Raw genomic sequence first — 144,179 nt, forward strand, 5'->3', positions numbered from 1 at the left:
AAAACTATAAAAGTTCAAAGTGGCAGAATATTTTTACTGTTTTCTCTATAAAGATAACTTATAGATGTAATGAGAAAATCTCAGTACAAGAATCTTTTTTTTTTTAATGTGAAACTCTTCCAGATCCTAGAACTTGACTAAATATAGTATATTTATTGCCACTACAATGGTTTTATTTCAAATTTCAAAATTAATTATTAAATAAGATTTGGACTGGAAAGTGTTCTCTGTTTAATAATTAGGTTGTCTGAGGAAAACTTTCATGGATTTATTAATCAGACTGCTTTGTCTTTCTTAAACTTGAAAAGCAGAAATGGAATTATGATAATATTTTAAAAAATCCAGCACAATTAAAAGGAAATAGTAAAGAGGGAGAAAAAGAACCAACAAATTGCTCAAAACTTCTATAAAAGTAATATTGTTTTCAAATAGTCACAATGAGTTAAAGAAAAGATATTGAAATCTGACAGTTATTCAAAATGGATTAAAAAAACAAAGTAATTTTAAAACATAAGAACTGGTGAAATTTCACAAAATTTAAAATACAAAATTACAGAAGGCAGATTAGACTTTGAATCTGATTTCTCTTTTACTGTTATTGTGAGTCTGGGGGTAAAATAAGGTTAAAAAAAATCCCCAATATATTGTGTAAATGGTGTGTAAAAGTATTCTGAATCAGAGAGTCAGAGACATTCCTGTAAATTCTTCATCCCATGGAGATGCCTAGAATTCTCATAGATTTTGTTCAGGAGCTTACAGCAGTCACAAATCTAGGTTATACTTGTTTCTTTCTCCTTCCCCAGCATGTTTTTTGCGAATCCCTTATAAGAATAATGGTTCTGAGTATTACGTAAGAAATGCAGTACTCGTCAATGTATATATTACACTAGAGCTGCACTGACAGGCAACAGGTTGCAGGAAGAAAGAACAGTTTGATGCAAAGTAGACCTTAGAGTGACCTGTGGACAAAACAATAAATGGCCTATTTGTGAGTTTTCCATGAAGAAAACACTGTGGCTTAACCCTTCTTTCTCATGAGTCCTCTCAAAAATGTGATTTCACATAAAAGTATTAATTGGAAATGTAAAACAAAAGATTCATGAGTTTAAGTAAATACAGAATTTGGTCATTAAAATGCGCAGTCAATATGAATATCCTGGCATTTGGGGAAATGTCTTACCGGCACGTTGATATAGTTCTTAGTTGAGCAGAGTATAGAGCTGAAATTCTCAATGTTAATTTCAACAAAATAGCAGCTCTGAGGATTTTCTTTTCTCCTTTTCATGTTCTGAGATTATAATTCTTTCACTCACTCTTTAGCTACACATTGGAAATACTTCTAGCCACCTCCACAAGTACTGGGTGATTCCAAGACAACTGAAGGCTGATGATTTTGTTTCAACATGGCATTCAGCTGAATGACTAAAGTAAACTTTGACAGAAGACTATAATGATATAAACAATAGGCCTATTTGTTTTCATCTTTTTTATCTTTGTATGCCTTTCTTCAAATATACTATGAGTTAAAGATTGCTTCTTAATTGAAGAGTATAAGACAGAAAAAAGTTTTTTTTTTTTCTATGAGTGGAGAAAATGGGCTGGGAAGAGACTGAAGTTTGCAGTCAAATGCAGAAATTTGCAGCTTTATGCATTAGCAAAACAAGCATGTGGGATTCAGTCTTCTGAACCTGTGGCTACTCCAAGATCCTCAGCAAAGTGTCAGAGAGTGCAGGACATCTTTAGGGGAACCAGATGTTCCCAAGCAAATCTTCCCAGTAATTGCATAGGGTCCCACGACAATGTTCCTTTGTAGGCTTATTCAAGGAACTCTCTCACATAATAAGATGAGAGAGGTACATTTCTCCCTTTCTCTTTTGAAACCTCCTTTCCCTTTGCAAGTGGACCTTTTGAAGGTCCACTTTTTCCTCTTTGGCTATGTATATAGGGCAAGACACAGACATAACCTCCTTCTGCTTTCTGACTGTAGGCTGGGACAAGACCAAAACACATAGAAGAGAAGACTGAATCTTTCCCTTCTTTCTCTGTGCACGCACTGCTTTCAGCATGAAGGAATCCAAAGCACTTTGGCTGGAAAGCCACAGAGAACCTGATAAATCCCCCGTTTGCACAACAGAGGGAGCAAACTGGTGACACAGGGGATAAAGAGCCTCTGTAGCTCTCTGAGTCACTGGAAAAGCTCTAGATGTGCAACCCACACACTGTGCTTGTGAATGTGAGGTTTGGACCAACAGCTGAATTGAAATCTGGTATTTCTCACACTGATGTGTCGAATGTCTAGAAAGATAAACTCCAGCATCTTAAAACAACACTATGATTAAATGGAATTTTGTATTTCTTTCCTCTCTTTTTTTCTCAATGTAAGAAAAATTAGCTATTGGAAGGAAGATACCAGAAGAAAAGAATTGTTTTGTTTTGCATTTTCTTCTTATGGCAGAATTTATAATCATAATGCATACAAATACTTCTTAGTAAGTATGCAGTCCATCTTCTTAAAGCTCATCAAGCCATCGTAGCAAAAAAATTTTATGTTACATGTATATTTACCAGAAGTAGTGTAATTGCATTTCAAGTTAGTATATAAAATATAGAAAGGGAATACAAACAACAAATTGTCAAATTTTAAATTGACCACACTGGATTAAACTATATTTAATCTATTAAATTATATTTAACAAACTCAAATGTGTGGTTAAAAAACTCAGGTGTGCTTTCTCAGATTTAAAGGATTAATGTATACAAAATTAATCCTACTCCATGTGCAGTGGCCTGACGTTCTATATCCCTGGACCCAAGTAGTGTGAGAAGCCACTAGAGAAAGAAATGGATCATTAAAAAAGGCTGGGAAATTTAGTCACTACAATGTCAGATTGCTCAAGACTTGGGGTCCAAGGGGACCAAGTAACTGGAGGGAAATAGAGGTATCGGGGATAGGCAAGGTTTCATTCTGACTTTGTTTTGATTTCTCTGCTTTACTGATTTCTTTGATCTCAAAACTTTTTGAATGTGATAGTTTCAAAACATTGAATGCACTTCAGACAAAATAATAAAGGCCAGACTTGGGACTATTCATCATCCTGATTTTTTTGTTGTGGTAGTGTTTCAACTGTACTCAAAGCCTTAGCGTACAACATGCAGCAGAAATACTAAGACATGGGAAAATTAATAATCTGATCAAATCTAAAATTTGTCTCATGGGTCTGCAGTAGCAGGTGAAAGAAGAGAAATATGGATAGCACCTTGTTCTATTCTTGCAAGGAATATTGAGAATCCATCTTGAGGCTGACAGAAAACACCACTGTTTAAAAAGCAAAAAAAAAAAAAGGCATTTATTCCTTTCTCTTTCATATGATTTCTTAGAATGTTTGGTTAATACTTTCATAAATAAAAAGAAAATGATAACAAGGGAAGTATTTTACATTTTCCCTACAGAAGTGAATTAATAAAGACAGAATGTTTACTTCATGTATGCCATTATGAAGGAGCTGATTCCTCGGATGAGAGAGCTAATTCTGATATTTTTTGAATAACCAGGGGATTACCAAAATTTAATTATACTAAAAAACCTGGTATAAAACTAGCTGGTGTTGGACTACAGTTCTGTTAGACCTCCTGCTGAAGCACCTTTGCTCTTATACAGGCACTTTAGTCATAAAGCAGACATGCCTGGAAAATCCTTTCAAAATGTCTTACAAAAAATATTTTGTAGCATCCCCAATAACTTATACCAGATGATACATTAACCTCCCCGCAAAAGAACTGTATAACAGGGCACTCTATTTATAGAATGTTTGCTTTTTAAAATGTAAATGTTATTCTTTTACTGCTGGCACAGGAATTGGCTGTGGTCTATGACTGACCTTTTGTTCATACCATAAATGATATATTAATCATCTTCATGACATACAGCTTCTTAAGTTAATGCGTGTATAAATGTCTACAGTCCTTGTTCCTGTTTCAAATAAATCCTAGAGGCTTTTGGACTGCTGGGCTTTATGCAGCCTAATGTATGACTGAGGAAGTTGGGTTGGAGAAAATGTTTATAAGCTCCTTAGCATATTACTTTGAGGAGTAACTATCTAGTAAAACAGCACAGCTTTGAAAGGTCTGATGAGGGCACCTGCATGAAGATTGGAGATTCTCAGGACAGGGGTGCTTCATCTAATTTTTTCTGTATTAAAACTGTGACTCCTTTCCTAGAGGACTTCAAAGACACTCCATGCAGTTATAACAACTCAGGTACCCCAGCTGAGGGTTGCAAGCAGACCACAGACATATAGGCTCTCTAACTATCCTGCTCATGGCATGTCTTACAGATATTCTGACCTACCCATCAATTTTTGACCAGGTCTCCTCTTCATCACATTTGAACCCCTTTTAGACATCTGACCTTCGGTTTTGTGTTCATCTGCCATGCTTACTGGCAAAATTAGTGCTTTGTTCAATTTTTTTGTAGCAATTATAGGGTTAAAAACAATGAAGAAAGAGTAACTTAACTAAAGCTTTCTACCTCCTGATCAGATCATCAGTTATTTTCACACACTGGAGAAAAGAACATGGCCCTCCTCTTTGTAACAGATTTTATTACTAGCAGTTTTAGGACAGCATTATCAGAAAGACTCAATTTGGGTATGGAGTCTTGTTGGATCATTTTTTAAAGTTTCATTTATATATAGAAATAGTTCTATTATACAAAAAATAATAATGTCACTATGTAAAGATAATTGCTGATGGATATATAAATTCTCATGTCTTCAGAAATACCTATTAGACAGGCTAATAACACTTAAAAAAAATTGTAATTGGGTGTGCAAGAGTAGGGTGTAACTAGAGCAGAAGAGTATTCCTAAATAAATTGGTCTAAAATTAAAATATAGCCAGTGTAAAGAAATACTTTATTTAAATATTGTGGCATTATTAAATACTAAGTGGGTAACATTCTTTAGATTGCAGTATAAAAATATCAATAAAGCCATAAGATATAAACTGCACTTTGTATTTGAAAATTATCCAGTAAAAAGGGAAAGAAAATTATGCCTTTATTTATAAAAGACAGCATTTTAATATAGATCTACTGAACACGAGCTTTTATAACAATTTTGAATGAAATCATAGATCGTTCAAAATTTTTTTGAGTTATTGCTGAATAAATACCTATATATTGCATGTTTCTTGTGCAGTATTGGAGGTTATAAGACTAAAGGTAAATGTATAATGATTCCAAACAAATTATGACAATATGAAATTATAGGCTTCAGACTATTTTTTTTTTCTTCTGACATAAATAGTTATGCCTTACTCTCTAAAACTCTGATATTGAAAAAGCTTAGAGAAAAATTACACATAATCGTAGTAGTGGTTTTATCTGTTCATACATGAAATAAGGTATGGAATTAACTTTCTTTCTTGTGTTGATTGAGTTAGCATTTGGATTGCTAAAGAATAAACAAGATCATATATTCAGCTAAATGAGCCAGCAATGGGAGACATCGGATAGCTGACAAATCAATGCATGTGTCCAGATACGCAAATAGAGTTATAAAGTCAAAAGGTGCGAGCTAAATATTTGGATTTAGCTGACTCTGAAAGATACAAGTAAGAATGAACATGCAAGAAAGAAACCTTGGGATTTTCAATCATCCAAGCATAGACAGGACATTAGATCAAGGAAACAGCTGATTAATAGTATAATTGTTTGGATAACCAAGTTAGTTATTGGTTGCTTGGATAGCATCAATGTGCTCCTTTCCCAACAAAGCTGCTGTAAGGTGGTTTAACTTGAAGGTGAAAGGATTTTATCAGAAATCATGACTGGGAGAGTTCTTTTAGGATGTTCTTAATGAAGTCAGTCAAGCTTTTTTCTGTATACTTATTCACTCTTCTTTTTTGGTTAAATGAGTATTCAGATATTCCAGCAAATACACATTGATCTATTAGGTGAAGTTTGGCTAGTAAGAAGTGAAATAAATCTTAGTAATTTAAAACCTTGCAATACTGACATTTCCCGTCTCTTCAATAAATTGACAAACAATCTCTCCTGATTTAAAGAAAACCAGAAAAATTCAAAAGGCATTCAATTCAACATAGAAGTCAATTAGAAAATTATAAAATGAACTTGTCCTGAATAATCCTGTTTGTAAACTTTATGATATACTGGGACAGATTAGTCAATCTTTGTGAACATGACTCAGTCCAAATTCTATGGTAATTTCAAGCTGTTATTTCCGGGGGAAAAAAAAAAGTTTCTACTCTCATTAAGTTCTAGTGGCTTAAAGGAAGATTTTAAGGATTATAAAGTGTTTAGACATCTGACTTTTTGAAAAACAATGGAAACCAGTTCCTATTCCTTAAACACTCTATGCATTTGCAAATGAAAATCTTCTTTCTTCCATGCTTCCTTCCTTGCAAATTTGTCTATGGAGGGTTAGTCATAATTTAGCTTAGTAATTGTACTAACTGCAATTAAAAAAAAAAAAACCTTGGAATTTTAAGAACAGAACTTTTCCAGAGGGGGAGAATATTGCTTGAATGAAGTACCTGAAGTAATTACTGAAACAGTTTTAACCTAATATTACAGTGTAGGTTTTTTTGCTTGACAAGTTTTTTCTTAACATAGCTGGCACTTGCTCAGGGTGAAAGATGTCTCTTTGCAAAGACTCCTGAAACAAAAGAAAAACTCTCAGCTACTATATTCTTGTCTGAAATATTCCTGAGTAGAATTAATTATCCTTGATACAGTGTTTAGAAACTTTCTGGGAATTCTTTTAAAGCATGAAGACTGAAAACCAACAGAGTGAATTATATTAATTGTGATTATATTAATTGTGATTGTGATTGTGTGTGTGAGTGATTATATCAGTCTTTTTTTTTACACATACACACTCCAACTTTTATCTCATTGGCCCTGAAATTCATGAATGTTAACCAACTAAAGAGTTCTAAGTGTGATCAATGTCAGGTTTTTACATAGTAATAACATTTTCCATCTTCATGATTTAAAAATGTAGTTACAAATGGGTTTTACTGAGGCTGTTATTCGAGGCTGTTGTTAGCTTTTGATGACTATCTTTTTTATCAATTATAAGATGCATCCTATATCTCATAATGAAGAATACAGAAAAGTAAAATACTTCATTACCACAGTTTCAGCCTTAGGATATCCAATCATTGGATTTTATCCAATCATTCTTAATACATTGGTTAAGAGAGTGTCTTAATCCTCTGAGTGACATATATTTTTATTCCTAAATAGTGTTACAAATTCCAATTTATCAGCCTGTGCTTTCTCTTTATCTGTGTTTGCTTGGGTTGCAAATTTGCATAATTTTTTTTCCCCCTGTTCCTTAAGCTTTACTAAGTTTCATAAATGAACTAGATCAATCATAGGACTTCACCAAGGTAATTTTCAGTTCATTAAATATATATAAATTCCAAAGCACAATTTCAATACAAAATCAGAACTACCAAATACTTGCATGAAATACTTAGAACAAGAAGTTCATGAACAATATACTTAGATTTGTTTGCTCAGAATATTTTTCCAGCAGCTGCTGTAATGTAATTCAAAATTGACACAAGATTAACATAATAGTTTATTAATAAGATTGTAAAACTAGAGTGTTAAGCAAAAAAATTAAAGCAAACTGTTCATGGAAATTCATAAAGAGAAAAAAAGGACTCAGTTCACAGAAAAATATTCTTTTTGATTTTGTAGCAGCAGAAGGACTTTGACTTTGCTTATTAAGAAGTAAACTTATGTAAGCAGGATGATTTTTAATAACCAAAGTAAGGTGACTCTTCATATTGAGAGAGTTTATTAATTGCAATCAAATAGTATGTGAGCACAAACCTGAAAAGCATACTTGCTGAATAAAACAGTCAAACAGCATATATGAAAAACCTTAACATTTTTCATCCAATAAGTTAAATTTGTTCTAAGAAGCCTGCTTGTGTGCACATCTATTTCCTCTTAAAATATTTAGTCTGCATTAATGTAAATTTCCTTGACAACTTTGCTGATGTGTAATATCCTGCTGGAGTTTGTAAGTGACAAAAAATGTCTTTGCTAATCAAACAGTTGGCTGAAGGAGCTGCAGGTTAGTATTCCAATGATTCTTAAAGACACAGTTGAGAAGAGTCATATCTTAAAGAGTGTGCATTTTCCTTTCTGAGATCTTGCAGTCTACTGAAAGAGGATTATATTATGTGGTTTCTCTTGTGAAAACTAAAGCTTCTGTTTCATAAGAAACATGAATACAAACAAAGCATAATAGAAAAGAAAATTTGTCATGACTTTGTATACACAGCTACAGTAAGTTTAACCCACGTTCTGAGACCTTAGCCTTGCTTCTTTTGGGTATTATTATCTTCTTTGATAAATACTTAGCAGGATTAATAAAATATGGAAAATTACTGTATACATTTGGACTTGTAACATCTAGCATAAAGTAATTAGAATAATCTGGAAAATATGCATAAAAAATAACAGAACATAGGATGCCAGTTTTAAAGATACCATGCCAGATTGTAAGTATTATATGTATAACATAGCATGGAGTCGGCTTAAATAGTTCAAATTCCTACAGTTTCATAAAATCAGCTTGTGTGCTACATATGTGTGAGGACAGAAAATGAAGCTGAAGTAAAAGAATATGGAATTTTCTTAAAGCATGAGAGTGTCCTTGCCATTTGGCATTTTAGACATGCTTGTAGCTTATGTCAGCTGAAAGGGGAAGGTGGTGATATGCTCAGAAGTTATAAAGGCTAAATTTACAGTAGTACTGACATCAGTATACCTATAGCCTGGACCAGCATTCTGGTAATAGACATGAAAGGAATAATCTTAGAAATGCTTGAGAGGGATTGAGTCAGATTATGGAATACATACATGTGAATATTGATGGAGAGGTAAATTTAGTGTTTGTAAGAGTGTAAGCATGGATAGAAGAAAGTGTGGGAAAGGTGTGAAGACTGTTAAACTTTCTCCCAGGCTTGTAGCATCAGCTGAAGCAGTTTGGTGCTCAGCTACCTCATCAATAGTGTGAATGGATCTTGTGTTACCTACTTATCTATGTGTAAAAAACAAAAGATAGTTATGTGTAAATATTGATTAATATCCTGTCTCCATCTAAAACAGAAATAATTTTACCATACAATCTTCATAGGATGTTTTTTTGAAGAACTGGAGAATTTTTAAGTTGCGTGTGTCACGAAGGAGTAAGAAGACACTGTATCTTTTATCAAAACTGACTGGTTTGTGTTATGATTTTTGGAGAAAAGCTAAAATTTGGTGAATTTCCCAGATCTACTTGCAATCATTTTCAAAGAATCAGCCATTACAAAACTATTGTATGTAATATTGTTAATTCTGAATGTCTGCTAAGTTTTATTTATGTTGTTAATTTCTTTTTCAATGCAAGATAGAATTACACCACTCAGATGTGAAACTGTATTGCTAAATCAGTGAACTGGTTGTTTTCTATGGTTTTATTATTAACTATAAATAATCCTAATCCTCTATTTTTGTGTTTTTCTAATTTCCTGTGTCTTCTGTCTGTTGAATAACAGGTATATAAAGAATTTTAAAAGGAAATCAATTAAAATTATCAGCTGAAATTAAGACTAGTACAATTAATCCTAGTAAAATTTATTCAACCTGGTATTGATAATTTATATTCCAAAATTATTGTCATTTCCCAAATTATATTTTAAATACATGATATGCAAGTATTGTACTATTATTATGTAATTGCTAATATTTTTACAACAATCATTATTACAATCACAATCTATTCTTGAAAACTGCTTCAGGCCTATCAAATATTTCTCTATTATTCTGAGGGAAGGCCTAAGAATCACTGAAATCATATATGAAGACCACCCTAACTCAAATGACTGATGGGCTGTCTATATTTGGCATACATAAATTAGAGTGTTTTCACATTTACCATTAGACTCTGCAGCAGCCAGTTCCTTTGATCTGGATTTTATCCCAGCTCCTCTGAACTCTGAACAAGTCTACACAAATAAATAAGAAATATCATTTTTTAGAGATTCATCCATGAATAATTCTTCAGCATGTAAGTCTGGGTTTTGACAGTTCCCCTACTGTTTTTAAAATGTGAGTACAACTGCTGCAACCTCACACAGGACATTTCTGGCAGAGCTTAATACTGAAATGATCAATTCCAAAGGTCAGCTGATATAACACTATAGTAGAAATCAATGCTGGATCTCAATTTTGTGTTACTTTAAAGTCAAGAAGGTTTCTTTTTGAGGTGGTCTTTCCAGGTGGAAGAGTGGTGGTAGGCAGCAGTATCATTTACACTTTTTGTAAGAAGGTGACCTTTGGTTACTTAGATATGTCATTCCTAAACATAGTATAACTAAATGTTAGAATAATAGCTCTCTGGAAAAAATATAGAAATGCACAATAATCATAGTTTAAAAACATACCAGCTATAATGACAATGCTGTGGAAGTATTTTATTTTGTATAAAGAGAAACAATAATTTATTGATGATAATTTATTATCTATTTTACTTGGAATATGGTTCCCATTATTTTGTTTGTTGTTTTATTCTTAGATTTTATCCATCACTATAGTGTCTGAAAACCTGATTACTTTTGCTGGATGGTTTGTTTCTTCAATGATTTAGGCATTCATGTGATTATAATTTTCATTAACAAAGAAGCAGTCTGTTGGGAAACGTTATGAAAAAGGTAGTCAGTACAATGAATAAGCTGCATATAAAATGCCTTCAGTACATACAAATAAACTGTGCATAAAATGGCTGCCTTTCTCTGCTAAGTTCAGAGACATTAGTAATGTAAAGGTTCAAAGGCATAACAGAGAGAAGCACATACCTATACTCACATCTAAGAAAATAGCTCTCTGCTAACAATCACATCAAACCTAGCTATAATCACCTCCACTCTAACACTAACTCTTTATAACTCACCGAGTTCATCTCCTGAAAGATAACATATATTTTATTGTGTCTTTTTTCTGATTAAGATGGTAGTTTTTTTGCTACCTTCAGGGCTGCTATAAATTCTGCATTACAAATGAGATGAAAAGATGAGAAAGGAGTAGCTTAATATTGCCTTCTTCTGAACAGAGAAATATCACTGCTAAAAAAATCTCACCACTCAGAAACAGCTAAGTAAAAAGAGGAGTCCTAAATGTACATCTCTTAGGTGGCAGCATAATTTTTTTTGCTGTCTTCAAGTAACCTGACAGCTAGTGTCAATGTTACCATGAACATTTTCTACTAAGCTCCCTCCCTTTGTCAATATTATGGGACGGTGTGAGAATTCATTTTTTTTAATAGCTGAATATTTGCTCTTATGATTTATGTTATTTCTCCTGTGGGTGTTCAAGAGCTTCAGCTGTCTCAGTAAGCTTTTCATGGCTCTCATCAATCATTAAAGATGAAAGAAAAAGAAAAACGCAAAAGAATGGTTTCTAAATCCTGTAGTCCTATCATCTTCTAAGGCTCTTCACCATAATCAGCTCCATACATAACACTGCTTTGAAGTAGCTGTTTCTTACTAAATGTGAGACAGCATATATCACACACATAAAGGCACTGCATGATTGTCCAGGCTTTCTATGGCAGAAGATATTTTCTTTTGTGAAGAAAGAGTTAAAAATATAAATAAATCACTATTACTGGTCCAGTGATTCTTTCAAAGTAAAGATACCCTGATAGTCTGAATGCCAGTGATATTCTTACAGGTAGGGTCACAAACAAAAATAATTTTAGCTAATATCTAGTTGCTACAAGTTGCCAACAGATAACAGAATACAGGGATCAGTTTTTTGAAATATGCTAAATCTAAGTGTTTTTCCAAAATCTTGAGGAAAATATCTAGGAAAATAAAAGATTTTCTATTTTTGCATCAGACTACCTCTACACTGCTTATATGCTTCCCAAAATCTTCATGAAATTTCATGTTCTTTCATTCTTACAAGGAGAATATGTTTGTGATGCTAATAGATTCATTTTTGTCGAATTAACATTTAGAAAACTTGTCTAACATCACTCTTGCTGCGAGATTAGTTTCAAACCTGCAACAATCACCCAGCTAGCACTTACAACTGCCTCCTTGAGAGGCTACATGGCTTCTTTCATGAGCATGTATTTATATTCACAGTGCACATGCCAGAGAAGAATGTATTAACATTTCATTTTAATAACGGAAGACTAAGACACAGAGAGAAGTTGTTGTTTGCAAGGTCATGCAGGAAAGCATGATACAAAGCTGGAGCTGAACCTTTGCATCATTTGGCAGTGCCATAGCCCCAGACAATACTCTTCATACCCCACTTATTAACAACTAGTATACCAGTTCTCTGGTCCTTGACTAGATAATTCATACTGATACTGTGGACTTGTTTAATCTCATTTTATCAGGAGAAATTTCACTCTCAGGTATACATGTATAGCTATATACTGCAATCTTCAATTTGCATTGACCTTAGAGGAATGTAAACAAATTTAGTGCTGTAGAAATTGTCCTTTACTAAATAATTTTTTAAATTAATGACTAGGTAGGCAGTCCTGATTATTGTTTTTTCTGTGTGAATGTAGCACTCTCTAAAGTGGAATTTTTCAAAAATAGAACAAGTTTGCTGGTGGAATCATATATCTTGGAGATTAATTTGGTACATATTGCCATATAACATAAGAAGCTATTGCAACATAAATAAAGTATTGGAACTACAAACATAATTTACTGTATAGTATTTATTTTTTAAATTAACAGTGTTTTAAGGTGGCATCATGCAGAATTATTGTCCCCTCCATGTTTTTCCGTACCTTCCCCTTCTCATCTATAATGTGGTGCATTGTACCTGAATTTCTGTTCAGCCATTCACCACATTTTTCATTCTTTTGCACAACCTTCCTAATTGCTGAGGATGGACAACAGAGTAAATATGTCACAGATGAGTGAAGATAATGAAATCACTTTGCTTTCTTCCAGTGATCTGTATAGCATCATTTTGCTGATACCTTGCAATGTCTGACCTTTTAAACTGACAGGATATTCACCACTGAAGCTTTTTAAAGACAGCTATCTCATCTCAGAAAAACGGAAGCCAGACATCCAAGACCGACTTGTATTTGTCTCTGAATCAAACTGTCATTTTTGCTCCATTAGTGGCTGTTATCAAGTCTGGACAAGCAATTATTCTGTAGGTTAGGTTCATACAACCTTGAATTTTTACGAAAGTCCTTGAGAGTTAATGCAGCCAGTTTGTGCAACTACAGTTCATGTATATAAGTGAATTATACAAAATCTTGGCAGCTAGCACAGCTATTAAGCATTTAATTTACAACCCATACAGGTCTTTTAACTTTTCAAAGTGCTTCATGTATCCATCCGTTTCCTCTGATTTATTAAAATACCTGTTTAGCTCCACTTACATTTAGGCAAATAGCTGAACATTTGCATGGTACACAAACCAGGACTAAGGCATGAGTAGTTCATGATTCAGCAGCAATCATGTTGGATTTTAAACTGATTTAGTAAGTGAACAAAAAAAACCCAAACAAAACAAAAATAGGTGTACCAGTATCCCTTTACCAGTGTAATGAACATTTATGACTGAGACCAAGGAACTCATCCCATTACTGCAAAAAGAAGAAATTAGATCACTTATACTGATATCATGGGGCCAAAGTACAAAACATTACTGAGTAGCAGAAGTATCATGCACTACATTATACATTTGCATAATTCACAACAAAAGGTCTCAATCAACTTGCTGAATTGTGAATATCAATCTAGAATCTAATGTTTTCAGAGAAGTACTTTAGGTCAGAGATCAGAAAACAGTCTCTGAAGAACCTAAATAATTTATAAAGAAAAAGCTCTGTATTGCATTTTGTTTCAAATAGATTTTTTTTCTTCCAGATTTTAGCGCCCTTTCTCTTTGTTTGCCTGGAAGGATAATGCAATAATGGCCATACATAATTTCAGCACTGATCTGCTCTGCCTATTTTGGTAGGTAGTATGTTCCTAAATAATTTTTGCAAGTGGCAGTAGGATACTGAAGCCACCTTGTGTAAAATTACAAACACATGAAAATGGATTTAAACAGGTATGTAGGATATTTTCATTTGAAGAAAATCAAAATACATGTGCCCTGCTAGAATTAGAGTTCAGAATATCATGCTTTTTTAAAAAAATTGTGATTAACAGATACATAAAACTACAGCAAGATTCTCGACATCTTCATTGCTCTGACTGCTGTTGTGTTTGGGGATTGCACATAAAAACAAATTATTGATAGCTGTGCAAAAAAAAAGTTTAAAAATACACATGTCTGTGTTTAATAAAACCTCTTGGGTTTGATCACCAATGGCAGGCAGCAAACATTAAATCTGGCTTTCCTGCTACATTTTCTATAGCTTTGAGAACCTGACTACACTCTTCCTCTTATTTGGTCTCTGTTCTAATCTTGCTCACTGCCTTTCCACTTTCGAATTGCCTATTTCAGTGCACAATTACAGAACTCAGAAATGCTGAGATTCTCATATATTCTTTGTTTCTGCAACACTGACAAATGTTACAGAATATAAATAAACGTAAAGTTGTATTCATGGAATGGCTCTAAAAGTAAAGAGTAAGGGACTTGCAGCACATTTTCAGAATATCTGAACAATTGTTAAAACAATTGTTAAAAACAATTCTTTCAAGAATTTCTGAAGTTGACTTTTTGAAGTTTTGAAGTTTTCTCCCACAAAAATCTGTCCCGAAGGTTATTCCTTTTTTTTTTTTTGGTCACTACAAAAGCAGTGGGATATTGTAGCCTTAGGACTCAAAGATGTTTTATTTGCAGTCATCACTTAAATATCTGTTGTTTTTATGACTCTTCATTATGTGAGGTTTGTTGACATCACAGAAAGAAGTGAGAAAAGCTGATGCTTAGAATTTTTTTTTTAAACAGTGAATTTTGTAAGCATTGTTATTTCAAAGGGCTAAAAGGTAAATTAGTGGGAAAAGTTCATCTCCAACTTGTAAAATACACAAAGAAGAATCTCTCTCTATTTTTTTTTTTCATTGATCCCACAGCAGGAGCTTCCTACAACATGTGGACACCAAATAAAGCCAAGGATGGATACCTGACACTGAATAGGATTAAATCTGCAGAGAAAGTAGTGTGATAGCCATTTTCTCAAGCCCTAGAAGTAAAATAAAGAAGATGAGAAAGTCTAAAGCACAGTTCCTCAGAAAATATGGCACCCAGAGTAAGTCCCGCAGTTTTGTAGCAGTGTTCCTAGTGGCTTGCATGGAACATTTATGGTGGCAACACTGTCAGAATTTGGACTTTTGGCTCTATCATGAAGTACAACAGTTTGTAACATACAGCTGGGCTGAACTCTGCTGTTGCCACTGGTTCAGTAATGGGTCTTAATCCCCTTCACCAAAAGAACTTTTTTTCCTGGTTTCTATAAATATCTCCTCTTTTTCATAAAGGGAGAGGACAATGCAAAGTGAAGCCTGTGAAGAAAAATATAACCACATTCTTCCATAAGAAAGAATGGTCTTTCTTATGGAAATAGCTACAATTCAAATCAGAAACCAAGTCAGTGTCTTTTTGAATAGACATGGGTCCTTGGTGCACCCGGATTGTGGATAAAACAGTTTTTGGATTTGACAATTTTTGACTGATACTGAGAGGAAAGTCTTTGGAAAGGAAGATTTTGGAGTTATTTCAAATGTTGAAAATGTGTTGGAAATAATTCTGAAGTTTTTGGAACATCCTGTTTTGACATTTTAAAATACAAACCCTCCTTTTTGCTTAAAATTAATTTTCCAGTTTGAAAAATAACCATAGCAAACTAAGAATATAAGGCAAAAAATGCCAAAGTGATTATTTAAAGTTACTCCCATTATATCCTTCTACCTTTTTTGTTATCACCAATGTGAATTTCTTGTATTAATTCAGATGCTGCTTTTCATCCAGCCTGACCCCTAGATAGCCAATTTTCTGGACAAAATTGCATGGCAGTTGCAACCAGCTAAGTTGTTCAGGTGAGTACTGTCAGGTGTTAAAATGAGTAGATGTTAGGAGGAGTTAATTCTACAGCAGTCTTCCCCCTTTTTGTTCATATAGTATCAACTGAAACATGTTGACCTCCTCAATAAGCTGCTGGATATTTGTTTTTTTCAGTTTTCTTGGTGAAGGCACATAAAACTTTTTGGAATTAATAGCTAAGAAAATTTTGCTTTGTCCCTGAGTAAACATCCCGGAGTTTGTCCCTGCATTCAGTAGTATTCTAGTTATTTTGTGAGTATACTTAGAAATCATTGAATAGTACAATTAGACAACATAAATAAATGAATACATGGCACAAGCTACTCCTCTTGCTTGTTAAAATGAGCTCCAGTTTACCCCTAAAAATTTAACTTTTAAAATGGTACCTTTCAAACAGAGGCTATTTAGAATATCAGTCAGTACCAACTTTTCTGATAGTACCTAATGCAGAGAATTATATAGAGAATCCTTGTGCAACAGTGCTGAATAAGAGTACAACAGTCTTTGTAAGTTTGTTTCCAGCTGTTGAAAATATACACTTGGGCAGATGTTGCAGACCCACTAAATTCTGGCTGCGTGTTAAACTGAGTGTAGACTGGGAAGATGTGTGGGTATTACTGCATTATTGACTTCCTCACCTCAAAATACCAAAAGATGATAAATGGCATTCTTTGAGTAAGTTCTCCTTTCTCCATTTTGTATTAGTAGACTTTTTTCTGAACTCCCCACTGTGTCAAAAAGCAGGTCAGGTAGGCAAACTGTCACTAATTCCTGTGAGTAAACACATAACCCAAGGGCAGAAAGCATCTCCATTATTTTGAAATCAGCCCAACCACATGCTTTCAGTATGTGCTGTAAAAGGCTCCCAAGGTAAGTCACTGTGCTTGTGCACAAACAGTGATGGATAGCTTCCATGATCACATCTGTCCAAAATAGATCTAGCTATCTCCTAGCCTGCCTATTTTAATTCCTGCTTACAGATAATGTCAGGCTGTGACAGTCAGGTTGTCTGGAGTGCTATGGATACTTTATTACTAATTCAATTGCAGACTTCATCGTGCTCTAACTTTTCAGGCTTTCAATGGGCTCAATAGCCAGAAGTCCCTTTCATCATATGCTCATCAAAATCCCTCACAGAGTCTGATTCGTTCAGCCCCTTAGGTCTAGATGTTTTTTAGATGTTACATAACAGTACCAACCAGAAGGAACTCTGTGTATAATGCTATTTCTCTGAGAACGTACAGATCAACTAGAATAGCTCTCATTAAAGAGATGCATATGGGACAGCAAAAGACAAGACCAGACCCTGGGTGATTCAAATTTTGCTACTGAGAATACTCTATTTTTAGCTTTATTAATGAAGTAAAGGGATGATTCTAAAACTGCTGTGTGATGTCAGTAACACTGAAGGGATCTGAAACTTCTCTGTCTTATTATGTCTCCTGCTATATAGCCTTTGTGAACTTTTCCTTTTTAGATGCACAAATGTGTAAGCTGTGCTTCCTAGGCTAGACTTGTTTCAATGAATGTTGGTGCAGGAATGGAAATGGTTACCACTCTGAAAGTTTTCAGCTATGTGGGGGTGAAGCAGTAAGGAAGTGCTTTTCAAGTACAGACAAAATGTTTATGTAAATCCAAAAATAATCCAAAAATTAAATGAGTAGCAATTTCTTCAGAATAATAATGGTAATCTGTGCAGCAATGTCTCCTTATAATAAAACTTACAGACTTTTCCTAAAGTCTGGCTGCACTTGGGTGTAAATAAAAACAAACTCTAAAGGATGAATACATAGACCTGATCAATTTAATGATTACAGAGGGCAGCAAGTCTAATAAGACTATTGCAGAGCAGTTTGATCTCATAGATGAAGTGATGGAAAGTTTTGACTTAGGTTTAATATTTTTGTATTCAAACACTCCAACATTGCGCACCTTACAAACTTGTCAATCTTCACTTTAACAGTCCTGATCATCCTATATTTCCCTCTCCTCCCATAAAGGTCACTTTCTTTGTTTTCTCAGGGGCTTGAAGTTTCTACAGAAAATAATTCTTTCTTTGCAAGACAAAAAACCTACCTGTCAGGCTTTCTACCAGAATCACTGAAAATCTTGATCTCCTGGACTGATTCAAATTCTGAATGCTTACATCTCTCAAGGACCTAGCTGCGGCTGCTCTGCTGGCTTTGAGACACTAACATTCACATTGATATTTACATTGTGTCAAATTTCTTTCAGATTGGCATTTAAGCATTTCAGGTACTGGGAAGATCCACAAGCTGAGCAAGGAGGCTGGGGAAGGGCGCTTAGAGCTTTCGCAAGAAGGACAATGTTGATATACTGAAGAGTACAGTTTTTGCAGATGGTGGCCTATTTGACTGTTAAGAGGAATTCTGGTGAGAAAGGACTTGAAGTAAACACAGTTAATATGTCAGTGGGAATGTTACATATTTTTCAAATGCATTCACCTTGGTGATTTCTCAGCTTCCTAGATCAGAAGTGAAAAATATGTGATTTATAAAATTGCTATAGGTTCTTTGAGGGAAAATTAGATACAGTCAAAAAAATACTTTTCCCATGATTGCTTGTGAAGGGTAAAAGGAAAATTCCAATATAGTATACTGTACTTAAAATAGAGAAAGCTTTGCTACATTTTGCTATGTCTAGCAGTTAAAGCTGGGCAAACAATTTCAGTGAATAATAATAATATAATAATAATAATTCAATAAATCTTTCCTCATTCATTTTTCAGAAAGGAAAGAAAATAGTCCAGAAATGGATTCCATATTGCTGAACTTACTTCATATTATTCTTATGTTATTTTGATGAATCATTCATCTCTTGCAGGTAAATTACAAATGGAAAATATCTGAAAGCTAGTCACGGGGATCTACTAGTCACAAGGATTTTGTTTTTCTTCACTGAATGAGTGACTTACATAAAAAACTAACAAAGACCACAAGTTTTAAATCAAGATTTTGCACAAATCTTGGTTAATTATCTAATTTGAGAAATACTTCAGTGAACATCCAATTTCCCTATTCATAGCTGTTTAGACAGAAAAACTCAAATTCTTGCTTCTTCACTGAATAGAATGCACCTGCAATACATAGTATGTCTACACACCAGAAGAATGGAGACCTGATATAACTATATTCTAACTGCATGTTTAGTAGTATAAACTTTCCTGAGTTCAGGGTTGTGCTGGCTGTCCCTTAATACATGTTCCATTTCATTTTGGAAAGTTTAAATAGAAAAAGGCTGATTTTCTTGAAACTGACATTTTGGAATCTACTTTCTATGGTACTCTGAAAATGAAAATTAAGATACATATATTTGTTTATAATAGAGTATTTTCCAAGCAGCTCGGCTGATTCTTTCTAAAGCAATAGATTATTATATTTCTCAGTCATCATACGTATTCGACTATCCCAGAGACTTAGGCTTCTGAGTCCCATTTGCAGACATGATTAATACTTGGAACTTAAAGACTTATCATTTTTTCTAAAGAAGCAGATACAAGGCTGACATCTTGAACTGGCTAGGTCTATTTAGGAGTTTTAAGCAGGAATGTTGGTGAAAGACTATGTATTCTGCTGAATACTCCTGATACCTGAGGAACTTCTGTTAAATGAGTAAATCAGTGAATGAGTTCCAATTAACTATAACAAGCACTAAATGTTAGGACCGAATCAGTATAAAATAGGTTGGTTATTCTACTTCAACTAATAGCTCTCCTGACAAACTTTTTATTTTGGCAAGATCTTGAAAGTTATTACTATAGCTCCAGTGAAAAGCTATCAAAGGAATGTTCACTTCTTGAGTGCTGTGCATCAATTCCACTGTGAATTTTAGAATACAAAATATCTGCCCTTGTCATTTGTGTAGTAGTTCTCATTACTTCTGAAAACATTTTTGAGAATGATAGGATGAGGAGTCATTTTGACCAATATGCACTTACTGCAAAACTGAAAAAGAATCAAGCCTGTTGGGATTTTTCTCCATCTAATCAAAAGCATATTAATTAATATTGGATCTTTAGTTAGGATGGGCTTTTTTAATTCCTAATGTGAATCTCAGCTGGGCTGTTTTTCATAGACCATTTTCAGCCTGTTGAATTATTTCTGTTTCCCACAATCTTTTCCTCCTACTGTAGAAAGGTCAGGGTTAGAGAAAGAATCTGCTTTATTTTTTTCTGCAGTCTCTCTGCTGGCATTGGGAATAATGCAGGGTTCTGTAATGCTGTTGCATTTGTTTATGCTTTATCCATTTCTCAATGGTAATTATTTATTGCAAACAGAAGAACTTTTGGGTTTCCTCACTGTTCTTAATTTTTTTCCATTTACTATCGTAATTATTTACATGTTTTCATATTCATATTCATTCCATAGTGGTACAATGTATACAGAAGATTTCACATCCACTTTAAGATTCCTCAATCTTCTTTAGCTTCTTCTGAATAGAATTCTTTTTTTTTTTTTTAATTAAAAAAAGGTAAGGGATTAAATGATATATTTTCTGTGTGACTGTAAAATTTCTGTCATATTCATTCAATACACTAAATGGGGATAAATACGTATTTGCATTATACTTGATACAATCTTGCTTTCTGCCATTTTCATCACTATAGTTGCCTGTGCTTGAGATGTAAGATAAATCTAGCCTGCACAGAGTTCATGGCAGCATTATGAATTCCTGGGTCATCAACACCAACCTGACTTTAAAAGTGAATATAGCAGTCCTTTTGGATAAAACTCAACTCCACAGTCAATTAGAAATAAAATATTATAAGCAGCAGCAGTATTGGAGGGAATTTCACCAGTAAAGTACATTCAAGTCATTACTGCTCTTGTAAGGCTCCATTTGCAGATTCCATATCGGAAGTGTTGCAGTTGAGCTGCAGTTTCCACTTGCACAGGAAAAAGTCTGGGTTTTGAGCGCAAAAGGAAGAGATGGGAACTGCGAGCACTCAGCACTCTACTAGAGCCCACAAAGTCTTTAGATTACTAAAATAGATTAATTATTGGTTAATAGCTGAACTGACTGTTATTGCCAGACTGTGACTACGTACAACCTTTGGCTTTTCTTAACAGTGCACTTCTGGCTGTGCTGCAGAGTGAAGATCTTCCAGGGGAGTCTGTGATATGGCTGCAAACATTTACTCAATAACTGTAAAGAAATCCACTACATTTCAGTATTGACTTGGCAATAGCTCTGTTCTAATCACAGACTTGCACATTTTAAAAAATTCCTTAAAAAAGTATATAGCTCTCCAACACAGCTCACATAAACTGGTGGCTCTCAGGTGAAAGGAAGGGAAAGAAAAGGGGGTTCCAAGATCTAGATCCTCAGCAGTGAGATAATGGGCAGAACATCAGTTCTCCTCCTGTAATGCTGCTGGCAGTGCAGTTGAGGAAGTATCTGCCCTTGGTGTGTGCCAAAGCACAGATACAATTTTGTTTCTGAAAAAGAGAAAACCTGGGAGACAGCTGTGACTGAGATTCAGATTTCTTTAGTTGCTCCTGTGATGGCCTGCATCTGGCCCTTCTTACTAAGAACAGGCAGTAAAAGCAGGATCATCACCTAAATTTAGACCTCTACAATGCACATATCTATATTTGAGCTTGTCTCTCTGCCTACATAGTGAATGCTGTTTAGTAAGTTATTTATCTACCAAAGGTAAGTATATATTTTAGGATTAACTGAATCATACTCTGACCTCCACTGACTTACTGACTAGTACTCAAATGGAGTTTGAGCTGACTTGCTCAGGTGTGACTGATACAACAGAAATCTGCATTTAGTCATACCAGTCTCACCTTACATTTCCAGCTTCAGAAGAACTTAAGTTCAAATAGATAAATTACAAAAATACAGACTGTTGAAAGACATGGCTGTATTTTAGCATGAGATTATGTTAAAAGAATAGAATCAGTAAAATAGGTAATGATTAATGTAACTAGGGAATTCCTGGCATTCATGCACATACTTTCTTATTTTGCACTTGGATTTCCAATGCACTGCTATATTTTTGTGAGTGGATTTTTTTGGTTATGTTTATGAATAAATGGTATATATAAACATTTACAAACACTGTTAAAGAAACATGTAGTCTGCTTTCTTTTCTCTTTGTTGTGTGACAGAAATTTAAATCACTTCCCCTTATTTGTATCTAGTAAGCAAGATTCTCAAATGGGGTTTACCTATTAAAAGTGTGCAAGCAAAAGGGGAAAAAAATCATTTCCCTTCTGTTTTAATCTTACAAAATACTTAGTTATTCAACTATTTTTCCTAAATAGCATTTAATGATCTCTACCAATGTGTTTTACAGTTTAGAATCCTCCAGCTGTGCCAAATCAAAGTGATTGGCAGTGATTTTGATTTTCTAAAGTGCACAAATATAAAAAAGAAACATGAAAAACCAAACCCTCAATTTCTTTTTGATTTAACATCTCCAGAGCTGCATAATCCCTTGTGTATCAATTAGCTGGTGAAAGTTACCAACTCTTCTTTTTAGTTAATATTGTATTCTGACTCTTCTTTTACTCTTTTTATTCTTCATCATTCATATTTAATACAGACAGTCTTATTTCCAGGCCTTTTATACTAGTTTTTAATTTTCATAGATTCACAGATTATGAAGTCTGGTGGGACCATCCTCATCATTTCACGTCACCTCATGTACTACACTAGCAACAGACCTTTTCCTGGCTCAGTTCTGTTCTGAATGAAAGCATATATATTTATACACACACATATATATGCTTATGGTATAAATATATTTTCTAATACATACCTGTGTACATATTTTAAGCCTGATTTTGGTTTTAAAAACTACGATATCCTTCACAGACCTGTTATATTGTCCAAAAGCTTTATTTATGTTACTTTTATAATTTGCATGCTTTACTTCTAATCTGAATTTTTCTATCATCAGCTTCACATTAGTGGATTTTTTTACTTTTGTCTGACAGCCTGAAGAGCCTTCTATTATCAGATAGACATTGTTTAGCCTTCTGATTGGCAAACTGAGCAAAAAAGAAGATAATCTCTTTCTCAGGAATTGTTTAGTTATATTTTATTAGTGCAGTCTTCCTTTTGTGTGAGGCAGTATCACAGTTTTGGGGACATAATAGTGAAAAGTTACTACTTTCCATTCATATTCTATTCTTTTTTCCAGGTGACATGCCCAATATTCATCTTCACCTTTTAAAACCTTATTCTCTTGAAATGCCTAGTGAGAATCCTATCTTTCAGTATAAGATGATGGTCACAAGTAGACAATACTACTTTTTAGACCATATTCCACTGAGGTCTTTGAGTCTCAGATGACAGCAACTTAGAAAGGCGTAATTAATGTTGCCTGTTGTAGACAACCAGGGGAAATACTTAAACTAGTAAGTGTATCTCTTCAGGCCTCTTGGCTGTAGAAACTTGCCATTGGACAATGTGACTTTCCCTCTGCACATCACCTCTTTTCCCCTTCAGATCCCTTCTAACCCTCTAACTAGGTTATAATCAGTGATTTGAAGATCAGCCAAACAATCTCATGAGATTTCAGTAATACAAGACAGTGGAGATGTATACTCATAGATTAACAATTTACAATTGCTGTAAGTTATTACTCAGGCTCCTAGCAGTGAGCTATAATTTGAATATAGTTCTCCTGACTAGTATCTTGTATTTTTTTAAATAAAGCTTCAATACTTATCTCCTCCTTTCTGCTTTCATGAAGGAATTAATTACTGATAAGCTTCAGACTCCTAGTTGATCAAGGGTCCAAGATGCCTAGTCACATTGTCTAGCACATTAAGCTGAATTGGAAAAAAGAAAGATCATAGTGCAATTTTCATGAACTACTCTTAGGGTTCCCTCTCCACTTGGGTCTCTGAGGGTGCCTGGTGGAACTCAGCTATAGAAAGACCTCAGCACACAGTCTGGGGCATCAGGAAACCTGGCCACACCTTCCATCCAAAGTGCAGAATTGGCGCAGTGTTGGAAGACATAAATTTGTTACAAAGAGCAGGAAGCATTTTTACACCCATCCACTGAGGAGAGAAATGCTACCAATATAGTCTTTTGTATCAGCTTTCATGAAATTTCTTTTATACTTTTACAAAACTTCCTTTTCTTAAGGAGAACTTCAGTAGCAGACAACAAAAGAAGTGAAGAAAAGTACCCATGAAGGTTTGAACAGCTTGCTTCATTTGCTTTACTTTCTCAATAATATTATTACTATATACCTTTCAAAACTCACACATATGGCATCATCATGGTGCTTTGTCTCCCCTAGTTCACTAACATACCATCTATTTCCAATTTTTCTACTATATTCTATATTTCCTTACTTTTTGTCTATAATATTCATAAACTACTTTCTACTTAATCTGTAGTTTCTGGACCTTAGGCATTATAATTAACCTGTATTATGGAACTCTGTCAAAAATGCCATCTCAAAGCCATGTTGTATTAGAAAAATTGCAGTTGTGTTGAGCAAGATATCTTTTTTTAAATCTTCAAGGTTACAGTATTAATCAATAAGCATTTGATTCTTGAATGAAGGTTAAAAACATTTTATCCCATTGACAGCCCTGGCAGAAAGAACCAGGGTTTTTTTTTGGCACTCCTGTTACTTAAAACCAACCTGGATTTTTATGAGTGAACGGGTGATTTGCCATCAAGTCAGCAAGTGGGTCATTCTATATTAAGTGAATAGAAAAATTTCAATACCACTATTTGGACACAGATATTAGGGGTTCTGGATTTCTTATGAGCTTTTCCTTTGAATCTATAATTATGAATCTGTAAGCTACCTCTATTTAAAAACAAAAGCAATGATGAAAACTCTCAGATTATTTTAATTGGTGCACCACACGAAAATTGGGCTCATTTCAAGCAGCAGCAATAGGCCAGTAGAGAATCTAAACCAACAAAGACTAAGCATGAATGAAAATAAAGTCCCTTTGTCAACATTTTTATGATTTCATCTCAATTTTTTTTAATAGAAATTGATAAAAATAAAAGGTAGCTTTGGTTTCTAATACTGTTACAGAGAACAAACAGTTGTTTAGGAATATATGTCTCAATAAACCATTTTTAGTGTATCATGTAGTCCTTGACCTATCTGCTAAGCTGTGAAAAAATAAATGAGCTTTAAAAATAAATTAGCTTTAGGTACAAAGAATATACTTCTCTCTACTCATTCAAAATTTTAAAGGGAAATAACTGCAGCTCCGAAAACTGCAGTTTCTCTCAAACAATGGAAGTTGTTGCTATAAAAGGATTGGGATGGGGTTTGTATTCTCAGTATTAATCTTAGTTACCTAAAAGTGAAACTTTTAAAACTTACTAGCATTTTAAAATTAAGCCAAAACATTATAATGCTAACATCTCTTTATGACACTATTCTCAGGAAATAATGGAAATCTGAATTTGAAACATAGATAACAAAAACTAAAGCTGGACTCTTGTGTTAGACAAGCAGTTATATCGTAGCATTCTAGTTCAGATTTTGCATGCACTTGAAAAGTCACTGGCTATTTAAAAAATGCAGAACATTACTACTACTGCTCTTTTAAGTTACAGGAACTAAGAGCTTAATATTGAAAACCTTGCTAAATAATGCTAAATGACCTGCAAAGAAAATTAATTAGCTGAGAATAATAACTATATAAAAATCATTTATGAGGGGCTTTGTGGTGGTTTTAGTGAACAACATCAATACACAATGACAAATGACTGAGTCAGATTCAGACTTTCTATTCTACATATGGAGAAATTTGGACAGAAAGTTAACAAAAAGCTTTGAGATTTCAGTTCTATCAATCAGTTTCGGGAAAGCATTTCAGGTGATCTCAAAATGACATTTCATTAGAGAAATTGTTCATCATGGACTTCTGGAAAAGTCGGGAATGGTCAGACCTTGCATGCCAGCTGACTCTTAACTGTCATCTGACAAAGTTCATCAACAGACTTTGTAATAGAATATGAGTGAAATGCTGCCTGCATTGATGTCAGGTTTCAAAAACTGTATCATTTTCCAAGTCTATTTGTATACTACTCGTTGATCCACTGTGGGAGGCTGGGATGGGGAGGGGACTGAAATCTGAGTGCAGTCCATGACCCACCCACTTCCCTTGGGCTGGTCCTTCTGTGCCTAACTCAGCTGTTTGCTGCCTGTCTACCTCACTGGCCATTGCTACATGCAACGTGAGGCCTTTTTAGATAGAAGCATAAAGGCAACTTGTTTGTAATATTTCAGTATCATGACATCACTGTAAAAGTTTACAAAACAAAGACTAGCAAACTAGGACTGAACATTCATTGTCATACTGACGTCTGATCATGAACCTGTCCTTTGGATACATGTTCATATCTAAAGACATATATCTGTAAATATAAACACATTTATGAATGATTGCAAAATGATGAACAAATATTTCCACTGAACTAGCCATCATGATGAGTATGAGTTTGAGTGGTCAATTTAGTTCTATAACAAGAAATGTATATAGGATATTTTTCTTTCCAATTTGCATTTTCATTTCTATTGGCAGCCTCAAATTTCATCTACCTCTGGGCTACTTGCCTTTCTAATTTTCTTATATATAGTGGAAACCATCAGTCTTTCTAATTTTGAATAACTTCCCCAAATTATCTGTTTTTGTACCTCAGTTTGTTCATTTTGTTTTCCAGGAAGGAAATACATAAGAAATAAAAAGACTTAGGATTACTCTTCTGGGCAATTTACATGAAATAAAAGGGCAACTTTCTCTTAAAAGTCATATTGTTTGGAATGGAAATGAGGTCAATTATTTCATTAACTTTCCTTTTCAGAATTGGCTAGTCTATTTAAACCTATGCTATGACAAGTGTTTTATGTCATAGTGGTTCAATATTTACAAACTTTGCTTTACATTTAAGGAAGTCCCAAAAGTCATGTGACTTATGTTTTGTGGGAGATCATAAAATGGTTACCGAAGGTGTCAAAACCTCAGAAGAGATTTCAGGAAAGTGACCTGCATAGATTTATATGGAGTTTGAGCAAACCCATTACTTATTTTGACCTTCATGAACCTCATGAGAGGTTTATATTTGGTTTTCAAGTTTGACTGTTCTTTTTTATTTTTTTCCCCAGTGACTGTGCTCTCATCCCTACATTTGTAGGCTAGAAAGATAGTTCAATCAAGGCAGATAAATGATAGTGAATCCTTAGAAAGGTAGGTGTTTATCTTTCAAAACAATGAATTAAAGACAGTCAAAAAGTTAAGTGTGTGGAACATTACATTATGGATAATGAATGCAGAAATAAAGCGAAGGGCAAGGCAGTTTGTTTCACAACATCCTGTTTGGTGAGGTAGTACCATCAGCCACAGGAAATACAGCTGGCATAGGTTAGTAAAGTAGAAGAAGCACAGATCAATGTATTATGTGCTAAATAACATTCATTTAAAGCCTCTTCCAAAAAGCAAGAAAAGATAATATGATTTTTGATTTAAAACATCTAAGAGTATTTGAATAGATGTTTTTTCTTCTTTTGGGGAGGGTCCAAAAAGAGAAGGGTAAAGATTAAGCCTGCCAGAAAAGAGGAGAAGAGTAATAAGACTATACATAGATAGAAAAAAGACTTGAAACATTTTAACGGATGAAACAGTTCAGTGAAGATAAACGTAGAATAATGATGACTTTGATGGGTCTTTATCACACAAGGCCATGTTCATCATAAATTATAAGCTATGAAAAGGAATTCTACAGTCAAAAGACAAGTCTGTTTGTATCATTACTTGAATGATGAGCAACAGAAACACAAAACACAGATCTCTATGTAGAGTAATGACAACTTTGATAAGTCCATTACACAGGCATCCCCATGCTTCATAAAATATGTAGAATTAAGAAGACAAAGATTTATAATGAAAATATTACAAAAAAATTAAAAGGAATAATCCCCAAAACATTAAACAAAAAATGAGACATCATATCTCATATATTTCACATCACTCCCTGTAACTCTGCAGAAACAGGGGGAGCCTCCTGGACCAAGTTTCTTCCACAGAGAACCCATTCCCTGCCTTACTTCTAGAAAATTATCACAATCCAAGGCCCAGTCTCAAGACTCTCTTAACTTTCTTCTCAGGAGGCTGGGTTGCCTCAAGAAATGCTTTTTCAGAAAATAGTGGAATGAAGGCACAAATGTTGTGAAGATCATGATGTCAGTACCTTCTGTTCTTATTTGATCCAGCAGAGTTCAAAAACCTTGCTGTTGGTTTGAAGGGGAAAGAGCAGTAGAGAGAGTAGAGAGTTTGGGCTGACACTCTGAACAGCTGTTAAATCTGCTAGAGACTTTCAATCTCCTCAGAGAAGTTTTCAGGCTCTCAGAACCAGATGTGAACAAACTGGATCTATATCAGACCTTCTTAGAAACAATTTGTATTTTAAGTGGCACTGAACAGCCACGTGCCTGGCATGTACGGTTTGTCCGCAACAATTCTCTAGGATGCTGACATGCCTTGCATCTTCAGCACATCACCAGGACATTTTGCTTTTCTGCACTTGTATCTTATGCTATTGCCTAAGAAGAAGATCCTGGGAGACATAAAGTGTTGGATGACATCTTTGTTTAGGTTGTAAACTCATCTCAAAGTCTCAGACAAACTGAAACCTGCAACTGATTCATCTGTAGCCTCAAACAGTTCATTATAATAAGCTTTTGCAAGCTGTAATTTCACTAAAGAAAAAATGTGTGACAATCATGTTAGCTTTACTTCCCTTGAACAGAAAGGATTTCATAGTTATATAGATAATACATATTTGTTTTGAACTCTCTGTATTTTCATGTGGGGCCATTGACATTTGGATAGATAACGATATAAAGATGTGAACGATAGTCTGAGTGCCCCTTTTCCCCTACTTGGCTTATGCTGATGATAGGGTGATAACAATTATGGGGATGACATCTGAGTCTTTTATCACAGATTTAGTTTTCCTAGGTCCTAGGACAGCTGAATTTTGACAATGTTTTTCCTCAGTTAATTCTTCAATTGTCTCCTGACATTACTCTTGTTTTTTTTATTTCCATTGTTAAGCAGAGATTCACAAGAAGTTATATCATCTGGCTTGTAATTGTTACTTTGTGTTGAACAAAAATGGCTGTTTTTGAAGACCAGGCATATTAATTACTTGCTGTGAAATCACAGGTGTTTCTTGAGTTTGTGCTTGCTTGTTTTCTGTTGCTTCCAGTTTTTCCAGCCTACATATTTTCCAGTTTACATTACTTTCACCAGTCAGTTTATCAAGTACTAGGCTCCTGGAAATGTACTATTGCAACTGTAGTTGTACAAAATAGAACATTGTAGATTACTGAAAACCTCAAGGATGTTTTAAAACAAAAACAACCTCCCACTTCAATCAAATGAAGAAAACCCCACCAGATTAGGGGTTCAGTCTTTTTTACTTTAATACCAGGAAAGAGCAAAGTAAGGTAAATAGTTTGGGTGCAGCACAATATGAGTCTTTTATAAAGCTATAGTTTTTAGATATTAAACGATAGTTTGTAGGCAACTACATTTCTGTAAGTATTCTAGCAGCTTCAGCTGAGCCTCAGGCACCCAGGAGCACTCAGAGGAAGCAGTGAATGTTATTAGTGGGGGACTCCCTGCTGCAGTGGATCGAGGCCTCCATCTGTCGACCTGCTGCCTAGGAAGGGGTGAATACATGGCTCGGGGGGGTAATGGTCAAGGGCATTTCTTAATCAGACAAACAGGGCTGAAGCGGAATCACCCCAAGTGTACGCATGGGAAGGAAGAAAGTGTCTTCAGGACCGCATTATGGGGAAAGCTCTTATGCCCTCTCTAGGAAAATAGCACACTGGGATGCCTCTCTGAAGCACCTGTAAACTCATGCACGCAGCATGGGGAACAAACAGGAGGAACTTAAATCAATTCTGAACTTCTAATAATGTCTCTTTTATAATGTCTCTTTTCCACCAAAACAAATTTTTACTGAAATGTTCTTTGACTTTTTCTTATGTCATTGTATTATTATCTTTCATCTTTCACGGGCTGTACTCTGGGTCGTTTGTCTTTTTACTTCTGAAAAACCCATAAAATGAATTACATGATGAGTGCAGATGTTATAATACCCAACATTAATGATCTTGCTGTGTTTGAAAAACTGTTTTGGGGCACCTGATTCACTAATACACATTTCTGAAAAAGCTTAAGCAGATTTTTTTTGTGTGATTGTTTTAATTAGTACATTCAAAAGATTTTTTTTTTTTGTCACTTGGCTATGTCTTTAAAATAATAAAAAGATATACACTACTACTATCTACTGTGAAAACTTCTCTATAACAGTTATATCCATAACATGCTTAGGAATGTTTCCAGAGAAAAAAGGAGCAAGTCATTTTATTCTTGAGGTATTTTGTGATATCTGCCCTAAAACTGATTTTTTTTCCCCCAAAAACAGAATATTGTGCTTAGGATCAATTTCATTTATACCACTAACTTTTATAAATTAAACTGAAGATAGTTTAGCTATCCTTCTTTGCATATACATTAGGTAAAGTTCAGACATCAGTGAATAGCCATCAGATCTTAATCAGTCTGTCACTGTTAAACTGAGCCAGATTTGAACTGCTGACCTGTGTGTGAAGGGGTGATTTTATTATCAATTTCCTGACCTATTAAATGTAGGAAATCTAATATTCTTTTTTATGTGCTACTATGCAAAATCAAAGTATAGCATGACATAAAAAGTCTTCAAAATAATATTTCAAAGAGCTGTTTTTTTGAAACTATAAATTTGAGATTTTCTTCTGCTCTGAAAGCTGAATTAAGAATTTGTATAGTCGTGTTGCTTGAACACAGTCTTTTTTTTTTTGGTACCATAGCTTCCCTTCATGCATCTAGATCAAGAAAAGGAATTCCCAACAGAAATCACAATACTAGAATCCCTGTGTGATAAATAATTGCAAATACTATTTGGGTTTAATATATAGATTCATATTACTCCATTCCACAGCTGCTGTGTCCAGAATGGGGGCAACTCAGCCATGAATTTCTAGAAAGAAAGATGGTCCCCTTATATTTTAATCACTAACTGTACTGTAGAATTTTTTATCATAAAAGACTTACTTTCTGAGGCTTTCCAGATACCTTGACTTTTTCCTTCAACAAGAACATGTTCTTCAAATAACTGGTGACTTGTCTGGTTTCTTTTTAAGGCATCAGCACTTTGAAGCTCTGAATTCGGATGGATAAAGGCTACAATAATGCCAGAAATCTACCTTCACACTCTTTGGAAACATACTTGACATCAAATCTGTTATTTATTGCTAGCCTGCTTCCAGGTTCAGCACAACTGAGAAACAGCTTTTTGATAGAAAATGCTGAGTTTCAAAAAAAAAGTCAGGTAAAGGTTAGTTTAAGAATTTTCTCAATTTACAAAAATAATTATTTTTAAATTTTTTAAATTAGCCTGAAGACTTTTTTTTAAGATATACATTTTCAAGATTATCTTTTTTTTTTTTAATTTGGAGTAGAAACATGTTTGATGGTTTAATTTTTGTGAAACCAGAAAGCCATAGCTGACAAAGCATATAAATTATGAAAAAGTATAAAAGATAATACAGAATGCTAAATACATAAAAAAGTTGTGCATATTATAGCCACACTATGTTTTAAAATTCTATGGAAATTTTTTGAATATACTTTTTAGGTATCTGTATAATATGAAGTATAGTATTGTACTACCCATTTTCCAGCCATCGCTCCAAGAGCTCATCTGTAACAGTTGCATACAAAAGCAAGATTAAAAAGCAAAACAAAACAAAACAAAATGAGGCTTATACAAATCTAATTGAAACTTTTAATTAGTCTTATGTTATTTTTAGACTGTCTCAAGGCTCCATAATTGAGCCTTTGCAGTCGTACAAACAAATAGAAGACCGGTAAGAACCTGAAATTCATGATGTTTACTAATGAAGTAAGCCTGGAAACCTCTTCATTGAATATTGCAATTTGGTTGCCATCATATTCTGATTGGACCCTTGATTTGCATTTTAATGAGCACATAGTACTTGAAATGCAAAACAGAGTGTTATCAAGGGTATTTCACTAGAACTGATAAGATTAAAATGAAAAATATGTAATGTTCTGTTTTATAAAAATATTAAAAAAGGAAGTGCAAGGCAGACACATTTTAATTTATGAGAAATAGTTTATAATAACTGACATTAATTAATTAATTTTAAATTACAAGGAATTCCTGTGGAAGAATGTATTTTAGTCTCTGCACCAGTAAGAAATATATTCTTTAAGATTATTGTTTTTACAGTGGACATCCAAATAGCTGTCTAGTCTTTTTTAAAACATTAAAGGAAGAGAAACAGATTTCTTAAATCATTTTCTATATATTTTCTCTCTAATATATAAACATATATATAAACTATTTACTCCAGTTTCATAAATTCATAAATTTCAGCAATATTCAATTAAATTTCTTATTTATTTTATTAAGGTATTTTTAAAGAATATTCTGATCTTTGCTAAAGTTTTACTTAGCAGTAATGAATTTCCCAGTAGAAAAATTTCTAAATGAACACATATTCATTGTTGGATTGAAGCATTTCCTATCTTCTTGTCTAGTCTCAATTCAGTCACCGGCAAAAGTATCTACAGGGAAAGGTTGGTAGATGAATAATCTGTTGGGTAAATAAGCAAAACTCTTTTGAACTGAGAGTATCTATAACAAAATAAATAAAAAAACAAACATTCATACCCACACTAACACACCTAGCAGAAGTGAGAGTTCTGTCATTTTCAATAAGATTCTAAGAAATTAGTTTGATCTGGGATCATTAAGCCAAACACTCTGCTCTTCTAAATGACAAAATTATCTGCTCTTGTAAATGGCCAGAACTCTACTGCAGTTAATGAACCTGCCTTCTAGTGGAGTTTCTTCCATCTATAACAATAAAAAGTTTGCTTCTGAAATATCTCCTGTTCCTATTCTCCAATGCTCTTGAGAACGAGACAAAAGGTATAGAAAGGTGGGGTGGGAGGAAGGCTTTTTGCATGTAATAATTTATTACCGTTATGTTATTTCATTATTTTGTTTCTATTTCAGGTCTTCTTATGGCTTATTTTTAACACAAAGCAAGCAAGTGAATGTAAAACTATACAAGAAAAATACCTTCTTCAGTGAAACATCTGTTTTCACTGATCTGTTACGGTATTCTTTTCTGTATGTATATTTTGCATGTATTTAACATTATTGCTTATTGGACAATATTCTCTGTCTTTTTATATGAAATATTTCATGTAAATCTGCCCAGACTGTTGATCCTGCTGTATAGGATAACCACTACAAAAACCACTACTGATCAACTTTTTGTGGAACACGCTCCACATTTCAGTTTCTTAAAATAATCAATAATTATAATCAATCATTCTTTGCTTAAAATCTTTTCCTCTCAGTAATCACATTTTTCACTCTTTTTGTCATGCATATTTTATGGATATCCTCATAATACTACTTAATGTATCATGAGTTAACGCTTTGTATAAAGAAGCCTCCAATGGTTATTTTTTGGTGTTTTTATTCTTTGCTCCTTGAAGTTTTGTGAAAGATTTAGTTACTTCCTTTTTTTAGTGTATAATTGCAAGCAAGTTGGAAAGAGTTGATAGGTGGCATTTCTTTTCGGTAATTAAGAACTGTTGAATTTTTCTCTATTTCTCTGTGTAGTAGGTTTTATGTTTTGTTTTGTTTTGTTTTCCATGTTAAAGTACTGAGAATGAGTTGATAAATACACCCAATCAATGTTATAATAATCAGGCATCATAACAGGAAATTCTCTGAAAAACAGAAATAGTAATTATAATAATTATTAGTAATAATAATAGAAATAATAAGGCAGGTAGCTGACTGAGGATTTGGAGAGCTGAAACAATAAAAGACTATAAATAGACTGATATTTGAATCACACAATCATTTCCATAGATAATCCGTTGAATTTAGCTTTATTTTCTTTCTATTATTGTGGAAAGAAAATCTCTGGTGACAAGGTACTGTAATTCACGGAGCCAGCCAATGACCTTTTCTTCTTTCCAGATGGTTCAGTTGCAGCCCTTCTCAAAAATGATAGAAACAAATCAGCAATAGTTGTAAAAGGTTCCAGGTCCATTTACATTGTTATGTTGGGTCCAGTGAGCTTGCTTTCAGCTCATTCCACTTCAGAGAGCTTACATGAAGCAGAAGTCAGTCCTTGAGAAAGGGAGCACTCAGATGAAACTTCAGCTTATGAACAGACCGGCAGAGGCAACTTTGACTTTTTTTTTCATAAACATGTAGTAATTATTAAAACACTAGGTTCTATTGTTAACACAATGAAATAAATACCATCAGTAATTACACTCAATGTTCCTCATGTGACAGGTAGCCTAATAACGCAAAGGAAGTCTTTTACTCAAGTTAAAGTTGTCCAACATCGCCAGGGCTGAGAGTTGAGTAAAAAAAACCCTCAAAGCTCCTGAGTTTTATTTGCCATTATATCTTTAGATTTGCTTTACATTGCAGACTGAAGGTGCCCATGAGGTGCAAAATGGAAAGTAAATGGTAAAAAAAGAGAAAAAAGAACAAGCAATGTCACAAGAACAGAAATTTCACCAGTGCAGGAGGAAAAGTACCTCAGAAAGATAGCATTCAAAAGATAAATGCCATATTATGATTTTTTTTCCTAAACGTGATGGATGTTTTCATTGATCAACACTATGTAAGACAAACCTGAACAGTAGGCTGTGTTAGAATGCTTAGGAAAGGAAAGGGTAAAGGTGTCATCTAGGCAGCATTACCAAATGTCTTCTTTTCTCCTCAAAGTAACTGTGAGAGATTGAAATGCTGGGGCGGGGGGGGGTGTGTACTTTTAGACATACAGTACGTTGTAGCTAACAATAATCATAATTCAACAGTGAAGTGCACAATTTTCAAAGGCTTCTGGGTGACTTATGCACTGGGAGATGAAACACACTTCCCACAAAATATTTTGGGAAACATTAATGTATTGAATATGATGGGTTTTGTTTCTAGGGAGGAAGGATATATGTATGAAAGATGGCCAGTCTTGAGATAGATCTCTTTGCAACCAATAAGCCCAAAAGGCCTTGGAATATAGAGCTCCAATTTGTTGGAAACTAAACAGTGAAAGCAAACGCCTTATAATAGAGCAAATTTGGAGTGAGATAAAATAGAATTAAAAGTATTTGTAAATATCTCTTGCTTGTCCACTACGTCTTTGCACAAAAGGCGTTTTTCAGGTTCAGCCCTATGCCGGTAGGCTTTCTTGATTGCTAAAGCTTAGTGGAGTTCCCTCTAGGCCCAGGAAAAATCTCTCTGTCACCCGTTTTTCTCCACTTCTCTCTTCCATTGTTTCCTTAACCTCAACTCCAAAACTTTCTTCCTTCAAGCAAGGTCATTTGTCCTTAGAAGACGGCTCTTGCTCCAGAGGGCTCCATTTCACCCAGAAAATGGTACCAGAAAAGTGCAAGCAACCAACCTTCCTTGGCTTGGCAGCTAATCTCTTCTTCAGGAGGAACAATAACATATTCTTCCTACAGCAGTGTTGGCCATGAACAAATAAAATGGATAAAATTAATTTTGAAGGAAAATATTTTGAAGATTTGGTCTAGAATTAACTAACAGATCAACATTAAATTTAATGCCCAATTAAATTTAGTGACTGATTTATGATGGGCTAATCAACCTTTGTAAATGCTTCTCCAGAATGCTGGCTTTTTAGCCCTGAGATGAGCATAGTTTTTGTGTCACTTGTCTATTTTTTCTTCTGAGAGATACTGCAATGAAAAATGAAAATTTACAAGAAGGTGCTCCTCAAAAATGCCATTTTATTTTGATTCAGAATATGGATGAAGATTTAAACTGTTTTAAATGGTTCACTTACCCATCAGTACAAAAACTTAGCAAGTGAACATATATATGAAGAAAAATAGGGATCTGTGAACACTGAACAGGACTTTTGAGGCTATATGAAACCAGGATGGTGATGAGCAGGCCACACAAATGTGTAGTGGCTTCTCAGTATGTGCTCAGAAGTGCTACTGAAACAAAATATGTCTCATGAGAGCTCTTTCACATAGCAACTCTAAAATAATCCTTAAGCCACCCCCGACTATCCTGTGTCATTTGTCTGTAGGGTTTAAGTAAAATTTGAATTCAGGGTTTAAGGATAAATTTTTTTGCCTGTGATATTATCCTCTAACTTTCCTTGTTATTTGGAGTTATTTTCTCATTAATTACATACCTATTGATTTCACTTTCACACATGTTTATCGATATGCCAGTCAGAAATCATGGTAATACACACAAGCTCTTGCTAGGAGAGACTGTCATATTCTAATGAAAAAACACTATACAACTTCATATTTTAAGGACGCTTATTCATGCATTCATTCAGCACATTAAACTGTCTAGCAAAGACAAAATTCTTTAGAAATTTATAACTTTTTCTTTGGTTACGGAATTTGCCATGAGCTTGACTATATTTTTTTGTTTTAACCACATTTATTATTCACAAGTATTTCCCAATGGTTTTGATTAAAATGATTAAAGAAGAATGCTCCTACTCAGTTTTCTCCTTTAAATGATCATTATTCCTGAATATTAGAATCTTAAGTTGTGTGATATTTTTTCTAATCATTGACACGGTGATGTAAACATTAAACATCTATCTATTGTGAAAAAGGAATGTAAGGAGAAATACGAAAACAAAAATTCTTGGGAACATTAACATATGCTTAAATCAAGATTTTTAATGGGAGTCATAAAAAGTTTCATAAATACTCAGCTGTTGTCTGAATTCTCACAATTAACTGGACCCTTAGTAACACAACCTCAATGTTTTCATTGGCCAAGTGTGTGTTTTTAAAAAACAAACCAATCCTTATCGAAATAGAATTTGTCAGTAGGTATGGTATAATCAGTGTATAATCAAGTTAACGAACACATGCAAAGCACAGCATACTAATTTTTAGTTCTGACACAAAGGAAAATCTTTCAAAAGAGATGACATTTTCAGTGCTATATTTATTGTTTATCTAACCCAATCACAGCCTAGCTCCTATGCCTGAGGGAAAGATCTTTACTTATGACTTGGCACAGTGTGAACTTAACAGATGGACAGAAGCATAAGTAGCCAAAAGCTAGTACTCTATGTACATTTGGGGTGTTTGCTGATGACAGGATTCCCAGACAGGAATTATCAAACAGCTGTCCATCCTAAAGCTATCACCCCATGTTTAAAATGATATGTCACTACTAATTCAGCTTTGAAATATTTCCACTTCCAAAAAACAGTAACTTCCAAGCTATGCAAGGAAAGCTTTTAGTTTGGGTTTGTATTCTGTGGTGCATGTGAGCTGTAACAAAGGAAAGTACATAAGACTTGAGTCTTCAAGCATTGCATCCTGGACATTATCTTCTGTTTGCCCCTGCGAAAAGAAACAATATCCCCAGCAAAACACAGTTGAAAATTGAAGCCGCTGCGACATGTTAGGAAACCAGGCCAAGTAGAATGGTGTCATTTCACCACGAATAGATGTATTCATGCAGCAAACAAAGGCAGTTTAAATCTCAGTGTCCACTGAGGGCATCAGCTCTTCTGAACTGCCACATTCAAACCCAGTCAAAACAGGCAAATGAACCGATCATTTCAAACATCTTAAAGATTCTGCAGAAAGTCCAGTCACTCCCCCAAAATCAGTGTGTCTGGAGAGTCAAAGGATCACATACTGAGCTGATTGCTTCTGTCACAGAAGAGCAGGCGTTTTGTATTATCTGCAAATATCTTTGATAAATATTTGATCTGTGACATTCTGTTTCTGGGGAATATTACTGAGAGGGATGCTAACAAGAAAATCTCTTGCTTGTAATCAGAGTGCTGCTAAGCATTTTTGGAAGTTGTAGAGGGTGTTTGTACATTTCAGTGCAGCACACAGCTCTATGGATGGCAATGCAATCACGTGGTCAGAGATATAGTGTGGTTCTTCATTCCTGTATTCTCATTATGTCCTTGCTTCCAGTTTGCCCTGTTACACAGGCCCATTCCCTTATTCTTTCTCTACTCAGATGTACCCACTTACAAAGTATCAAAATAAATGTTTTTGGCTATTTAATGGAACTTTTGAGATTTAACTGCTATTTATGCATGCTCTGAGGTTCTACTTGTAAGATGCTAATAGATTAGTGTAAAATGGTTAGTAAGAGTAAATTAAGATTGCTACTTTTGTGGAATGTGTGTCATTACTGTTTTTCTCCACATGGTGGCACTGAGAAGTAAATGTGGGCCACTATCAGCAAGCGACTATAGTAGAATTATATGATGACTGCGTTATATTAATCTTTCAATATAAAATCTTTTTCTGAAGATTTAAGAAGTGTTGATAAACTGAAAAAATATATTTTTAATGATGAGAGTATATTTTATTCTTTATTTTCAGTTCTGAATAATTATTATTCTTTTACAAATTCCCTTTACATTAATTTAAATTTCTTTGACAAACTTGCATGAAACAGTAGGTTTCTGCTTTTGAAGTAAATGGAAGTGAGGAAGTTATTAGAGACAAAAAAATAAAATACCAGCTTTTCTTTTTCTCAGTGACTTCCTTATACTTCACTATGTTCACTATACATTGGGTGCCTGCAAACACAGTCAGTCACAGGATTTAACTAATCTATGCAACAACATGTACAGGTGAGCTGTAGTATGTCTGAGGCACTTACACACTTCCAAACTTTCTTTCATTTGGTCTGGACAAATAAGAGACATGCAGTGCTGAAAATTAGCAACATATGTATTCTTGGCTCTGCTATGCCTAAATTCAACATAAATGCCTTGAGTCTGAGCTATGGCTTGGCTATCACACAGTAGTATGTTTGGAAAAAAGCAGATCACTGAACGTGGCAAGCTTAAGCCCACTCTCCAGCTTGCTCTTATCTCTGTTGTATGGATGTTTGCATTGAAGGTAAGTGGAAAACCAGACAGAAATGGGAATCTGACCTTGGAGACTGTGCATAAAACTTACTGGAAAAGCTTAATAAGAAGGAAATAGCCTTAATTCCCCTCAATGCAGAGAAAATAGTCTGATGAAAATTAGACCAGCAGAACTAGTAAATGAAGAATGCAGGTGATAAAGAATATCTTAACACAGTTTTAAAAGAGAAATATCATAACTCTTAAAATCTCATTTGAATAAATAATACCTTGTCTCACTAGGGATCATTCTGAGTGCATTATATTGAAAATGACTTATTTTTCACTCACTTAAAGGTGTCTGTTTTATGCTTCATGATGGAAAGCAGCTTCCTTTTCCAGGAATCTCCTGAGCATGCAAAAAAAATGGAACAGGATGTTCTATCTTACAGTTTTGGCAAGTTATTTAACTGCTTTTGCTGAATCACATTTTAAAACCTTGACAGTGACTTAAATGACCATGGATTTAAGCTTTGCTCCTAACATACCATAATGTCATAACTCTGTTCAGCAAAGCAGTGATGAGCAAGTTTAAGCAGTGCAATGCACTCTCTGCGTGCATGTATTCCCTCATCCCTCTTTAATAAGCATGCAGAGATATATATCTTACAAGACACAGCAAGCTGAAGAAAAACACCCCATTAATCTCTGCAGCAACTTGAGCGGTTTGTTTGTAATGAAATTTTGTTCTCTCTTCCTAATACAAACTGGTGACTGTTTCCTATTACTTTTTAGGTTCGATGGAAGAGATGTTTGATAGAAAACTGCCCTTTCACTCTCTGCAGGTCATGCATTCTGCACACAAGCACAGCTCTGAAATACTTTGCCTGCAGAAAAATACTCAAGGACAAAACAGTCTGCTTGGACTTCATACTTCACACTTTACTCTTTTTTGGATAATTTTTTTCTATATTTACCTTAATCATTAATGGACAGAAAGATTATTCATGCAGTATATGCATGAAACCCTTTGGTTTCTGCACTATTATTTGTTTATCATTTTATACATTTACACATAGACACAGAAGACCCTAAGACTGGTATTCTGGATTGCTTTCCACTCCTTATAGCAATGGTAATATCATTGATTGAAAAGACTGGTCCCCCAAAACAACAATATTTGGAATTATGCATCTGCTTTGATTTTCAGTGTTCAGACAGGAACATTTTGTGTATACTCTGGGCTCCTCAGTGGTCTTTTTCTTTATGTAATGTCTAGAAATAACTCAAAATCATATCACTATTATTTTGGACAACGGTTAAATAAAACTCTTCATTTACGAACTGGAGTGCTTTTGTGAATTCAGTGTGTTGTCCAGTTTGGTCTCCAAGTGCTTTTAATTAATAGAATTCCCCTTTAATTTATGATCTCACACATCTCACTGGGAATCTGTTGCCTGCAGAAAATTTCTGTAGTAGAGAATGGAATTGCTTCCTTACACCGGCTCCACCATGGCAAGGCTCAAATTTTTTTTCTAAACCTCTATTTGCCCCTGGCCATGGTCTCCGCAAAAAATGTCTTTAGGTCCTTACCAGCCAGAACCTTGCAAAAACTTTCTACCAAATATGGTGCTTCTTAATGTATAATAATTGGATTGTTCAAGGAGCATTATTGCTTTGTAATGGACTGGCCTTGAAGGGAGTGGATCACCTGCACATTGGAAGAAGTGTTTCTGAGGAAAGGAGTAGAAGAGAGGCATCAGTTTTTGCCTGGTCTGCTAGAAGTATATAATGTTTAAAGAAAAACACAAGCAAAATGGCACAATGCAAGCTCTCCTGATGCAATACAAAGAACAGCAGAAATACTCAAGATGGCTAGGGACTGCTTAAAATATCAGGACTTTATTACTGGACAGCAGAGCTGAGTAAATAATAGAACTCATTCTTAAATAAAGGAGAAGCTGATTTGATGAGAGTCATGGACCACAGTATTTATTGCCTGAGAGAATGCTGATGCTATTGAGAATTTGGGCAAAAGGGTCAGAACCTCACGAACTGCACAAAAAATAGGACGGATACTTTTTTGAATATTTCCTGACAAAATGCATCAGCTTTTACTGTTCATTTTTCTCCACTCTGAAATGGTTCATGTGCTCAAGGTGTATAAATAATATGATGTAATTCAGGTTACCAACTGCACAACATGAATAATGAGCAATTTGTAAATAATCTGTATTCAGAAAACTATTCTTCTAAACAATTCAGCTCTTGAATTACAAAGAAATTCCAAGGAAATCAGGATCAGCTGCAACTCATTGGCCAATCAAGTACACAACTATGAGTGCCATTATTGTTGGGTTTTCTGGATAAATAAGCATGGAAACAATGGACAGAGTCTGCAAGATGACTGTACCTCTTAGTACATCAGAAGCAACCAAACCGAGGATATTCAATCATTAATAACATTCTAAATAATGTATAGTATCTTTTTTTCTGTGAAGGTAGAGTATTGCCATTATTTCACACTTAGAGGGATTGATTTAAAAATTACCCTTCAATTTTTTAAGGCTTGCACATAGAATTTTTTAGCGTGAATGTAATGGAATTACATTTATTCTATAGTGATAATTCTGGATTAATGTTTTCATTTTTGCAGTGCATAAATGCTTCTAAATTCAAGTTAACTGAAGCTTTGCAGATGATTTACAATGGAACATTAAGAAACTGTCTGAAACAGACTGAACTGTCATTCTGGATTAATTAAACCCTAATATAAAGAGAATTAATTTAGTGAATATCTGCAACCCTCATTTTGTTTGGAACTAAAAACAAGAAAAAAATCATGAATATGAGACTAGCTTTTTCTCTCAAATATTCTTTTCTAATCCTGTTGAGTTGCATTAGAATCCCATTAATTCCCACAGAGACACAGAAGTCTGCAGCTGTGTAGGCATTTGCAGTAAAAATAGTGGTCAAACTGCATTTGATGTGTTAAAAACAGATTCCACAAATCTACAGCGGTTTCAGCTAATGCAACTAAATATTACTGCTTTTAAAATATTTTTGTGAGTTTCCAGCAGGTTTCCAGGATCCAAAATTTTTTTTTTATAAAGAGTATGAAACAGTGTTCTTAAAAGTGTGAAAAATGTCTTTTATCCAGACTTTTTACCCAAATCATGTCCCAGAGCCTGTCCCTTTATCCACACTGCAATAATGTGTAGAAGTTTTGTGGAAATAGCTGAATTTATATTCATGATGTTCCTATAGTAACTGTCCTACAATGTAAGTGAATCCCTTCACTCCACAAAAAGAAACTTTGTAAAGGAGGCCTAGAATGAGCAAGAAGAGAAGTAGATGCTCTTAAAAGTCTGTAATAGGAAAAAACAAACAAACAAACAAACAAAAGTTAACCAAAGTATTCATAGCTGAAGGAAAATGGTTCTTGAAGTCTATGCTGCCCATGGTCCGAGACTGCTAAGAGTACTGGGCATTTGAACAGACCTGTGTGTATGGATGAGATTGTGAAGCTCAAGCGTACTTTGATATGAAGGATTTGCTGAAGAGTTCAGCACAGGATTTTTTGGATGAATGCAGATAGCAGAACTGTACCTGCCTAAATTTGCTTTCTGGTGAAAACATATGAAATTACATTGTCTCTTAAGCAGTTAGAAACTGCTGATACCTGGATGTAAGTCTAAGCACTTTGCACCATTCTTTCTGAGTCCAGCCGTCAATGCATCATTGCTCAGACCTGGACAATTTCAGGTTTGCACAGAAGTTTTCCAGATTAAATAGGAAGCACCTACTGGTACTCAGGGGATTCCAGAGTAAAAGATATCCTAAAAAGGTTGTTCTTGATGAGAGCTTTAGGCAGACATGCCTGAAGTTTAAGTTTAGGCAAGTTCCCCTTTGCCTTGGCAAATAACTAGAGCAACTACATACTTTTAAAGCCAGATTTTGTCAACTGTCTTGCATTGGGTGCTGGTAGAACAGTAGAAATACCTTGGGTTCCTACAGCTGAGGTGGATGATATGACTTGTATGAAACAGTTGGTACTATATGCCGGTGTAAGTTTTCATGCATTGATCTAAGAGTTACACTCTAGTATTTGTTTTTAATTGTCATGTAGGCTGCACAGAAAAACCAAGCCAGGATTATATTTGAAATGCTGTAAGCAGCAGGTAAATAGAAGGAGAAAAATAGGGTAAAATGTGTTTTACTTTTACTAAGAACTCCCTTAGGAATTCTTTGATAAGCCTTTTCAGACTAGCTGGCCATCCAGCACAGAGTCCTTGGTTTGTTTGTTTTTGGTTTACAGTATCACACTGAAAAGATGCTGGCTCTAGCTGATATTTTACTGACTGAAGTAACACTAGAAATCAAATCACCCTAAAAGCAGTACAGATTTGTAAAATAATGACTTTGCCAAACACCTACAATGTAGTCATGGTAATTGCATATTCCTTCATGCAACTAGATGATTAAAAGGAAAACATTTGTTCACACTTCATTTACATTTATTAAAGTGCTAGTGTAGTTACTCATCCGAGGAATGGGTATATTCAGGATAAATAAGTTAAATTTGAGAAATTAATTAGGAAAAGTAATTGTGCTTATTCCTGTAAATTAATGAACTTCAAGCAAATCTGCACCAAAAATGTATGTTTATTTATCTCTAAAAATTCCTGTTTAGAAAGCATTACTAAATCACAACTTTGAGGCAGTAGGGCAAATTCAAATAGATTTATTGCAAATACATGAAAAAATAAACTTTTGAATGATGTGCAGCTTATTTGTTAATTGCTAGCATTCCAGAAAGTAGTTTAGGTAATATTCAATGTAGTGAAATTTCATCTGGAATGTCATGCAGAATCATGATCCTTCATATTTAGGAAGACAATTTGGAACAGTTGACAAAAGAATGATCAAGGAAAGTATCATGCAACCATTTCATACTGAAGGAGACTAAAATAATTTGGTTCATTTGCCTCACTAGAGTTATGATTGCTATTTCTAAAGAAGTTCGTTGTGCAATCACCATGGAGGGAGAAGAAATACTTAAGCAAAAGGACAAATTATGGACAGAACTAAACCCATATAAATTACTCATAAAGAAGAAAAATACATTGTGTTGATCTATACATGTGCAAGATGTCTTATGCTTCCTGCAGAGTGGGACTTGGGTTCACTGATTCCTTTGACCCCATTGATTTACTGTCCATATTAATGGTTGTTAGCCTGAGAGACTAGAGCTGAGCTCCGGATATCTTGTACTGACTGAATTCTTCCTATGCTCAGTCTGCCTAAATCTCATGGTAGAGAATGCAGAGGCATGCTAGCACTCTCTCCTTTGAGTATATTCTCCATTGCCTATGACAGTCACCACTTCTGTGCATAAACAATGTAACGGCAGTTAGGAGCCCAGGAATGACTACGCTTATGTCTCCAGAGGAAGATGCAGAAGCATCACCTTACGAGGAAGGCATTTTAAGGCCCACTATTTTCTTATATTGCTGTCAAAGAGTAACAAAGGAATGAGTCTCTTTTCAGAAATGCAAATACTAAAAAAGAACTTTACACAGTATAATCTACTCACATATGCAATGCTTTCAGTATCAGACATTAAATCATACAGTGGTATTACAGACAGTGGAATCTCAGAAGTGTTACTAGCATCAGCCAATTACTTTATACTTCTCCATATTATTATTTGCTATTTATATACTTTTTAATATGAGAGTACATTGTTCTATAAGATAAGAATTGAATGCCTAGGATAGCAAGTAGCCTGTACTTGTTATGTTGGAGGTAGAATATAAGAGGACTCTGTACCATTTGCTATTACACAAAGCCTTGCACATTCATTTCTATAACTTTTGACTTCTCATCCAGGTCAAGTGGTCAGCATATAGCTCACTGCTCTTGCATCAGCCTGGCTTGCTCATCTTTCAGAACATGATGATATGTTTGCCTGGAGAAGACTGTTCAGCTGTTGCATGGCACAGCTGTATGAAGCATCACATAGTGGTGAGTTTTGGTAAACAAAGTAGATGAAATCTAGAGGTGAAGCTCTGTGGAAACTTGTTTGTTGGTTTGTTTAGAGCTGAAGCAGTTAGGTGAATTATATTACATAAGAGGAAAGAAAGGCAGAAGTGGTTCAGACCAAGGATCACTCCAGCCCTGTATTCTGTCTCTGTCTGTGGTCTCTCACTCTTCTCACAGTGTGACAATGATGGGGACTGAGCAGCTGCTGCTGCTGCAGCAGCAATTCTCCCATTTTTTAAGCAGTTTGAGACAGCACCAGGAAAAAGGTCAGATCAGATGATTTGTCCCTCTGGACTGTGAATGTCAGCAGAAAGGACTAATCACCCCTGTGACATAGGTATCATTAATGTTACCGGTATCATGTGCAGGTGTTAGTATTATGCTTGACCCTTCTGTATGTAAGTGTGCAGCATTGAAGCAGAATAAAGAAAGGGAAAGATTCCTAGAATAACTTCTCCTTACGTTCCAGCAGGTTGGGCCAACTGTCCCTTACTATTTTAGTGACATGGCTAATTTTTTCAAAGTCTTTGCAAGTATGCTTAACTATATATGGGTTTTGAAAAAAAATGACATCTTGCTATATTCAAAACACAGTTCTTTCAGACTGCTGAAAAGATAGGACTGAGAATTCCAGTGTTTTCAGTCTTTCTGTTTTGCTTATATAATGATCTAGACAAATTACAATAGGGGTGAATCTGCATTGGATTTATACAGTCTTGCTTTCATGTAAGAAGCAAAAAGTACCAGGTGACATAAGAGCTGCAGTAATCAATGCTGATGAAGAGACATAAAAGGTATCACATGCCTGAAGTATCTTCCTTCTTAAAGGTGGGTTAGCAATTTGTCTTTTTCTTAAAGTTTGGATCAAACAACAGATCTGAAAGTTTCCCTTTGAACATAGGGATAGTATGACTCTGCTTCTTAATGCTAGGTATCCACTTACTTTTTCTGTGTTTTGCACGCATAATTCCATGTAACATCATTGAAGGTCTCCTTTGCACCAATGATAGCAACTTTTGGCAGATTTGCTGTTCAACTGGGTTTTTTTTGCTTCATTCCAACAATAATCAGGGTGCTATCCTTTAATTGGTATCCTCAGCAAGAACTCTCCTGGAATTTTTGCAGTACAGAGTCTAATATATTTGCAAACACCTTCACAAATATCTTGACATTAATTTTTAAAAGGGAGATTGTTCTGCAATAGTCACAATCAATTTTATTTTTTTTCAGGTACCAAAATCAATTGTGCACTTTTCCAATTTATATTAAAGATCTGATTAGATTTTAGGCAATTGTTAAGTGAACTGGCATACTTGGAAGCCAAATCTTCCTCAGTTTTAAAATGACCACCTGGGACATCTGCCTTTACATTTTGAACTTCTGCTTTAACAAAGCCATCCAAGATTTTGTTAATCTGCCTTTTTTTGTTGCTTTTCTTTCTGAGTGGAGTTTTCTACTGCTTGAGATTCATTTGCATGAAAAGGACATAAAATACTGCCAGATGTTCCATATCCACTTCGCTTTCTTTTGTGATCTTAACGCCTTATACTTGAGGTATCATAACTGTCCAGTGTCTTATTCCAGAATCTCAACTGTAATCAGGCAGAAGGGTTGTGGTGGGATAGCTCGCATGACTGGAGTGCTGTCATGGATGGCTACGTGCTTTTTAGGAAAGACAGGCCAGGCAAGCGAGGTGGTGGAGTTGCTCTTTATGTGAGAGAGCAACTGGAATGTATGGAGCTGTGCCTAGGGGTGGATGAAGAGCGAGTCGAGAGCTTATGGGCAAGGATTAAAGGGCAGGCTAACAGAGGTGACACTGTTGTGGGTGTTTACTACAGGCCACCTGATCAGGATGAGGAAGTCGATGAGGCCTTCTACAGACAGCTGGAAGTAGCCTCACGATCCCAGGCCCTGGTTCTCATGGGGAACTTCAACCACCCCGATATCTGCTGGAAAGACAACACAGCTAGGCACAAACAGTCCTGGAGATTCCTGCAGAGCATTGGTGACAACTTCTTGACACAGGTGGTGGAGGAGCCAACAAGGAGAGGTGTGCTGCTGGACCTCGTACTAACAAACAAAGAAGGACTGGTGGAAGATGAGAAGGTTGGGGGCTGCCTTGGCTGCAGTGACCATGAGATGGTGGAGTTCAGGATCCTGCGAGGAGGCAGCAGGGCACCAAGTAGGATCGCAACCCTGGACTTCAGGAGAGCAAACTTTGGCCTCTTCAGGGACCTACTTGGAGGAATCCCATGGGTGAGGGCCCTAGAAGGAAGGGGTGTTCAAGAGAGCTGGTTAATATTCAAACATCACTTCCTCCAGGCTCAAGAGCGGTGCATCCCTATGAGTAGGAAGTCAAGCAAAGGAGGCAGGAGACCTGCATGGATGAGCAAGGAGCTCCTGGCAAAACTCAACCAGAAGAAGGAAGTGTACAGAAAGTGGAAAGGGGGACAGGCCACTTGGGAGGAATATAGGAATGTTGTCAGAGTATGCAGGGATGCGACGAGGAAGGCTAAGGCCTGTTTGGAATTAAATCTGGCAAGGCATGTCAAGGACAGCAAGAAGGGCTTCTTCAAATATATCAGCAGTAAGAGGAAGACTAGGGAAAATGTGGGGCCTTTGCTGAATGGGGTGGGTGCCCTGGTGACGAAGGATGCAGAGAAGGCAGAGTTACTGAATGCCTTCTTTGCTTCAGTCTTTACTGCTCAGGCCAGCCCTCAGGAACCCCAGATCCTGGAGGCAAGAGAGAAAGTCTGGAGAGAGGAAGACTTTCCCTTGGTGGAGGAGGATCGGGTTAGAGATCATTTAAGCAAACTTGACACCCACAAATCCATGGGCCCTGATGGGATGCACCCACGAGTGCTGAGGGAGCTGGCGGACATTATTGCTAAGCCACTCTCCATCATCTTTGAAAGGTCATGGAGGACAGGAGAGGTGCCCGAGGACTGGAAGAAAGCCAGTGTCACCCCAGTCTTCAAAAAGGGCAAGAAGGAGGACCCAGGGAACTACAGGCCAGTCAGCCTCACCTGCATCCCTGGAAAGGTGATGGAACAGCTCATCCTGGAGGCCATCTCCAAGCATGTGGAGGACAAGAAAGTGATCAGGAGTAGTCAGCATGGCTTCACCAAGGGGAAATCATGCCTAACCAATCTGATAGCCTTCTGTGATGGAATGACTGGCTGGGTAGATGAGGGGAGAGCAGTGGATGTTGTCTCTCTTGACTTCAGCAAGGCTTTTGACACTGTCTCCCATGACATCCTCATAGACAAGCTCAGGAAGTGTGGGCTGGATGAGTGGACAGTGAGGTGGATCGAGAGCTGGCCGAATGGCAGAGCTCAGAGGGTTGTGATCAGCGGCGCAGAGTCTAGTTGGAGGCCTGTAGCTAGCGGTGTCCCCCAGGGGTCAGTCCTGGGTCCAGTCTTGTTCAACTTCTTCATCAATGACCTGGATGAAGGCACAGAGTGCACCCTCAGCATGTTTGCTGACGATACAAAACTGGGAGGAGTGGCCGATGCACCAGAGGGCTGTGCTGCCATTCAAAGGGACTTGGACAGGCTGGAGAGGTGGGCGGAGAGGAACCTCCTGAAGTTCAACAAAGGGAAGTGCAGGGTCCTGCACCTGGGGAGGAATAACCCCCGGCACCAGTACAGGTTGGGGGTTGACCTGCTGGAGAGCAGCTCTGCGGAGAAGGACCTGGGAGTGCTGGTGGACACCAAGTTAAGCATGAGGCAGCAATGTGCCCTTGTGGCCAAGAAGGCCAATGGTATCCTGGGGTGCATCAGGAAGAGTGTTGCCAGCAGGTCGAGGGAGGTGATTCTCCCCCTCTGCTCAGCCCTGGTGAGGCCACATCTGGAGTAGTGTGTCCAGTTCTGGGCTCCCCAGTACAAGAGGGATGTGGCACTACTGGAGCAAGTCCAGCGAAGGGCCACAAAGATGATTAGGGGACTGGAGCATCTCTCTTATGAGGAAAGGCTGAGAGAGCTGGGCCTGTTTAGCTTGGAGAAGAGAAGGCTGAGAGGAGATCTTATCAACGTGTACAAGTATCTGAAGGGAGGGTGTCGAGAGGATGGGACCAGACTCCTTTCAGTGGTGCCGAGCGACAGGACGCGAGGCAATGGGCACAAACTGAAACACAGACACTTCCATCTGAACATGAGGAAAAACTTTTTCACTGTGAGGGTGACAGAGCACTGGAACAGGTTGCCCAGAGAGGTGGTGGAGTCTCCTTCTCTGGAGATATTCAAAACGTGCCTGGATGCATCCTGTGCAATGTGCTCTAGCTGACCCTGGTGGAGCAGGGGGGTTGGACTAGATGATCTCCAGAGGTCCCTTCCAACCTCAGCGATTCTGTGATTCTGTGATTCTGTAAGGAGACAATAAATCTTTCTGAGAGGTTAATATACACTTATCAGAAACACCCAACCCCCAGGATGGAAGGAAGAAAGGGAGGAAGGAAGGAAGGAAGGAAGGAAATTATTTGGTTACTTCTGTTAAAACAGCATAATCATTATCTCAGAGAAGTGAGGAGCTCTTGTTTTATACATATCTTGTCTGGTAATTCATCTTTCAAATAATTACTTTTTAATTTTTTAGTAGATTTTTACATGCTATTCCTAGGGTGGTTAATAAAAGTAATCAGCTACCATTAATTGACAGACATAGTTTCCAATGGGCACTTTAAAGTATAAATGTGTTTGTTTGTGTATGTATGTGTGTATGTACATCCAAGCACCAATCTGTAATACCTCGTGATTAGATTTTTATAAAATAAGTACAGATGCACAAATGTCATTTTATGGCCTAGTTCATACATCTTACCTGTTTTAGAAAAATCTTGCAAAATTTAGAATCCCTGTAGGCTTTTCTGAGCCAAGTTTCTTGGAATAAGAAGAAGACATGTAACTTTCTAACTAGCTTATTTTGGCTCAGATTTTTTGAGGCAGATGTTACAAATGACAAGACTTGTCTGTTCTGGGCCTCAGCGTGGAAATTATTTACCACAGCAGACATAGTCCTTTCAGTTTTACTGCCAGTTATGAGCTTGTGAGTAACACACCACGGTGTCCTGATTAGTTTTTGTTTTCACTCCCTCCTCATTATTGGTAGGACTGCACCAGAATGATAAGGATATTCTTCTTGATAAATTTGATTTTGAGAGACAGCTCTCCTTTTATTTCTTTGTTCACTTGGTTTTGTTAAATTCATCCAACGATTAGCTCTATTAGTCCTTATAATTGAATAACTCAGCTGCCTCATCCCTTGTTCTCTTCAGGATACTGCATTTCTCATGGAGCCTCCATTTTGACTGAGGTCTGAAGGCACCCAGGGGATAAATTCAGGGTTACTGGGGGAGCTATTAATATGCAGAGATAAGTTTTACTTCTGTGCACCTTGTGTAATCTCTTTTATTTGTAAATGGGCTCTGTTCTGAGAATTTTTCTTCCCTTTTTAATGGGCAGACCAACGTCTACGCACCATTTAGTTATATTTTCTTTTTTGTGACATATATATTAAAGTATACTGAAGTCTGTGTAGTATTTGCACTGAGGCCTGGGTATTAGTTTCAATAAGAATATACTGCATGTACACAAACCACCTTCCTTTGAGATCCTCATAACTCTTCATAGTCTGTATATGTGACTACATATGAATGCATAATGGCTAAAAAGTCATTAACAAATTTGGCCTTGAAGATGTCCCTTTGACTAGGGTAGAAGGAGGGGAAAAAAGGAATTATTAATGCCATTTTACAGATAGTGATTTATCATTTGCCTAAGATTATACAGAAAATATGTGACAGAGCCAGTGGCTGAGTCTGTGGATAAAATTCTGGTCCCATTTAAGTCAATCAAAGATAAATTCATATAATTTGCTCCAACAGCATCAGGATTTCAGCCCAAGTCTCCAGACTGCTAGCATTGTGGTTTAATTACAAAGCAACCAAGTGAACTAGTGTGTGATGGTGTTTCAATAATTTTCCTCAATTAGAAATAATCTCTATCATGTGCTAATAGCATTTGAAAAAAAGATACAGTAACTCCCATGATGCTCATTATGATAAACCAGATTGCTAGACTAGTGTTCTACCACCTGCACAAACAAGATATTCAGGGTGAGATTTTTTACAAGCACTCAGTTGTGTCTTAAATCTGTACCTATTCAACTCAAAATGAACTTTCTTCAAAGATGATTTAGACTATCAAGCAAAGAGCACAAAGGAAAGGATACAAATCTTTTTACACTACAGTAACACATAAATGAAAATCCTGCATGGTTCATGGTAAGCATTTTTAATTATATCCAGCACATAAGTTCCCAGGTCTGCAAAGACTTACATTTGAGTAGTTACCTGGATGCACAAATAGATATTATATTAAACCTTACTATCATCAAAATCAACTAGTAAAAAATGCCTTTTTTTAGTCAACTTTATAGCTCAGTATTCCTTTTAAACTACCAAAGCAGATGAAATTATATTATAAGCAATTCTGTCATCTTTCCTTATATTGGAACACATTTATTCTCACGTAGGTCTGAAGCAATGTGAGGGAGCATGTCAGCACTGGGTCCATAGGGTTTGATCCTGAACACAATGAATCATGTGCTGCGGGAGCACAACCATTATGACTAAATATCCTAAATTATTATTTTTAAAATCACAGGCTTGCTTATGTTATCAGAAATTGTGAGTGGAGAAGAGAAAGCTAAAGGCTATTTGTAAAGCACTCAAGTTAAAAAATGTTCTGCCAAAATTTTATTCCCCTCTCTTCCCACTTCCCCAAAAAATCATTTTTGAGTGACAACCTTTTATGCAATTTTCAAGCAACTGTTCTGTGATAAATTCTGAGAAGAGGAATTTTATATTGGGTACAGGCCATCATGATCATGCCTTGCTCTAAGCAGGAAAGTGGGTATTCTTGTGGAACTTTCTTGGTTCATTTAACTGGATCTGATATGAAAATGACCTTGTTCTGGGAACATCAATTTTGGGAGCATCAGAATGTCCTGAGGGACAACAGTCAAGAGAATGGACATTGCTAGTATGCATCAAAACTGCTCATTCAATGAAGTCTCTTCCAATTTAGAAAATATCCAGATTCTGGGTGGTATCAGCTCCTCCTCTTGTAAGACTTAGGAAAACACACAGTTTTTTTTAAATATTATTATTGTATTTTGCAGAAAAGACAGCATTTTATAATTCCTTATGTAATTTTCTTAGGTGGCTGAGCACATATTAATAGATATGAAATAATAAAATATATAAACATGCCTTTCATCATTGCCTCTGCTTTTGAATAATTGTTCTGTCAATTGCTTTATTTTAACCATCGAGAAAGCTGCCGTGTTTGCCAACTAGCAATATGTTTATTTCCATTCTCATTTGATAAACACTGATTAAGAATAAAAATTAGCTCTAAAATCCCAACTATTTATAAAACTGATGGGAGAAAAGCTAAACAAATAGGTGCCTTGTTTTCCCTAGCAACAAACACTCATGCACAGTAATAAATGTCACAGTGGTTTTAAAAAAGGATGGTTCATGTTTAGGTTTAGTTATCAAAATCCACAGCATATAGGCTGACAGCTTTTGAAATACATAAACTGTTTCTGTCCTTTTTGTTTCCATAGCAACTGAGTGCTCAAAGCTTTAGTTTTTGCACATGATGAAGGAAAAAAAAAAAACTCTCAGGAGTAGGATCTGGAATTGTCTGGAACAAAAGAAGAATGTGAAGAATAGAAAATTGAGCATCTGTACTGAAAAAAAAATAGCACAGAGCCTGTCTCTTTCATTTTGATCTTAGAGATTGCTTTTTTCAGTTGGTGGGTGCTTTGCCTTGGACGTTTATATAATCAAAGGTTAGACCCTTTCATTCTGCAGGGCCTTAGGAGAGTAAAAACCTCACAGTGACATTTATTTAGATGATCACTCTGTTCACCTTTAAATGACATTTCATCATAAACACAAGATTATTAGATACTCTGTTTCTTCTTGTATTATAGAATATTGCCGTTCATGAGTGTATCATTAAGAGTCTCTCACTGTTTCTAGTTTTGCTTGTTTTGCTATGTTTTGCTTAAAAACCTGTTTTAAAGAGAATATGCTGTTTGTTTCAAAACATTGTGGTAAGACTTGTTAAGTTAAAAGGTATGCTTATGTGGATATGTAAAGGTATATTTATTTAAGCAGCAAGACATTCAGGGGAATAAAAATGAAATAGAAACAATGATGCACTGGGAGTCACAGAAGGCACAGCTAATATATTGGAGTGGGAACATGCTATACTTTAAAAGAGGACTAGGGCTTCCAGCCATATCCAGTTTTGACAATTTTTTTCTTTTCCAGAAAAGGGTAAAGATAAGAGAATGCACCTGGACAGTTCATCCCCAAGAAGCAGCACTAGCAATGCACATTCAGTATATGTTTCAACAAACGCAAAGACTTGATTGCTTTCAGGTATTCAGAGGCATAGGCTTATGTTTTCCGAGTGTGCATCTATGTAGATTTAGTCTTAGTCTCGCTTGGCCATTTTCAAATAGGTATAATATATATGAAAGGAAATGCTGGAATACGGCTACATAAAATGTATAAAGAGATTTTAAGTGCAGAGTGGTACTAGTTCAAGAGTATTACTCTGCATCATTCCTATTACAAAACTAGCTTGCATATAATAATCTTGCTCTCATCTACAGCAAGAGCTGCAACTGGAATAGATCCATTGTGAACAGAAAACATGCTTATTTCTGACTGAACTTTTCTTGATTTACTTTAGGTCAAATGAAAGGCATTAAAGACAAGTACAACATGTGGTTTTTAGTTCCAAAGGCTTTGGTTGTCAAAAATGTAGCCTCTAGAACAAGAATTAAATTGGAACTAGCTGCATACAGCTTTGCATGCAGTATAGATACATAAAAACCAAAGTTTAAAATAGGCTGCAATTGCAGCAAGTTTCCCTTAGATTTTTAACAAGGAGTCTCTTATCAAGGAGGGTTTGTATCTTTAAATAATGACCTGATTGACCCAAACAGCTTGGAAAGAGCCATTCCAGTCTACTGGATAAATAATAGGCCATTTAAAATAGTGTATGAAGGAAGACAGCCTGGAATTGCTTCTCAGGGACTGTTTTGCTTTAGTCGATAAATACATAAAACATTTTTTTTTTAAATAGCTGAAATATATAATGGCTCAATAAACCATGAAGATATCTTATAGGGTACATAATATGTGTTCTTAAAGGAGAGAAAGTCTGTTGAAATACTTGCTACCCTGTCTTTGAATGAACAGCTCATGCTTTTGAGGTAGATAGTAGCCACATATAGATATGTCTTAGTGAGAAATTTCATTCCTCAATCCAATTTATTCTAGTGTTATGAGTAAACCTTAGCTTTGGTATAGTTCCTCATAAAAACTGCAACTACATTGCATTATAAGCCCTATTTTTCGCTGTTCTGCTGTTCTAGCTGAGAAAGAAATGACTTGGATTGAAAGTTACCAGACTTTATAAGAAGGCAAATGAGAATTTTATGCATAATTTGAAAAAATACAGTTAAACTGCTTAATACATCACTTAACACTACCCTGCTTAGAAATTCAACAAGAGTTTAACATTTTGTGAGCTTTCTAAGCTTTTTATTCAAAACTATCCACACAGCAAAACTCCTGGAAAATACATACATACAATATATTTGAAAAAATGAAACTGTAATTCAGCAATGCTAATAGGTGCTATACCTACTGTATAATACTGTCAAAATTTCTCAGCTAAATGCAGTCTACTGAATTCTACTGACCAGTGCTTCCAGTACACAGCATGCAATGTGTTTAGGATAAGATTTTCAGAATCTTAAGCCATAAACTATGCAGAGGCTGCTTTTGAAGACATTCAGATATCACAAATTCTGATTTGCAGAAATTTCTAAACAAAACACCTATCTTCTGAAAATCTCTGTGGTAGTTTATGAGTATTCTTAGGTGGCTGATAATCTTACAGTCTTAGATATGTGGGTGCTAAAAAAATCCATTATTTTTAATGAGACTGATGCCCAGATCATTCAAAATATTTCTGCACAGAACTCCAACTGAAAATGATTTAATTAGATGTTTAATCCCTTCAAGGATACGAGCATTCAGCATTTTGAAAAAATCTGACCATAAACATCAGTATCCAGATCCAAATTTTTTCTTCAATGAAACATACGTAGCACAGCATTTCCATGACAGTTTTGCACAGTGAATTTTAAATTAACTAATAAAGCAGATGTATTGAGTAATGGCAACAGTATGTAGTGACTGCTTATGGTTTAAACTTACCATCTTCCTTTTATCTCATATATTGTTGTATGTGACTGTCCAGAAGAAATATACTTTGGTAAGTTTATTTTTATCCTGCTCAGATATATGGCTCTGAGATTCTGTGGAGACAGTTCTGACCTTGGTAAATAGTGAATAGATTTTACATGACTGAATTTTTTTCAAATCTTTTTCTACTATTCTCTCAGGATAATTCCCTCTCTCCTGTTTTGTTATTTAGTAAGTGTTTGTGTCATGCTTTGAAATGTAATTGCTAAGTGAGTGTTACAAATCTGTGGTCATTTAGGACCTTTGTGGTTATCTCAGTGCTCCACAACATTGCTGTTTCATATTCAGTGTCAAGAGCTGAGGTAGATCCAAAATAATATTGCTCCCAGAACACAGTCCCAAACAATGTTACTATAGATAATTTCTTTCAGCTCTTAACAGCAAAGGGCTTTTGATACCAAAACAAGTTGTTGTTTTTCTAGCCAGTAGACAATTCATTGCAATACATCATGGGATATTATTTGGAACTTTTATTTATGTATATTTTATGCTTCTGTCTTTTGCATCAGGATGGGTAAACTGAATGGCTTAAGTACTGTTTATGGCAATCTAACTTGTATATCTCTAGAGGACATTATGAAAAAATCTCTTTTCAGCAAAGCTGTTTCTTGAAATAATCTGGTGGATTTATGGCACTCTAGGATCACGGTCAAATTTAGGTTTTGAGTATGAACCTGTTGTTCTAAAAATTATACCAATAATACTGTCATGCATTATTTTAATTTAGTAATGTACTGAACTATAATCTTTAGGGATAAATATATTCTCTCTCAGGTTTTCTGTAAAAGAAAAATTTTTCATGGACTTTCAAATGATTTTTCAAAGAAAATCTCTCTTCTATTTTGAGAAATTATAGAATGCAAAGATGTTTTTTGGAACCACAGGCAAAATGGAAGAATGTTCTTTTTCAGCTGGAGAAGATAGTTAGATCGACTTTTTTCTTTTTGGACCCATTCATGCTTCCAGAAATTTGCAATGATATTTAGGTGGAAGGGTCTGGAGGAATTCAAGATTCTTCCATGCGTTTTGTACAGTAGGAAAAAACCTACAGCTGCAGTTGAAGTAGCCCAGTTTTGAAGAAGCAAAGAAGCCAAAACACATATCTTGCTCACCTTTTTGTCTATTGCCATAAAATCTGATGATGTCTGGACATGGTTCAATGTCAGAAATTACTGCTGTTTTAACACTAGGAATGTTAATCTCTGTAAAAGATTTGTGTTATGCCTACAGAATACAAATAATAACAAGAAGAAAGATATGTCCCACTGAAATAGCTCTCTCCTGTCCAGTTTCTTTAACATGTTAGCACTTGCCTCAAGCTATGAAGGATGTTATGATATGCACTGAAATAAAACACCTTTGTTTGACTATAGTACAATTAGTGATATTCTTCTATGCTGCTATGAAATTATAAGGGAGTGTAAATATAGGTAGAATACACGAACCACCTAAACTGATAAATGATTGGATTAGTATCGATAATATGCTCATTGCTGAAGGGCCAAATCATTCTATCTTGTTGTACAAACTGGACTTAGAAGATATATTATAAAAAGTAGCTGGTCATGCTAATTGTGAGTTTTCGTTTGCCACAAGAATCAGTATTTCCTGATTTGTCTGTGCTACCAATAAACGTGTTTACTTTGGTTGTGAAGGAAGTCATGCTGAATCTTGATTATTACTTGTCTCTTACAAAAGCCAATTATTAAATTACAGATAGGAATGAATATGAATACATAGTATAGTTTTATATTATTTTAGATCTTATGGCCTTTTTAGTATTTTGTTAGTGGCATAATTTTAGGGAAGTATCTCAGTTATTCCTTTTCTTATTGTTGTCTAGTGCATTCTTTAAGCACATCACAAAAATAAAGCAAATGGTTCTGCTAATTTCAGATGGCATTTCAGATTGAGTGTTCTACTTTGTCTCACATTTCAAATAAAACTCTAGGTTTATTTAATGGAAGAATTCAAAGCACGAAATATCCCTGCTCTGGTTAAATGCAATGACTCTGACCCCTAAAGTTGTCTTGAAACAGCAAGCTATATAAATGCTAATAAATGACCACTGCAGAAATGTAGTACAAAAATGAAACATAGACATGAACAAAAATACGGAAACTAGCCCCATCCCCCCATATGGCTTCCTGCCACAACTTTCCTTTCTCCACAGAACCTATCCATAAATCACACACAAAGAACAGAACCAGTTTTTAGGCTTTTATACCAGTGTGAAGTGGCCTACACTCTTATTTTGCCCTCTCCAGTCATTTCAGTCTCATACAGAGCAGTAGTTGCTCTGTAGTCCTTATCGGGTGTTCTTAGGTGTGAATTTAAAACAATAACAGATTACAGGGTACAAACATGTTTATGTTCTCAGGATTATAATGTTTGGTAAACATTTTTAAGGATCTGCATGCATACAAGAAGCTTAAGGTGTTTCAAAAATTTTCATGCTGGTCCACATCTTCAGCACAGATTCTGTACAGTCTGTGTACAGAATTGTCATTTCTAAGTTCCATGCACCTATGTTCCCACAGAGCAAGAGGATTCTGCCCCCTATAAAGAGAATAATGAAGAATGCATGAGGTGGCATCAAGAAGTGAAGGAAGACCTGGAGGGTGGATTCTCAGAAGCTCAGTTCTGCAAATAAGGCTTATGAAGACTATATGAGACTTACAAAAGTATATACACTTCACAAAGCATTCTAGATATGCCATTGACAAAGAACTTTTTACAGTCTTGAATTAAAGTCTTTTTACAGAAGCCTTGCAACTAGCTCTGCTAGAGAGATGGCTTCTGTGTTTCCTTTTTCCACATATTCAGGGTATCCAGATCATTAAAATGAAGCAGATGAGCTGGGAGAAATTCTTCAAAGTGGGATAATTTGGGTTGGATAACAAGTCTCAGAGAGAAAATAAAGTCCTTTTACAGTTTGACACAAAAAATGTGAAATGGGTGATAGAACTGAGGGTAAGAGGGTTTGGAGGACCACCGAGGAATGAATATAATATAAAAAGGTATGTGGCACCAAGGGTAAGAGACTCTCCAAATCAGCAGAAAATATGTATGTACATTTACATTTGTATGTGTTCATCTTTTTTTTACCTGTTGTTCTGTATCTGGTGTTCATTCTGAAGCATGCAAATTTGTATCTATAAATGCAAATAGAGATTAGAGATCTTAAATGATCACACATTAGAGAACACAGAATGGTGATGTTCACTTATTTCAAGTAACAGTATTGGGGAGGTTTCACTTATATTATTGGAACCCTTGTGATTGACAGTACTGCAAGTACAAGCACACTAATTACCACTCACAGGTTTACTGCTAGAGTGTGAAGGTGTATCATTTACTGCAAACAAGACCACCAGAAATGTTAGTTCATAATAGCATAAACCAAAACATAAGCTCCAAGGCTAAATGCTGCTAAACCTCTGAGGGCAAATATGAACTCAAACTGTATCCTTACAGAAAAGACTATTCTTTACTTCATCCCAACTAGAATCTGAAATGGAACAACTCCAAGTAAAAAAATCCAAAATGCAGATTTTGAGATATACTTTTTTCCCAATGACAGTGATTTCCATTATTATTATTTAAACACACACAAAGCTATAGGTATACATAGCTAACACACACACAGGCATATACAGAGGTTCTAAGGCATTTGTCATCACAGTGCACTGAATCCCATGTTTCAGTTTAAGAGTTTTGATGAGACTAAGAACACCTGGGCATGCAGTATTATACTCTCTGCAGTGTCAAAAATTTATTCAATTGCAATGATTAGATCTTCAGATTTTTTTACCAGTATTCATTTTTGTCCTAATTAGAATCTGACTAGGCTCTTCTTTTTGCTAATTTGGCTTTCTGTGTTATAAATATTTTATCTTATCAATAAACATGAATTTCCATGATCCTAAGATATTTAGATTCTTAATCAGGCAGAATGTCTAAATTAGTTAATCAGAGAGTTCTTACAATTTTTAGCAAAATCTATATTCCATGTCCTGGTTAGCTTGTGCAATATTTGAGCTGACTTCTCAGATACTTAACATATATGATAATCAAAAATCTGTAATTAAATTGGGCTTAGACTTCTGTGGTAACCTTACCCATTCTGCATTCAAGCTGTCTCCATATGCATGTTTGACACTAATATTTAAATATTAATAGATAAGAAAAAAGTGAAAAATCAGCTAGAACTAGAAGGCAATAAATAACATGTCACAGTTTTAGAAATGTATAGCAAATGACAAAGGAGAACAGATTAAAGTTTAGCTGATTCTTTAAAATTAGTGATACAACGAGCCTTGTAAATTTTGACAAAAAGAGAGTGCTGGACACATTTTGTTTTTGTGTTTTTCAGTGAAGCTTTTCAAACAACATCCTGCTCCTATTATGTGGGATCAGTATATCTAGAAAAAGCCAGAAGAGAGATTCTGATTTTTCTTCTTGTGTTTCACTTAAAGAGACCACTGTCAGTTGACTATGCATGAATGCTAACACACAACAAGGTCTCAAAGATATTCATAAGTATGCATTCCTGAGAAAAGGACTGCTGCTGTCCAAGAATATACAACAGTATTGCTCTTAGCCTGGTAATAATTATATAGTTTCACTGACGTGAATGTGATTAATCTGGCTCTAGCTTTGGAATCACTCCCAGGAAATTTCTAAATTTTCCAAAATTTCAATCTATTTCACATTTTATTTTTAAGTGACTATAAGGAGTTTCTAAAGCAAAGAATGAAAAGCAAAAGCACTTCATAGGCAGTGGATTTCAGAAGGGCTGATACTGCACAGATGCAGATTTATTCCATGCATTCTATATATGAAAAATGAAAAAGAAAGAGCTGTGTTTGGGACCCGGACTGTTTGCTACACTTGCTAGGTTTGAACAGGTGGATTTTCAAATGCCTTTTCATTTTCAGCAAACATGGGAGAAAGGGGATAATGTGAGGAGGTATGTATGGCTAGTTTATCCTTGTACCAGATAGAGAAATTATATTTGTTGAGAGACTACACTGTTCAGATTCACAGAGAGAGTATGCCCTCAATTTCACTGCACTATACTAGCGTTCATTCAACCGATGAAGTTCTCAACTCAAAGGGCAGCCTACACTTTGTTCTAAGTTCCTGCTGGAGTGGAAAAGCTGACAGGGGAAAACTTGCACAAAAGATATTGTGCTGTCAAAGTTTGTTCAAAGCGACAGTTGTCAGATCTCTTTGAAATGAAATTGAAAAGGAAAAACCAATTTTCTTTGAGGACAAAGTTCAGCTCATTTGGTGTGCTGTACCTGTCTAATTTGCTTCCCTGTAAAAGAAATTTTGACTAGGACTATTTGAAAACATAGTTTATACTAGTACAGGTATAATTCAGAATATTTTATTCCAGCTTGCACAATATTTACAGACAATAAATAAAAATGAATTTGCTGCTGTTTAAAACAAAAAAATGCCCACTTTTGCTAAAAAGACTGACCTCCCAAATGTAATTTTTAACACATTGACTTGAACCGGGCAGCATCACTTTTAATGCTTCTTTTATTTATTTTGTCAGTAATGAGTAAATATTGATATCTGATAAATTTCAGAAGTCGAGCTCCTGAGAAACTTAAGCTAATTTGTGAATATTTAAGTTCCAAAGTCAGTTAAGCAGTCAAGTCAAATTCCCCTACATATTTTGAAATATTTTCCAATACACATTCATATTACATTGGATAAGAAAATAATAAAAACACAAATATATAAATTATAAAATAAAGGTTTCAAAGTATACTAATTATAAAATGTTATAATGTATATGATTATAATTATGAAAATATAAAATATGAAATAACAATAAAACATCCTGCTTTACTGCAGGTTTAAATAGTTGGATTCATCAGATTTTCAGACATATTGAAAAATGATTTGAAATATGTCATCTTTATGTTTCAGAGTGTGTTAGAAGACCTGGTTAACTGTCTAGTAGTCTGCAGGACATTTTTATTTCTCTCTGTTTTCTCTGGAAAGGTTTTTGTCATGCTGTGGTTCTTGTAAACATTTCAGACATAAGATGGCAGATTTGAGCTCAGAACTAAATTCTTGAAATATATCTTCAAGTGCTACATGCCTGTGTCACTGTGCATTTATCTAAGCACCTTATCCCACTTCCCCCATAAATATGATGCCTGTGGACTGAGGTGGTCTTTTCTGAGTAGAGGCATCAAATTAATACAGAAAGGCAGTAACTGAATAGATTTGGAAAAGTTGTTTTAGGTGTTGGCTATGGAAGCAAATATTCCTTTGCCATTAAGATCAGCTTAACTGTACCAATTTTAGCATAGCTGTATACTCAGCAACAGTCAGAGCTCCAGTTTTAACATTTTCTTTCAGTACTGGGCTGATTCAGTCTGCTCAGAGCTGTTGCATCAACATGGTGATCAGCACGATCAGTAGGGAGCTGTCTACACTAGAGCTTAAAATGTATTTAATAATGACACAGCAAATGAAACCTAATTAGCTAGCTGCAATGATATTTGCTGTGGCAGGACCAATTTGGCAAGGCTTGAGCTGTGCAGATACGTGTAGTGAATGATGGCACAGACTCAAGAAGTGATGCATCTTGAGACATTTATTGTTTGTTTCTAAGCATATTTATACTAAGAAGTTTGCTGCTTCAGCGGTTTTACAGATATATACTGTTCACGTCACAGATACGCTTTGCTAAGCCAGTCATCATGCTGGTTATGTCACAGGTAGCCAATCATTACACCGATCGTGCACCCGCGATCATGCCTTGTACCTTGCTACTTGTTTCTCCTTTCCCATACTTTGTTACTTGTACTTCTCTACCAGTTTAACCCTGTCATGACCCTCCACAGATACGTTCCTTAAAAAGGATTGTGGAATGATGGTCAGTGAGTGGAGAATCTTACTTTGCTTTCTAAAGATATTTTGTGGGCAGAGCATTGTTATTCATAGTACTTTCAATGCAGCATTAACACTCACCTGTATCAACAAGTAAGCAGGTGATTCAGATGTAGTTTGGCTCTCCTTTCATATTTTATGCTTGCAAACTGGTATTTTTTTCCATAGACAATAACCCCCAAATTTGGTAATGCAGCTATTCTTATGCAGCTGAAGCATAATGAAATTCCCAATTTACAGGCAGGCATCTGAAGCAGAGAAATAGCAACTGGTTTGCCTAAAATCATGAAGGGGAATCCTGTAGCAGAACAATGCTCTGCACTCAGATGTAACATTTGCAAGCAAAACTGGACTTTTTTTTTTCAGTGTATAATAATAATAATAAAAGCAAACAATATTTCAAGATTAGTTCTTATGGATTAAGAAGATAAGCAGGTGGTCATAAGTACAGAAAAGAAACTGAACAGATATGTCTGGATATTAACAATTGCGCAGAACACACGTATTGTTAGAGGGATCACAAAGATGATGGAACAATATGATTGTCCATCTAAAATAGCTAAACTGGCTTGGGTAAAAAGCTGCATGCAGAAACAAAGTTATTCAGAGGCAGGAGTAGGTAATGGTTGCATGCCATCAACTTTCAAAACAGCTGCATTTTCTTTCAGTGCTGGGAAAGTGTCTCCAGAACTGTTGCCTGAGGAATTCTTCTGTTTTGTTTTCTGAACATGATAATTGTCTGGCACCATTAGGAGTAAAAACCGTTCCCTTTCTGGGGTGATAATACATCCTGGATGGACGACAGAGCGTGCATATGTGTCCAGAATTCTCAGGAGTGCTGGAGGGACGTGCACCTGGGAGAGGAATTTGCCGAGTCATTTGCCTTGACTACCAAACACATTTTTATTTTTATTACACATAAGCTTTATTTTAGTAACGTGCTGCTGTGAGCTGAGAGAGTGCCCATTTCATGTTTTTTCTGGTCTATCCTGAAGCTAAACACATTAAAAGGCTGCTTTGCTGCCAGAAGCAGAAAGTGGTGTCAGGCTCAACCTCTTTCCAATGGGTGAAATCATGGCAAGTTCACATCACGGTTTGCTTTGCTGCAAAAATGTCAACAAACTGGCAAAACAGCAAAAAGGTTAAACTTCTGTTTAATTTGCAGATTGGCAAACAGATGAGGATCACCGGTATTTCAATCACTGGTGAACCAGTGGCCTCTCTGGGTATGAAAGAAACAGAAATATGTTCAGTCTTGGAAACTCAATAGTTTTATAACATTTACTCTGAATTGCTCCTTGTTTGACAGGATTTATGATGGAAATGGAGTTCAGAAAATATCAACATACTACGATTATGTCACTGTAATCTTGCAGATAGATATAAGGCTGGGGAAAAAAAATGAAGCCATTTCAATGACAGAACAATTTTTTGCTTGTTAGACAACGTATATTTTTTGAGACGAGTGGCATGTATCGTTGTATGTACTTTTATAACATGGCACTTGGAAGAGAGGCATTTATTGTGTCTTGCTTTGAGCAGTTAAATTTCAGGTAAGGTCCAAATGCTAAGCCTGCATTTGCCGGAACCTCTCTTATACTCTGCCAGTAAGGCAAAGCAAAAGCATTTTTTTTAAACTGTATAAAGCATATTACACAGATTTGGTGAATTCAAACAGTAAATCTCAAAGACTTTTGTAAATGAGAAGGGCTGGTTTGCCAGATACTCTTACAAATGGACGCATGACAAGAAACCTTATGCAGCTATGCAATAACAATTCTTATTACATTTTCCCACACTGTGAAGAACTGCAGATCCTTGTTTAAATGTCTGAAATCAGTCCACTAAAAAGCATCCTGCTGTGAACAGGACTACCCTTTTCAGTGGTAGGGAAAGGTTATCCAGAGCTCTGTAAGGAACATCTGTGCCCACGTGGAAGACGCACTTCCTGGTGTTCCAAGAAGTGAGGCTATGGCTCCTGGCCGTCGCCTTCACAAATGAGGCTTAAATACCCTTGGGGCAGAAAATAATATTAGGAATCTTTCACAGATAGGTGAAGAAAGAAGTAAACTGGTAAGTTACTCCATTCTTGGTTTATTTTAAACATGGATTTGTTGGTCAGCAGGTCAGCTAATAGACAGTCTCCTTGTCAGAGAATGGATGACACAGGGCTGTGATGTGATGGAGCTGAAGCTGGCATTCCTCAAAAGAAAGGAGGGGAATGCCCTAGGGAGGAAAGGACTGAGTTTGAGTATTCCTGTGGCACTTCAGCATGTCACGCACACTGCTGATTTGACAATAGGTTGAAAGAGAGCAGCCATATCTGCATTTGTAGGTGATTATGTCAACAAGGCTCAAGAAAGGGGGGGGGGGGGGGAATGAAGTGAAACAGATACAAAGTTTTTTTGATATATATGTACTCAATAAATAAATCTTTAAAAAGTGCCTCATATTCTCTTTAATTCTTGAACTTCTACAAAATACCAGTGGAACATGTTTAACTGGGTTTCTTCTTTTGGATTTATATTTTTCTGACTTAATAAAATAGCTATCTACAAATAAGTTTTTTATCACCATTAACAATGAACAATATTATCTAAGGGCATAGGTTAAGTTTTATGATGGTTTAGCACATTAATATTTTAAAATCAAGCCTTAACATGCTTTTGTCTTTTTTCATATTTCAAACAAGATTAATATCCTGCTTGAATTTTTTTTATTGCATGCTATTCTAGTTTTCACTAAGCTGCTCTCCTAGCTTTAAAATTTAAGCTCTTTTCTGTAATATTTTCCTTACTAGTAAAGTTTAATTCATTTTCCATTTGAAAATTTCTGTTTAAGCATGAGATCATCCATTCAGCATGACATGTTTCAAAGAATTACAAGTATTAGTTAATGAATTTGCTGAAGTATATCCTTGATATTTATTCCCAAAGAATTCAGAATAACTGAGAAGTTATTAAAAGAACAGGAAGGAGGGGGGAGAAAAACTCCACTAATTTTCACAAGAAAGACTAAACCACAGTTTGATGGACTTTTTAGTATACCTTTCTGCCACTGTTAAAATAATGGAACAAATACTAAACCATGAAGAGCTAATCCACAAACTGGAAAAATTTTCATTGATTTTCTTGAGCTTATAGGTAGCCTGAAAAAGCAGGTAAAATGCTCTTATGGAAAGATCTTGTCAAATACTTGGCATTTTAAATTAAATAAAAAAATTATTATATGAAAGAAAGCAGTTTCAGATAGTTAAGTGAAGATCTAGTTATTCATTTGGTTTTCAGACACAGATCTTCTCTGAAATGTTTATTTAAAATGCCATAGATAATTATAATAAGGACTAAACAATGAAAACAGTAGAAGAGACCACCATGTTAAATTGCAAGGAGATATTTATTGGGATACTGTAGGTAGTAAAAATTGGCCATTTTTTAATGTATTCATGATCTGGAAGAGGAAATACATCAACTAATTGCATTATAACTTGTTAATTAGTTAAACTGAGAAAATATGATAGAGAAAGAATAGAAAAGGTTGCAGAAAATAGCAAAATGAGGCTTATAAGCTAGCTTAGTAAAATCCAAATGATTATGTGCAGAGTTGAGTTCAACACATACATGCTCAGTGGGAAGGATGGACAAAACAAAGCTGAAGATCTGCAAGCCTAAGAGACTACAACTGAAAAGACTTTATAGTAACATACTACACAGAGACAGATTCACTCATAGGATAGGGCATAAGTAGGATCAGATCCTTGGATCTGATTCTGCCCCATAAAATTCAGTGACGTAAGTCCTTTTGACTTCAGTGGTGAAAGCTGAGCCACAATAAATCCATGTTTATTAAAAAGCTGTATTTGTGACCTGGATAGGAGATCCTCTGGTATAAAAAGAGTGAAATAAAGTTTGATTTTCTTTACACCACTCTGCCTGCATCTACACTTGCAGAAATAAAATTTGTTGTCCAGCAAAGGGAAACTTGCAAATAAATGATTCTCTTACCCTTCTCCCATATCAGTGTGGCAGCAGAAGAATCTGGTTTTTTAGTCATAATTTTCAAAAGCTGCTTCTAGATGCTGGAGGATTGTGCCTTAGCTGTACATTTAGCTTTTATTGACATAAGCATTACCAACTTATCTGAACTCCTTTTTATAGTTTTATGGCACTCTTTTTCTTTCTTAAAACCAAAGATGAAGGAATTAGGCCTCTTCTAAAGCTTTTGCAAGGTAAGAGTCAGGTACATTCAGCAACACACTATAAATCAAAGATTGTTTGGTTTAGTTTGTACTAGTATTTACATGAAGCTGACTTCTCTTTCCATCACTGTCACTGATTCTTGGTGAGATCTTGGTCAAGGTCCTTACTGTTCATTCCTGACCCGAGTAGGTTGCACCAGATCCTTACCCATCTGGTGTCCTAATTAACTTCTCTGTAAAATAAAGACAATACTAATTTCAAAGTGGTCATAAGGAGGTTCTAATTCGCTTTTACAGCATGATGTGAAAACTTCCTGCTGATAATTGTGGTCAAACTGAAGAGTTCTTTATTCTGTAATAACAACAGTTATTCTGTGCAAACTATATAGAAAAGGGGAGTGGAATGGAAATGGATAGAAAATTGGAAGGAAGTTATGGAAGGAAATCAGATCATCCAGGCATTGTTTTGAAATCAGGAGATAGACTTCCTGAAGGCTTTATTTTCTAAAAAAGTTTTAAAATTGTCACTGATGTGATTGACTTTGCTCAATTTTCAGATAGTAGATGGCAAAGTTGTCACTATTCTTGAAAAATTAGAGGCAGCTGATGACCAATTTTGTACCAAATAGATTTTTAAAAGTTTGCCTACAAAATCAGATAAAGGATAAAATAATATGATAGTTGCTTCTTTGAAGATTAAGAGGGAAAATTATGGAGCACTTAAATCTTGGCAGGAAAAGTTAGATGATACCTAAATGCGAATCTAATCAGAACGCATCTTACGTTCTTTGCTCCATTTCCTATTTAATTCTTGCGATGTACACTAGAAATCTGTGAGTTTTTTCAAATTTCTTTTGAACACAGGAACACATTTTATCTCTTTCCTGAATGTGTTTGTTCAATGTTAATGTACTAACATTGAACTAACTAACTAACTAAAATGAACTGAAGACTGCTGACAGCTCTGGTTAGTCATTATAGGCAAGGTTTTCCCCACAGAAAAGCCCAGCATGTTCTATAAATTCTGGTTGAAATGCCATATTTTTAAAATATAGCTACTTTCCCAGCACAAGCAGTTCAAGTTCTCTTCATTATCTGATAATTTGTCTGGAACTGCACCTACAATATACAAGTTATCCTTGCATTATCTATGCCTTGATGGAGTTCTGCCAACCTCAGTGGATTTACATCATTATGCACCTTCTGACAGGTGTTCTCCCAGTAGCTCTACAGGTCGGGTTCAGCTCCCATTTAAAGCCAACAAACATTTTCAGCTAAACACCAGTCCATAAAGCCTGGGATTAGTAAACAGATTTTCTGCATGTTCTTACAAGCAATGAGACTGTAATTAAAAACAAAGCAATCTACCAAGGAAAAAGAAAAAAAAAAGGACACTGAATCAGCTAAAAATAAGAAAAGATAATAGTAGGTGCTTAATGAATGATTGTTTGGAACACAAGGCCAGAACACCAAAAGGGATACTTTCAGTCATACAGACTGAGCATTACTATTGCAGGCCCAATACCAATTTTTCTTTCTCAGAAATGTATTGAGTTAAAAGTAGTTCTCTCTCTGGCATCACTTTTGGAAGGCTATTCCAGAATCTCACTCTCCAGATAAAAAGAAACTTTCTTCCAAATCAGAGCCTAAATTACTTCATGTCGTGTTTATGCATATATGTTGGGCAAGTGTTGTCCATTAGCTTAAATAGCTCTTTTTCCTTCCCATGATCATCTTCTAATACATTTATGAATATAAGTCATATTCCCTCTCAAGCTTTGTTTTGACAGACTAAACAAGATGAGATTTTTGACAACCTTCTTTTAGTTTTGAAAACATATTACCTTGGTAACTTTGGTAGCAATCCATTAAGTCGCTCTCTCAGTTGCCAATAACAAAGCCAAATAGGGAAATATCCTTTCTCATGCTGCAATCCTGTTCTTCATCTATCACATTAGGGCTAATAGACAGGCTGTTTCCTTTGTCCTGAAATGTGCTCAGGCAGACCTTTGGACCGCGCTTAGTCCTGAAATAACTCTCTACCGTAACCAGCAGAGAGCTTTCAGCTTTATTAAGTACAGGACAGGGGGTCCCCCACTAGGGTCACTTAGCTCTGTCTTTGTTCTTTGCAATATCATTAAAAAAAAACAAAACAGTCTGAATGAGGAGCTATATCTACTTACTCTTTTTCTGAAGGAAGTACAAAGCATCTGCACACGGCCACAAGGAAGAAAACCAGGATCTTGACAAACTCTGCAGCAAAATCTTTATTCTAGAGGTGTAGTTCTTATAGAATAGAATCTCTTTTCCTTTCACTCAGCTTAGTTCTAATTATTCAGTCCACATTTACATATACTGGCAGTAACTCCTGAAGTGTTATAGGAGATATTCAGAGCACAGCTTACAAGAATTAAGTTCTCCCTGTCATTGTTTTTTCTCCCTTCTACTATTAGATCAGGATGCATTTCACAGACAGTATGTGGAACCTGATACCAAGGACAAGCACTGAAAGGACTGATATCAACAATTTCGGCTGCATTGTTTGCTTGTTTCAAACTGTAAAAGCATTTAACTACATCAATGGATAGTGAAATACTATCCTTGAAGAAACAGTTCTTCCCGCAGAATGGGAAAAATTGGTAGGTGGCTGTAAAGCTACCACTCAACAAGTTTTCTTCACTTAAGGTGCAATGTATTGCAGCAAATCTTTACAACCCTGAGTTGAAAACATGTTAGTTTGCACTTAATGCACAAAATATGCAGTCTTTAACCAGAAACCAACTACCAATTACTGACAAAGAACATGCACTGTGCCTGGGGATCAAATGCATCATTTGTGTAATAATCATTTGAGAGTAAGATACATAGGATAGGACATAGGGTAAATATTGCAAATGTAAAACTCTGCACCAGAAAAAGCCTGCCTCACCATTTGTGTGTGGATCATAATAAACTGCTTATTTTAGCTATGTTAGCTACTTTTTTCAAACAAGTGTCCTAGATTTGAAGTGTACTAAACTCTGTATATAGTGATTAGGCAGTATTTAAAAAAATCCTTTTGTCTTTATAAAGGTTTGAGTCAGAATTTTACATCAGAACATCCATCAGAAAAAAAGGTATCTGATATTTTGATGTTTAGGTTAACCTCTTGAGAAACTTTGTAAGATAAAAAAAAAATCAAAGCAGCCACTAATAATAATAATTAAAAAATAGTGATTTTTTTTACATGGGTTGTTTTTGAATTGCTGCTCTAAACACCTCAGGAAGTACTCCACCCCTCCTGTTATAATGACTAAAACTGGAGTTAAAATCAAATGAAAAAGATAATGGCTTCAGTGGGGACCATTAAACAGCTAAACATCAAACACCAGAATTGCTAATACAGTACATTTTCATGGCATCAAGCTAAACAATTAATTACCACAAAACAGACGAAATCCCTACGTAGAAATAAAAGCTGAAATGTTTGGTTTCCCACATGAGTAAGACACAATAATTTTGTCATTTAATTAGGCAATAAAAAAAGTTTAGAAAAATACCTGTATGTAAAGCAAACCAATAACATTGTCTTTTAATAACTGATGAAGGAAGGAAACTTTTCCATTCCTTATGTGTCTGTTAAGTCTATAGTTAGAAAATTTCACTATTATTATCAGCCTTAATCATATGCATTGAGGAAGTTGGCAAGAGCTATCAAAAACCAAGCAGTGTAACTTGAATGCCAATTTCACAAAATAATCAGGATGTATAATAAAATATGACAGACTGGCATATTTTATACTTTCAAAATGTACTTTTGAAGGAATTATACATATTCATTCTTCTCATTTAGCACCTGAATGACAACAAGCAGGTGAGAACATCTGTACAATACATCAGGCAAGACAGTTGCCATTATGAACAAAACATAAAAGAGTGTGACAGAGTTGAAAAATGGTAGGAATGTTCTGTTCATACCTTGCAGGCATTGTTATTCTTGGATAGTGAAATGAAGCTTGCCAGGGAGAGGGGCATGTAGCGTTGTCATCACAGGTAACACTCCTGTGACAAATTACAAAAAGTACATATTTTTTAATAAAATCTCCCACAAGTTTTTTAAAGGCTTTATCAGGGTAAGAAAACTGCCAATCTGCGCCCAACTCTTTTGTTATATACCAAAATCTTTCTTCTGTAAAATGGAGGGCTTGGTTAATCACTAATGAACTACAAAAACACTGCTTTGTGTTGTAATAATGAAAGGTAAAATTATACCATGACATTACTGAGTGACAAAAGAATCAATTACCTTACCTATTTCTATAATGTGTTTCTGGATTGCAAAGTGCTGCTTAATGTCTGCAAAATAAATAACTAAAAGGTACTTTCTGAACTCCAATTTTTCCCTTTCCTCTGTAATGTTTCAAAATGCAATATTGATAAGATGCTGTCTCCTTATCCTTCAAGCCATAGTCATTCTCTGACAAATTATATCCAAACAAACTGCAAGATAGAGCTTCCTTTTTAGAATGAAGACTTGTTGCTTTGTAACAAGAATAAAAACTTTAAAAATCATAAACTTACATGACGATTTGTCAAATATTCTAGAAAAGACAAAAATAAATTTGACATTTATATCTGATATCTAAGTTTAAATCAACAGGTGTTCTGGAATAAAGAAATGCTTACACAGTCTTAGTGGCAAGGACAGTATCCAGCCCTCTGCTTGCTTGTTTTCCAGTGAGACTCTGTGTCTTTTGTAAAACTCTGATTGGGATTATTCACATTTCTTCAGGAGAAAATCAACAATAGATGTCAATGGTTGATTGTCCATGACACTTGAACCATCGCAAGACATCCTCTTTCAAAGTGACGGGTATCAGATTAATTCAGGTACATGGTGGAAATGAAATGTTACGGATGAATCTTGAACTAACTACACAATCTGTCTGAACAGGAAAGTATGTAGCATTACTGTTTGAATGGTGAATTATAATCAGTGGTCACCAAAGCTTAGTTGAATCTTTTTTTCTTCCCAGTATTCAAAAGATATTGGCATCTATTTATACACAAAACCACCAAGTAATCCTTAGAAATTTTACCGGAACTAGTTATTTTAGTGACTAGCAAGTTTGCCGAAAGTGAGAGTTTCATGGCCATTTGGTGGAAAAGGTAAAACCAAAATTATTCATTATTTTGGGTCACATACCATTAGCAGCACTTTTCTAAAACAAAAGGGGGGAAGCCATCCTTAGCATTCCTTCACTGGTATAGAGAACTACAATATAATGTACCTTATACATTTTTTTCTATCTGGAAACGTAGCAAAATAGTAAATTAAAAACATCTACAATGAAAAGAGCTGAAGACTTTCAACAGAGAATACCTCAAGAACTTAGAAAAAAATCAGAATTAATTACGTACAATAAATAATATACCATATATTGAAGCTTTGGGGAACTACAACTCCATAGAAGATATTTGCTCCAATCACTGCTTTTTTCCCCTGCTCTCTATATTTCTGGTAAGTTATTTAGACACAGGGAAACAGAAAAAACTGCTGCAGGAAAAAGGTCTCAAAAAAGAAGAGAGAAACTGCTTAACTTGTTGATATACCAAAAGTTTCATACACATTCATCCTTACCAACTCTCAGATAGTGATGAAAAAAAGCATGCATACAGCATGATCACAGAGAGAAAATTAGAAAAAAAAATCTAAGCACTGGAGACATGAGAGCTGAAAGCCTAAAATCTGTGGGTTTTTTATGTCAGTGTTTGTTCTATTCAAGCCATAAGATGTTCAGCAAATAAACTTTCCAGGTCACATCAAAACACATGCATTTTTTAATTAATGTATTTATAAGACTTCATAGGAGATTTTTAAAACTTCTTGAAATAATCTAAAAAAAAGTGTTCCCTGAGATTTTTTCTAGTTCTCCATTTCTATTACAGATATGACTTTATCCTGTATTTAGTTGTAGCTAAGAGTAATGATAGAAAACTGGGTGCTGTCTGCTTAGGACATATGAAACAATTTTTAGGGACTGAAAAAGGAGAAGGAGAAATAATTACTTTGCCAACATTGAAACCATAGGAGTAGATTTTCGATCAATGTGCCAATGACACATCTGTTAAAGTTCAGATTTAGCAAGGTCAGGACTGAAAGTTGGCCACAGTACAAAACAACTTCACAGGACTTTACAGAAAAAGGCTTGCATGCATTTGTTCACAGTTTGTAATGCAGCAAAAATATATGGTGATAGCACATCTTTGCTCTGCAGATTGTAGTGTTCTAATCCTTCTGAAAATGTTTCTCTTCTTGCCAGCTTCCATGTCTTATTTTGTGTAAGCCCACCTGTTATTTGTCAGATGATCATCTTTGCTTTCCTGAGGACAATACCTTTATCTTCCTTCTCCTTAAGTTGTTTTTGAACCTACTCAGAATTTCTGAAGTAATACTATTTTTTTCATTGAGAACTCTCGTTAAAGATAAGTGCAATCTTAGTGGATGAATTCAGAATTTACAATGACTAATTTGTTGTCTTCATGACCTGCTCAATGATATGATGTCAACAAATATTTTTAAAATTTGAGCTTTTTTGGCAGAAAGAGTAACAGTTTCAAAGTGCTGCATATTTAGGATCTGGATGAAACTTAATGCTGAAGAAATAATTGCATTAATTTAAGTCCTTTCAGGCAAATATGAACATGTATTGCAAATCTAAGTTATAAGGGAACATATACATGCAGAACATAATTTGAACAATTCTAGTTATGACATAAAAATCCATTAATTTTTTCCGGTCTTGTGTTCCCTACTTCCAGCAATTACCAAGCATTCTTTAAATCTCAAAGAAAGAAGATTTGAAGAATCTTAGAGATTGCTAGAATTCCACTACCAAAATTAAATTCATGTCACATAAATGCATATGAATTGAAGATCTTCCTTTCTGTTCTTGACATTATCACCTAAAATTTCTCCCTTAGTTAAAATTCATGTATTTCATATCTGTACCTACAATTCATTTCTTCTGGGTGGAAGATTTGAAATTCCTCTCATTTCTCATCTGAGTCATAAGTGCTGTTAAGCACAACCCCCCTTTATATTTGTTGCCTCTGTAATTTTGCATTCTTTACATTCATTACTATTAATCTTAAGCATTATGAGCTAGTTAGTGACTAATAGTTGATATAATTTATAGAAGTACTTTGACTTTGTTGTGCAGAACAGGCAAGTATATTGCTTATTTCCTGCCAGAATGCAACTTTTTATTGAAATGTGGAGTTACTTTCTTAATCGATGCATTTGAATCTGACTGCAGACTGACTGCATTCACTCTTTAGGATTAAGTGGCAATTATAAGATCTGCAAACAGCAGATGGGTAGAAGAATTTGAATTGTTTTACCATATCAGAGATGTGCTGAGAATTTTGGCAAGCATACAAATTTTTTTGAATGGGTAATGAAAACATTGGGCATGGGAAAAATGCAATGAAATACTGTGGGAAAAAAACAATCTAATCAGCTGTCTCTGTTTCTGGGGTGAAGGAAACACGCAGTACCGAGAGTAATTGCATAGAGTATAGGGCCCTAAAAGGATTCAGTCAATGTTTAAAAACATTGTTCAGGGATGGAATTTCCAGATGCAAAGGCAAGTGTAAAACTTACTGATACCTAAATAGAAAATGATAGACATGTATTGTGTCCATTTTATTGTTGATATATAATGTTACACATAGACATGTAACTGAAGTCTTGAATTTTGAGTAAAAAATCCGTTCAATGTCTCAAAGCTTGATAGTCCAAAATCAGAAACCACCTTTGAAAGAAAATGCATCCCTCTGTGTTGTAAATGATGGACTCAAAATCAAATCACCCTGACCTTCTGAAATAGTCAGGAATGTATAGGTTCTTGCTGTATGCATTTCTATATTTCATGTATTCATTTCTAGGACTAGTAGGTCCAAATATTGCTAGCATAGCATATTTTATCCCTTTTTTTCTGACAATGATTTTTCATCCTGCTGTCAGTTGATCTCCAGTGTGTATAAAATGTTTTGTCTTTTCATAGCAACTGTTTAATTTGTTACATTAGTATTAGTTTGTCCCATCATTTTTCCTTCTTCTTTTGACATTGAATTTTTTTCTTTATTTATACACTGTTCAGCTGAGGGTATATATGGCTATTGAAAAGAATGCTTACTAATATGCAGTACTGTAACATAAGGATAAACAAAAGTTAATTAGGACACAGTCATTTAGATGATCCTTTTATCACTCTTCCAGCATGAATAGTAATGAATAATCACAAACATTAAAACTCTAAAATAACATGACAGCGGATATGTTAATGGACCCCTGCAATTCTTTGTTTCACATGCATGAATTGCACATTTTTTTAAGTGTGTTTGTGTTTTCTATGACTCTGATTTGGTTGATTGATTTAGTTTGTAAATAAAACCTAAATAATTAGAGATATTTTGGAATTATAGTAGTTCTACCTAATGGTACTTCAGTAGTCTAAGGGTAAAGAGCTCTGGAATATATTCCAATCTCTGCCTGTCTCATCTGACATTTTGTATGTATTAGTATAAGGCCAATATTTCTCATTGCAAAAACTGTCCACTATCTGACAGCTTACTCTTGACTCTGCAATCTGTCACATACACAGTATCTGTTCAGATTAATTAAATTTAATGTATTATTTTTTGCATGCCTTTTCAATGTCTATTGTTGAAATATACATGTAAAATTGTTACAGGCAGCACTATACGCGTTAGCCAAGGGCTAAACCACTCAATTCAATCTCTGGGTCATATGGAGATTACAGGATTAATGACTTTACAATTAAAGTTTAAGAAGTCTGCTCCTCAAGAATGACCACTGTTATGTATGTGCAATTCTGAAAGGTGAAAATATAGCTACTTACAATAAAATTTGGACCTACAACCTCCTATTATATGTCCCATTAGAGTAAGAATTTCTGGATGAATGAAAGAACTAGAATGAGTTGGGGAAACATGCCTTTTTAGTCTTTGAAATAAAGGGCAGCCAAAAGTAAATGACTTTAAAAGGTCCTGTTTGGCAAGAAGCATCTGAGTTAACACTCTGAAGTATTTTTTCCAAATGCTTAGTGATTTATGGCCATTTATTATGATACTTCATGACCTCACATAATGTATTTCTGTATACCATATTATTTTGATGTAGAAGTACTGTTATATCATTTTACAAGTGGAGAACATAGGAAGGCCAAAGGCTTACCAGAAAGAAAACCTGAGGAGATTTGTAACCTGATTTGTGGTCTACTTATTACTCTGTAGAATACAGGCCACCACAGCTGAACTGGTCATCTTGACATTTTCCCACCAAAGTTATGAACTATATATCTTTGTACCTAAACCCTTTCAGGGATTTTACCACTAGATGTGTCTGGAGCATGCTCACCATGTACTGATAGTATTGTCAAGGAGCAACATTCACATCCATTTTCATGCAAAAACACGGTAGACCTCCATTAGAAAAGACTGACCAATGGTAAATATTTTCTAAAGGCAACTGCTGTGTAAAAACTCAAAGAAAAAAAGACAAGAGTTAAGACTTATAAAAAGTAATGAAATAAACTGAAACTGAAATGAATTTCAGACCATGACTGTAGATATCTACATGAATAAGATAACAGTTTGTGCAAACCAATGAATGTCACATACTATAGTAAACATGAAGGTTAAATAGCTCTTGTTTCTCCATTCCCTTTCCTTTACTGATTATCCAAATGTACCACACAGGAATTGATCAGTTTCTCTTTCCTTTGACAGCTCTACTTTTCCTAGATAGGATGGACTAGAGCCTGTCATTATGTGAACACTACTGGAGCATTTACAGTATATTCTGGAGCTGAAGATTATGTTTAGAAAAAAGAAAAATATATTTATTTAGAAAAATTGCAAATTTCCTTACAAAAGCATGGAACAAAGGAATTAATAAGTTTCTTGTGAGTTGTTTTTAAATTTTTTGGTCGCATTCAAACATGCTGTCAGGAAGATGTATGTAGGGTTCTGTTACTAAAGGATAAAAGAGCTTATAGTGTGTATCATGCTGTCTTTGCCGAACTGGTGATTTTCCTTTTACTCCCAGTTTATGCACTTTTTTCTGTATCTATATTTACATTTATTACTTTCAGCTACTCTCTATCCAAAGTTCAAAGTCTTTTTTTTTTAATTTCAGTTTTGTGTGCATTTCTGAGTTGGCTAAGTCTGTTTTTATTTTTTTCATATTTTGAAAGTGCTCCTTTGAGAACTTTCATTAAAAGGTGCTGTTGAAAGTTCTTTGTCTCTAATAAAGTTAGTGACTTCACAAGTTAAAATGTAGATTAAAAGAAATCACTGTTGTGGGATCATGTGATTAGTTTTAATTTACCATCCTGCTGATTAATTTGGATTTAGCTATGCGAAAAAAATTGGCTGAATGATTTTGGGTACAGTTTGGAGTTTTTAAGGAGATGATAATGTAAATCAAATGTTTTACCATGGATGGAGACTCTCTGAAATATGTCATTTTCTCACATTTTGCATCTTTCTTTGGGAAGGGACATTCTCACAGTAGATGTACTTGTGACGTTCTTCAGCTCCTATGGTATCCCCAGGAATGAAGGACTTATCCTTCTAACACATTTAACACCGAAAAATATTTCAGTGCCAAGGATCCCAAATTCATCAAGATTATGGAGTCGTTTTAATGATCATTGAGATCAAATTGTAACAGTGTATGCTTTTATCTTCTGATTTAATCACTAGCTCATAATCCAAAAGTGTGAGAGAAACACATATACTAGCACAAATTTCCATTATATCATATTTTTAGCAGAGGTGGTAAAATAAACTGTCACCTATTTGCCTTTACATGTCTTATATTTCAGGAATCAAAATATGACAGTTTTTCAGTTAATAATTAGAATTCCATTTCTAGAGTAGCTGCCTTAGATGCATATTTTGTTTTTAATCTTTTTATGCCCAGCCCTTCACCGGAATGTTTCATTTACTCAACAGTGGCCATTTATTAGGTAGAATATACTAGCCAAAGATCATGATGTAAAAGACTTTGTGAAGTTTTTATTCTATGAACCATTCAGAAATTCTCTTTGTGACACCAAAAGCATCTCCTTAGAAAACTAGAGCCAGTATCTCTAATTCTAGAGTTGCTCTTGTTCTCAGGTGTCTCAGCACAACCTATACATGTTTGCTAACAGCTGACAAGGCATTTCAAGCACTAATTATAACACAGTAGAACAATTATTTTTTAATTTGTGTTCTTTCATTATCCTTATCAAAATATTCTATGTTTAGAGCCTGAAGTTTCACTTTTGCAGAGAGCTGCACTTATTGTCTGGGAATGTTGGAATCTGAACGATTCACTCAAGTGATGGCCTCACACATTACAGTGGGCTATGATCACTTTGTAGGAAATACTGGCCATTGTTACCTAATGATATTACTCTTAATTCCCTCTCTTGGGTTTTCAAAGTGACATCTATTAACCTGCTTTCATTATAAAGCGTCCTTCAAAACCTCCTGGTTTCCCAGTATCTGCTTCAAGTTTCATGTTAACATGGTAATCAGACTAACTCACCCGTGAGTTTTCCACATGACTTTGTGATCTAAATGAATATTCACCAGTTATAGCCAAGACTGTGATGTGCAACTGCTAGACACTATTGTGTACACAAGGAAAGATAGTATTGAAGTCCCGAATTAATAAAATAGCTCTAACAGAAGGACAAAGAAATACCCGCACATTGATTCTGTTTCCCATTTTCTCTATATTATTGTCAAATTCAGCTTCAACTAAACCAATTTTCATGGTAGCATTTTGTCAAAGGTTGCAGGGTTATAATGAGAATCAAAATTCGTAACTTCTTTCTTGTCTCCTTTCTCAGTTGCCAGGTTTGGGCTCTAATACAAGGAAAATCCCTGACCTTATTTTAATCCATTTTCAGACTAGAATTTGAAGTGTTCAGTTTTGCTACTAATCCACATCATGACATAAATGTCCTGAATACGAACACCGAGAAAAATCAGGGATCTCTTCCCTTTTTCAAGAGTCCTTGGGCACAATCCTATTGTATACGTCAATGCATATTTACTGTTTATGGTACTAGTCATAATCCCATCAGTGCACAAAAAGTAGATCTACAGTGTTGAGCTGAGAACAAAAGTTTGACAGTTACCTGTGAGTTGCTATCAGGGAGCTAAAGCAGCCAGAAGTATTGGCAACAGTTGTATTTCCAAGGTAGGTGATGTTCATTTTTGGTTGCTTTGCTGAGAAACTCATGCCTCCCCAACCTACCACCACATACCATAATATAAAATTTGACTAACTTCAGTATTTCTCTTTTCATTTTCGAACTTATTTTTGTCTTAAGACAATGAAGGATCTTATGCTATTCCTAACTAAGCAACAAGATATACCATATGCTGAAATGGAAAAAAATAATGTGAACATGTGAATCACCTTGGAGATGAATCATATTGCTGTAAAACAAATCATTTACATTTAAATAACTTATCTCTTTTTCACCTAATTAAAAAGTGATCTTTATTCTTTCTCAGCTAATCCCTAAACTTGTGGACTAGTTTGATCATATTTGTGCAATAAAATTGAAAATTTCAGATATGGTGGGTAATCAATTTTAGTCACCTCATCTGTGTTTCCAATCTCATTACAGATTGCAATTTTCAGTGCAGATTACATGATGACCCATCAGTGGCTTTGTTGTTTCTGAAATACTGATTCCTCGCCTACTGCCAGATAAGAACAAAGCCTATGCATCAGTCTGACAGCTTGCAAACAGAAAATGGGCTTGTAGGATTGGATTTAAATCCCAGGTGTAGGGGATAATTACCACATCAGTCATGCGGTAACTGAAAAATGGTATTTCAACAAGAAAAATTACATTCCTTTTATAGTGCCAACAGAAATCATTATTTGAGGCTTCATACTGATTCAGTGTATCATTACATGTGCGCTGTACTCATTAAATGTAATGTTTGTTGCAACTAAAAAAAGTTATTGTTTCAGATACTTTTGTGGATCAGGTAGCTCAAATCAATATTTGTGAAACCTTGACAATACAGAGGTCATTCAAAGGTATAATATATATCATTCAAGTGAAACAACAGGAGAGACCAAAGCATTCAAACCATCTTCTGCAGTGCTGCAGAAGTAAAAGAATGCTAAAGTAGGAAAGCATGAATCCTACTCTGGAAAAACCTCTGGGGGTTAGGCATTTGAGGCAGGCCTTTGATTCACTAAAATAAATAAAATGGTAATAAGAAGCTATCAACTTTTGTGATGGCTTGTCTATTCTCCACATTTCAGTATTCAAGATACTATGTTATCAATTAATTATTTTATAGTCTTAAAATCAAAAAAAAATCAAAAAACCTTTAAAAATAAATCATTGAAACAAATTAATTCTTTGGTGTTGCACTATACAAGCACAGACTTACTGTATTTTCTGATTTTACAGCTTGACTATGGTCAATTCTTCTACTTTATTATTAAATAGACAATAAAACAATAAGCAGCTTATTATTAAATACACAATAAAACAATAAGTATCTGCAACAGAGTAGTCTATGGGTCCGGAAAATTAGAAACTGGCAATTTGAAGGAAGGGGAGGGAAGACACAGGCTTGGCAGTGACCCCCAATGGGAATATTTTTCTTCCTATTTCATACCATCACTGCATGCCTGATTTGTGCCAGCGGGAGCATCAGTGCTCTGGATTTCCCAGGGACAGCTTTGACAATATCCAGCTAAGCTTTAAAAGGTCATGTATCTTATGCTCTGCACTTCTCTAATCTTATGAGGTGTTTTTTGTAAGTGGTCACACAACCCCTCTAGACTAGTCACTCCTGACATTAAGAAGCAAGCAGAAATACTTGGATTATTCCAGGAAACATACATGGATGGCTCAACCAGTACCATACATGGGTGAGAGGGTCATCTCACCAAGAAGAATCATTATGAACATGCCTTCCACAGAGCATTTCATATACTTAGCCAGGTTTCAGGTCATCTGAGCCACTCTCAGAAATATATGTTGGATATACACTTAGCTACTGGAGAAGCTATGAACAAAGACAACTGCATAAGCCACTATTAAATTTGTAGACAGCTAGCCTCACCCCAGCTCTTACTATCTCTGGACACTGCTCTCTCTCTTCTCCTAGCAATGTTTCTAGAAATCTATCTCGCATGGTTACTGCTAATGACTTTCTATCACAAACTCCACCTCCTGTGACACTTCAGACACAAAAGTATTTTGGAATCCAAACTAAACTAGAGAGAGACTCTTGTCTATTCCCATTAACTGATTTTCAAACATATGTTTACAGGCAATGGGAAGCCCTTAGCCTACCAAGGATTTGGGGGATGCATCCTTCTGTCTGGAGCCAGTTGTATGCAAAGGGCTCAGGGTCTTGTCAATGTGCTGGATGACTGTATTCAGCACTGATGTTCTGATAGATGGCCTCTGCTAAACTGCCTTAATCTCTTTCCAAAAAACAGCTCCTGCCTAGGCAGGAGGAAGAGCCAGGAGGTGGAAATAACTATTGGGCAGAGTTTGGGGACACTAACAAGTCTTTCAGCCCTGGGGAGAATTTAGGATACCCTTTTTTCCCCATGGATTATCTTCTCTAGGAGTAGGTTGCTGTTTGGGAGCATGGCCCGTCTTGCTCAAGGGTCTGTCTGTGAACCTTGTACAAATTTGAACAGTCTAGGAAGTTCCTTTTATTCCCTGACTGCTGAGCATGCTCATAATGCAACATAACCCCTTTCGTGTTTTTTTTTGTCAGCTATATGTGGGCTGAGTCTGTAGAAAGGATATCAAAGACTCATTGATGTAAGTCATTGTTGATACGTTCAGCAGGTAAGTAGCTCAAGAGACTGCAAGATAAGTAAACAAGAGATTCTGTCTCAGGATCAGTTAATTTGTTATTCTGAATGTATAGAACTAGGATCTGCAGGGGACCATTTTCCCAACTGCTTCAATAGGAAGAACATGAGGTGAGTGTTGCTCATTGTAGCTTATTGTTTAAATTTGCAGCTTGTTGCTTTAATTTGCAGTCTTCTATGGAACAGTCTAACATTTGTGTCCAGAGAAAATTAGTTATATGGTTTATAATAGTTTCAAGACTACTAAGAGAACTGGAAAAGGTTGTGCTGTGATACTGGAAAAAATAAGAAATAGTTACTTGCAGATCAGGTGTCAGCATTAATGCATTAATATCTGGCCAAGCAAAGTGAATGAAACTAGAAATTAATATTTTTTCTGCTCTAGAAATGCCAACTCCTGTAATGGTGCGGAGAATAGAATTTAACTGCATGAGTGCTATCAGCACCTTACACGTCATAGATAAATTGTGGGGTCAACACAAAGCAGACTTGGAGATTACAAATTATGTTGGAATTGCACAGCATTTTGAAGACAATGTATTTTATATCTTGCCTTATTTTTCAGTCTTTATAGATTTTTAACCTCAGCCATCTTTGAATTCACTTTATTCTAAATTAAATATATTTTTAACATTTTAGCACTAAAAATAAAACTGCTATTCTTATTGCAATGTTTAGTTAGTGGCAACTATGCAATTAACTCACTGTGCATGAATATACATTCTGCAGCATTGGCTAATCTGGAGGATAGCATGAAGATATGATCTAAATATGTCTTGTAAATATGCAATGATATAATATTATATCTGTAGTATAAGAATGAATACATTTTTCATTTTTACTTCTTAACATTAATATTTAGTTCTTCCTTTTATTCTTTTGTTTTCACCCTAAAGGCTCAAATTATCAAACACAGGCAGCTAACTTGAACACACAAAATGTAAGGACAGCAAACAGGTAAATGGGCATGCAAAACGCTAATTTACACTTGCAAAACAGGTCATTTTACACACTGGCAGTAGCCTGCACATGCAATTATTCATCTGGTTCATGCATATGCATGGATTTACCACAATTACCTTTTCACATATGTGCATATATTTCACAGGCATAGTTTAGCCACTGATATTTAGTCATTATGATTTCTGTGCGTGCTTAAATCCTGCTGTGTTCATTCAGAATAGAATATAGATTCATGACGAATTCACAGAAGGTAGCTATATCATATCAATAGTGACTGGTCTGCTAAGAAAGAAGGCTTCAAAAAACCCATGGCTTCACATTATTCCATACTACTCCATTTCCTTTTGCGGTAGCATCTCTTGCTTTCCTAGAACCTGTACTTCTCTTCACATACTTGGTTTTCAGTATTTTCAAGGAAAAAATATGAACCATAAAGTATTTAACCACAGGGTGTGATAGGGCAACAAGTAAAAAACATTTTAAACATGTCAGATTCTCACCCTATGACATTGCTAACAAGCAGGGAGACAGCCTATATGTGATTACTGTGTGTTCTTTAAAACTTCAAGAGTTGCCTTTTCCCTATTGCAAAATGACAAATGCTGATGAAGAGTCATATATCTGATCAGATCCACTGCACCAAAAAAATCAGATATCTTCCCTTGTACAGTAGAATTCACAGTCCTTTGATGCTGAAATAGTCCACATAATAGATGAGTACCAGTCAGAAGATGGTCACTGCAATCTGGATTTTGAAGAAAGAGCTGCCTCACCTATCCACTAGAAAACACTAGGTATGGAAGTTTTAAATCATATAAGTCTCTAGATCTCATACACTTAATACAGAAAATGGGCACTCTCATGCAAACACAGTATACTTCAAGGTACATATTCTCTTCCTGACAGGAGGCTAAAGGAAGGAAGACTAGTGGTAGTGATTTCATATCAGTTTTATCTGATACAGGTTTGCAAACTAACTCAAGATGAAGAAGACATCTAAATCAAGATGAAGGAGACTTCAGTTCATTTCCTTTCTGCATCTCTGTCAGTTAAACATTTTATCTTTGACTTCTCCAGAACTTCCCCTTACCGTCAAGCTGTAGGCTAACCTGAATGAGAACACTCAAATTCTCCTCTTGCTTCTTGTCAGATGGCATAATGAAGGATCCTTTCCTAGTGTTGGGACCCTAAGTGCATTCTCCCCCCTCCTGGGGATTTGGCCATCTTCCTTCTGGTGGCCTTGAGGGAAGGCTGCCAGACAGCTCTGCTGGGATCCTGCTGAGCAGGCTGACCCCCCTTCCCATGGGAGCTGTTTTTAAGCTGAGGCCTTCCTCCTAGATCTTGCCTGAACTGCAGTTTCCACTGTGTTGCAGCTATGTACCCTGTTGTTCTGGTCCCGCTGAACTCAGGGACTGAACTCCCCAGCTTGACCTCAGACCTGCCTACAGACTTGCCCAGAGATCGCCAGGCTGTGTCTGACCTGACTTCCCAGTTTGACCTCCGACAGATCTCACCACTATGGATTTGGTTGATGATCTGGCTGAACCTGATGGCCCTCTGGACCTCTGTCTTGCTCCCTTGGCCCTGGCTGGTAGCACCCATGCCTTGCAGGCCTGGGGATCCCATTGGCTTCCACCCCCAAGAAGCCCCTGGCCAATGTGACATCCTGATTCTGAGTAGTTCAGCACTCCCAGGATGGAGGGCATTCTTGGTCCCAGTCTCCAAGATCTGATTAGAGCAAAATGAAGAACTAGGATTTGCAATTACTAGCTAATAGATGACAAGCACTATAGAAGTCTCTTCAGCCAGGAAAATTTCTTTTAGGTCAGAAGGAGGCCTACTACATACACCAAGAATCTGTTTTCCATTTTATTATGCATAAGTGAAGAAAACACTTAAATATACTTAATAATTGCATAGGATATTGGTCCATCCACAGGCTGTGGACCTATGAAGTTCAAATAATATGTCTGTCCCTTTACACGTGGGGTTATTTACAAAAACAGCACTTATTTTCTTATTTTAAAATGGCAACTGGAAATGATTCCTTCCCTTTCCTCTTTCCTTTCCTCTTCCTCTAACTCTTCTTCTCCATTCCCATCAAACTCCAAAACAACTAAGCACATATTTCAGAGTTTTCCACAATAAAACAATTACCTCTGGGCAATTACCAACCATGGAAGCTCTCAGCCTGAGAAATAACTGCTTCAGAAAAAATTGAACAAAGATAATTGAATAGTACAAATAAATTCTTCATCAATTTGCAGAGGAAGAAAAGGCAAATCTACTGCTGCATTTTAGTCAAATGGCTTCAGATATGCAAACAGAGAAAAAGAACTATTGCACACTTTAAAATTTAATTGTTACTATCAGCTATTGCTACAGTTATGATATAGGGTGGGATATTAAAAGACACCAAATGGTATTACCATCTGTGACCGCAAGGCGGGCAAGAGAGGGTCTGTACCGGCGAAGAGAGACACTCAAAGTTCGTGAGGGGTTAAACAGGATAGACTTAATAGAGGACTTACACCCCAAGCTGATCAAGGAGACCTGAGAGCCACAAAGAGGGGTCGCCAGCAGGAGGCTGCTGGAGGCACAGATCAGACGCACGGACAGGATTCCCCTGCCGTGGTTCGTAAGGGCCTCTTAAATCTACTAGAACTATTTCCTTATCTTAGCTGTGCTAACCATGAGAAAACTACTGCCTGGGAAGCAGCTAGACATTGCAGACAAAACAGAATATGCACGCCTGGTTCCGACGGGAACTTGGTCAGTGTGTAGTCTCACACGCTGGGCCTGCTATCACGCGCTCTGCCAGTCACTGACTCCTCGCCAGATCTTCCACAGGTGCTCTTGCTACACCATCTAAGAACCATTGTAAGTCAGTAGAACCAAAGCACTTCCTTCCTGTCAGTAAATGAAATCTGATGAATTGCATTTGAGCTAAAAGAGTGTAAATTAAAATGCCAAGAAAATAGAGGTAATTTTAAAATTGTGGTGGCTATGCTTGTTTTAAACATGCATTGTGACACCTAAGAATAATTACAAATAAGAACGTAGGATTAGCAAAGTATACGTTTTTTAAGCCTGAACAACGGCATAGAGTCAATGATTTCACAACATCCACCTGAAGACTATTTACCATTAAAACATAATATTCCACATAATTCTTAAATTTAAGTAAAACAAAATTTGTATAAAGAAAAAAATGTGCATTAAACATTATAAATAAGACCCTGGTGACAAGCACTCTAATTCTTTTTCTGATTTTGTGAGTCCTTGAACATCCACAAAAATTGGAATTTTAGAAATTTGGATTCCCCAGCCTTCATATTTTTCCCAGTTTGAACTATAGCAAGAATCACAGAATTGCTGAGGTTGGAAGGGACCTCTGGAGATCATCTAGTCCAACCCCCCTGCTCAAGCAGGGTCACCTAGAGCACGTTGCACAGAATCGCATCCAGGCAGGTTTTGAATATCTCCAGAGAAGGAGACTCCACCACCTCTCTGGGCAACCTGTTCCAGTGCTCTGTCACCCTCACAGTGAAAAAGTTTTTCCTCATGTTCAGATGGAAGCGTCTGTGTTTCAGTTTGTGCCCGTTGCCTCATGTCCTGTCGCTGGGCACCACTGAAAAGAGTCTGGTCCCATCCTCTTGACACCCTCCCTTCAGATACTTGTACACATTGATAAGATCTCCTCTCAGCCTTCTCTTCTCCAAGCTAAACAGGCCCAGCTCTCTGTCTTTCCTCACAAAAGAGATGTTCCAGTCCCCTAATCATCTTTGTAGCCCTTCTCTGGACTCTCTCCAGTAATGACACATCTCTCTTGTACTGGGGAGCCCAGAACTGGACACACTACTCCAGATGTGGCCTCACCAGGGCTGAGCAGAGGGGGAGAATCACCTCCCTCGACCTGCTGGCAACACTCTTCCTGATGCACCCCAGGATACCATTGGCCTTCTTGGCCACAAGGGCACATTGCTGCCTCATGCTTAACTTGGTGTCCACCAGCACTCCCAGGTCCTTCTCCGCAGAGCTGCTTTCCAGCAGGTCAACCCCCAACCTGTACTGGTGCCGGGGGTTATTCCTCCCCAGGTGCAGGACCCTGCACTTCCCTTTGTTGAACTTCAGGAGGTTCCTCTCCGCCCACCTCTCCAGCCTGTCCAAGTCCCTTTGAATGGCAGCACAGCCCTCTGGTGCATCGGCCACTCCTCCCAGTTTTGTATCGTCAGCAAACTTGCTGAGGGTGCACTCTGTGCCTTCGTCCAGGTCATTGATGAAGAAGCTGAACAAGACTGGACCCAGGACTGACCCCTGGGGGACACCGCTAGCTACAGGCCTCCAACTAGACTCTGCGCCGCTGATCACAACCCTCTGAGCTCTGCCATTCGGCCAGTTCTCGATCCACCTCACTGTCCACTCATCCAGCCCACACTTCCTGAGCTTGTCTATGAGGATGTTCTGGGAGACAGTGTCAAAAGCCTTGCTGAAGTCAAGAGAGACAACATCCACTGCTCTCCCCTCATCTACCCAGCCAGTCATTCCATCACAGAAGGCTATCAGATTGGTTAGGCATGATTTCCCCTTGGTGAAGCCATGCTGACTACTCCTGATCACTTTCTTGTCCTCCACATGCTTGGAGATGGCCTCCAGGATGAGCTGTTCCATCACCTTTCCAGGGATGCAGGTGAGGCTGACTGGCCTGTAGTTCCCTGGGTCCTCCTTCTTGCCCTTTTTGAAGACTGGGGTGACACTGGCTTTCTTCCAGTCCTCGGGCACCTCTCCTGTCCTCCATGACCTTTCAAAGATGATGGAGAGTGGCTTAGCAATAATGTCCGCCAGCTCCCTCAGCACTCGTGGGTGCATCCCATCAGGGCCCATGGATTTGTGGGTGTCAAGTTTGCTTAAATGATCTCTAACCCGATCCTCCTCCACCAAGGGAAAGTCTTCCTCTCTCCAGACTTTCTCTCTTGCCTCCAGGATCTGGGGTTCCTGAGGGCTGGCCTGAGCAGTAAAGACTGAAGCAAAGGCAGCATTCAGTAACTCTGCCTTCTCTGCATCCTTCGTCACCAGGGCACCCACCCCATTCAGCAAAGGCCCCACATTTTCCCTAGTCTTCCTCTTACTGCTGATATATTTGAAGAAGCCCTTCTTGCTGTCCTTGACATGCCTTGCCAGATTTAATTCCAAACAGGCCTTAGCCTTCCTCGTCGCATCCCTGCATACTCTGACAACATTCCTATATTCCTCCCAAGTGGCCTGTCCCCCTTTCCACTTTCTGTATACTTCCTTCTTCTGGTTGAGTTTTGCCAGGAGCTCCTTGCTCATCCATGCAGGTCTCCTGCCTCCTTTGCTTGACTTCCTACTCATAGGGATGCACCGCTCTTGAGCCTGGAGGAAGTGATGTTTGAATATTAACCAGCTCTCTTGAACGCCCCTTCCTTCTAGGGCCCTCACCCATGGGATTCCTCCAAGTAGGTCCCTGAAGAGGCCAAAGTTTGCTCTCCTGAAGTCCCGGGTTGCGAACCTACTTAGTGTCCTGCTGCCTCCTCGCAGGATCCTGAACTCCACCATCTCATGGTCACTGCAGCCAAGGCTGCCCCCAACCTTCACATCTTCCACCAGTCCTTCTTTGTTTGTTAGTATGAGGTCCAGCAGCACACCTCTCCTTGTTGGCTCCTCCACCACCTGTGCCAAGAAGTTATCATCAATGCTCTGCAGGAACCTCCGGGACCGTTTGTGCCTAGCTGTGTTGTCTCTCCAGCAGATATCAGGGTGGTTGAAGTCCCCCATGAGAACCAGGACCTGGGATCATGAGGCTACTTCCAGCTGTCTGTAGAAGGCCTCATCGACTTCCTCTTCCTGATCAGGTGGCCTGTAGTAAACACCCACAACAGTGTCACCCATGCTAGCCTGCCCTTTAATCCTTACCCATAAGCTCTCGACTCGCTCTTCATCCACCCCTAGGCACAGCTCCATACATTCCAGTTGCTCTCTCACATAAAGAGCAACTCCACCACCTTGCTTTCCTGGCCTGTCTTTCCTAAAAAGCATGTAGCCATCCATGACAGCACTCCAGTCATGCAAGCTATCCCACCATGTCTCTGTAATGGCAATGAGATCATGGCCCTGCGACCGCACAGATCTCTAATTCTTCCTGTTTGTTCCCCATGCTGCGTGCATTGGTGTACAGGCATTTCGGAGAGGTGATCAAGCATGCAGGTTTCCCAGGAGGGGTAAAAGAGGATCCTCCATAGCCACACCCCATGCGCACTTCTCTGGCTGCATTCACCTGCTGGAGGCATCCCAACTTGAGCTGTCTTTTGCCAACTACCCTGGCACTATAACTCTCCCCTTCCCCCATCTTTCCTAGTTTAAAGCCCTCCTTACCAGGTTGGCCAACCTGTTGGCAAAGACCCGCGTGCCCCGCCTCGTGAGGTGGATCCCATCTCTCCCCATCAGTTGTCGATCTTCAAACAGGGTCCCATGGTCATAGAAACCAAAATACTGTTGCCAACACCAGCAGCGCAGCCAGTCGTTAACTTGGAAAGTCCATCTCCTCCTCCTCTCATCCATCCCCCCTCACTGGCAGGATTGAGGAGAAGATGACCTGGGCTCCCAGACCCTTGACCACCACCCCCAGAGCTCTGAAATCCTGCTTGATGGTCTCCAGTTTGCCCTTGGTGTCATTGGCACCCACATGGAAGAGCAGCAGCGGGTAATAGTCTGAAACATGGATGAGCCTAGGCAGTCTTTGCATGACATCTCTCACGCGAGCCCCTGGCAGGCCACAAACCTCTCTAGACATGAGGTCAGGTCGGCAGATAGATGCCTCCGTCCCCTGCAGCAGGGAGTCCCCCACAGCAATCACCTGCCGCTTCTTCCGGGCGTTCCGGCAGGGCACAGGGTGTGTTGTTCCAGGTACTTCCCTTGCAGCCATGCCCATCTCCTCCTCATCCTGGAGGGTGCTAAACCTGTTCTTCAGCTGCAAGTCTTCGGGAGGAATAGGAGCCTTTCTCCTCCCACGAGCAGTGACCAGTTTCCAGCCTTCTTCTACAGTGTTATGATGTACCATTTCACACGGCACAGAGCCCTCCGGCAACTCCACTGCTGGGGGGTTGGGACTCCTGAAGCTGTACAGTGTCCAGGAATACCATGTCTACCTCTTGCTCCGCTTCTTGGATGCTGCGCAGCCTACTGACCTCCTCCCGTGACTCCCTTACCTGACAACACAACTCATCAACAGCAGCACACCTCCTGCAGGAGAGCTGACTGTCAGCCCAGGCCTCCCGGAGAGGCCCCAAGCACTCCCTGCAGCCTGAGATCTGTAGAGCTGTATCTACTGTCAGAGGGTCAGTCTAGGTCCAAGCCTCTGACACAGCAACTCCAACAGCCACTGGGAAATGCGCTGTACAGCGTGTCACGACCATACCTGAGGAAACCTACACCACAGGGAACAGAAACAAAGGTACCTTCGTGCACCCTTCTGCACAAACTGCTGCATCTGTTCACTGCCTCTGTTCGCTGCGCTCTGGGCCTGGACTCTTATATAGGCCTCTCCCTAGCACTGGCTAAGAGGGTGCTTGACTGCCCTAATCAAGGGCCACTGGGATCAAAGGCCCCAACTCCCTTTGGCCAGGGGCAACCAAGAGAGCTCATTAGCAGCAGCCACTCCTAGCTAGAGCTTTTCCCAGGAGCTTTTCCCAGGAGAAGTCAAGGCCTCCTGCAGTTGTCCTTGCCTAGCTTCCCCTTTCCTGTTCACAGCAATCACCTTCTAGTTCCTCGGGGGTCCTCAGAAAGCCCACAGCTTCCAACAAGATCCTCAAATTCTAGTCAGAGCCCAAACACTGCTGTGCAAACTGCTGCGTCTGTTCGCTGCCTCTGTTAGCTGCACTCAAGAAGATGATTCCAAAGAAGAAGAAGAGAAAAGAAGTCCTTGGCTTGAATCAGCACATGCCCTATTCTTGCCTGCTTGCCCTTGTCTTAACTTTAACTATGGACAGAGGATATATGTCACCATTAAAAAGAGTAACCAAAGTTCCTGGTACCAATCAATACCAGATATCTTCCTATACTAGAGGGTTGTACAGCAACCAAGCAATAAACTAGGCAGATTGGTATTAACCCTACACACTAATCCCAAACCCTAACCTTATTTTATAATTAGAAGACTCATCAGTAGAAGAATAAAGAATATAAATCCTTGGCTTCAGCTGACAACAGCCTTCTTCCTGATATGAGCCAATATCTTTTGCCATTCATTTTGTACAGTTGGGGCTTTTAGTTTTATCTATGGGTTAGGGTTAGGTTTGGTGTCACAGTTATGGTTTGGGAATCTAGGGCTTCAGGATCCCAGTTTATTCTGGATACTGCTGTGCCCTCAAAGTTAGGGAGAAAAGAAAATGTCTTTTGAAATTTAAAGTGTTGTAAGACCAGCTTATTGTTGAATGCTGCTGAGTCTGCAGAGTTGAGAAAAAAGCTAGAGTCAATATCTTTTTCTCTCTTTTTGTATTGGAGTTGGTTACCTATTTTTGATTAATGTTACGGTCAATTTGGAGACTAGCTTTTGATTTTGGAATCTAAAGCATCAAGATCCTATTTCCTCTCAGATGCCTCAAGACCTGCACAGTTACAAAAAAGTCTGGTAACTTAAGGTAGCAATGCCCTAAGTTCATTCTTATTGAATGAATAATAGAAGGCTTTTGTCACAGTCTGTCAGTTTGGGGGTGTTATAGCATGTCCCCAAGAGTGTATGCTGAATGCTTTTGGGATGAGTCTATGGATAAAAGTCTATGGATACAAGAGAACCAAAGGGGGTACAAATTTTGTCTAATAACCTAAAGGGAGCAGTACCTAGAGCAAAGCCCTAGAGTCACACTTGCATTTTGTGTCAGAAAAACAAAGCTGGTTTGCTCAACAGAGGTTAAAAATAAAATATCTTAAATGTGGCATATAATGTCAAGGCATCAGGACCCAAGAATAAACTGGGGAGGGTTTTTTCTGTATTTGGTCATGTAGAGCCAGCTATTGTTTCATGTCTGTGAGATCTTTCTGATATTTCCTGAGCAGTTCCTCCTTCACTCACAGAGATCTTTTCTCCTTTCTAGGGCTGAGGTCATAAAAGTTTAACATCTCTTATTAAATCCTAGGTTTATGCTTAGCAAAGTTTTCCTTAGTCTGTTTAAAGTCTACTAAGGGTTCTCCTATAAAGTATTTTCTCTGAGAAATCCTATCACAACAATTTTTTTGCTTTTTTTTCTTCCTGGTACTTTTAAATCCAATCTGTTTTAATTCTGTTCATTAAAGCATGAGAATATTGCAAAAAATATTCTTACTTGTACATGATATTTATACAAAAATATTTCATATAACTGTTTTGTTCTTCTCATTTTGTATAGCTAATAACAACCTTTCCCTTCAGCGAAGGAATTAATCATTTACGTTCAGTAGCCTGTGTTATGAAGGTGATCAAATCAAATGATCATACCCATTTCTTCTGAGCTTAAAATCTCTGAATGGTTGCAAAGTGTTCTCCAAAAAATAATGTTGTCAGTTGGACAGAATGCAAGTAGATGCCCTGAGCACTATAGGTGGCCTTGTAAATTCACATTTTATGATTTTATAAAACAAACTGAAAATCCCACTGAGGTTAGGCTTTATATTTGTTGCATCTAAGCACAATGCTTCCTTCTCCTTCAGATTAAATGGCAATCATCAGACGCTAAGTTATGGAAGAGTGACATCTGGCTCCTTGGCAGACACCTCAGGCAACTGTGTTAATGACTTTGGAGATGGCTCTGTATCTGTAACAGAGTTAAATTTGTTGTCTGGATTGTATTATCCTCTTACACTCTTAGACATTTTTTTCTTTTTGTCCTTTAGCTAACATTGAAATCACTGAACCACTCATAACCCTGACTTATAAACCTTTTTCTGTATTTCCATCTGCTACTGTATGGGATTTTTTTCAGAAAGCTGTGAGAGTACTTTGCAAAAGTTATAAACTGTGATGTAACTTCAAAGGGAAGTTTTTGTCACTTGGAAGTATATTTTTTAATGCTTGATAAAACTGAGGATTTTTGACAACATTTAATGTTAACTTAAGACTCTGTAAACAAAATGTGCACCTACTGAATACTTACACTTGGAATTGAGAACTACAACTAAAATTTCATTGCAAAAAGCAACAATTTCAATAGTAAATATTAAAAAGGAAGAATAAACTATTTTATCATTTCTCAACAGGTAAGTATGTATGAAAGCATATGTATGTGCATGGGTGTAACATACACATTATTTCTAACTTATAATTGAAACATTCCTGTATATTATGGGGCCAGAACATTTGCCATATTTAACTGGGAACAAATGGAAAATATGCATTTCACTTTTTTTTTTTCTGAGGCATGATATTATAAAATTTGTGTAATCTATTAAAATGCTAATGTTACCAAATATCTGAAAACCTTTATTCTGAAATACGAGTATCATTATTAACCCTCCTATCTGTCATTACGCCTGGCTGGCCTGCATGATGCATAAACCCCCAAAATATTGGTTGGCTCTTTAGGTACTGATCTCCTGGAGAAGAAATGTAAATCCCTTGTTGAGGTCTCCTCCGTGTATGAGAATCATCAATATGGCAGAAGATACTCCTAATTCTGTATTTGCAACCACTAAATCCTGGGCAGTTTAGCTTTTCCCTGCTGATATATAGCATATGTTTCAAATGTAGTCAGCTGGTACAAATTACTTGAGTCCTTAGTCTGTAGTACCATCATCTGTGCTGCTTATGAGGTAACCAGCCTTCAAAACCCCCCTGAAGTCTGCAGAAACATATGCAGCAGAGCACCTACACAGTGAGATAGCAATAGATACAGTGTGCAACCTAGCACTTCCTCCAGGACCCAAGAACGTGAGGAGTCGGCAGTAAGTCTTTCCTTTGATCTTGGAAGCCCTATGAAGTTAGAAACCTAGCTAGATCCCAAGTATGATTTTGTCCTCTAGAAATTACATGACAGCAGTGTACTTCAGCCATGTTCCTTTTTGAACATGAACATGACAACTCTCTTCTGTGATGGCTGAAAGGACACAGTATACAATTAATAATGCAGCCTTTTTTGTCAGCTAGGACTTACACCATCTAGGATTTCACCTATGCCAAGAAAATAGCTGGCAATGCAAGTGAGGCTAGTAATTCAGATGCCTGAAAAAGACAACTAGAAATGTCTTAAAGATATGACCTACAGACAGAAAGAAAGATTTCAGTGCTTTTCTGAAATGTATTAAAGTACACAGATATTATATTTCCTAGGCTGAGCATTCGTTACTTTGCCTATGCGCCCTTTCACTTCCTTAGGAGCTATTAAAACATTCATTTATTTTATAAAGGACAGTATTTGTTATTCTAACTTATAGCTGAAACACTCATATGACATACATTTATCATATTTAATTGGGCACGACTGAAAAATATGCATTTTGCATTTTTTTATATAGGCATTGACATTTAAAATGTGTGTAATCAAATAAAATGCTAATGTAAATTATAGTTAGGAATTTATAAGAAGTCAAATTTTAAATTAGAAGAAACTCAGTATGGAATTCTAGATCTTTGATTATAAAAATATACATTATCATTTCCCAAACACTCTCTAAAATTGCTTGTATAAAAAAAGTACTGTCATAAAAGCATTTATAGTTTAATTAGCTCAAGTTTTGAGAAAACTTTGAAAAATCAAGGATTTTTTTGCCTGCTTTTTCAAGTCAGAATAAGCACAGTGTGGGTATTACAGCCAGTGTGAAATGTCTTTCAACTCTGAATTATTCCTGTTAGAAATAGTGGAATCTTTTCTTTCAAAAGTTGTCAGTCTCTTGTGTCTTGCTCAACACAAAACTTCAACCCTATAAAAAAGTCAGTGCTGCCATAGAGGTGTGAACAGATGTTTTATCTCTACATTGTGTGCATAAATGCAAGTACTCTGATGTAAATTGATTAAACTGTAGAAACAAATCATTTAGGATTTTTGTAGTGATTAATAACAGGAGCCAGTAATCAAATCTCCCTGCCACCAGCACATCTGTTACAGAGAGTTTCTAGTTTGCCCTATTATGCAAATGTGCAATAAAACAAATACATTACTTGACTTAACAGCTGGTTGAAAAACATTATTTTTAGGTGATTTTTTTTAACATATTGTTTTTACCATTGATAGCTGCTTGATGTAGACTAATTCAGTTATGCTTATGTAAAGGGTCACAGAACTAGGAGAAAAAGAAGTATCATGCTCGTCTCAGGAACTGCTGCAGAATTTTAAAGATATTTAGAATTCCTCAGATACACATAGCTGCTGGTAGAGCAAAGCCCACAGGAGAAGAGAGATCTGCTGGAGTCCAACACTTTAAACACTACAAATTTCCTCATAAGACTTGTCTCTTCAACACTGGTAGTGTCACTTACATAAATGACCTTGTATGGTGTCTTCGGAGGATCAGTTTTTCATTCATAACTGCACCTCAAAACGAATGTGATCTCAAGCTGTTTCTGGACAGACATTTTCCTTGATACGTTCAGGGACCGGGGAAAGGAAAGCATCAATAGAGAATTATCTTCCATTTAAGGTGAGGCTGTGCATATTGTAGACCTCAGCAGTCCCCAGCACCAGGATCTGAGAACTTCAGAAGATTATAAAGTGAGCAATGGTAACTTTCTCCTTTTTCCCTGTTTCAGGGGAGTATGACAAGTTGTGTGAGAATTCTTGTTTGTTTTTCTTTCCTCAAACACCTCTGCTGTATACTGGAAGAGCTAAATCCACTTTTAGTTCTGTGGAATGGAAGAACAAACAAAGCAAGCAGAAGAAGTAGAATGTGTCTCCAAGACAGAACTTTTGTGGAAGAATGGTTAAGTGAAAAGGGGCATGATCTCTTAGAAGTGAGCAATCCTGTCTTCACGATGGAGGGAGGATCCCACGGCTATGTGAACTGTCCTTGAACACTCCTAGACCATTACAAAAGGGGAAGGCAAGTAGTGGTAAACAAGTCAAGGAGGGGGCCGACAAGCCCCTCCACGTGAACAGCAACTTTGCACCAATCATGTATTCGCTTTAGGCGCGTGAACGGAGACTGTAAACCAATCATACAGCTATTGCTAGCACATGCTCTATCGCCTGTCTATATATACTCTGCGTAAGCTCTAATAAAGGGAGAACGATCATACTCATATTGAGACTCCGTCGTTACTCTGGGTCCGCCTCCCACTCCTGCGTCCTCCGACATCTGGTAGCAGAGGATGGTTTACTTCCATGACTACCGATAAGAGTTCCGACAAACTTTGTTCTGAAAATGTTTGTGCATTTTTTTAATGCAGCCATATGTGTTACCCAAACAATTCTGTATGCTGAATTATACATTTTATAAAGTATTTTTTTTTACTATAAAACCAGGCAAACATTAATTTCAAACAAACATAATTTTTCAGCTCCCTGGGTAACCAAATATCCAGCTGTGCCAGCAAAATATATTGCTCTGGAGGGATGCATTTTAACACAGTCATTTCAGAGCAGAATGGGTTGGTTCATCAACTGCATTCAAAAAGACCAAACAATATTTTTTAAAAGAAAGTTCTGTAACTATTTGAATGTCTTATAACTATTACTGATAGGTCACACTAATAAACAATGTGTATATTCAAGTCATCCTACAAAGAAAGATCTGTGCCATAGAACCCACTCTTAAAGAGGAGATGAACCATAAACATATTCATCATTCTCAAGAACCACCCAAAAAAAACAAAAAAAGACACTGAAACAACTTTCATGCTTCCTTTTCTGTAGGACAAATAGAAAAGAGATAAAAGTATCTGGGAAGCTTTTAAGAATATGGCACACAGTCCTTACTACATTTTGCTGAAACTAGAAATTCACTTGTTATAGTACAATATATCTTTTTCTTCCAAAAGGGTGATTATCAGCACATGTTAATGGACATGTTGATCCAAATGTTAAAGATTGTCAGGTTTTCACTTTTTCCCATGTTCTTACTTTTTTTCTGCCTTTGTATATGTATAACAGAAAAGACAACTGATTCAAAGAGAACATTAAAAGAAGACATCACAGACAGTATAAAGAAAAAGATCTAGAAGCTTGATTGGAATTAATTAACATAAACACTGAAAAATGCCTGCACTTGTTCAAATTCCAATAGATCTCCTCAACTGAAAAAGCATGTCTCAAAAATGATGGGAATAGAATTCCCTTGATTCCTTGCCTCGATTGCCTTCACTGTGGTCAGGTCAAAAATCTGAAGCAAATCTTCCCAGCAATATTCTTTGTGTAGTCCAAACGAAAGTGGAGAATATAAAAGAAGGATTAAACATTCTCAGAATAGCATTGCTTTTTTTTAATAAATTGTAATTTCAACATAGTGTGTAAAACAACGATACCCCTTTTTATTAAAAGAGATTGGGAATGAAATGGAATAAAATTTCCTCTTGAGAAGGGCACAGAGCTATTTGGTGCCTAAAAATAGGCATCTATTGCCATTTTAGAAGCCCTAATATACCCAAAACTCACACTGGATTGGGTAGGCATGGCACAGGACATAGGTCAGTCACGCACTCCTCTGACAGTCAACTGAATAGTAGGCGTTAGGTCATCTAAAATGATGCCATTGGACTAGATGCTTGTGTTTAGGTTCCTGAATTGTTCCCTAGCAATCTTATGTTTGGCAAGTCATGGAAAACCTTAAATGACTACGAAATTCCCTTTCTGTATTCTTTCTGCTAGAACCTCATTTTCCAGGCTTCCAAAATGTTTGATTACATCAGGACCATCTTCTAGAGAGTCCTCACAGTGAGGAGAAAGCTGTGAAAATACTACCCAAACTATAGAGTTTTACATTTTTATGTACAACGTAATGAAATATGGTGTAAAAACGTACATTGTCAGGTTCTGCCCGAACATTTCTTCCTCTTCTGTCAACTCTATGTATCACTTTTTCTGCCTGTCCTAACATTCTTATGCATGTTCTGAATGAGGCAAAGGTTTAAGAGATGTGAAAGTAGCCAATTATATCATTTTATAATTATTTGAGGAATTTTAGGAAAAATCATGACTTTGGAGAGTTTAACATTACTTTTAAGTGCTTAGAGTTGGTAGCTCTGTGAACAAAAAGTGACTTCTACAGGCAAACCTTGGATGTATAAGTAGCTCTTCAGTAAAGTTCTCAGCATCAAATTTAAGGAGGTTAGCCATATTTGCTCTGCTTTAACAAAGGGATTGTTATGGTCATATTCTAGGACAAGAACCTGGGGAGGAAGATATGTGATCTGGGTGCTTTTATGTCATAGCAGTCCTGCATCACTATAGTGAAGAGACACCATTTACAACACTAGTGGAAGCTAGGAGAATCTTCAGGTAAATCTTAATGTGTGACCCAGGGGCTGACACTATTCAGTAGAAAAATCTGAGGTACCTTTCCTTGTTCCGGTGTAGACGTGTGGTTTGTACAACACACAACTTCCACTGACCAGTAATTATTAAATTTTTAGTAAGACTACCAAAGGAATCTGCAAGTTGACAGTAACCATTCATGCAAAGAAACACACACAGTCTGCTAAAAATATGTCCACTGTTTGTAATTCAGTAAGCTAGCAGGAACTGTATATAAGGAAAGATAGAAGGAAATCAATATTCCCATGGTATGGTAACAAAACAGAATGAAAAAGAATATGCACTTGTAGTGTTCATGTACAGCAGAAATAATGACCTTCAAATTAATATTTCAAGACAAAATTATGGGAAATGAAAATAAATCACTTGATCAGTGAACATAATTATCCTGATCAGCTCATTAATTTGTTTTCTATAATTCCACAGAGCCTAAGTCACACAGACACAGCAAAAATTATATATTTAAAGCATACATAGTAGGTAACCAAAGAGGGCCTGAGATCATAAAAATGGCCACATGGTAACAGAAATTCTAAAAAAAAAAGATAAAAATGAAATATTGTTATAGGAGTACCATGAAATCAGTAGATTAGTGAGAGAGTGGAATACTGTTCCACTGCCCTCACAAAAACCATTCCTCTCCTCCCTTGGCCTCAGCTGTTCACAAATGTCTGTCAGCTGCTCTACACGCCAGCCTTAAAATCCGTACAAAATGCATAGGGGTTTGACTTTTTTCTGGTAACAGAGCAGACTACATTTATGTGCAGCTCAAGAAAAAGTCACAAGAACTGATTGTCCACTGTCTCTTATCAGTTGTTGATGAAGTAACTCTTGATTTAAATGCTATCTCTTGTTCATCAGACTTAGAACTGTATCAGGAATATTTTCTTTAATCTAGACTCCTAGCATTCACTGATGTCTACAAGTTTGCAAGGGAGGAATGAGTTACCTATGTCCTTAAAAGCTGTACATTTCAAAAACTGCAAGATCAAGTTTGCCTTAGGACCTAACTGCAGATAAATGTGCAAAATATAATCATATGTACAATGCCCTTCACACACCCTTTTCCCTGGAAGCAAGTGGTGGAATTCAGCATGGTACCCTACAGAAGAAACATACTGCAAGATCCATGCAGACCAAGCAATCCACCTCTCAAAAATGAAAGAATGCTTCATTTGTAATTTGGGTTACTCGTAAAATGACAGAGATGCACTGAGTAATAAGGATAAAGTATAAGTTGATAAATTTGCCAATTTAAGGACAAAATTATGTAACAATTATATAATAATCATAAACCTGTTTAATTTATGATCAAAGACATAAAGCACCTAAAATCTGATGAATCACACTTCTCATGGTTTTCTTAAAACTGAAAAAAGTCACTTCATATTCATGTAGATATTCAGGCCCATTTCTTTAGTCTGTCTTTTACATAAATTATACTGACAACTGAAACCACCTATCAGCATTTGCTATACAGCACCTTATTTTAAAACAAGGTGGATTCTGATAGAGTCTTGTATTGGTCTGATGCTAAACATCATGCAGCTCCTTGATGCTAAAAAGGATACCATGCTTGTAGAACCTCAGCAGTATTTGACATAATAAACCACTCCTGACTTCTAGCAATAACTTACAGCAAGATGAAATACCATTCTATATGGTATGACTGACACAGGCTCTGTGAGAAGAAACAATAATTTTACATTGAACTGTACAAGAATCAAAACTGGTGGCAAAGACAGTGAAATAGGCTGCCAAAAAAAGTGACCCACCTACATATTGTGCAACATTGCTATGAGTAGCCAAATAGTCCACTTCAGGACATGAAATATTATTTATGCGATGACTTGTGTATCACTGCCCAAATCAAAGCCTATACTTAAGCTGAAGCCATATAATCACTGTTTTCCCTGTGCTCTGAGGTTTCTATATTAAAAAACAAACACACCAAAGAGTTTCTCTGTAGTCCCACTGATGTAAGAGATTTTCTTTCATCAAGAAAGTTACAAGGCTAGTATATCTCTTAGAACTACTTGGAAACTTGCAACACCTTGAACTAATCTGCTTCCAAAATTCAACGTTAAAACATTGCTTCAAATAGCTTTCTTTAAGGCAATTACGGAAAAGATAAAGTATAAAGTTAGCATTCAGAACAATATATTGCAGAATGTGATTGATTCTAAAATGGGGCATTTTAAACAACATTTCAAAACACTCACGTTCCACTGTTTTTGGCAGGAATACACATTTGGAAAATATATATATTATATACGTATATGCAGAGAAGCTGCATACCATGCTGAATGAAAGTTATCAGTGTATTACTGGATGCCCTAGACCGAGTAATGTGAACAATCAGTATATTCTTGTAGGGACAATCCTACAAGGCATCAGGAATGTAGTTGGTGGTAAGGTAGAAGGTACATGGCAGACTGAAGATATGATACATCCCTTATATGGATGCCTGACAGCATTTGGCTGACTGAAATAATGAAAAAAAAAAATCTTTCTTGTTACAATGGAGTCATTTAGAAAATAACAACAATAAAATTTCAAACATTAAACATGTTGCTTAGGTGATGATATGAAGGAATGAGCATTTCTGATATTGCTGAAAACTTTCTGTAGTCATGGGAATAGAATGACAACAGAAGTGTTTAATTATCTATCAATAAAAAGTGCCAGGGTACAATATAATATATGGAAATGAGCTACTATAATGGTAGATTTATGGAGAGCCATGGAAGGTACTAGTTGGATGTACAACTGCAAAAGCATGATAATGTCAAGGATCTAGTTAGGGCTGTAGATCAGCCTATAACATTAACCCAGTTTTGGAAAAAAAATATACTTGTGGTGGAAGTATGCAAGAAATAGTAGTGATAATAAGTACCTCTGCTGATATTCACATATTTTGATGTTATGCAGAGGACAGAACAACTCGGGGGGGATGAGAGATTATAGTGATTGCATATAAGGATCAAGCAACATATCTTCTACACCTAGCAAGTAAAAATTTTTCATTTTCTCTTGAAATTAAAAGATTTTTAGGCCACTTCTGTGAATATATACTGGATCACCACTTTTCCCCACACCCATATATACACAAGTGTCAAGAACCAAAACATACACCAAAGCTAATTTTTCTTTTCAACCACTGAGGTTAAGGCACAGTGTTTCTGTAGTCAGGTGCTTGCAAAGAATACTGCATCACTTGGCTGTATTGTACTATCCATTAAAAATAGTTAGTAACCTGTTTGAATCTGGATCAACTAACGTTGACATAATTCCTGAGAATGGCTTCACTTTATGACTGCAGTACCATTGGAAGATGCACAAACTGCTTTGCCGCTGTTTAGTGGCAAAGACACTTACAATTCTGAATAATCTCTATGTACCTGAGTGAGGCTTCATTTACAGTTTTATCTCTTAATTTTCTTTAAAAATTGCTTGTATTTCATGTGATATAGGTAGCTTTTTCCCACTGAATCACATTCCTTAATGCATATGCCAGCTGCTTTCACTCCCCTATTTTTATAAAGCACATTTCACCTTTCTCTGAACAGACTAATTGAGAAAAGCAAAAGGCTCTCTCATCCCTTTTCAGCTATTGTCATAATTTCTGATCCTTGCCAAATAATCTTGTAAACAAAACAAAGATTAAAGTCAGAGCACTTGAAATTTATTTGAGTCTTTCCCCATCACTGGCTGTGTGACCAAAGCAGAAGTTAAATTCTTTCTTCCTTTTCCTATTTCCCCTAATGTAAAATAAGGACAAGATGGTTATAGATTCTTGTGTCATATCTACAAAATAAATGTAAGATAAAAGAAAATAGCAAGAAATATAGGACTTGGTTTGAAAGATCTGACATTGATACTAGGATCAGATTTTTTCCCCCCATTTCAGTAAACTTGCCATATATCCATATATTCTTCAATGCAAAGGTTATGCTGGCCCATTAGACTAATGGTTGCATGAGTCCACGCAAAAAAAAGGTCAAAGATATCTGTAGACAGGGAAAGAAAGATAAGACTTCGTGTGCTCCACAGAAACTTCTGCACTGACCCTTGTAATGGACAGAGTTATTTTACGTATGCAACAATAAAATAAAAGTGGCCTGGTTATTTATTGCTAATGTCACAGGTAATTGAACTATCTAAAAACATGTGATAGCTAATCTAAAAACTAAGTAAAAATAAATATAAAACCATTAACAACAAGAACATCTTTTTCTTCTCTACTCTATACCTACATCTGAATTAAAAATAAAAAATTAATGAAGGATAGAGGGCATTTAGGGCACAATTTTAATGAAAAGAAGATGGGATGACACTTTGCGTTCATTTTAAAAGTTAGAATGAATGACAAAAGTTAATAGAGTAACTGTTCTGCTCCTGTTAATCCAGATTTATCCTAGTAATGAAACAATTAGAATCCATCCAGAAAAGTGTAACCTAGTGGAAATGCTATAGTGTTAGGATGCATCACAGATTTCCAGGGTCTTCAGCCTTTTACTCATACCTTTGGAATCTTTTGTTGGGAATATGCGGAGCCTTGTAGTTCAGTTAACTTGAACTACCTTCTCTCACACAGAGCTATGATAGAAACACTTCTTTTCATGTTTACAGAATTCTAAAGTGGCTTCACTCTGCTCATTTTTGAAGCAGTATGGCTGAAGAATTAAAGGCCTCGCTGTTTGCATTGCACATACCACCTGTTTGAACTTTACCCATTTTATCCCAACAATTACTTCAAGTAAACAGCAAGTAAGATAGTAATAAGTGAGCCATCAAAATCCGAATAAACTGCAAACACAATTACCCTGCTCTGTCCACCTTTCTTTGGTGACAGCTCATGGCACTAGCTTGTAGAAACAAGATTTAGCTGTTTGGCTTGGAAGGGTTAAGATCTTCAGAATGCTTGAAGACTTTTGAAGTCTCTTTCCCTCCCTCTGCATCAACCAGAACTTTGCAGGTTTGTAGCTCTGTCCCTCTCTACATCATTGTTCTTGCGTCTCTTCCCTTCCACCCCCATTATCATGTTCTGAAAACAATCTGAAATTTCTCTTGTTCCTATGGTAAATTTACAGATGTGCCCCATCAAAGGCTGTTTTGCTTCTCACGCTGCCAAAAACACAGCTCTCTTGATCTTCTAAGATTGTAAGGATGTAAAAAATCTCTGAATAAAGTGAAAATGAAATGAAAATACAGCTTGCCTATTTGTCATGGTGACAAAAATGCCAACTTAAAGTTTCTCCCCAAATCAAGACAGAATTCCTGGAAGACTGTTCTGTGAGCAGGTCTGATAGCTTGGGAATTTCTGCTCTCTCTTCCCATAATGAAGCTTTCATAATGAAGTTTTCATCATGCTGCAGAGCTCACATATGTATCCATTATCTGAAAATAGGGGAGAATTTTGAAGGTGGTTTCAAATAAAAGAGAAGATTGTGCCTGCATTTCATGTATTCAATTTCAGATGGATGTAAAACTCTAGTTAATTATAAGGAAAAAAAATTATCTACTTTGAACTTTAAATGATGGCAAGGGAACCAAAACCAAATGGATAGAATCCTTTCTTACTTGTGTAAATTGAAGAAGGAAAAAAACACTGACAGGCAGAGGATAAAACTCCCAGTATGCTCTATAACAAAATAAAATTGTATGTACCTATTACAATTTTATTACTAGATCCTTGGATCAATATGTGAATTGGAAATTCAGACTTAGCATATAAAATGAGCTGCCTCAGGTGAACAGTAAGTTACTGGGCTCTGTTTTTTCAGGTTTGCTTACATCTTTCCAAAGAGAGCTGCAAATGATTTTCTAAAGCAAGTGTTTCCCTTTTGTACTAGAACTCAAAGCATTCAATTCTATGAGGCATTTTGTACTATTTTTGGGGTGCTGAATACTTTATTTCATAGTGTACTCATTTCACAAGTTTGCATAAAGAATATACAATGCCCCTCACCTGAAAAAGGTCCTGGTGACTCATTCTATTTTAGAGCTGAAAGAATATTGATCATCCATTAAGCAGATTTAGCGTAAAGCCTTCCTCAAGGTGGAGATAAGGAGAAATGTAGTGCAGGCACAATAAGACTATTTAATATTCTAATCTTAATCACTTATCTAGTGTCCATATTTATAACATTGCTCTCTGTGGACAAGTTCTTTTGTCCTGAAGTATCACTCAGGGGTGTTGTATTGTAATTCACTGGAGAGTATTTGGTTGCTCTAGCCTTCTACTTTAATTTGGTACTGATTGATTAAAAAAAAAGTCTTACAATGAGATTATAGACAACATTGCCATTGTTTTCATATAATTCTGAAATTGAAGTTAAACTGACAAAGTGACCTTATTCTGATACAGTGTTTTTGTGTAAAGATAAATGCAATTGTATTTCATTTCACCAACAAAACTCTTGCAATGTTACATTATTCCTGATGGCACATCTGCCTTTTAGGTTTTATCTACTCATTCTGAAAAAGATCCTCTGAATGCAATTAAGGGTCACACATCTGGTATGAGGAGTCAGGGATAAAGGAATTAATTTCTTATTTTTCCTTCCCTGGGGCTACAAATTGGCTTGCAGGTTACTATTCATTGGAACATCCCAGAGTGCTGACAACAAACAAAGCAGCTATAGCTGCACTTCACTAGACAGCAGAAAATGAGATTCACAGAAAAACACCCATCCATAACAAGTACAGGACATTTATAACCAGAACAAGGATTTACAGAAATTTTCAGTGACTGAGCATTGCCTAATATTAGAGCTCAATTAAACTGAGCTTTCCATATATATGCTGTATATTGTAGCATTTTAATTCTACCTCTGCCATAATGATTATTTGCCACTTACTTATACATTAAAAGAAATATGCCTTACAGGAATTCGGGGTTTAGTTTGCTCTTTCTGGATCATGTTTTCCACAGTTCATTGTCAAATTTTCCAGCATGCATCAATGCACTCAAATCTGACCCACTGTGAATTAAAGCTCTCTGAAGCGAAAACCTATATGTGAATAAAGCATGACCTACAGTTAATATGGAGCTCAATGGGTACAAAAGGCATGGGCAACTCATTTCAAGAATCCATTTGGTATGAGCATATGGTAGACTGTGCAGACATCACTAGAGGGAGTCACGACCACACAAACTAAATTGATGTGTTTCATAAACACTTGACTGAGCTGAAATCTGGCTTCTGACTTTGAAATTTGTGCCATATACAATAGTCACCTGCAGAAACTTTCAATTTTTTTGCTGGAGAAAAGCAGAGGTGGAAAGGCATCTGCCACAAGCATTATTTTTTGAAACAAATAATAAAGGAATTTCATTACCAGAATTCACCAGTTTCATCAGTAACCCAAGGAGTTTGCTGGGAAAACCTTAGATGGGGTTTTCCAAGATTATTCTAGTTTCTTACAGAAAAAAGCTAATCATTGGCAAGCTCACACAAGAATCCCTTTCACACATTTTTGTTATCTAAATTCTTTCACATGTCTTTAATAAAAATTAATCCAGTTCAGTACATTAAACGTATTCAATGTATTTCTAGCATTCTCATCTTTTCTAGTGTTCTGGATGAAAAATGGAGAGGCCAGATGCTTCCTACTATTCTTCTAGGAGTTTGAGCCATATAAGGTGTCAGAGACCATATAATTATGATGTGTATTCCTAATGAATCCAATACCAGAGACCTTATATACAGCAACAGATGTACAGACCATGATGAAATGGGACAACACAGTCACCAAAACCCAAATCTTTTTGCAGGCTGAAAGAATAGGTAACATTGTTTCCCTACATTCTAGAAACAACTACAACTCAAACCGTAGCAAAGCTTTCTGTGACCCAGCTAAAACATTAATTGGTGGAAATACATCCACTGTAAGACTCTTACTGAGAGGTGTTCTCACTAGGGCCAGGCTCACCCCATGCTCTGGCCTCATCGCTTTTTCTACTGGTTAGGACTGACAGCAGCAAGGCATCCTCTTGCCTTTGGCCTGAAATTGTTTCTGGCTTTATTTCTTCTGTGCTCACCTGGTTCCAGCTCCTGCTCCTATGCAGGTGAATACAGTGATGCCTAATGAAGCTGAGGTGATGCTCTGCCTTTGAAATGGCCGTAACAGTATCTTAGGAAGAAAAAGATCTCCATAGAAACCCCTGGTCAGAGCCATGGTATAGATGCAATTAATAAATCTGACCTGTAGATTAGGATTCACTCAAAGTGAACTTCTCCTGAGCCTGTTCCAATAGCCCAGGTTTTCTAGCAGTTATATGCCAATCAAGTATTTTAGAAAAGAAAATAAATATGCCAAGTGGTTCAAAGAAGAAAGGGCTTAAAATGGCCTTACAATTCCTTACTCCACAGACATTATGTCACTCTTCCTAAATTAAGGAGAAGCACAGTTACCTGACCTCACTTTGTTAGCTACCATCTAACAAACAGCATATAAAAAAAAAATCATCTGACTGCTCTGATCAGTTACTCAAATGAAGAGAACTAAAGGCAGGCAGACCTATCAAAACAGGAGCACAAGCAAGCTGCAAGCTAAACTTTTTTTCCAAGAATTCTAATTTTCAGAAAAAAATCAAAGTCAGGTCACAAACAGATTGTGAAGAGAGAGAAATGTGCTAATTAAACTATTAACAGAGAACAGTTCACCCATTCAGGTACAAGGTATATGTTCATTCAGCGAATCTCTTCAAACTGCCCTTATTGTACTCCACTGGAGTTCTGAGGCTACAAATAAGAGAGGTATGTGTCCTCATAAATCTTTTTTTTTTTTTTTAATTAAGGGCTTTGAGAAATTTTTTCCCTTAGCTTTCCTTTCCTGTTTGTATCTTCTTTTTCTTTTTCAAATGCTATTTATATGGCAATAAAATATCAATGTTTCTCTTTTCTTTCAACTGTATGTCTTTTCCTCTTTATTACTTCAAAGTTTAACAGGAGAGTTCTAAAGCACCCTTGCACAGCCCTCAACCAGCAGCTCTGCAGAACTCTGTCTGAATAATTCATCAGACTCAATCTTACCAAGTGACTAATGTGCTAATTATACAGAACAGAACATTTATAAGGTTGGGTTGGGTGCTCAGTGCTAAACATCATTATAAAATATTCATATGGTGGTTGGGAATTTTCTGAAAACTGCTGATATGATAGACATCTGTAAGGATGGATACTTTCCTCAGTACTATGGTCTTGTTTCATTGAAAAGATTTGTCAAAAAGCCATCATTAAGACCAACCTATAGTCTTATAGCCTCCTATAGTTACAATGCATCCTTTAATTTACTCTTAAATCTGAATCTAATATTGGATGTGGAAATGTCTTTAAGGAGATCATGTTAATTCTGTTTATGAAAATTCTGTATGAAACATGAAATTTGGCCACAAATGTTTGGCCACAATATTTCATTTTGCACTGTACAGTTTAGTTATGTTTTAAAGTGAAGAAGTGCGAAATTTGTGATTCTTACTAGAAGATGGAGCCTTAGTGAGAAAAAGGTAATCATATTTATTATTGGAGTAAGTGATATTCTTTCAACAACATAAGATGCAACAGGGGAAACAATAACGAACAAAAAACTACCACAGTAGCACAACAGCCTGGAAGACTATGGAATCAGAGATGAAATCTACAGCACAGTTTTGTAGCCTAACTAAATTTGGGGCCATGTAAAGTGTATATGCCATCTTATTAGGAGCATTTTTGTAGTATGCCAAATCTCACTTCACAGGCAATGGAGAAAATTATTTTCTTCTTTCATTTTAAATTACATACTTATGTAAACTTGTTGGCTGCAGATTTCCAGACTAAGCCACAGTTCCTCAAGTTATTAATTAATAACAATTCTTTCATACACTTTTCTCATAGTAACTGGACACGATTTTGGTTAGCCTTGACACTGCATTATCCAGTCACTGTTTCCTTATTGTCTCCTCCCTTTTGCTCGAAACAACAAAAATACTCCAGAAATACTGGCCCAGAAGTCCCTCTGCGTACCAAGCAAGCCATGACAAGTCCCAGAAAAACAAATAAATGTCCAGACACCTTGCATTCAAGAAGTGGAAGCAGACTACTGGAGACTGAAAAAGTCTTCTTTTCCAAATCTCTTTAGGGGTCAGCCCATGTAAGGGTGTACAAGGGAACTGATGGCACACTTTGTCTTTTCTCTGCAAAAACTGCTGTATTCTTCTCGCTTCACATTACTTTCCACTTAGGAAAAATATTTTTTCATGCTTAGTATATTGGTTCTTTGTCTTGGTCACAATCTCCTTCCAAAGGTCAATGTTCCCTCAAGTGTACGAAAATATCTGTGATTAGCCTGCTGTATGAACAATGACCCCTACTTCTGATTCCTTCAGGCTACTCCTCCATTCCCAAAAGGAGATCTTCTGTCAGACTGGTTGCTCAAACAGCCTTTTCACATCTTGCTGTTGACATTATTTTGAGCTCTGCTGTCATTGTATCTTTCTTAGTCATGGTCTAAAACCTGAAGTAACTAATCTAGAGTGCCTCCTCTCAACATTCTTCTCTCATATATATGCCTTGTTTTTCTTGCTCTTGACTGGTCACATATAAACTATGTGACGTGAATTGCAAAGGGACTTGGATCGAAAATAGATGCCGACAGGAGAAACAGCATGAGTTTCTTCTGTGTATATATGGAAGAAAAAGCCTATGTTCACAAGAACCAGTTTTAGACTAGAGAGTTAGATGATGATGTATGATGAGGAGTATAACACTCGCCCTTCAATGTGGATGCATAAAGTCTAGATAACTGACAAAGCTGAGTGGAGTGAATACAGTCATAAGTCTGTGGAAACTAAATCCAGTTGGAACATAAGAAAAAACTGTAGCAGTAAAAGTTAGGACAAAACAGATTTTTGAATGATATGAATCTCACTTACTGTTTCTAAGGGATTCTCTCCCAAAGAGCGAAGAGAAAGTTAGCTGTTATAAACAAATATAACCACAATCTGTTTTTACTGACTTGGGGAAAAGTACTAACAGACATAAACAGTAAATCATTGAAAATCCCACAGAAACAACTAAAAGGTGCTTCATTTAATACATCTGACTATCAAAGGAAGCTAAAAAAGTCACAAGATTAATACTCCAGTTCAAGAATGTCTATGAGGGAGAAATAGTGATAGGTAATTGGGCACACTGGGATGATTCTGACTGTACAAACAGTATATATAGTTTAATTTCAGAAAAACAGCAGAAGTGTCCCTATCTGTTTGAGAAAGAGTCTTTATCTTGCACAGCTGGGAAGAGGAAAAAAAGTCAGAACTATCTGTTTGCTAAGAGAAAGAGAATCCCCTGTGCTGCAAAATTTACTGGTCATAGCGAAGAACTTATGAGTGAAGCTGAATCTTATTTCCTCCTTGGAAGACTCTACAGAGGCCTTATGATTTAAGTTCATACACTTCAACTTAGAGACTGATGTTTAGATTGCTTTGAATATTCATAACAACTCGAAGACTGAGCATCTTTGGTTAGACATGGTTTAGTTGGCTGGTTTTCTTTACTGTCTGAGTCTATCAGAAATTTGTTTCATGTGAATCCTTCCTCCCCTGTGAATTTCAAATATTCATCTGTTAATGCAGTGAAACAATTCCTTGAAAGTGGGCATGTCAGTGAACATGCAGTGCTCCCTAGAAAATTGGACAGTATGGAATTTATTTAAAAATTCAATGTATTCTGCAGTGTCTGGTTTTACTAAATCTTTGTTTATGCAGATGAATATAATGGAGTGTACCATTGACTTTGGCTCAAGCACTTTTCATATGTGGCTGTGTAAATAAATAATTAGGTTCTGATAAAGTTAGCATGCTGTTTCTGGAATTATTCTGTACATTCTGTCTTCATGAGGCATGAAGATTTTTTAATATAAAGAGTATTTATATAAACATAGGGTCATATAGTGTGTTCAGTGCAGAGGCCTGATTTCTGGAATGGTCTTGGGATTCCCAGTTACAAGAGTATGTGATAAAGTAAAAGAGATGTTGCTGTTCATTCCACAGAACACCAGTATCCAGGTGTGGTACAGGTTCCCTTGCACTCTTTTTTCGGTGTCAGTCATATTTAATATTATTGCAGTTGTTCTTGGCCTTTCTGTGAGGGAATATGAAGTGTATTGCAAAGGGAAGATTCTTGGTATCATGCCCCGTGTCTGCGCTGATTCTTAGAGCAGGTGCAATTCATGTTTCAAGATCAGGTTTTTTTGTTTGCTTTTTAAGTAATCAGACAACATATCTAGTATATCTATGTCGCGTGAAAGGGAGGGACGGAAGGCCCTTCCTTATCTTTATAATTTACGTTTGCCTGCCAGAGCCCCCCTGTTTGAGGACTTTCCCTGAGACAGTTTCACAAAGTAAAAAGAATAAGATTTTATTAAAGCGACAGAAACAACAGGTTCAGAATTGCCGTTGATAAATGCACTTGCTGCTACAAATTTTCTTTCTGTGAGCTCAAACTAACAATTAAGCACTTTCAATAATAATATATTTTCCCGGGCAACGTCCAACGTTTGTCAGAGGCGCAAGTCTTACCAAAGAGGCGTCCCTGTTTGGGGGAGGGGAGAAGGAGGCTCGCTCGTCAGCAATCTCCAGTGAACAGGTTGGCGGTTCAATTTTCTTCCCTTCCAAAAACTTTAGTGAGCTATCCTCTGTTTTATAGTTGCTGAAGGTGGGATGTGGAAGCGCGGCAGACATACTTCATTGGCCAGATTGCCATTTGCGTGGTTGTTGGGGGTATGCCCCCCTTATTTACATATCATTATGCAGCAAAGGGCGTGATTTTTAATATGGTAAGCAGGGATAATGAGCTGGGGGTACTATAGGTCAACAGTTAGTCTGTGAGCAGCAATTATTTTTTGGGATGCAACCCTTTGCGGTCGGGGCAGACCGTGATACCTCCGTATCGCTCCTTCCTCCGCCGTGCAGCTGGAACAAACTGTCTGGCCTTCACCAGCTAGTTCGTTACTCATGTTGCAAAAGGGTGGTGTGCTTTGGCTGCCATGTACTGTTTTTCCCGTGTGCCCCCTTATCTTTCTCCCTGAATTCTCTCTTGTTCCCACAATCTATCCGTTTGAAATGTAACAGAAATCTACATTTGGTTCTTTTGTCATTGGGGATTCAGTAGAAATACTGTGCAACAATGCATCAAGAACACACAGGCCATATCTTAATGACAATCAAATGTTATCATTAATTGAGCCACACAGCAGTTTAGCTACTAACTCATCTATTGGTCAACTTGTGGGGGCCTAGCCTATCTTACACACAGTTCTCATGGTGAAGAACAATGTATTTAGTTGCTCATTTACTGGTGGAAAAGCAAGGATTTACTATTTTATATTGAATGAGATTACTTATGCAGGTAATCAAACATGAGTGAAAAAAAACCTGCTACCTGGAGGGTAACTTAGTAAGAGTGGCAGGTAATTATCTCTGCAAATGAGCAACATCAAGGATTTGTATGGCCACGGCTAGTTTTACAGCATGGACAATCACTTATGTAGTTAGGAATGAGTTGGTGGTGAACTAACCAGTTTCAAATTTACAGTGGTTGTCTAACTTCAGATTTTGAGAGCCTGGGATTGAGAGGCTTTCTTAGAGGATAAGTTTTCTGTATAAAATCGATTAACAGTTCATACTAGATGCTACAGTTCATAATCAATAGTCTTCATAAAGAAGAGCCATTTTACAGAATTTCCCTCTAACATGGATATGTTTACTCTATCATTGCATTTAAAAGGATCAAGTTATCTGACATACTTTTTACATCTGGGAAATCTGAATAAGTTCCAGTTGTTTCTAAGAAAGGATAGACTGAGAAAATTATTTACTATTTTGCACAGCATGAAATTCTGCATAAAATTATAAACACAAACATGCACACGCATTCAAGCACATGCACTGAAAACTTTTATAATTATGGAAATGTGAATGATTTGAAGGATAAATAGAAGTAAAAGGGAATTTTGTCATTAATGACTACAGGAAAATATGGAAAATTAATCTGACTGTTTGTACACTTCTGGATAGTGCTGTTAAAAAGAACCTAACACGGGCAACATGATATTAGTTACAAGGTATTACTAGCCAGGCAGATTTCTGTTTCTCACTCTGATTAACAGATGAAAATTTAAAGAAAAAAGTAGCGTTCCAAAAAAAAAAACTCATTCCCAAACATTCAGTGCTCTGATAAAGGCCAGGTAGAGGGCTCTGGATGTTTTTTGCCCTGCAATATCAGTTTCTCAAGAGCAGTGGATTTCAAATTTACTTTTACTTAATTCACAAACATGCAGCTTAAACAGTTAAACTATCACACTGTTGACTACTTGGAAGAATACTTTTGTGTCTTGTGGCCGGCTGCATGAGACTCATTACCCTAGTAGACTTCCATACCTTCATTTTTGCTTAAAGTAGTGGTACACACGTGAATGTAGGAAAGTGATGGAGGAATGGTTAGGGGAATGGTTAAGCGAGAGAGGGCATGATCTGATTGGGATGAGCAATCCCGTCTTCAGGGTAGAGGAAGGAATCTAGGCCAAGGCAAGCGAGCCTGAAAGCGGCCTTATAGCGGCCTTGAGCACTACAAAAGAAGGTATTCACAAAACTGGTAAACAAGTCTAGACGGAACTAGGTTCCATAAATGTTGACGGAGCGTGGACAGCAACCTTGCACCAATCATATGTCCGCTTTATGCGTGTGGACAGAAACTGTAGCCAATCATGTAGCTATTGCTAGCGCATGCTTATTGCTTATCCATATATATACTTTGTGTAAGCTCTAATAAAGGGGGGAGAACGATCATACTCATACTGAGACTCCGTCGTTACTCCGGGTCCGCCTCCCACTCCTGCGTCCTCCGACATCTGGTAGCAGAGGATGGTTCAGCTCCACTAAGATCTCCGAGCCTGTGGTAAGCAGCTAGAGGAGGGGAGTGGGAAACTTCGGCTGAGAGAAGGTGCTGGCCTAACCGATAGCGGGGCAGACACCGGTCTGTGGGGTCGCTCCCCACCTCTCAGGCGCAGCCATGGAAACTGAGGCTGCGGCCACGCTGCTCGTCGGAATCCTCTCAAAGAGAGGGATAGAAGCCCCGGCGAAGCAGGTACATGATCTGATCAGGTTGGGACGGCGTTGGGGTCACTTTTCTGACCCCCACCTGTTGTTTTCGGTGTCTGAGTGGCAAGAGTTTGGGGGAGCAATGTGGCAGAAGACGACTGGGGGAAGTGAGAAGGAGGAAAAGGAGATAAAAGCCGTTCGCGTACTTTGGAATACTGTGTTGGAGACTTTAACCGCGATGAAGGCAGAGAGGGAAGTAGCGTCTGCGGCTGCAAAAATGCTGAGCCCCGGAGCCGCCGTTATCAGACCCCCTCCGAGTAAGTCAAGCTTGATGTCGCGATTTTTCGGCGGACCACTCCCCATTAAAGGGCCAATGGTGCCGGCATGTCGGACTGTCGCGGAGGTACTGCAAAGGATGCGGGAGGACTCTGGGGGGGAAACGCTGCCGGCATCTTTGCCAGCTCCATCCCAGAAGGAGGAAGTTTCCTCAGAGCCGACCGGTCCGAGCTCTGAGGCAAACGCGGACGTGCACCTGGAGGAGGCTCACAAAGGGGCGGGCGCCGCGCCCCTTGCTGACCTCATCGATCTGGACAGAAAGGAGGGCCGGCCTCCCCCCGGTTTCCCCCCCTCACCGCCACCTCGCGTGACTCCTCTGTACCCACCGTTGCCGCCGCCTATGCCACCTCAGCGGCCGCCTATCCCCTCCTTTACCGATACCACCAGTTCATGTCAGACTCCATCAGAGCACCCCCCGCTGTTTTCAGCCAGTGAGCCTTTGGAGAATAGTGCACCGGACGAGAGTAGGGTACCGCCGTCACCAAAGGAAACCGTGAGAATGCTGCAGGACCTATCGGAACGCCTGAAAAAGGTGGAGCTGCAGGCGCAAGAGAAAGACAAAGGGATATCTCCCTGCTTAATGACCCCCTCTTCTGGACTTCCAAGGGAGTCTTGCTGGGGCGATATTATTAAAGAGGCCATAGCGGAAGGTCAGTGGCAAGCCACTGGAGAGAAAGGCGGTTCCGCCCCTCTGGCCTTACCGATAGTATTCCAACAAGGACAGGGAAAGTGGGAATCGCATGACTGGAAGATCTTACGACAGGCTCGTGACACCGTTTCTACATATGGGGTCAAATCGGAAGCCACTCGACAAATAGTCAACTGGATTTTTTCGGCTGATCTCATGTGTCCATATGACTGTAAAAATCTGATGAGACTCCTGCTTACTCCCACGCAGTATCTCCTGTGGGCCGCCTCTTGGCAGCAGCAGTGTGGTGAGGCAGCGATGCGCCGACAAGGGGCTAATGACCCGCTGAGGGGAATGACCCCTGATATGCTAACTGGCAATGGACAGTATTCGAGTTACACGGTTCAGTCAGGTTTACCAGCAGACCTGCTGCAACTGTCTGCCCGCTTAGCAATGGATGCATTCCTCGGGCTGCCAGGAGGAAGCAGTCCATCTTTCGGCAATCTGCTCCAGGGGGCGACCGAGAAATACAGCAACTTCGTGGATCGACTGTGGGAAGCAATCATGCATCACCCTGATTTGTCTGAGGAGAGCAAAAATCAAATGTTCAAGGTGCTGGCTTTCGACAATGCCAACAAATTAACTAAACAACTGTTGGCCAGCCTGCCAAAAGGAGCTGGAGTGGAAGAGATGCTGCTGAGTAGTGGAGAGAGCTGAAGCCCAGAGGCAAGGAACCACGGTTGCTGCTGCAGTCCAGGGGGCAGTGGCCGCTGTGGTTCAAAGGGACCAGCCACCGAACAGAGCACCTTCAAAGCGTCCTCCCAGTGGGCAGTTCCGAGGAAAGTGCTACCACTGTGGTGAGTCCGGCCATGTAAAATCCGCTTGCCGCTCTGCTGTCTGGTGTGACCACTGCCAAAAAAGCACACATGCTGCAAAAGCCTGTACGGGAGACCGGAAACCGAGCGTGGGGGGAGGCCGTGCGCAGACACAAGTGAACCCCCGAAGTCAGATGCAGGTTTTCTTCAGCAACACCAGCCTGCAACCTGAGGGAGCTTGGGAGTCGACATGGAAACCACAGTAGATGTCACGCTCGTTGACTCCACTGTTCAGAAAGTCCCCAGCAATGCAATAGGGCCTCTCTTCCATCAAGATAGTTCCGTCGGAGGATTGCTGCTAGGGCGGTCCTCCACCGGTATTCAAGGACTTATTGTGTTGCCGGGAGTAATCGATGCTGATTATACAGGTCGCGTTTACATCATGGTCTATACTGTTTGCCTGCCTGTTTTCATTCCTAAAGGCAGTAAGATCGTGCAGATAGTCGCCCTTGGCACCTCATTGGACCATCCGCCGCAACCCCATCCCTATCGAGGTGACTGTGGCTTCGGGTCTACTGCTCCTGCCGTCTGTTTTACTGTGAAAATGGACCAATGTCCTACAATGAGTGTTGTCATCTCCCAGCATGGCACATCACGGCGAGTTGATGCAATGCTGGACACGGGAGCCGACGTCACGATCATTAGCCGAACCGTATGGCCTGTAAGCTGGCCAGTGGAGTTGCCCACGTCATCTATTGCGGGCGTTGGAGGACAGTCTCTTCCTCAGATTAGTAAACGGCCTATCCTTTTGCAATTCCCAGAAGGCCAACAAGCTAAACTTAAGGTGTATGTATTGCCTCTACCTGGAACATTAGAGGCCTTAATTGGCCGAGATGTTCTGAGTCAAATTGGAGCAGTGTTAACCACGAAGCTTTTTTAGTCCTGGGCACTGGGGAGCAGTCACCCAACCCGCCGCTGACTTGGAATACCAACATACCCGTGTGGGTTGACCAGTGGCCCATGACTGAAGAGCGACTGCAAATCACTAAGCAACTGGTTGCCGAATAACTTGCCTCCGGACACATCAAGCCTTCTGTTAGTCCATGGAATACGCCTATCTTTGTCATTCCAAAAAAGAACGGAAGGTGGCGACTTCTGCATGATCTCCGCAAGGTCAATGAGCAGATGCAGCCCATGGGAGCGCTGCAGCCCGGAATGCCATCACCCAGTACGCTACCAGACGGATGGCATATACTGATAGTCGATTTGAAGGACTGCTTTTTTACCATCCCGTTACACCCTCAAGATACACAACGCTTTGCCTTTACCGTGCCAACAGTAAATAAGGCTGCGCCTGCAGAGCGCTATGAGTGGGTTGTTTTACCACAAGGAATGAAAAATTCACCGACTTTGTGCCAACTTTATGTTGCATGGGCACTACAGCCACTTCGACACCAATGGTCGGACACCATCATTTATCACTATATGGATGACATTCTTTGTTGTCAGGAAGAGCCTTTTACGGAACAGTCATTAAAACAATTAAGCGACATCTTATCTACAAAGGGACTTGTCATTGCACCAGAAAAGATCCAACGCACGGCTCCATGGAAATATCTTGGATGGACCATTGCAGAGTCAAAAATTCGACCCCAGAAAACAGAGCTTGCGACTCAATTATGTACCTTACATGATGTCCAAACCTTACTTGGTGATATCCAATGGGTGTGGCATTGTGTCGGTATCTCTAACACTGATACTGCGCCCCTGACAGCTCTATTGTGCGGCACGAATCCTGCTACCAAGATTATCCTGACACCTGAGCAACATGCGGTATTGCAGCGCATTGCGGAAAAACTACATCTGTCATGGTCCTCGCGGCGCCTCCTAAACCTGCCCATATCCTTACTCATATGCAATGGGAAAGACTCGCCATATGCAGTCATTTGCCAGTGGCAACACAGCAACGGGGAATCTTTTTCCCCTGTTCTGGTCGATGCTGCTGACAAAGGCAAAAATCGCAGAGATGTCTTTAACATCTTGGAGTGGGTGTTTTTGAGTGTACAACCAAAAACGAGTATCCAGACCCGAACCGAAGCAGTAGGTGAACTGATACGCAAAGGGCGATCAAGAATCTTAGAGATCAGTGGTCAAGAGCCGAACGATATCAGTATACCTGTTAACATGGCTGACCTAGAGTGGTGGCTCCAAAATGCTGTGGCTATACAAAATGCTCTGTTAGCTTTCTGTGGTAAGGTACATTCGTGTCAGCCTCAGGGAAAGTTATGGCAGGTGCTACAGTGAAATCAATGGATAGAAAAGCCCAAAGTAAGTAGGGAACCCCTTTCAGATGGCGTTACTGTCTACACGGATGCGGGTAAGCGCTTGCGACGTGCCGCATGCGTGTGGAAAGAAGGTGAACAATGGAAACAACATGTCATGGAGGGACAGCATCGGGATTCCCTTCAGACTTTGGAATTAACTGCGGTAGTTTGGGCTCTAACAAATTGGTTAAATACCCCTCTAAACGTAGTGACTGACTCGCTGTATGTAGCAGGGATAGTACCACGACTGGAGAACGCCTTAATAAGGGAAACATCTAACCCGAGGTTGGGAAGTCTGTTCATCACCTTGCGCTCTGTGCTGGGTCAACGAACAGCAGCTTGCTGTGTTATCCACATTCGTAGTCACCAGCTAGATGTGGGCCTAGGCCAAGGCAATCAGCTTGCTGACAGCCTGGTTAGCTCCGTATGTCATCTACCCTCTATGGATAAGTTTCAGCAAGCTAGTCAAAGTCACGACATGTTTCATCAGAATGCCAAGGGTTTAAAAAGGCAATTTGGCTTGACAGAGAGTGAGGCCCAAGGTACTGTACAGGCCTGTCCAAGATGTGGAAACCATGGCCCAGGCATTGGGCTTGGAGTAAATCCAAAAGGGCTGAAAGCTCTAGAATTATGGCAAATGGATGTCACTCATGTTTCAGAATTCGGTCGATTAAAATACGTACATGTAACCATTGATACCTTTTCGAAGATGATATGGGCAACTGCATTACCCGGAGAAAAGGCACATCATGTATGCAAACACCTTTTGGCCTGTTTTGCCGTATTGGGTGTGCCTGAGCGCATAAAAACGGATAATGGGCCTGCCTATGTCAGCCAAAAGTTTAGGGCATTTTTGTCCCGATGGGGGGTTGATCATGTTACGGGAATTCCACATTCACCTACCAGGCAAGGGCTAGTAGAACGCACCCACCAAGTATTAAAAGACTATCTCAGAAAGCAAAAGGGTGAGGAGACGGACGCACAGCAGAGGCTGCACCGTGTGCTCTTCACCCTGAATTATCTCTGTCTCATGGGCGACCGTGAGGAACCCCCGGTGATCATTCACCATCAGCAGCTTAAATTTAATAATACGACAACTTTACCGCAGTTTAAAGTAACGTATAGGGACCCAGTCTCCGGAATATGGATTGGGTCCGCCCCTGTTATTTTTAATGGTCGAGGTTATATGTGTGTTTCCACAGATCGTGGTCCAGTGTGGGTGCCCAGCAAGAACGTGAAGCCTGTCTTGACTCGCCATGACTCATCTACCGAACAAGACGGCAGAAATCCTAATTCTGGGGATAGTGTTCCCAGTGGTAATGGCTCTCTACAAGATTGAGCCCAGGCAAAATATGTGGGTTACCTGGGCGAATAAGACAGGGCAACACGCTTTCTGTTTGTCTTTAGCTTCTGCTACCCAACCCTTTAGAACCTGTTTAATAGGGGCCCCCAGCTATAATGTCAACAGCTTCCAGGAGTACAGCACGGGAAGCTGCAGTGGCAGTCTGTCGACTGCTAACTGCAGTGCCACCCTCATTGCAGGCCTAAACAGAACGCTGCCATGGGACCCACAGGAGCTAAACCTGTTGGGGTCCATGAGAACTGGGAACACGTCAGGCAACTGGACTCAAACATGTATATATTTTGGGGGACGCGTGCACCCTTACCGGTTATTTAACTGGACAGGGTGGACGAACGTCACCCCAACAGCAGTCTATTATGACTATCAAAACCGTGATTCCTTCTGTGGCACCAATGGCACCAGCCGCCAGGGGCTGGGAGCCCTTGGGGCTGAGGCCAAAAGGGGGCACTTAATTTGGAACAATGGTACCCCAAAGGCCTTGCCACCAGACGTCTTTTTGATATGTGGTGACAGGGCCTGGCAGGGAATCCCAAAAAGTGTAATGGGTGGTCCGTGTTATCTTGGTAACCTGACATTGCTGGCACCGGATCAAAATTGGTGGAAACATATCACGGACAACAAGACCGCCGTCCGCAGTAAACGGGCAGCCATAGGGCTCTCACCCGATTGTAATGATCAAGTTTCCCTACGCAGTCCTACTGAAAGAGTGTTTCTGTCCTTCTTCATGCCTGGAGCAGCGGCAGGCAACACCCTGAACCAAATAGGACGATTGGCTTGCTGGGCTGAGAAGCAAGCTAACGTCACCACTGAGATAATAGAGAGCCTATTAGAGGACCAAGGTAGTCTGCGACATGCTATTCTGCAAAATAGGGCTGCAATTGATTTTTTGCTATTAGCTCAAGGCCATGGTTATGAGGATTTTGACGGTATGTGTTGCATGAATTTGTCTGATCATGGTGAATTCATTCACAAACAATTGCAGTGGTTGAAGGAACATACAAGTAGGATCCGTCAGAACCATGGTCTATTCGACGAATGGCTAACTAACTTGTTTGGAAATTTACCGCAATGGCTAACAGGGTTGCTTACTGAAGGCTTACGCATTTTACTAATCCTTGTAGTTGTCGGTTTGTGCTTATGTGTAGTGTTAAGCTGCTTTAAGAACGCTCTGCTAAAAGTAGTGAACCACGCCTGGATTGCTCAAAAACAAGAGGGGGAAATGATGGAGGAATGGTTAGGGGAATGGTTAAGCGAGAGAGGGCATGATCTGATTGGGATGAGCAATCCCGTCTTCAGGGTAGAGGAAGGAATCTAGGCCAAGGCAAGCGAGCCTGAAAGCAGCCTTATAGCGGCCTTGAGCACTACAAAAGAAGGTATTCACAAAACTGGTAAACAAGTCTAGACGGAACTAGGTTCCATAAATGTTGACGGAGCGTGGACAGCAACCTTGCACCAATCATATGTCCGCTTTATGCGTGTGGACAGAAACTGTAGCCAATCATGTAGCTATTGCTAGCGCATGCTTATTGCTTATCCATATATATACTTTGTGTAAGCTCTAATAAAGGGGGGAGAACGATCATACTCATACTGAGACTCCGTCGTTACTCCGGGTCCGCCTCCCACTCCTGCGTCCTCCGACAGGAAAGCTATTGTATTTATTTGTTCTCCAATGATATTTATTTGTTACAGAAACCTGTTTGGAACAGCAGTTTCTGGGACAGGGTGGCCATCAGCTGTGAACTGCATCTAGAGAACAGCCCCAGCTAATGAAGTGCCATGACACTTCTTGTCTTCAGCTGAAAACATAGCCCCCTTTTTGTACTGATTCAAATAACTTTCATTTTAAGGTTTCATTTCCACTAAGCCCTGCATCAGGAAGAATTTCCAGAAGAACCTAAAGGTTTTTTTTTAATGAGTTATGAATATGCTCCGAAGAATTCACAGGATTTGCAAAGAGAGGGCAGATCTTCACAAGGGAATCCAGCTTTGGTTTCCTGTTTTCAGGCTCTTTTTACATGAAGGTTTTATGCAATGAGAGGATCTCAAGTAATCCAATTAGAAATTACAATTTCCACACTACAATTTCAGATGTAAAAAAAAATTACACACATAGCATTAGGACACTGCATCTTGGAATGTCGTAAGTGTTCACCTCTTCTTGCAGGGAAAATGAGTGGGAAGAAAGTTTAGTGTAAGTGAAGAATCCTACAGGCTAAAGTGACTGTTAAATCCTAACAAAAGGTTCAAGACAGAAGGAGATTATGTGCTCAGCAAATACACCTCCACCTTTTCACTTGGTCTGCGTAACACTACCAACCAATTTGCTGTTGGGGAATGAATGCACAATTTTTACTGAGATCCAGTGTATAGCTTCTCTGTGTTCTAAACCCCAGACTCGGGTTACGCAGTCCTGTGGGCCGGCGTGCCCTGTGTCTGTGGTATAAGCTAATTGCAGTTCTCTGAATATTTTTTCTCTTAGCAATATATTTATGTATAGTATGCACTAAATCTAGTGGTATTCATGAATAAGCTATACTTGCTGGACATATAATGTTAATTGGCTGTAAATAAAGCCAAATGTATCCTGAAATGCTAATTTTTTTACCTTATGATATCATTGCTTGTTTCATCTTTTCCTATTTATCTGTTCTGTAAAAAACTCTCCTCCCACCCACCCTTCCTGCTGCCTTCCTTCACAATAACCTGTGAAAGTTTCATTAACAGATTATTGTATCATCACATTAGCAGATTACATCCATTAAATGAATGAGAGACTTCTCTTATTTTTCTTCGGAATTTATGTCATTGACGATCTTCCCAGTTAATTTGGGAGAAAAAGCTCAATACGTCCCATACAAAAAATCAGCAAGATAATTGTGACAGCACGGCAGTGCAAGCATTCAGAATTTTTCAGAGTGGCAAAAACCGAGACTAAAAAAGGAAAAACGAAACTGAGGTACTACAGTCTTGTATACTTGCTATAGAGGGATTTGCCTGCCCAGGCTCCACAAGGCCAACAAGGCACCACAGGAGCGCTCCCCGCCCCGAGGCAGCCGGGGCAGCGCCAGGGCCCGTCCCCCCGCCCCGAGGCAGCCGGGGCAGCGCCAGGGCCCGTCCCCCCGCCCCGAGGCAGCCGGGCAGGCCGGGGGCAGCCGGGGCAGCGCCAGCGCCGGGCACCTCCCTGGGGCCGGGGCCGGGGGGCCCGTGGCCGGGCAGGGGCCGGGCCGTGGCGGGGCTGGAGCCGGCACCGCTGCGGCGCCGCGGGGCAGCGACTGGCGGCCCCGGGCTGGGCTGCGGTGGGGCCGCGGCTGCGGGTGGGGGCGCCCGGGGGGCGCCCGGGGGGGGTCTCGGGGCCCGGACACAGTCTGATATGGTGTAAATAAGAAAATCTGCCTCACAAAGAAAGAATTGACAACAAGAACAAGTGAATTAGCTGAAGAATGGATGAAGTGCACCTGAAATGGAATAAAATTAGCCCATATAAATATTTAGTTTGGGAATCTTTTAATGTCTATGCATTAAGAATTACTACTTAAAATAATGTCTGAGGAAGTCTTTTTACATATATATAAAAAAATCCAAACCAACAAATAAATCACAAAGTCTTAACTTCAGCAGCTCTTTATTGGAAAAAATAATGAAATCTTCAGAGAGAAGATTTGACCAGTTTAATTACAAGAACATTGAAGAATCAGGTAATGTAAGCACAGCGAACTGTGGTTTCGAAACACAGGATCCAGCTGCTGCCTGTTTACACCAGTTGGAAACATAACAATCGACATAGTGACTCACAGCAGTTATCCATCCTGTTTAATGTATCCCGTTTTCAACCAGAGGCTGGTACGAGCTAGTTCACAGAAAATTCACAATGCTCTGTGGGAGGAAAGAAAAAAAATGCATTTCCTGAGAGATTCAGTTTGTGTCCTAAGACAGGTTAAGGTTGAGACTGTTAAAATAATTGTGTTAAAGTGTGCAGGACCTGATTTTGATCTCCTCTGTACAGTACTCAGGCTTAGATATCTAAATCAAGAGCAGTACCCTTGCTCAATGATCTGGTCTGTATCCAGAGCAAATGAAATAAAATCCTGTAACTTAGCTAAGATGACTGATACAGAAGTTGAAAGAAATGGTCACAGTTCTCGCTGAACTGTACTGAAGTTTGAAAATATATTTTATAGCATGAGTTCACTCCTACGACTATATACATGCCTGTCAGCTGACTTCCAATAAGGTAAATATCTCTTATTTTAATTCCAGAAGATACCACATGTTCCAGACAAATTAAGTGTTCTTTCAGTTTTACACTTGAAAATTATTGTCTCTTATGAAAAAGAATCAGGAATCTGAGATTATGGAGAGAAGCTACTTACATTAAAACAAAGGTTCTTTCAACATTTTAAAAACTCCTACAGGAATATTTAGAGTGTCCTGTGTCTTTTATTTTGGGTTATTTTCATATATGAGTTCCTCTTCTGCATTTTTAGCAGTCGAGATGTATTTACAGACTAGTTACTGAGTGCCAGCGACTTGTGTACAACAAAAGATCAGAATATCAGATGTTTTTCTCTCAGAAGGGGCTATTCATTCTCTAATTCTTTTTATGACTCATTCTTCCCTGCCTATTTTAATTTTTATATAACTCTAAAATTTGGATTATTCTGAAGAAGTCTAATACAAACCTTTGCATTTTCTTATTTTAAATATCATACCTCTCTGAAAGGAAGATACTACTTGGCATCCCAGTTTAATTGAAGACCATTCCCAACTATGATCAGGGTCCATCCAAGAGTGTGTTAGGAAAAAAAGAAACCGTATATTTGTCATTGCTTGTTACTTTATGTTTTACATTGGACATATTCCCTTGCTTGCGTGATGGCAAATAAACACATTCTCTACTACAAACTCATACTGTATTTGCTCCCTGATCTTATTATATTTGTTTTAATTGTTCATCAGTGTACAAAGCTGGCATATGTCTCACCAGATTATAAATTCTACAAAGCTGTTAGCATTTTGTGAAGTATCATAATGTACTCTTGACTGATCTTTTATTACCAAAGGCCCCAGTCAGCCATTGAAGACTGAGACTGGCAGACTATTTAGCATGCCCTAAGTATAACTTTGAGACAGCAGGAGCTAGAGCTTTCTGTAATTACGCTCCCTGATTGTGGAATCTGCTCCCTATTGAGACTGGAAGAGCAGCATCTGTTGTGACGTTTAGGTTAAAATTAAAGAGGTGCACAAGTTTGCTGATGCATTTAACTGTAGGGAATCGTCTTAATTATTATTTTTAAATTGTTTTTGTGAAAAAATATATAAAAATGAAGTTGTGGAAAGGACTTCATGTTGTTGTGTTTAGAGATTGTTTTAAATTAGTAGTCATTATTTGTCCACAAATAGAAGGAAAAGAAGAAGTAACCAAGACCATGAACACAGAATAAAAAAGACAATCTGGACTCTGAGAAGACTCTTATTGCATTATTTTTAGTAATTCTTGCATTCTCCTTCCATTCTAATTGATGTCAGTATTGCATGCATGGAGAGGTTGTTATTTGTCCTAAGAAATATAAGGTATGAAACTATTTCTAATTAGTCCTGTCTTTACATTAGCACATAATCACAGAAAAAAAATCTCACTTCATTTAATTAGAAAGTGATTTTTTTCTGCATTGGCTGGGCCACTAGGCTAGTGTACCACCAATTGTTAACATTGTGCCTTTTTTCTGTATTCCTATTTTTGAATAATCTGTTTTATAGCAACTACACATACTCTCAGCAAGTAATTTTCTCCTACAGTATTTATTTTATATTAGGTCACAGCGGTCTCCTAGAAGAAATTTTTTGCATCATTAGGACAGGCTGTATTTAACACTAGAGTTCTTATTTCTCCTCCCTAGGAGTGTCCATGCCAAATGGAAGAAATCTCAGATGCCCTCTTAAGAATTTAACTCATTTGTCTTCACAACACTAACTTTTTCAAGTATGTTATGTCTTTTATGTATGTTATCATAATTAAACACCTTAAGCACATCTGAAATTTGCAGTCATAATGTTAATAGAGCTCAAAAAATAGGAAGTCTGTTATGACCAGGGCTGTTGACATTTTTTAAACCACAAGACAAGAAAACAGATTTCTTTCTCTACACAGTCTGTATTTTATCCTGTACTTCTTGTTGTTTCTACTTCTTTTCAAGCCTCCCCTGCAGGCTAACCTGATCAAGCAGAGAGAGCCAGATTCCTACTGTTCTTTATTTCTTGGCTGGCAATTGTCTATTTGGAAGTTTACCAGTTAGGTGTACCTAGGTCACTGTAAACTCTGCTGCATGCCAAAATAGGTTCCATCTTAAAATTACCACTGCCTTGTAGATACCATCTCCAGAGATATTCCATTCTGAAGGACTATGTACGTAGTGAATCCTCTTTTAAGACATCCCATCCTTGGGATACCAAAAAACATTTTCTTAGAACACATGATCCATCATGAGGACAACCTGAAGTGTCTATAGATAGAAGAAGAATGTCATTAGTGGCAATTGTCATACAGCAGGAGAGATAATAAAGCATTTTATTCAAACTGGGGCTTACTCAGGTTAAAATAAAATGAAGTACTTTTTGGGGAAGCTTCCTTATTTCCATCATGAACAGAAGGAACTATTTTTTAATAATACATTTTCATACTGATTTTATTATGATTATCAATTTAATTTTCAAGTTTGATAACAAATCTCAAAGATCTCATGTTGTATAGGCCTAAGGGAAAAAAAAGAAACAGTAGAATACCAGCTAGCAATTTGCCTGCTCTGCTTGGAAGTAGATTTACCTTTCCTTCAGAGAAAACTTCAGTTACAGTTTCAGCTTTTGGGTTTGTCTTCTCTCTTAAAAAAGAAATTGTACAAGATTGTATGTTTTTTAGAAAAGAAGCATATACAGCAAAAGAACATTGAAAATGTGGGTTTTTTGGAGATGATCTCTCATGTGGAGCAATTCCAGAATTCTTTCCATGGTTCTTAGTACTGGGGAAAGAATAAGCATGGGCACATGGTATGTTTTAAAGAAGTTGCCCTGCAGAACAGTGTCAAAAGGACTTTTCAGTTTAGCAGCGTAGCTGATCTAAAAAAACCACTTATTCATTCACTTGAGAGTTAATAATTTATTGTATGCAAACACATGAACAGTGCTGTTAAAATGACTTAGTTTAAGTGCTTAAATACATTCAAGTTTAAAAGTTGCTATGGATGTTTCTCAGGTGGATCTGGCAATATTTTTCCTTCAGTTTCAGTCACTGTACCTTTTCAAGAAAATCATTTATAGAATTCCACCTGTACCTGTAGTATTCTAGACTTCTGTGATGAGTTTCCCTTAGAAGAAAGCTGAAGCTCCTAAAAATCTTTCATTTCAGAGAAAGAAACAATCCATATTGAAAACATCCACTCTTTCTATTAGTAGTATTAATCATCATCACTGATGGAGATGTCAGTCTGCAATACCTTCTGGGCTAATGCTCACGAGTTGACTGAGTAGCTTATACTGCAGCAATATCCATAAAGCCACACATCCCAGTGGTATAAATAGGTAGATTTGTCAAAATACATTTATTTATTCATTTTTAAATAAACAAATACTACTATATCTGCTTACATCAATAATATTTATTACAATAGAACAGCACACATTAATTATATCAGAGAACATACAACTGGTACTTCTTTAGTGACACATGCTCTGACCACCAGGCAGAAGACTGAATGAGGGTTCTCAGGGTACATAGCAGTCACTCACTTGCAAGTCTTAGGAAGATTAATGAGGTTGCTTTTGGAAGAAGAGAGACTGTATATAAGGCATGAGGATAAACAAAAAAAAAAAAAAGAAGTGGTAGATGGGAAATGTTATCAGGTTTAGTGGAGCTTCTTGGTTTGAAAAAAAAGGGGGAAATCCTCTTTCCTGTCTTTTCTCCAGGACTGGACAGTGAAACTGATCTCCAAGTCTGTGAGAGAAACCAAGAAGTATGTGAGATGGTTATCTCCTAATCTAGCAAAGAAGGGAAGATTGAGAACCTTCTAAAGAGATGGATAGAATGCTGTCAATGGCTGATGATGCTGTAGATGTAAAAACCCCTGAAAGAAGGATAATTATATAGTTTAATAGGCTTAAGAAAACTCAAAGCCAGAAGAAATTAGTTGAACAGCAATGGGGACTGCAGAGGCAAACATCTCGGCAATGAGATCCACAGGAGCAGCAACTGCTAAAGAGCTGGATAGAGTAACAGTCAGTAAAAGACAGATGGAATGCCCTGAATTTGCTGGGGATTCTAAATTCCCTCAGATTCACGGAGGTCTAGCTTGAGGTTGGGATCTAGTTCTTCAACATTTTCCAACTCATTAAGATTACATTGTATTTAATGATTGCTATAGTCATTAGGCTTAATGCAACTGAAGAGCAGGATTTCACATTAAGAAACAATTACAATGTAATCTTTATTTAGATTTTTACTTTGAGTATTCACTACAATCCTGAGTATTTACTACTGTACACATCTTCTGCTCTCGACATCAAGGCAACAGGTGTATGTGAAATATGCAATGGAAGGAATTGCACCTGTTGAGGACAACTGGAGAAACAGTATGACTGGAATAGACTAAGAGCTAGTATCAAAATTTGGTAGGTGAGTGTGATTCTACATAAAGATTGTCTACATAGAAACAGTCATAAAGGCTCAGGCCAAGGGTCTGTCTAAGCTGGTATGCTTTCTTCAGCAGTGGCCACAAGCAGACATGATGGAAAGAGTAAGAACTGGGCAAATATAAATTATAATTCCCCCTGATACTCCTCTGGCATCCAATTACATTCTGCTTTGCAGATTTCCTGAACCGAATGTGATTTATTTAACCTCTTTGGATTTCTTTCCAGACTCCACTTGAGCCCACAGGTATTTTTATGTGCACAATATCCTCTGGCCAGAATTTAAAAGGTCTATTACTTGTTATATTAAGAACCAGCTCCTTTTTATTGGTTTGAACTTGGCTCTTTCTACCTTCTTTAATAATCCCTTGGTCTTCTATTATGAGAGACAGTGAACAGAGGACCCTATTCACAATATTCATCATTTTGTAGACTTGTGGCATTCCCATTCTGTGGTCTCCTTTTCAAGCTGAAGAGTACCAGTTTACTCAATTATTTCTTATATGTACGATATTTCATACTTTTAACATTCTTGTCATTCTATGACTCTTTCTCTGTTCTAATGAATACTTCTTGGGCTCTCACAGACATATTTTTGCCATCAGTGCATCTTTACTATCAGACTTGGTGTAAGGAAAGAAATGACAGACACTCTAGTGAAGTAGCAGCTGTAAGAAGGTATCCTCTAACTTAATCAAAAGTACCCCATCAAAGATGAGTACCTTAGATGTGTAGTTAGATTACCGCAAAAAGAACAGAGCGCCTTGTAAACTTGGAAATATGACAAATAATGCAAAGAGACTTCTCTCTGCTCCAGCTGAGAAGGGAAAAGTGATGTTCTTCTGAGGACTGTCTGTCTATTAGTCTATGACAGACCTCCAAACCTGATAGATTGAAAGGACTGAAAATCATGTAAGAAATTGGGCTTTTGTCACTCCATGTAAATATTTTTGGTTTTACCTAATGATTAAGAGGATTAATGGAAAATGAATGAATACGCAGTAAAGTAGATGAGATGCTTGCTAAATCTTGACTCAGCAGTTTTAGCTTGCAAAAGTTAAGCTTATATTTTCTTCTGTTTCAGTACTCCTGGCTTTACAGCCAGTATAGCTTTCTTTAAGAATTTCAAGTACAGTTAATATCTAAAAAAGAACAAAACAATGTACTTCATTTAAAACACTTGATTATTCCTGTTTTTTGCTGTAAAATCATATGAAATGAGAAATATTCCAGCCAGTATATGGGCTCAGTTCAGAAAGGGGGTTCACTTGAAAGAGCTATGATCTTTAAAACATCTTTGGATTTCAATCAGTATAGCCTGATCAACACAACCAGGAAAGTTATGCATAATTTTAGGTCTCAGATAAACGAATCTATTATAATACAAATGTAATTATACAAAAAGAACTTCCACCATTTTGCAATACCCATTACTTCTAATTGTTGCAGGACTGTGAGTGTATCAGAGAAACCTCCAAAATGAAGGCTGAGGATGGTGATGGTACCAGCTTGTCTTGACTCTTGAGCCTGTAACAGCTTAAGTAGAGAGAACAGGAAAGAAAGAAATGCTTTTTGTAAGAAATTTAGATTCATGTTGAGTAGCCATTGAATGGATTAGGCAGAGACTGTTGAGAGGTAATGGGAAATAGGAGGGAAATTTTAGATTCAGAATAGGGATGCAGCTAGAAATAATGTAGGCAGGCAGTCAGATCATAAGTATCAGAACATGATATCAGTTAATGCATAGGCAGGTCTAGGAAGTAACAAGAAACTGAAGTGGACGAGATAAGAGGGGGTGGACTTTGTTAGGGAAGATGCCAGTGTCTCTTTCCAGAAAGATCCCATAAAGGTACAGCTCACCATACAGGCTGTGTGCTAGCTTCTTTCTTCTACTGGAGTCTTTCTTCTCCAGTACTAGCTATGGAATGGAGGTGTTCCCTGGGGAAAGGTTATGAGATGGTGTGACAGTGTGCTCCTTTCCCCCCCACTGATGTGCTCTCTCCCCCTCAACCTGACCTCCCTGTAAACAGCACGTATGTAGGGGCTAGTTGAGCATGCGCCAACTAAGGCCCGTCTAGTATGCAAATATGACTATGAGTCAATCATCTTCCCCCCATAAATAGGGGGCAGCCCAGAGCCCCTTGAGCTCTCCTGCATGGCAGTGGGCTGCACTGCAGAACCTCCCCTTGAGCAGGGATGCCTCTCAAGGTTACTCCTCGAGGTTGAGAGATTCCTTACCCACAACAGATCCTCGGTAAGTGATTAATAGCGTGCTGAACTTTTGCAAACTTCACGAAACTTTGCTGAGTTATATCTCTGACTAATTGCGCACATAATCCCTTAGACATAAACCGTTGACCAAGTCTGAGACTAGGACTGGATCCAGCTGCACCTAGGCTCCTTTCCGAAGGAGTTTAGAAAGCAAGGGGGTCCAGTCTGAACCTCATGACTCAACGGGAGGGTCTCCGTAGCACACGCATCTGACCCTGTCCTTCATGCAGTAAATAACTGAGTGAACCTTGCCAATCGAACCTCATTAAATCGTTCTTATTTACGACTGAACTTTGTTAAGTCGCTGTCTTACTGCAATAAATGTAGTGCTGCTTCCCTCTTACGAGTGAAGTGCTTCACTCCTTTTGCGACAGATGGACATGAATTTCTTGATAAGATTTCAGTGCCTTTGCTTTCAACATTGTTTGAGAGGGGCTATTTGTTTTAGTTCACAGAGAGTTGCCTGTTGCTTGCTGAGGCTTTTGTTGTGATTGAGTTTGTAAAGTGAGAAACTAAGAACCTTCACAGTCTTTTTGTCACTTCTGTGGAAGAGAAAAAGTGAATGCAGGACTCTGGAGAAGAGGATGGAGGAAAAAGGGACTTGATGACCTGTACCAATCTTGCAAGGATTTTTGTTGTGAAAATGAATAATTGTTCACATAAGGTATCTGACAACTGAATCATTTTAGATAAGGCCTAGACAATTCAAGTGTCTCCCACTCTGTAACAGATGAATTAGACATCGGCATCTGGGCTAATGAAATGAGATTAAATGCAATTGTCTATGCTGAGAAAAGCACGTACCCTAACTTCAGATGCCTACTTTTAGTAGGATGACTAGCAGATGGTTTTAATTCCAGGATTGGAGTTGAAGCCCTCTCAGCAAGAAGTAGGACTGATATCTAGATCACTGGAATACCAAAAGCCCTTCCAGTGTTTCACAATAGTGTATGTATTTACTGGTGACCTTCCAACCTAGAGAGTTCCCACCTGAGAACAATTCTTAGTATACAGTCTATTTAAAATATTGTTCACTTTCTCTACAGAATCATAGCTCAATCCTACCAGGCAAGATCTCTCAAGTGGTCTGTCAAGTTAACGCATGAGTAAGGAGTCATGCTATTATATATCATTGCAATCTCCAAAGTGCTCCAGAAGAAAATAATTTATAGCAATATTGTTTTTATTATCATAACTTATTGGTTACAGAAAAGCCATTACTTGACCTTATAATTCTTTATAAAATCTGAGGAAAATGGGACTAAAAGAGAAACAAAAACAAATGAAATATTCAAGTACCTAACATAAACAAATGAAACTTTTAAGTATCTATATCTTTTAACGCTGAACTCCAGTCCTGGAACTTCAGTTTAACTTTAGACTCAAAAGGAAAAGACAAAAGTAGAGAAAATGAATCACAACTGACTAGACTTTTTTTCATAAAAGCACCATTTCCATAATAGAATTATATTAAAATTACATTAAACTCTTTTGAAATGTAAACACCTCTGCTCTCCCCTCTAAGACCACTGCCTTTCAGGCCTAGTCTATTTTTTGGTGTTGGGTTGTTGTTTTTTTCCTGTTGGATTTAGGGTTGCATAGACATCCCTCTTGGTTAATATCTTACCACGCAAACCTAATGTTGGAAAGAAGTTCAGCCTAACCTTTCAGAAGTGCCTTCAAATCCTGCCTCTCACTGTCAAATATTCTGGCATCATCTGTTGGTTTCCTATTCCCTTTTATGTTTCTTCTTTTTAATGTTTTCTTTTCTCCTTATATGTTTTCCTTCTATCTTCTCCTGCTGTTCCTATTATCTCTAGTCCCACAGGTTCACAGCTGTAGTTTCTTTTGTTTCCTTTGTCTGACTGGTAGCTCTTTTGACTCTGTCCCGATATCTCTAGCATTCTCTTTTAGTATTTGCTTTCCTTCTAATCATTGCCTTTCTTGTTTAAAACTAAGGTGTTCTCAGAATTGTCCTGCAGGGCTCCTTTTTTCTTTTGTGACCAAACAGCGAAGTCTTCTTCCACCTTTTCTGTTGGTCTATAGTCCTGCTGTCTGTCATTCCAGAGATGATTTCATAGATTCACGGTGTCAGAGAAAATGAAGACGGAAAAAGTATAGCTAGTCAGAGAACAAATTAAAGCACAGTAAGATTTTTCTTGGTTAACCTGATACAGGACATGACATTTTGGAACTTTAAAACTATCTAATGGATTTTTGTTTATGTCAAACCAAAATCTGTGTTTTATTAACACAGATCAGTAATTCTAATATATACATAATAATGGGCTCAAAAACTCCTACTCAGAAAGACAGCTTAGAAGATCCTCTTTTATTCAATTGCCACTTTGAAACTGGGGAATGTACTCTCTGTACAAACTTTAAGCAACTATTAAGACAAATATTGAAAAATACTCTTTTTAAAAGGTCTCCCCAGATTCTTTAAATTCAGAATTACCCTACTCCACCCTTGTCCCTTTCACTTCATTTCAAATAAAGCAAGGCTGAGCAACTAGGTATTATAATAGGATATGGTATGAACAGTTTACAGAGATAGGAAACAAGGATCTTGTGTAGAGAATATCCTGTCTTTTGCCTGCTTAATAGCTAGGCCAGATTAGAAAGAATCCTATATAATTATACAGAAATACATCTTCCTAATACAAAAAATTCTTTAAAGATTGTAAAAACCAAAAAACATATCTATAATTTTCTATTTTGCATTGTTATGTTACAATTCTACAGAATGCTTTAAACTTCATCAAGAACCTATTGGCTTTATTGTTACTAAATTCTTCGGAGTTTTGCCAGAATGTTTAGCTTCAGCATTTTAAATGATCTCAGCTGCCTGGAGAAAATCAGCAGTCTCTAAGGTAACCAGATCTAACACATTTATGAATGGGTAGATTAATATCAACACCTTAAGTTGCACTTGGGAATTACCTGCAAGCTGGTATAATGTATTTCATGTAGGAAATGTTTGCAAGTATTTGTGTTCTAGTAGTTTTCACTAGTTGAATGGAGAATAAGGCATTTTATTGCAACTGAGATATCACTATGGCAAAGGTCCACAGAGTCCACAGAGTAGGGAACAAGTTACAAGCCTTAAGTAATACAAATCAGACATAGCTGTTGCTGTCTGCCTAACATCCAAGACCAAGGATATCTGAGTGGCTGCACAGTGGACAAAGTTCCCAATAGATGAGTGAATTACCGTTTCATGCTGCTGTATTTGCTCCCCATGTTCCCCATTCTTCTTAAGGTTACATTTCAGTCATCTTATTCCTCCAATCTCAGCAAAACAGTCAAGCGTAAACAAGGTACAAGTCTCAGAGAAACTGATATGAACACTGAACACCATCTACAAATTGAAGATATCCCAATACATATCAGTTTGCTTTCTTCTTCAGTACCTTGCACATGTACTAGATAGCTGAAATAAAAATTTGTCTGATTGGAAATTTCCTGCCTTTTTGTTTTTTGTTGTATTTAAAGAAATGTACTGTTTAATCAAAGCTTAAATTTTTCATGAGATAAATTTACTTGAGAATTTTCTTCCTCTACAGTTAGATTATCTTGAATTGCAGTATTACTATATCTTAAACTGAAGTATTTACTTTCAAGCCAGTTTGATACCAAAACTGTTCATTCTTTGGCAATGACTTACGCATTCTGGGACCTCTGGTTGGAGCTTATGATATTAATGTTATGTCATCCACCTCCTTTTTCTACATCTGCAGGCAGTTGTGTAGCACAAGAGACAGAGTCCACAGGTTTATAAAGGAAAGTGAAGATATAAGACAGTGTAACTAAAATTCCCGTGACACAGTGACAGTTCAGACCTCTGCCAACATAATCTAAAATTAGAAGTTCTACCTTGTTTACTCAGCATTTCTCAGAATCTCTTCAATTCTATGAAATACGAGATTGGTTTTAATCTTTTTATCTGACATATGGTGAAAACAAACAGTCTCCTGAGACAGGTGCTAGGACCTTAACCTACTGACATTGGCAGTGACTTCAAAAAATAGCTACTTGTCTCTCTCTGAAACCGTGAAAAACTTGAGGCGTGTTTGCAGGTTGTGGATCACAAGCCAAGAAGGAGAAAAAAAGGTGGCAAAAACACCAGCAGGTCGGTTGTATTTGTCTTCTCCAGACAAATGCCATGGTAAAGCAGCAAGGGAAAAATGTCTGTCAATAATTTGGTTCAAGATCTGCTAAAATTCATTATTGTAACCATATAAGAAAAACAACAAGAATTCCCCCCACCAAGCATAGTCAGTTGACTGGAACTTTGTGTATACGAATGTGGAATACTTTTTTTCTTACACGAAGTCTTACATGAATACCTTTTTTCTTACAGGAAGTTTTTCTTACAAGAAATAAGAAGATGTGATTTAAATTTTCAAAATCTACTTGATTCACGCAACGGGACTATCAGTCAAGAGGGCTATTATTGGGGCAGAACTCATTTTTAAATCTTATTCCATCCTATTATCATGACTGATAGGTGCATCTGGTTTCATGCAACAGTGAAAAGTACATGTTTCATCACAAAAACAGAGAAAGATGGTCATCAGAGTTTTTTCATGACAAAAGAATATTGCCCATCCTTTGTATATCAATGATCTCTCAATAGACTAATTCAGCTTGACGTGTATAGGTATTAATACACAGAATATTCCCACAGTTCTCATTGGGGCCATGAAGTCTGCATTCTGCCTTAAAACTTGCTATTACAGAAACAATGGAGTAGCATAAACATTCAGTTTAGATAATTTCATGCCTACTGCCATAAAAAGCATAAACATTAAGGTTATGACATGCTCATCATACATATACTAATCTTTTCCTTTTCCAACTCCATTCTGGGATTTAAATTTTAATAAAGACTTTTGCCAGATCCACTTTTAGCAATTATTTGTCAGCAGAGTCACTTCCACCTCTCTATTTTTGGGTAAGATAATATCTGCCTGTGTTTATTACCATACCGAACTTTAACTGAATTATTTTGAAGGCTTGACATTCCTGGTTCTCTTTGTTTCCTAGGGAACAAGCAAGACAACAAGTTTAATTACACTGTTTAAAATGGAAAGGCAAAATTGTTCAAACTGGTTAAGTGTATGGAGATATAACTTCAAAATGTTTCAATTTAGGCATCTCTCAAAATAATGTTTTACATTTTAAGTAGATTATTTCTATTATATAAACTTACTTCTGCATGATTAAGGATGTCGCAAACATAGGATGTTCATTTGGTATATATGACAAATAGTCATTAGTCTGATTTTGCTGTCCTTGTGTCTGTGCCTTGAATACGGATAGTGCAAGACCCTGTCCTACATTCCACCTGCTGTTTTTTCTAAGAACAGAAAATTTCAACAATATTCTTACCATTGCACACAGTGTTCTTGAAAACTTCATGTGTTAAGATATCAGATTTCCTTCACATACATGTTATTTACACTATTTCTTTGGACGTAGAGAAAATTTTCAAGCCCTCTTCTACTGACTGAAAGGAAAGATTGGACTAAGGAGCTCTGTCCACAATCTAAATCTAATTCCGCATCTTAATTTTTTCTTATGTACCACCATTGTGAATGAACTGAACGCAGGCAAGTCTTCATGGATCTATGACAAAATGTATCTGTGGGATATATACACATGCTTAAACAGAAAATGTACTGTGCAGAGTTTACATAGCCATGAAACTTCTCTTCGGGAGTAGCTTGGAAGACAGATTTTTTTCCTTATTAGCTACACTTCGCCAGTGTCAACTTAAACTTTGTGAAGAATTTGTCTCCAAAATATCTTTATATGTCAACAGTCTAGTGTTTAAAATAGGAATTTGTGATGTAGATTTATTTTCCTCTTCTCTCTCTCCAAGTTGCTTGACCTTGAATAACTTCCTCTATATTCTAGATTTCTAGTTCTCTTTCCATATATTTACGCTAATGCTAATGGCAATGTATTTATGCTTTATACATTCCAGTGATTTTGATAGGCCAAATACATATTTGGAAAAGAGTAGCGTTCCTGGATGTTGAATGGCAGGTATTACTGTTGGAGAGGCCAAGCAAAGATAATAAAATCCCGCCATATCAGAATGAAAAGTTATATCAGCGTTCTCCAGGTTAAATGTGTTTGAAAAGTGGGAATACCACTGGAGTGTAAAACTCAAAGAGAGTAAGTCAGGACTTCAAATGATTTCTCCTTGGGTGATGACAAAGTAAGATATGAAAATTGAAAGTGACATAGTGAGGATACCCCTACGTTTAAAAAAATGTGTCTGAATACTCTTATAAAATGGAAATGGACTTCTGTTTGTAGGTATCTTCCTTGGGGGGAAAAATGTTTAAATAATATTTGTAAATATAAAATATATTACATTTCTTTTACTGTTGTCCTGTGCCTCTTCTATAACCCGGAGAACTCAAGTAACCAGTATAAAAATACCTAAGGAGAAATTAATTATACATTAAATAAGGGGGTAAAATAGATGACCTTTGAAAAACATTCCAACACTATTTTGTTTAAGACTGTCTAGACTACTGGGTCTTCTGAAGGTACATGAGATCTTTATTTCTTAAACTTCTCACCTTGCCTTGTGCCATGAAAGATCTTGTTTGAATCTGATCTGTAAAGATTTATTTATATACTGCCTTTGTTATTTGCAGGTAAAATACTACGTTATGAGTGGCAGCTATTCCTGGAATATAAATGTGATCAAATATATTTATGTGACTGATCAGTAGGAAAAAAAAGTAATAATATGTTAGGATGGAAAATTCAAATGAATGTTTACTGAAACTAATGTACAGCATTTATCCAAGTTTTATTTTACCTTGTGAATGTTAGCATTCACACATCTTTATAAGTTGTCATAGCATTTATCTCCTTAACAAATCAAAAAGGCTAACAAAAAATGGGTATCAAATATTTTAGCCTCAGAACCTAGCACCTGAACAAAAGTTTCGATCTTAGTATCATCTATATCTATATTTCGTGAAAACCTGCTTTATATACCCACAGCCTTAATCCACAATAGCTAGGCTTTAAACCATTCTTTTATTAATATATAGCATGGCATCAATTTTGTTTTACTGAGAAAAAGCTAGGTTTTTAGCTGATGGTGAAGGGAACTCTAGTTATCTAACAAACCCTGCTTCTGAAATTTCATTGGCATCATTGCTGACATAACTGATTATGCTTTTACAAAGCAGGGCAGTAAATATTCCATTGTCAATGTAGTCCATGTTCCATGACAAACAGAGGACGGGGTGGAAAAATCAATTTTTGCAAAATGGAAAAGGACAAAACTAGTGGGGAATAAAATGCTATATTCCTTTTTCACTGAGAGGTTATAAGTGATGGAGAATAAAAGCAGAAATGAGAAAAAGGTTTCAGTGTTTGCGGTGTGGTTTGAATAACAAAAATTCAGTGCGGATGTAATTTTATAAGTAAAAATAGCATTTGTTCTTGCTGCATCTTACAATCTCATAGCCCTTTAAAATGACAGACACATATAGTCCATATTTTTAACTGAAAATGAAATATATCTACATATGCACATATGATTTACATAGAATGAATCATTCAGAATTAATACTTTGCACTGACTTATGTGAAAAATGACTGACCTACGAGCTCAGGATGACTGGCCCCAAAGTGATGGCAATGTGGAATCATACACCTGTGTCATCAGCTGCTGGTCACTGTGACATTATTTCTGAGCCATCTTTAGTGCTCTTTCATAGTAACATTTTACATATCAGAGTATAAAGATTGTCGTGTTCCTTTAGTTCCTCTTCCTCTGTATAAGCAGAGGGTTTTCCCTTCAGATTTCCGTCCTCTGGCACAGGCCATGGGAAAGCCATTTCTGCAGCACTGTCCCTCCCAGCTTCCTTGTGGTAGGAATAGTATAGAGTTAAGACTGAAGAAATGCACCTTGCTCCCTGAATTTTGTGCCACATCCACCCAAGAATTAATTCAGATAGAAAATACATTAATATGAAATAGTGATCCTGTCCCCAGCTGGAGAACTTGTTTAACAGTAATAGGCAGCTACCAATGACTGCCTGAGAAAGACCCAAAATATGGGAAAAGAGGCCTTTTTACAGGTGATCCTTTTCTTTTCGTGGGTACTCTGAGATTTTCTATACCACTTTGAGGGCTATTCATTTTCTGACTAATGCAATTATTAAAGTGTAATGTTGCTACGGCAACCTCCTGGAATGTTCCTTCCTGGAGGTCCATAGAAAATCCAAAGGAGCAAAGTAGTTAACTCCTATCTAACATTCACTCAAAAAAAATTTTTTTCTAGAATCTAATCTCTTTTCTCATACCTTTGAGTTCATTTTTTGCAATGAAAAATAAGAAAAAGAAACAATCCTTAACATTCAGGAATATGTCTCATATAGCATCTGGTTTCTGAGTGTTCCTTAATATAAAAATCATATATCTTCTCTGACCTTGTTGTCTTTATTTTTTTATATAAATTATTCAGTTTTGGTGTGTCCTATAGGTCAGATACTCAACAACAAATGACAAAATGTCAGGAAGTTTGCTTTTTTTTTTTTTTGCCCTTGTTCCTATTCTAATACAGGATATTGCAGAAGTGCAGACTACTGTGATTGATTAAATATACAATTCCCATATAAAGTATGCACTTTGGAATGAATTAAGTCTGTGTTAAAGAGACAACACTCTGGGGTTTGCAACTGAAAGAAGCAAAATTAGCCTGGAATAGATATTCCCTGATTGGATGTGAAAAAATAATTAGAATTATCATTAGTGAACCAGTTCAAAGAAGACTACCTAAATTAGGTACTCAGTGGTTTCTCATATGTTTATGCCTGTTAAAAAGTTACCTTTGCTTTTTTATCATACATCAGTTTTTATTTAATCAACCCAAGCAATGTAACTCATTCAACATGAAGCATATTCAGATTACCTATTTTAAATGACTCACAGTGTAAAACAGTAGATTTTTCTTGAACAACCAACGGACTGCAATGCATAAAACTTCATTTAAGTGAGTCTGCAAATGTTTTCTTTACACTTCCTCTTCCACTTTTTAGCTGGAGCTCAGGAGAGAAAACATATATTTAGGAAAACAAGCAAACAAATGACCATTTTTGTTTTCACATTACTTTAACATGCCAATTAAATTCTAAGGTACATGAATTGGGAATTTGAAAATAATAACTTGTAGCTTGGTAAACTCCTGCAAAATGCAGTATAGCCACTGCAAGATTTCCTGATGGTAGTTAGATTTGCCTTCTGTTTTTACCATATTTTGTATTATCTAGCACTTCCCAAACTATCATAATTCCTAATACCTGTAGTGCCATACTTTTTAGCAGTATACATATATATTTTATGTAGCACAATCGTAAATACATATTAACAAACAGGTGGGACATTGACCATTCTATTTTGCATAAATATTACAACATACTAGTTCCTCAGGTATTATTGTAGACAGAACCCCATTTGTAAAGAAAGTATTATCTAATCTTGTAGACCTCTACTATTCCCAACTCACCATCTTTTATTTTATCAGTTTTGTCTTTCATTCTACTCTTTCAATCCTCTGTTATCATCATATTCTTGGTAAGAACAAAATTATTTAGCTCTCCTGCTATTCCTGGTTCAATCCAGGTTAAAAGACCTAGAAAGTAAATTACACAGGAAAACATAAAGTAATTAAAAGGTATAACATCTATCCCTTTTCTTCATATTCTTCTTTTTTCTATCCTTCATTTGAATTTCCTTTCTGAGTTGTTAGGGTATTTTTATCCCTCTTTTCTCTCCCTTGCTTGAGGAATGAGATTACCACACTCTTTCTTTCTTTCACTGTCCAGCTCAGTGTTCTGTAGTGGTTTATCTAGCTAATTTTACACCACTCCGCCTTGAAAATTATATATAAAACTAACTGATACGGTAATATTGGTACAGGAGGTGCCAGCTGCACACATTTTAGGTAGGAATCTAGATTCTTGGGCAGACAAGTTATGTAAAACTGCTACTCCCCTTTCCAGGAGCTGGAGCAACATCCCTCTGTGTGACCCATCCTGTCTATCTCTTTCTATCTTTCGCTTGTCATCTGTCTCCTACCTCTTCCCTTCTCCAGACACAGATCCAAAGATGTATACAGGGAATATGTTCATTTCATTCCCTTCGTAGAATAACTAGGAAGCTGAGTCACAATCACTCTTCTTAGCTCTTTTACAATTAATGTGACAGTGTGCTGCTCCTTTTTCAGGGTAGGAGCTTACCTTACATTCTGAGGCTAGCTATTGATCACTATGGTGTTTGGATGGAAGTCTTCCAAAGGAAATTCAATTTCTCATTGCTCAACTGTTATTGGTGATAAAGTAGCAAAACTTTTCAGCTCTGAGATAGAACTAGCTTGGGGTGAAGGACCATATGCTGGGAGAAGGCCTGTCTTTCAGATGTCATAAATATGAGGTCTTGAGAAGTCACAATTAACATCCAGTGGTAGCTTCCGTGGACATACGTAGAAGATGACATACATACAAATCCCTTTACTTAACAAACTCTCACTCAAAAATAAAATGTGAAACAAAAACAAGCAAGCAAAAAACTCTCAATTTGTGTTTCAAACTGTTGAGCATTTTCCAAGCACTTTCCTAGGAAACCTGAACTGCATTTTCAGTAATAAGCTATGCAATGGTAAAAGAAAATCTCATAATCTTGTAAATGCCTAATTTTGAATGACTGCATAACTGACCAGTATTCTTGTCCAAGGGGCCAAACACATTTGACATGACTAACAGAAATAAGAAAAAAACAGAAAAGATTATATTTTTCTGAAACAGATGTATTATACTAGTGCTTTTTAAAAATTGAAAAATCTGTTGTCAGAACAAAATTTTTAAAGCCTGCTCATGAGATACTGCATTATCAGCAATTCTAACATAATTTTGGTTATTCCTTTGCCATATTTAAAGCATTTGTGCAAGGAGGAAGGTTTTGGAATAAGGAAGTTCTTTTCTTCTTGTCTCCTGGAAGGAAAGAGCCAATGAGGAAGAAAAGATCTAATTCTTATTTATGCATACTTAGAATTATTCTTTTTGGCAAAATTTGTAAATTATAAATTCAGAAATTAGACATCATTGACCACAGAAAGGAAGAAGATAGTGAATTTATTAGAGGGTAGATTGTTCTTCACAAAACTGACAAGGATATAACATTTAAATAACAAACATGTACTGTTATTCCATCCAGGAGTTTTGCACAACTGATTGTTCTTTTTTTGCTTTTACAGTCTATTTCATTGTCCTACTTATTCCATCAGTGAAATCAGGAACTGGAATATGTGACATCCAAATAATGGCCAAAAGTAGGTGATGTCACTAATAAAGCATTATATAAGTAACACAATCAAGCAGAAAAAGCTAAATAGAATGAAAAAAAAAGTCAAATGTGAATTATCTTGGAAAAGGTTAAGCTTAAAACTTAAGAAACTAGAGTAATCTAATAGATAAAACAGGGTCTATGTTCAAAAAGAAATTTATAAGCATTTCTTTATTAGCCCAAAACAACATTCCTCAGCAATTGTAATTAACCACTCCTTCCTCCTAGAGGCGCCTGAAAGTCTTCTGTCTTATAAAATATTGAATTTTTGTAAAGTTAAGCTTCAAAAATTAGCATTTAAGTTTGTGTTTCTGATTTTATCCCTCTGTAAAATGTGTACACCACTGCATCATGCAATGATTTTGAGTTGCCTCATTAACTTTTGTTTGTATAGCAGTAGGATATCTCATAAGAAAGTCCTGAGAACAGATGCCAATTGAATGATCATTGGATCATGTTTTTTTCCAGCTTTATCTTCAGTATTAAAAATTAAACCTTTAAGTCACTTCAAAAACTTCAAGTGAAGGACCACTGTGAAGAGAATTCTTTCCTGGACTCCTCCTTGCAGGTTACGATCTTCAGGTTGATTACCTCTCCTCAAGGAAAAAGAGGGAGGGTGATGTGGAAGAAAAAGAAAACTTCACACTGAATTTGTGATTTATTTTGAATGGGAACTGCTTCTGTCCACTGGGGAAAAAGCAGAACTATCAAGATTTTAGGAACAACCAAGATTACAAAAATAATTCTTGAAACTGACACCATCATTGATGTTGGATAAATCTAATAAAATGGTACCCATAGTAGAACAGATGTGGGAGAAAGCCAAATTATTTCAAGGATTACAGAAAGTAAAGAGAACGCTGAAAATGAGAAGAAATGGAAATGGTATTTTATGTATACTATAAGTATGTATCATTAATGAAAGGGGAAACATTTTTAAATTAAATGTTTGCTGTTATTAGATAGGTGAATAATGGCAAAAAGTAATTTATGCTTTGGCAAAAGTAGTTTATATTTGGTTTGGATTTTTTCCTAAAATCTTAAACTTTACCAGACACATTAAACAGGTTCAGTTTTATTACATGAAAGCTACATGACTAATAAAAAAATTATGGCATGGTATCAAAAACCAACAGATTTACTGTTACTGTTTGAAAGTGAGTGACAAACTGCAGGATGGCAAAAGACTTGATAATCTCAGGTTGAATTAAAAAAATGCTTGGCTGGACAAAATGATCTATTGTTGATCATCTTGTTTACAATTTAAGAGGTCAGGCTGTTAGTTTCTGGGTCCCAGCTCAAAGACAGTAAAACTTATTACCCTGACCCAGGTGAAGTATGGCGCTTTACCTTCAATGAGGTTTCCTTCCAACAGAAAGAGGCCCATTCAGAGGAAGACTGGGTCAGATGCTAAATCATTTCAAAGTTTGAAATTCTTCTTAGAAGCCTTCCATTAATGTCATTTTGTTTAATTCTCAAAAAAACAACAACCTCAAAACAGATATTCAATACAGTGAAGGCTGGCTCATTCAGCTGCATGTTATAGCCTGCACTGGAAATGCTTGGCAATCAAACAGTGCAAAACAGGTACTAATACAGACCCTTTATATTTCAGCCCTGTTTGATTGTTTAGGGCTTTCAATCTGCTGCCTAATGAAATCTGACATCTGTTGATATGATGAAGATGGGAAATGCCAATTTTTAAACAGCTGTGCCTGTGTTTTGATGGAATGTACTGTACAATTATTCATTCTTATTGCAGATTTGTGGCAAACATGCATCTTATAAGCTCCTTCTGCTATTTTATATATCAATTTTCACAGGCAGTACAGTTGTGCTGGAACTCATTGGACAGGTTTATCCTCCCATAACTTTATTCTCCCTAAAGTCTTCATTTCAGTAACATTTGGGAATGGATAAAGAATTCCAGCTAGATCTATGCAGCCTGTCTTCTTCATCCTCCAAATGTTTCTTCCTTCCCTCCTTTCAGATGAAGGTCTTGAAGCTCTTCTGGCATTTCCATGCCTACTTCCACCTCTGATGGGAGAATGAAGGAAGTCAATCTTTTTCATTGTGTTCTCTATATATTCACTTCTGAAATTGTAGGAATGAGATTTTTGTGAAAATGGGGATTGCTTTTACCCTTTTCTATGGCAGATAGCACAAGTCGTAATTCAAGTAGAGTTAGATGTTAATGTGGATTCCTAATACCTGCATGTGGTCTAATAGAAAAATTGTTACTGGTTCATGTGGTCCAGCAGCGTCACTGCCAAGTAGTCTTCCCAGAAAATGAAAGCTCACTTACCTATAAAGCCATGCTCCTTGTGTAAAGAGAAAATGAAGGTAAAAGATGGAAAATGAAGACAACGAGCTTCAGATAGAATGGCAAAAAAAAATAAAAGTTCATTAACTAGGTAGAACAGATAGCTCCTCACCAAGAATTCCTGTGAGACACTTGTGTGTATTCAACTAGTAAAAGATTATGCCACCTATGCACATTAAACTGTTAAACTGGAGTAACACAAAGTCTAATGTACATACAGTGAAAAACAGACTCTTTCCTTCCTCCTAATTTTTCACTTATAGTCCATCTATACAGACTGTGCCATTAAGTTTTACTTTTTATAGTAATAGTCATATCTGTGTTTTCTGTAGGTCTGCAATCATTAGGCACCAGTAAACTTTATCTAAGCAAAATTATTTTTGGTTGTGCTAAGAGCTGCAAAGATAGAGAAAAAGTTGTATTATTAAATATATTAAAAAGTTTTTTGAAAATGTCCTGAATCCCACAGTTCCTTTGAGTAATTACATGCACTTTGCTGGAAGACTTTACTGTAAATCAATAACTGAAAATTCTTTGCTCCAGTTTGTACTCCTGCCAGTGCCACGTTCAAGTAATGAATCTACTGTACTTAACAAATAGTATCTCATACATTAATATCATCATAACACAGACAGTGATTTCACATCCTTGGCTTAAATTTCCTGGCTTGGAAGTGTTAAATGGCATTTAAAACACAGAAAAACATAAAAGCACAATTCTCATGCTACATTGCTGTTTGGAATTACATTTCACCATTATGGTTGTTGATAATCTCATCCTGCCAGTACAGCTCAATCCTGAAAATCAGGACTGAAAATCACTAGGTCATCTGCAGGCAGTAGCAGCTAGGGGCCTTTTATATCATGGTTCTTGTAGGACAGATGCATATCTAGGAAATGTAGAACTGAGACCATGAAACTCATTCTGCTGAACCTAGTAAGCATCTAGTAAGAATTCAGCATTGTAAATCAAAGATGAATCCCCAGGAATCAGTTTGGAAACATCTCCCCGTGACCAGGGTTGATCAGCCACACAGAGACAAA

Source organism: Apteryx mantelli, chromosome 4, assembly GCF_036417845.1.
Source record: "Apteryx mantelli isolate bAptMan1 chromosome 4, bAptMan1.hap1, whole genome shotgun sequence".
NCBI classification, from domain to species: Eukaryota; Metazoa; Chordata; class Aves; order Apterygiformes; family Apterygidae; genus Apteryx; species Apteryx mantelli.